The following is a 144,179-nucleotide window of genomic DNA, read 5'->3' as shown; positions in this document are numbered from 1 at the left end:
GTCTTTATTTAAGCAAAGTTTCATGATGACACTTAAGCAAATTCCATCTGTTGATGAAATCCAGGAGTTGTGGTTGCCCTGGAAAATGTTAGTAAGTGGACCTTGAGTTAGTCCCACAAAGGTTTACCTGTTTTGAGTGAAACTTATAATACCCTACTAATAAATTAACAAACTGTCAAACTTAGCTGTGGGTCTATTCACATTGACTTTTAAAAAAACTAATAGTAACCTTTGAAATATTTGTCCCAATCAGCTGAGATTAGGTAAGAAATGTGCGGTTATGTTCACAGCTACAGTTTTCTTCTGTTAACTCAAATATTCACCAGGTTATCAACCTTGGCATTTCTCAGTGTCTCCGGCTGTCTTTGCGACTAACCGCCTATACTGACCAATCAAATAAAAGAGCTGAAATTAAAGGAATTATTTTCATCTCACTTTATTAGGAGCTAATACATGTTGTACATGTCATGAACAGACAACCTTGTCAACAAACTAAAATAAAATATATAACTAAGACAAACTTAATACAAAATTGACATGCTGTTCATCATATCATCATGATTATGGTTTGCCAGTTTACTGAGACATTTTTAGATTGTTGTTATTATTTTCTAATTGCTTTGGATCCTCTAACATGACTACTGACACTGATTTCTGACAGCAGGACTTTGAAGCTTTTACTCTTTGGTAACATTTTTGGAACACGTCGCCTTATATGGTCATTTTAGTAGCATCAATAATGCTAATAAAGAAATCTGTCAAACATACACCTCCTCATGAACAGGTGACATTTATCAGGCTGAAATGAGAGGCTTGCAGCAAGTTTATGCAGCTAAGAGTTTTCTGAATCCAAATTGGAACAATTGTAGAAGCAAATCTCAAAGAAAAAAGAGAGTGATTCAGAATATGAATAGGAGAATGTTCTGGCATGAGGCCCATTGTCTTCAGATTTAAGACTTGTTTATAACCCTACTAATATTGGCAAACATTCATAACAAGGAAAAATGCTTGCAGCTGGAAAGAGTAGAGTCTGTTTAACCTTTAAAGATGCATCATACACCCATTTTTGTCTTCTTTATCAGGGGGCAGATAGCAGTTCAACAGTACATAGAAGTGGTCACATAGAAGTGGTATACATCATCTGAAAGCTGGGAACCTGAAGATTAATTTGAGATGCAGCTGAAGACACACAGCACTGTGTGTCGAGTTCTTCTAGTCATAAATCTGTAATAAAGATTGTGTTTTGGTTAAGCACATATTCAAATTTTGAAAGTTTAGAGTGTATAAGGACTTGATGGAAGTATATGATGACCATTCTCATGCTCCATTATGACTATTAAGTTGTTGCAGCAATTTTTGGGTTGATACCATTTGTTACACAGATTTGGTGTAAAATGTAACCATTTTTGACCATTCAAGAATTGATAAAAATGGTCAGAAATCCCTCTAAAATACTACATTAAGACATCAAGACCATGAGCATCACCATAGAAAAATTCATGCTGTGATTTGCTCAAAAACAACATTTGGAGATTTCTGTAAGAATGGCATTTTTTGGCAATTGGATGGAAAACACTTCTGTTCTGGAAATTGCTCAGAAACCCCCCTTATTGTCTTACACCTAGGAAAAGCCATACATCCTCTGAACGCCCTCGGTCTCTAGTTTGTGGTTGTAAAGTTTCATGCAACTGTGATTATCCTTGAGGTCACAATAGGTCATTTTATACAGTGAGGTCAAGTTTAAAAACATGGTCTCACTACAATGAAATGGCTACTATGGGGACTAAAATCATCACACATGAATACATTTAGCCTCATGGAATCCACAAGAGTCAGCTTTCCAGCCATACAGCCATTTATGCAATTCTAAGACTGTTTAGGGACTTCAGTATGCAGAAATATTCAAATACACCATTTTTAGAATAGGTGAAAATAACACATTTATACTGCATGCAATAAACTGCATAGTTTTTGCCCCAAACTGCATGGGATTAGCATAAAGTGGGTCTGTAAAGGGGAGACTTGTGGATAACATAGAACCCATTTTCATTCAGATATCTTGAGGTGAGAGGTCAAGGGACCCCTTTGAAAACGGCCATGCCAGCTTTCCCCTTCAAAATTTAGCCTAACTTTGGAGCGTTATTTAGCCCCCTTGCTGACAAGTTAGCATGACATAGTTGGTACCAGTGGATGCCTTAGGAGGTCTAGTTTCATATTATATCAGTCTAGCTTTTTTCAATCTTCACTCTAGTTTTAAAACTGAGCCTGCCACAGCCTCTGACAGACAGTAATGTTGGCCGAGGTCACAGGCGCCCCCACAGGTCTCTGAGGGATAAAAAGAACCCTTTTAAGTTGAGCCTTTATTACTTTAGCTCTCCGATATTCTCAGTAGGTTTATGACTACTTGCAAACCTGCCTGCTAAACGTAAGTGGACTAATAACCCTCCATGCAGCAGACAAGGAGGCAACAAGCTTCGATAGTTTAGATTCCTTCAAAAAAAAATGTATTTATGCTGGCCAGCACGATGTTGCTAAAAAATACATGGCAGAGGGGAAAAGCATCTCAGCGGGCCTCAATCAATACTAAACAGTCTCTGCATTTCTTTTGTATAGAAACCGATGGGGTCAGTGCAGACTGCTTTGAACCATAAGCTCAGTCTAGATTTAACAGTCAGGTAAATCCCACGAGGCTTAGATCAAAGTGTCAGATGACAGCACTTTCTTTAGGCTGTGCAGCAGTGATGAGCAGCAGCCAGATATTCCACATGTTCCTGAGCTTGCATGTTTTAATTCAGATATTTTGTGCAGTGATTAGCTATCTTGTCTCCAATTTATTTTTGGCCTATCATCTTGAGATCACTACCTAATTATCTCATTATCCAAGTATAAAAAATGATGCTAACATTTAGTTCCTCTGGTTTTTCTACATCGTTTTTGCAGGATTTAATATTATTTTCAGACATCAGATATACTTTTTGCATGATCATGACTTTAGTGTCTCCTTATTGGGATTTAATATTTCTTGATCCAGGTGTTTTTTTTAAATCAATTTGAAGTTCTCAGTTTGAGGGAAAAAGGTGCAAAAATAATGAAAAGAAAGTCAGTACGCCTACACACCACCAGCATTTTTCAACAAAATAAAATGTGATAATCAGGTAACAGTATTATGTCTCTAAATAACAATATACTTATTTTCTTAGCAAAAGTAGCATAAATAATAATACACAATTACTATTGTATGAGTTCTGCAAAAATATGATTATCTCAAGTAGATGAGATCTTTCAGTCATGAGCCCCAGGTATTAGCAACCATGGTTGTTCTGGTTTCTGTGGGACAGTGACTGAACTAAGATGTAACTTAAAGTTACAATTGGCTTCTGTTATTTGTACAAATATATCTATGTGTGTCAGATGTAGCATAAATGGACACATGATTTCTTTTTGAAAATCATCTAGACCATGGGTCTAAATCTCGCAGCCCGCGGGCTGATATTTTGTGGCCCCTACCTTGATATGAAAGTTTAATGTTAGTGCAGCCCACCAGTTTTATATGAATGGCACGTTACTGTGTTGTGTGTGGAAGGTCCCTTTATTGCACAAGCTGGAGCTGAACGAACCTGCCAATCACAGGAGTATATGGCTGTTTCACAACAACTATGCTATTTATACAGGAAGAATGTGCGCACCTCACGATAGATTGTGTCGTTATTTTTGCTACACAGCTTTCAGTAAAATTCAAAGGTGAATTATTAAACCTTATTAAAGCATCATTCTGTTTATTTCAGCATCATCTCTCTGTTAACCATCACTTCATTTTGTTTTGAAGCACTTTGTAAAGTCCGTTTCAACACGAGCTCTATCAATAAATCATTTATCATTCTTCTGATGTTTAATAATGATGACTGACAGTTCACAGTGGTGACGGTTTGCAGAAAAATGTGATGAATTAGGGGTAAAGTCATTTCAAATATCCACAGCAGCCGTGCGTAATGATCAGCTGTTGGAGAGCCTGTGCGTAATTCTCACTGAGGTCTGATGAGCGGAACGGACACAACTGTTGACGTACTAACGGAGGTTTAAAGACCCTTACATCCATTTTTTGGCTCACTGTGACAGCAAATGAGGCCTCTGCATGTGATTCCACAGTGTGTGACATTAAAAGAACAGAACCAGGTGTATCTGCGTCTTTATAAGTCTGGCAGATAATAATGTATGTGCATATTTCTGTCACATAATGCCACGTTGTGAAGTGAATTAAAAGTTAATATATACGTTTTCATGAACACACTTATGTTTGTCCGACAGAGATCATAAATACAGATTGAACAAAACACCGTACAGCTGATGCTGCTGTGCCACACGTCATATTTGATTTGACAACGCCGCTAGCTTCACAGCGCCCGCTGTATCCATGGAGTTATCCATGGCTGCATCCCATGGTTTGCAGCCATGGAGGTGCAAACCATGGGATAATGGTGTCCCGCTGTCCCGGCTTCATGTTTTCCACGTTTGCTCTGCAATGATGTGACATTCACGGAAAAATGTTTGAAAAAATCTTTCGGGTGAATGGAATGTACTGAATCATTTGCGGAAAGAGATTTATTCCTCAAAACATTTTACTCCATAGTAAATGCCTTGCACAATAAACATTATAAAGATATTTCTTTATGATGCCATTTGTTTCACTTGTTTCTATGACGACGTTTACAACAACAAAAGCACGGCGGGTAACGAACAACCCGGTAGTAGTCGCCTTTTTTGTGCCTGCTATCCTAGCCTGCGCCTGCTAAGCTTTTTTTGTGGAATACCTGATGCAGCCCAGCCTCACCCAGACTCTGCCTCCAGCGGCCCCCAGGTAATTTGACTTTGAGACCCCTGATCTAGACTGTCTCATTTTCTTGGTTAGACTATTTTCTTCTGCTATTTATGTGAGTCTAGCTGCTCCCAAATGATACAAAATAATATATTCGAACCATGTACCTAAATGAATCAATAATAATGCATGAACTGTATTACAGCCCCATCTCTAACAAAAAGAAAAAAGTACATCTTAACTTGGACTAAATAAAAACTCTATAACAGACATTTCCAGATCTATAGTTTAAACTGGGGCTCTACTGGAATATCTTTGCATGATTTACAGCTCAAAAAACTCAAAACTAATTTATCTCCTACTGACCCTTTATGCAGCCCCTCAGTTAAGCGTCTGTCTGAAACAGGCCATTTTAGCTCCTGTCTCTTTAATGACCACCCCTCCCGAGGAGCCCACTCTGTTCTGATTGGCTATCTTCCGAAAGTTGCATCTCACAGGAGGCTGTGTCAACAAACCACGAAACAAACTATTGTAACATGATTTCACTACTTTTTCTTGTTCTTTACTTTGAGCCAAAATCCAATTTGAAATATGAGAGTGGACAGTGCAAACAACACATGGAAAAACGTTAGCAACAACCTTAGCAACCAAGGCTATGGAATGAACAGTCATTTATAGGCATCAGTAACGAGCTGATGTCAGCTCATCAGCAAGGTAGACAAAAATGTTGCAGAGCGTTCAGAGCAGGTTGAAGCCCTGGCTTTTGACCTGCAGGGAGCATTTCTACATACGTTAACCTCAAGTTTTGGAATTTTAACCATGTTTAATATCCGATATCATAAGATATAAATAACAGAAAACCACAAAAAAGCATAACATACACACATGTAAACACGTAGCTGCGGTAACAGGGAAAGTTTGTGCTTAAGATGCATTGACACATAAAATAACCCTTTGTTAACCATAACTGTAGGCATACATAATACATTTAATCAGTTGACTCATCATGGGATATCATCATTTTAGCCATGCTAGTGCTAGTGTCCACCACTTTGGTCCTGACTGAAATGTCTCAACAACCGTTGGTTGGATTGCCATGAAATTTGGTTCACACATTCTTGTTCCCTTCAGGATGGATTGTATGAAATGTGGTAATCCTCTGACTTTTCATCTAGTACCATCATCAGGTCAAACATTTCATTGTCCAGTACCTGCAAAACGAATGACATTCCTATCAGCCTCAGATCAGGGTGTCTGCGGGTCTTGAAAAGTCTTAAAAAACTTTTTTTTTTTTTTTTTTTTTTTTCCATAAAAATGCTGTTTTCTACTAGTCTGGAGGGAAAGCAATAAAACAAAATTAAAAAAACGTCTTACTTTTAATTTGTAGAATATATCAAGTTTTAGTGTCATTTTTATGTGTATTTACAGTGCTTTTTTCATACGTAATTTATTTTGTCAAATTTGTGAATGTTTGTTTATTGGCTTGTTTTCTTAGTATGTGTTATGTGTGTTAAGCTCTCTTCACCACCATAAAAATCATATAAATAACAGCTTTTCCTGCTACTTACTGTACATTATGAGGCATTTTGAAACTTTTTGACTAATAGATTTTTCTCCCAGCCACTGCACCCCACGCTTGAATATACTGGCCATTTGGACAAACAGGGTGTGTTAATTCAGGGGAATAGGACACTCTGCTCTGTGGCAGCCTCCCTCTGTGTTAGGGACTGGTAATTCGGGTGTACTGTTACATAAATGCATGGCTGGAGCAGCTTGTAAAGTTTCACCCACACTAATGGCAGAAAAAGAGAACAACTAAATAGGATGAAAGAAAGGGAGAGAGAGAGAGAGAGAGAGATAGGACACAGAGCGGCTCTCTGTCTGGCAGTGTACTCTGTGCAACATGCTGAGTCTGTGCGTGTGTGTATGTGTTTTTTATACAGTCACATGTGGGGACTCCCTCCCTTTTAGGGACAAAAAGCAAGTTCCCATAATGTCAGTCATAGATTTTAGGGTGAAGACTTGTTTCAAGGTTATGGTAAGGTTAGGGTTAAGCTAAGGGTAAAGGTTAGGCAAGTAGTTGTTATGGTTAGGATTAGAGTAAATCTCCAGGAAATGCATGTAAGTCTATGTAATGTCCTCTGAAGTGATGGAAACACGATTGTCTGTGTGTGTGTGTGTGTGTGTGTGTGTGTGTGTGTGTGTGTGTGAGTGAGAGTGTTTATGTCATGCCATTCAAAAGTGGGCATCCAACATTGATTGTTTCTGTATTTTAATGTGCAACTGAAATCAAAATGTTCATTATTCTTTTCAGTCAATCATGTCAAAGTGATGTTTAATTCATTTGTAATACTTTCATACTTTCAATTAAATGAAAGGAAGATAAAAGGACGGTGTACATGTTGATGGACAGTGGAGCTGGCAGAGGCACAGAGACACAACGAAAGAAGAATAAGCTTAGTGTTAAGTTTAATGCTGTTTAATTTGCTGCAGCTGACAAGCTAATTAGCGATCTAGCTTGCAAACTCACATTAGAACTTTTGTTTGTTTGGTAGTTCGGGAAGCAAAGTTCAACACAATATACTTTGTCTTTGTTAGTGAGTTACATCAAAAGCAGACTAGGAAGTTAATGTGGATAGCACTCCCATCAAATCAGGCTGAAAAATTCTGTCTGATTATTATGCTATTAAACAGACATATGACTCAAACATGAAACCCAAAAAATTTAAAATCAAAATTTCTTTTGGTTTCAACATTTTCTTAAGAAAGAGCACATGATGTGTCCTGTACAAAGCAGCAAATTAAAAAAAAAAAAAAAATTTTTTTTTTTTTTTAATTTGCAGATCCAGAATTTCGGAATACGGTTGGGATTTCTTCAGGATTTTTCTTGTAAAGAACAATAACATGTTAATTTTGCTTATGCTAATTCTTGGGAAAATAGGCGTTTCTTTGAAAGAACTGCTCCTTTAGAAACAAGTAAATATTTGTTATTTATATATATTATTTGTATATTCAGCTGACCTGCTGTACACTGACTAAAAGACTTTCTAGGTTGCAGTTAATTAAAATGAAATAACTGGAAGTGTATCAATTAGAGACTGTCTACACTTCCTCTATAATTATAAACAAATTACATAATTCTTTAGGAAACGTTTGAGGAAACAATTAAGAAATTACAGACCAGTAAAGTAAAGCATTATCCTCTAAGGCTAATGCAATGGGGGAAAAAAATTGTTCAGTATCTGTGTCATAGAGAGTGTGTGTGTGTGTGTGTGTGTGTGTGTGTGTGTGTGTGTGTGTGTGTGTGTGTCATGGCTCTACAGTGTAGGGTCAGCAGCAGCTCTGTAAACGCAGCATCCTCCTCCCCCTGAAGACCCCTTCCTGCTTTTTAAAAACTGCCTGAAAACCTCTCCAAACTGTTTGACGGGGGTGGAAAACAGTATTACCATGGAGAGGCAGGGAAAATGAATTCAAGGCCAACTGCAAAATCAGAAGGAGTTTCCATCACTCATGCTAATGAGAAGGCACTCAGAGTGCAAACCTCTGTAAAAGCTGAACTATTCTTGAACCGGAGTTCCACCCAGAATCATCATTTCTCTCTCTCAGATTTAAGTTAATTCGCTTTCCTGACCCTGAAAATACTTCCCTGGGGATCTGGCCTCTCTGTTAGTTTCTTAGTGAGGACTAAAATAAGATATTCTTAGTGGAAATGCAGAAATAGATTACAACCAAAATCTAATGCCATTTGATCTTTGATCCAAGGTCCACAAAATATCAGAGAAACATGTAATTGAGATGTGACACTGAGAGACTAACAGTAAAGTAATACAAAATCAAAATAACATATTTTGAAAAAGTCATCTTAAATTCTTACTTAAAACGATGTGAGTTTGTTGGCTGCTCTGTAAACAGATACACTTGCTGTTCCTCTGTTGTATTTCAACAGCTGCTAAACCAATCAGCGACTACTGGGGCTTGAGGTTTAACTTAAAATGCCACCGATGGCCACTAGATGCTCCAACTGACTCCCATTCAAAAAGCATCAACTTCTATCTAGAAATACTAATGAGTCATAGTCTTAATCTCTAAATTCAGGACCTCTAATAAGTGTGCTGGTGGTCATTTTGGAAATGATTCCTCTGTCAGGAAGATTTGAAGACTTATAGTAGCTTTGATGTCTGCCATGTGGGTGTTGATTGACAGCCGTGATCAACAGTTGGCTCACCTGCTGCTCTCCCCAGCTTTGGGACTCTAAACGGAAAAGATGGCACCGACCATAAGCTGCAACTCTGGGCTTCAAACCGTCTCCAATGGAAACCAATGGGTGATGTCACACAGTAAGCAGGGGTGTCGCCAAATCAACCAGGACTGAAATCTTGAGGGTTCCAAAGGTCTTGAACATGTGATGACAACAGAGCCTCCGGTAGAGCTCAAGTGGACCTTGAGTTCACATTATTTTATCTACTATTTCCAAGGTTCAAAGTGAACTTTGATGCTTTATCATGTACTCTTTCCTGACAGCATCATTCGTCAGTGCCTTCCAAAAACCTTACATATGATAGACCAAAAAATAATTCATAAGACTTCTCAGATTTTGCACCACTTTTGTTGTGGTTTGGTTGGGATCAGGCACCGAAACTGCTCTTGCTTGCTGCTGCTTATAAGAAAACAATCGCGGCCATGGTTAAAAGAAATGAACAGTTGTCTCCTGTGTCAAAGTAACACGCTTTATTAACCAATCCATTCACCTTGACCTCCTCCCCGAGAAGTGTTGCATTGATTCGACCCTGTGCATTCAGCTCAAGAGACCTTTTACATTTTCTGCTCTGAACTCTGCTCAGTGTTTCCTTGGAAAAATCCTTCTGCACACAGGAAGTGAAAAAAAAAAAAAACACATCACGAAGTCTGCAAAAATGACAGATTTATTCCTGCTTTTTTTTTTAATGCTGCTTTCATTCCACACTGCTGTGATGCAGTTTGTATTACACTGTCTTGCAGGAAACTGTCATATAAATAAACCTTGACTCTAGTCGACAGCTCTCGCAGATCACCATGTGTATTGTTCCTGGCTTTCTTTGTTAATCCTCGTACGATACTGTCTCTCCATCATTACTTACCAGGCTTACTAACACTACCAGTGGCTCAAAACCCTGTCTCCTAGAAATTACATTTGTATATGACTAAATTGCAACAGCAAATACATTTTGCTAGAAACATAATGCTGGCTGAATTATGTTTTCTCTCAACACAGTTGAGAAAATGTTGTTAGTTAACATATTTGGCAAAAATGTTGATACTGAATGTATTAGTGAAATCTTCAGACAACAAGTACTTTTTTTCCTCCCACCAAAATTAAAGCATATCATATATTAACATTTAAACAACAACACCACCTTCACTAACTTTAAAGTTCCCCTGCAGGCATGTATTAAGACATTTTCAATACTCTGCTTGGAACAATAATGTGTGTCTGACATGGGTTTTTCAAAGAAAAGTATGATTACAACATTAAAATCCTTAAAACTCCTTCTTCCTCATTAAGAATTTGAGAATCTATGAATATGAAAATATATTTCATCTCAGAAGTTCAACTGCTGGACACATGATGTCTCCTACTTCACTGTATAGTCCATTCTCAGCGTATGTGCACTGGAGGCTTCAAGTTTCCATATCACTGTAAATTTAATATTGACCAGTTGTGATGTCACAAATCGTGCTCGTATACCCACCCCTAAAATCAGATTTTCAATGATCTTAGAGAAACTTTCCACTTTCAGCAGATGGATGTAAAAACAAACTCTGCACATACATCATTCTGCACAGTGAAGCTCAAACATCCAAGTGTAGGAACAAGAAGAAAAACATATTTTAAAGTGGAGGGAGATTTTAACCAAAGTGCTTTTTTCGCCTAAACCCAAACACACGCGAGTCGAGATGTGAACCCGGGTCTCTGCTGCCAGAGTCCTGCAAGATGCAGGACATACATCTGACCTCATCCCGTTGACTTGAGTGTGATATATAAATGTAGCTTCATTCATTGGGAAAAAACATTACCTGTGAAGATAATCCAGTAGGCAATTACATTAGCCAACGCAACATAATTGGGAAAACAATGTAGCTGTATATAAATGTAATGTCAAGGACACAGTGTTGAAATGAGGTTACAGTTAGCCAGTGTTGCTGCTATACTTGGTGCAAGCAGACAGAAATGAGCTAATTTTGAGAAGAAAAAAATATGTGTACTGTTGGAAAAATCACCTGTACAGCGTACCTACAGCGTGTATTTACCCTTTAACAGTTGATTAAACAGACAGTGAACACATTATACATTAATAGATACCTTCATACAACCAGACATGTATGCACTGAGACAACAATTACATTACACAAGACTTTACACTGACGGCTATAGATGTAAGTTGAAGCTCATGTGTAAGTGTGGTGTTTGTGTGACTGTGTGTGTGTGATAAGCAAAACAAAAGAAATGAAGTAGAAAAGAAACAAGTGAGGGGAAAAAATGAAGTTAGAAGTATATATAATATAGAAAAAAAGAGAGATACAGTATGATACTTCTAACATCACTGGAGTTCTGCTCTCTGTTATGAAGGTCAGGATCATGTGTTAATCAGTAATAACTTTAAAGATCCATATATATTGTGTGTATTTCAAAATTGACATATTGGTTTTACCAGCTGTTGTTGATGGGGGGTAAATAAATCCCTGATACAAACACGTGGTAAGCATATGACAGACCCATGGTGACACAAAAGCTTTTTTTCTTATTTATGTATTCTTTACTATAACTCACAAGATAAAGCTGAAAAAATGAAGTGTAAAAAAAAAAAATCCTTCCCCTGCTCCCCCAAAAAGTCAAACTCTGTTCAGCCAAAAGAAAAAGAAAAATGAATAATTTTCATACAGTCCCTCAGCTAAACAGCAAGACAGGTGTTCTCATTGAAGTCCTTCAAATCCCAAATTCACTTTACACTCCTCTTGTTAAAACCCATGAATAGTTGATGTTCTCTTTTAAGAAGAGAGCAAAGAAAAAGGGATTTTTTTTCACTCAACCCAACAAAATGTGTAGAAATAGGCTGCAGGTCACTGCCTGAATACTTAATGTATAGAAGAGAACAAGCAGTGTCTTGGATGGTGCAATGACAGACTCACTTCTATTCAGTGAAGGAGGAATAACAGGTGTTTCTGTGCTGCTCATGTGATTTTCCCCCCACACACACTTTGACTTTCAGGATTAAATGAACTAGAAGAATCTAAAGTTGTGTGACTACTGGGGCAGAATAAATATGAGGAATGAAGAGTTGTGATAGGAGGAAATGATGTGACGATTAGTGTAGGATTGATACCTTTCTCAGTACAAGCACCAATCACAACACAGGGAGGTTGTAGCCAATCAGCAATCACACAGGATTACCCCTCTGCCAAACAAATAATCCATCTTAATCCGGTGTGGCAGCTGTGTGACTGTGGCCTCCCACCCTGCCACTTACTGTCCGACAGATAGAGCTCTAATGCAGCTATAATGAACATTTGACATAGTTTGTTTTCTCACTCTGCTGACTCAAACAGCCTGGAGACATGCGCGATTACACAAACTAATGCCTGGCGCTTATCATTTTATGTGATTAAACAAAATTCCTAAAACCAGGCAGTGAGAGCTGCAGCATCTGCACCGCCTGCCAGCCACTAATGGGCTCTCAGTGACCGCAGCCAGTGAGCAGAGCGCTGCCAGGCAGGACCTGCTTTTTACAGGTCAAGGTCATGGGCTCATTTTGGTCCCTACAGACCAGATTTGCATTCTGGGTTTTTGTTTTAGTTGTTTGTTGTAAACGTTCAGGGAGCTACCTCATGTGTTTCACCCACAGCTACTCCCTAGTCAGTGGTGGAAACAGAGTATTTCCATTTGATGCTACTTTATACTTCCACCACTACATTTCAGAAGGAAATATTGTCCACTACATTTATTTGACAGCTTTAGTTGCTTTTCAGCTGAGGATTTGACACAATGGATAATATAACAAGCTTTTAAAATACAACACATTGTTAAAGATGAAACCAGTGGTTTCCAACCTTTTTGGCTTTTGACGTCTTACAAAAAGCAGTGTGTAGTCAGGGTCACATTTCACATGTCTTTGAGTTGTTAACAGCTCAACTAAATAGTGATTTTTTCCCTCTAAACTTCTCACATGCTTTCATTTCAATAAATGTTCAAATGATCCAATATTTCAGCAAAAATCAAATATTAGAGAAAAAGTCCAAAAACTGAAAACAGATTTGTGTATCAGAACTTTGTTTTTTCTTCTTTCCTCTCCCATTAATCATCTCACCACCCCTCAGATTTATCTGCTGACCCTTTGGAGGGGCCCGACCCCTAGGTTGGGAACCACTGGACTAAACTAACTGTATATAAAGTAGTGTAAACTAGCTCCACCTCCAGCAGCTACAACAGTAACATGCTGCTCTAACACTGATGCTTCAGTATTAATAATCTAATGATGTCATATATAATAATATATCAGTCAGAGGGACCAAACCACTACTTTTACTGCAATACTTTAACTACATCAAGCTCATAATACTCACTTACTTTTACTGCAATACTTTAACTACATCAAGCTCATAATACTCACTTACTTTTACTGCAATACTTTAACTACATCAAGCTCATAATACTTACTTACTACTACTTTTCACGCAGGAGTTTTACTTTTCATGGAGTATTTTTACATTGCTGTATTGGTCCTTTTACTTAAGTAAAGGGTCTGAATACTTCTTCTTCTTCCATATGACATAAACATTGGTAATTCCCACAGTACACTGTTAAAAGCAGTGGCCTTCTCTCAAAGCGATTCCTGCCCACTAGCCTTTCACTAGTGTCACTCCACATAAAGTCACTCTCAGCTGTGGAGGGTTTTCTGCATTAAGGCTGTGGGTATAAATAAACACATAAACTGTGGGGCTTGCTCTCCATTCTCTTATCACAGTGTCACCATGGATACTCATAGATGCCTTGCTTCCTTAGCTGTTGTATAAGAGTATATGATTCTCCCAAAATGATGATGCTGTTAAATAGATGGCTCTGTTTTTTAATGGAATTCTGTATAAGATAAAAGCTACAAGTAAATTATTTTAATGACAAATTTATTTTCTCCATTGTTGAAACCCAAACGAGGAAGGGGAAGAAACATGATTCTGATGTACAGTAATGAGCTAATTTATTATTTAGATGGATGATCAGAGGTGCACATAGTTGCAAACACAATAATTAGGAATACTGGAGTAGACAACAAAGGAAAATAAAAATCAGCAGGTGGAGTCATATCAAATTAAGTAATATAAGGAAAGGAACCTTCTATCAATTAATAATTTTAGCAGCTACCTAACTGGCTCACTGGAAGAATGCAAACTGCTCACGTAAAAATTGCAGCCACAAAATAGTTGATTCTAGCGACTTTTTAGAATAATGTAATGGATTGTACTAACAAGAATTAAAGGACGGGTTCACAATTTTTCAAGTCTGTCTTAAAACAACAGTCAGGAACCCAAATGAACACTGAAGCATATTTTTCTTGTTGTTCATACTGACCATTAGAAGATCCCTTCATAATGCACTCACAATGTAAGAGACAGAAGACAAAATCCAGTCTCCGCCTGTGCAAAAATGTATTTAAAAGTTTATCTGAAACCAATATGAAGCTTCAGCATCCAAATGAATCAAATCAAGTAGATATCTTTCTATGTTACAGTCTTTTTTGTGCCAAAGTCCCTCTTTTTGTTACTGTACTTCCACCACAGCTCAACAGGGAAACACTGTCCGAGGAAACACAAAGAGGGAATTTGATGCTAAAAAGACTGTAAATGTGTCAGATATCCACTTGATATGACTAACTCAGACTGCTGAAGACTCATATAAGCTTCACATCAACTTTTAATACATTTGTCACAAAACGACCGTGTTGGACACACTGTGGATTTTGTCCCCATCACTTACACTGAAAGCACATTTGAAGGGGATCTTTTAATAGCCAGTATTAACAGGAGGAATGATTACAGTGAGAAAAACCTCTTTCACTGTTCATATGGACACCTGACTGATTTTTTAAAACAGACTTAAAAAAATGTTAACCTATCCTTTAATTAAAAAAAAAATAAAAATAAAAAACAGATAATGCTACCAGCGAAGGCTGCTTTTCATTTTTTTAAATAACATCTACTTCTAATTTTAACTTCAATTTTCTATCCTCTCTTTTTCTATCCTAACCCTATCACCTGACAGAATGTAGATGTTGGGCAATACAGCAAAATGCTGGATTATGTTAATTTATGTATATTATATCTGTGCTTGGCAACTACAGTATGGTTAAAGGTCCAGCATGAAGAATTTAGTGGCATCTAGGGGAACAGACTTGGCAGAAACATAATATAATATTCAAAGTATGTTTTAATTAGTGTATAATAAGAATCATTGTGTTTTCATTACGTTAGAATGAGCCCTTCATACCTACAAAGAAAGGAGGTCCTCTTCCACGGAGGCCACCATGTTGCACCTCCATGTTTTTACAGTAGCCTAGAACAGACCGATCAAACACTGGCTCTAGAGAGGACCTTTCGCGTTTTTCATGAGTTTTATGGCCACTGTAGGTTCTCTTATATGTTTGTAAGGGGAGGGTGAGGGGAGGGATATTCAGTTGGTTGCAGTCTGCAACCTCACCACTAGATGACACTACATTCTACACACTGGACCTTTAAGTTACGTGTTAAACATGCAAAAAGTAATAATGAAAGACATGCTACACACCCTTTTACCATACCATACCCTCCCTTGCTTTCCACCTCCACCTATAGGACAATATATGATCAATACCAATGTTCAGTGCCAAAACGTAAACCTTGTGCTGCAGAATCATCCATTGTGAATGTAACTTCTAGATATACTGGGATGCTTAATTCACCTAGAAAACTCAGTGTAAGAAATATGCTACAAAATGTTTTAATATTTAACACTTATATAGCCATATAGAACTTAAATATCATTCACTATCCACTCGCCTCTCTGTTTAGGTGTATTGTGGTTTTACATGCTGTTATGGGACGGCACTTAAAATGTCAAATCCTCCACAAAAACACTTAAACAGGCAACCAGAGTAGACGGGGCGAGGGTGGAGAGCCCAACAAGGATTGAGCATCTGTTTGCTCAAGTGACTCACCACACTTCCTGTTCTCCAACACCCTTACATGTCACAGCAGGTTGAACACAGGTGCTACTGAAATAATTGGTTTAACAATGTGAGTTTGATTTAGTTGCGTGAGTTAATGAGCATTGACAACAACACTGACTGTCTAAACAGAGACTGTGACATCATGCCAAGATATTTCCAGCTGCTACCGTTTATTTTGAATGTTCAGCTATCTAAAACTTCAGCTAGACATGTCAGATTTGAAGAGTCACACCTAAAAGGTGCACCTTTCCTCCCCTGACAGTGTCCTCCACTGGATCATGATGCAATACAGCCAGAGGTTGTCATAAACACATACACCTCACAACAGAATCATCCCATCTACATACTTTTTTATATGTGAAATTACTTTTGAGAGCAACAACTTTGGGCCTGTTCTTTGGAGGTTGTGTTGTCAAAAGGCGTTCTGGAAAATGTAGGAAAGTAGAATTAGACAAGACTGCTTGAGGGTAAGTATAACAACACCACTTGCATTGCTAAAGGCTACATTTGTTCACCAATGCTCCAGTGCTAAATGTATACAGATTGGAATTTATAGTAATCAGATCCGATGTGTGTGATCAGACAGCATAATCATGATATCATTATATTGCTAGTCATAGTAACAACATTGACTTGCATATATTGAGCAAATGCTTACTCTTACTGTTTTAATGAAGGTATTTTCCAGTCTGTAACATCCATCCATATGAACCAGATAAAGACAGTTGAGTGTTTTCGGATGTTTTTGTTTTGGGATGTTGAGACATTGTCAGGTGAACCTGATGCAGTGTCATAAAAAAGAAAGCAGTGTAAAAATCACAATATGGCTTATATGATAAGACAGAAGAAGCAGTGAGAAAGGGATTGCTACAGGACAGCTCTGTGACTGGCTGAATGATGATTAACACTGTTGTTTCATTGATGCTAAATTCAGTTCAATCCTTCTCAAACACACTAATTATGCCTAAACTGATGACATTGATTAAAATGCACAGCAAACAGCAGCTGCAGCTCGGGAATATGTGCTTCACCTTAGACTTTATGATATCCCGTACATATTGTGATCCATGACACCCCATCTGTCTGTCTGCCTGTTTGCTATGGCAGCTGCCATTTACGATTTGGATCAAAGGCCCAGTTGGTCAGCGAATCGCCTGGAAATTTCCGCGGTCTAAGGTCAGGGAGAAACTGTGGGCAACATCAATCCAAATTCATGAGACTCATGGGTGACATGGGACGTCCGTGAGGTGCACTTCTCCGTTTGAGATGCAAGGATCAGTGGCAGGTCAAGGAGAGGGAAGGGTGAAAATATCAATGCAAAACTGAGATGGTGGAAATACTGCTGGCAATTTCAAATAAAGAAGAAGAGAAAAAGGAGAAAGGGAGATGAAGACTATGAACAAGGATCAAAACAGCCAATTTAAAACTTGATATTTATTATTTAATATTTCACATTTTTGCTTCAGGTTCACTTGCATTTTACAAGCTCCACACACATTATTATAAAGTAAAACTGACTGAACATTGTGTGCAGATCATCTGACCAGAGGCATTTCTAGGAATTTTTAACTGGGGTGGCCCCAGGGTGTTGTTAATGTGCATGCATTGCGCACAGACTTTTTTATATGCATTAATATAATAATAATAGTAATAATAATAATAGGCTAAAACATAGGTTAATAGGCTACATGCATACACATAACTGTTGATGGTCAGTTAAAGGTCTTCAAGAACCTTTATAGTCAAGTAGGCTAACATTAACAATGACAATGATTAACAAGTGCCTGTATTGTACAGTACTTGTATTCATCTTTTATCTAGATTAAAAAAGTGGCATGTTCATATCACCAGCACCTGTAATAATCATAATCCAGACTGTGAGAGGAAGGGTGTGGACATGGGCAACCAGAGGCAATTCTAGAGTCTGATGGGGCCCCAGGAAGAAAATCCCAGGGGTCCCTTCTGATCAACTTTCTTTGCCATTACGTTCCCCGGAACACCTATTAAATAATCAGATATTAATCAAAAAAACATTTATAGAATCTTATGGTTTTTATTTTGATACATTTGTACTAACAGCAAAAACAAATGTAATGAACACCTTAGTTACAGTAAAGATAAATAACATAAATGTAAACAACTAAAAAAAAAAATATATATATATCTCCCTCTCATCCCCCTCCCATGGGGGGTGGTGGTGTGTCTTCCTCAAGCTCGGGTCCTCTACCAGAGGCCTGGGAGTTTGAGGACTCTGCGTATGGCTGTTAGCTTCGCTGTTCCTAGAACTGTGCTCTTCTGGACAGATGTTGTACCTGGAATCTGCTGGAGCCACTCTCCCAGTTTGTGGGTCACAGCCCCCAGTGCTCCAATTACCACTGGCACCACTGTTGCCTTTACTCCCCACATCTTTTCTAGCTCTTCTTTCAGCCCTTGGTATTTTTCGATTCACTTAGCAGCTTATCTTTGGGGGCCATCTTCCTGATGTATTCCTGGATCTTGGTTGTTTCTTCCTGGACAGTGGCTCTGACGCTCACCAGTTCTGCTCCCTCATTCTGCTTAGTGTACAGTCTCAGGGTGCTGGACTTGGGATGAAACCATGCATTGTGAGGAGCTTCCTTGTCTTGATATCAGTGGCCTCTATCTCCTCTTTTGGCCAGCTTATTATACCAGGGGGGTGTCTGATGACTGGCAGGGTGTACGTGTTGATGGCTCGTATCTTGTTCTTCCCATTCAGCCGACTTTTCAGGACCTGCCTTACTCTGTGTAGGTATTTGACTGTGGCTGACTTCCTTGCAGTCTCCTAATGGTTTCCATTTGCCTGCGGGATCCCAAGGTATTTGTAGCTGTCCTGAACATCTGCAATGCTGCCGTCTGGTAGTTCAACCTCCTCAGTTCTGATCATCTTCCCTCTCTTCAATACCATCCGACCACACTTATCTAGTCCGAATGACATTGCATCATTGCTGTAGATCCTGGCGATGTGGATAAGTGAGTCGATGTTTCGCTCATTTTTGGCATACAGCTTGATGTCATCCATGTAGAGGAGGTGACTGATGGTTGTTCCACTTCGGAACCAGTATGCGTAGCCACTCTTTGAGATGATCTGGCTGAGGGAATTCAGGCCTATGCAGAACAGCAGCAGGGATAGTGCATCACCTTGGTATATGCCGCACTTAATGGTAACTTGTGCAATTGGCTTTGAATTGGCCTCCAGAGTCTCCATCAGCCGGTGGGTTTGAACCCAGAACCCTCTTGCTGTGAGGCAACAGTGTGCCGCCCGAGTCACAAAATGAGTTTGTTTAATCATCACCTGTGTTTTGATCCTTTTGTTTTATAATCTAAGTATCTTTAAGAACACAAATGGCTTCTCATGGCCGTCGGTATAAATCAGTCTAAAATGACACTGAAAATGAGTATTAGAAGGAAGTATTTGCATATTTGGGTGATATTATTATAAAATGACATACAACATATAATATGATAACCCATGCTATTTAAATAACTAAAGTAGCCTAAATATACCAAATGGACAATAATGAGTCACAATAATAATAATGATTAATGCAACAAAATTGACATAACGAAGTCAAGAGCCCAATTTCACCTAATCAATTATTAATGTAGGCATTTCAACAATGTGTAAATAAGAGAATGTCACCAAGACTCTTTTGGTGTTCCATTCATGAAAACAGAGTAAGGCAACGGGCAAATTAAGCTAAATAGCCTATAAACTATAAACAGTAACATAAAAATGAATGAGTAATCAATTAACTAAAAATAAGTTTTACTGAACATTTGTGAGCAGCCAAAATCATCTTCATTTGAACAAATCTGGTTATATGTGTCCCTCAAACACACTTTGAGCAGACATTCAGCACCTTGACTGTGCATTTTCCACAGACAGCTTTCCTGCACATCCAGTACTTGGCGAAGGGTTGACTGAAGGTCATTGTCATCTGCTCTTTTTAAAATTTAGTTATGACTTGACGTAGTTGTCAGATCACATACTCCAACAAATGCTGTTGCCTAGCAACTTAAAATGTTTAGGCATAAACTGGGCGGAAAGTAATGCATTTCATATAGGTGTAAATTTTACCTGGTGGCAGTAGGTATAAATGCCCATGTTTTTAATCTGGATTCATTGTCACTATTTTTAACAATAGGGAGTGATACACAACATTATTTTAGGAAAAGTCAAAGACTGGAGGACATGAATATTTTATTAAAACATAGTAACGTACAAGTTAAAGTACATAGTTTTAAATCACCATCACCTATGGTACATATTGTCTGGTAACTAAACTATTTTTTAGGAATTCAAGTTTTCATCCACATCATACAAGTATGGAAGCAGTGGACTGCACTTGATAGTGATATGATGACAGTGCTTAATGTTACATGTCCATCATTTCCTAATTATTTCCTGGAACCTGTCCTGGAAAGAACAATGTCATTTGAAAGTTAAAATAGAAAAAATAGAGATGTTCTCAGACAATGACTCTGGTTTAATTATTGTGCAGTTTGTAACAGTTGTTTCCAGAGGAACTTTTTGGGAAGAACAACTACATTTAAAGGTACAGTGAACTCAAAATTATGAATTTGTAACTTAATAGATGTTAATTACAGTGTGCATGTTGTTTTGCAATCAGTCACCAATGACATCTGTGTTGTTTCTTTACCTAAATGTTATTATCTCAATTTTTTGGTCTTTGAATCTGTTTCATTACTGGAAAGAACTGGTCCAAATATGGAACACTGCCCCACCTGGGTGTCTTTCATTGTGAAAATCGCGAGGTAAACAGCAGAAACACGGTGATCATGTTACAAGGTAATCCACAAGAAATGTGCACTTGCATGTAGCCTATGTGACTGGCCAACTATAGCACCTTGTCAGATGACGTAACGTTTCAGCAAAAGTTGAGCTTGGTTCAACTTTTTTGCCAGATGACCCTGCGGTGTTCTGTTTTGGCACCCCCACTGCATCAAATCAAAGCACTCAAATGAATGAGAGGGCTGTATTTTTTCACACAGATCTAATGTCAATCTGACAGCCTAATTAGAATTGACAGACAGTGACTTCCTGACTTCTGTGAAGTGTTGGACAGTGTAGGACTATTACAGGTCAAACATGTACATTTACACAGTTTATTCTAAGTAACACAGAAAAAGAATATTTGCGTGGAGTTTGAATTTCAGTAGAACTGGAAACAAAACAGAGCTGAAAAACTTTTTTATTTAGAAGGCAGTGCCATGATTCTTGTTGGAACTTTGTGGAGCTTAGAAAGGGGAGTTTTTCCCCATTAATAGTGAAAAGGCAGTGATATGTACAGTATATTTGTTACATACACATATTTTACTGTTGGATAGCACAGTAATGTTCAACAGCTGGTTGCATCTACAACTTTTTTTCTTGGAAAACCTTCATTTATTCAGAGAAGTTTCACTGAGAGCCAGGCTCTCTTTTGCACTTACTGATGCTCCGTCAGTGTTCAGCACAAACAAACTTTCCATTTTGGCTGATGTTGGGTTGAACATGATTGTATTTTCAGGTCTGGTTGTTGTGGTTTTCCCGGTTTAATACAGAGTTTATTGCTGTGAGATTTCTCTGTTACCTTTACACTGTGTGCCATGTTTGTCTGTTGCCATAGCAACGAAGGCCAAGGCTTTCTTGTTTCTTCATTGGTTTTATTTGCATCTAATTGATACTGTCCCGGACCTCTGTGACAGCAATCACAAAATCAGTGGTGATGTTTAGTCATTATTTGATGTTTTCTGTAATTTCAAATGCTTTTCACATCACATGTACTGTTACATATACTGTACTGAAAGAATCGAGATTCTAAATCAAGTTCCCTGTAACTTTAAAATCCAAGCAACCTAATCTAACCATTAATAATCATTCAGAGTACGAGTATCTGAGATTTGACTTTCCCTTTAAGACAGTTTGAAGTCAGTTTCATCACAGGGTGTACAGCCTTCAGACCTGGACAGTAAAGTTTTACCGTCCAGACTGTGGAGCAGTACACTTGGCATGTTTACACTGTCAGTGTTTACAAAGCTTGAAATCTCAGCCACTGAGCAGCAGAGGAGTGACTGGCATCAATCACTGGATAACATGGTTATAAGTGTAAAATCTTACTGATTGCTCCTTTAAAAATACAAAAGACTGCTTCGTTTCTATTGCACCAACACAGTCAAAATCCAATAAAGGCAGACAAACTGCACTTGTTGCTAAGTGTCTCGAGGCCTCGTCCTCGTCTTCACGTGTCAACACCAGAGAGCTTGCTGCTCCTGAAGAATCCCATCGTCATGCCTCAACGGTCTCTTTACTGCCTTTATGTATCTGTTTGCTACCCTGAGGCGACAGGAATCGTCTGTGCTTAAACACAGAGGAAGAGAGGAGTCCTTGCTGTCCCAGATCTCTCCCCTACAACACTCCCCCTCCCACCATCCCTCCCCTTCTCTGTCTCACTCTGCATGCGGTTACTGCCACTGTTTGTCTAAATCATCAGAGGCAAGCTTGTCCTCTGTGAAGTATTAAACGCCACACTTCTTGCCCTCATCTTGTGGTGCTGCTGTGAGTCTACAGGTCTGACAGTCTTGTCATTCTGCAAGAGAGCACACAGCCCCACACTCCGCGCACAGCCCCACACTCCATCCATCCATACACACCCAATCCACTGCTGGATTTACACTGGGCTTTACTTTGTTTCCGTGCTGTAGAGATCTGACGTAGCTGGAGACACTGACAGCTGAGTCTAAAATGCACGTGTTCATATTTTCCTGTGCACTGTTTATGTTTTCTGTGGATCTGGAGGAGTTTCGTGGAAGAAGAATAACCCCAGTGATGTCATAGTGATGTAACCAGGGTAATAATAAGTTTATTTAGCATAGCACCTTTCACAGAAATGAAATTCACAAAGTGCTCTACAAGAATAAAAGTTAAAAATAAGACCATGAAACATACAAACCAACAGTTTAGGCTTGGAGACTACAAGTGCTTAACACAAAGCCTGTGTGACAAGTGAGGAGTCTGAAATATGTCGGCATATACCAGGCGTTTTAAAGATGCTATCCAGTTGCATCATGGGAAATGTAGGATCCAGTGTTTTGGAACTTGACCCATAGGGACAATAGTTTATCTCAAGCTCTGCTGCTGTAATTTCGGTAGACATGGACAAATGATGTTCATGGACCGATATCATGTTGTTTAATTGCTTGTTGTAAGAGGACCATGTGACTTATAAGACATGTATAAGTGCAAAATAGAGTGTGTCAACAATAATAAAAAAAAGTTGATTGAATGAAATTGAAATTTTACAGCAATCAGTTAAACAAATAGGATGATTTTACACCAATAATATAGGTTCAGCAAAACCACCAGTGCAGCTGTAGTTGTGGTGATGAAATCATCAGTGACAGTTCCATTGTGCAGCATTCTAATCCAGGGGAGAGAGGTCATATGTGTCATAATCAAAGGTCCATTGCCACAGGTTGCAGGTGGATTTGTGAATCCGGCTGTACATTTGATCTGCCTTCACCCAGGCAGCAGTGAAGTCCCCTCATCAGTCTCATGAAAGTCACCCAGTCAATCTGGGACAAGCCGCGGACTGAAGCTGATATATACTTCAGAGGCGTGGAGGATACCCCTGACTGCTGAGGGTTATGATGTAGGGAGAGGGAATAAATGATGACGGTATCAAAGGGAGGCCTGCCTTCTGTGCAGCTTTGAGTCTGCCTCATCGTCAGGCTCTGACTCTGCTGTAGGCTGTAGGCCTGACTTCATGAGAAACAGTGATTTTATTTGTGTTGTTTTAGTAAGACCTTGACCTTGGAATCTTAAAGAATCCTATTTGAACTTTAAAAGCTTCCTTTTCCAGCATTTTATCATTATCTCAATTTAAGCATAGACTGTTGAAGGGCAAGCGTAACATCTATGGATTATAAATTCTTGTCCTCGCTTTCTTGAGCTCAAATAAAGCCATTAAGTGAATTGCATACATAGGCCTATATCTATAGATTTACAATTATATGAGGATGGCTTTATGGGACAATGTTTCAATAACATCCATGAGTGTTGAGCAAAATAATGTCCTGTGGCCAAGTGCACTGTTTTTCATGTTATGGAACCTCAAAGAGACACCAACTGGATCATCTGAGTACTTTCTGTTGGTGCTGTATTCTTAAAAGTAAAACTGTAGTTTTGGTGGATACACTTGTTAGTGAGGCCGTCCTCACTAGAAAAGCAGCAACAACTGTTGCTTCAAATAGTTAAAATGACTTTTTCCTGACAACTGACCTCTCCTGGCTGTGTAAAAAAATAGCTGTTATCTCTCAGAAGCAAAGGAAATAGTGTGACATTGTTATGGCTCCAAAAACACTCTCAGGAAGGAGGTTGGAGTGGATGAGGCATCAAGGCATCTGACTTTGATACCAACATTTCCTCCAAAAAGTCTAAAATGTGCTCCTTATCTTTTCCTTCCAAAGCAACACTGTGGCGAGAGAGTAGTGGATGGGATGGATTTAGAATAATAAATACTGACAAGATGTAACACCAGATAAAACCATCTATGCCACAGAGTTTAGTGAACTGAGGTGTGCGTTTTTCAAAGGGGAAATAGCACAGAGACTCAGAGTCTAATATGCTTAAAAACTTATTTCATTACATTCTTAAACCAACCAGTTCAACAAGGACTAAAAATAATTTTAAAAAACTGGTTAAGAAATACAAAAATGTAGATAAAAAACTAATTAAAATGCCCTAAGCAGAAATAAAATAATTAAAACAGAAATCAAACTGCTAAAAGTTTAAGTAATAGTAAATAATAAAGAGAGCAGGAGGAACTTTAAGAATAGGGAGAATAAACACTTGAAATGTCCATGACCTGCATGTCCTGCCGAGATTGGCTCATACATACTGTCTAACAACTTGGGGTCCACTGGCAGCCAAATAAATGCCTACTTAAAATACATGCATAGAGGGCACAACTAGAAATAACTCAACATGCAATAAAAACAGTCATGGCAAAATTAAATATCACACTCAACTTATTAAACATGCAATATAAAATGCTCTTCATAGGAAAGATATAAAACTACACACTAAACACATAATAAGTATCTTTTCTAACAGTATCTGCCGTGTAGCACTTTTTTTTGTTTGCCTTCACTATGGTTAAGGTATGGTTTAATTTGGGCACAAAGACTACTTGCTAAAGAAAAGAGATGATTTGGCTTAAAATAATTATTTTATTCAGGTCAGGAAACCTTTGTTGTCATGGTTAAAATAAGAAGAAATTGTTTACAGGGGACATATTCAGTATATTTCCAGGTTTATATTTTTAATCTGGGGCTTTACCAGAATATTTTTGCATGATTTACAATTTAAAAAATCTCATACACACATATTGACTCTTTATGCAGTCCCTCAGTTCAGCCTCTGTCTGAAACAGGCCGTTTTAGCTCCAGTCTCTTTAAGGCCAGCCTCCTGATGAGCCCTCTGTTCTGATTGGTCAGCTTCAGGAAGCTTCCGCTGGTTCCAGGGGCTACATCAACAAGCCATGAAGCATACTATTGTAGCAGGATTCCACTACTTTTTCTCATTCTTTACTTGAAATGTCAACTTTTCAAATACATCCAAACATGGCTGAGTCGGAATCTGATCTGAGATATGAGAGTGGACAACACCAGCAACACAAGGACAAACCTTAGCAACAACCTTTGCAACGCAGGCTACAGAACAGATGGCTATTTATGGAAATGCACAACATCTGCTTGTCAGCATGGTAGAAAAAAATGTTGCAAACGAAGTGATCAGAGCAGATTGAAGCCCTGGATTTTGACTTGCAGGGAGCATTTCGGGCATAAGGTTGTTTTTAAGTGTACCTGGTACCAGAACACCTTAGGCCAAAGATCAATGATCAACTTTGTAGTTGTGTCATTAGGTCTACAGCTGCAATGTCTTGGACACTCTGGTAAAGAGAAGAGCAGAGCTATCAACTGATGTGGTCATCACTGGTGCTGAGTTGGATCAGGTGGTGGGGTAGGCTGCCAGACAGACCTGAGAGACCCAAACGACTAGTGAGGGTAGACTGAGAACATCTGGCAGTAGCCCCTGTCCACAGGATCTTCAACTCCTACCTCTGGAAGAATTTCTTCTGCATCCCAAGGGAGGTTGGGTACATGGAATCCTCAGTTGTGGAGGCAGCTACTCAGAGTTGTGGCAAGGTCATAGGTGCCTGCCAGAGTGGCAACCTGAAAACCCACTGGTCGACACCAGCAGTGAAGGAGGCCGTCAAGCTGAAGAAGGAGGCCTTTGGGTCTGGCTGGCCCAGGGTTCTCCTGAAGCAGCAGATGGGTACTGAAGGGCCAAAAGCTCAGATGGTTGCTTAAGCAAATACCTGGGTGTGGGAGGCCATGGAGAAGGAGTTTTGGTTGGCCTCAAAGAAGTTCTGTCAAACCATCCGGTGACTCAGGAAGGTGAAGCAGGGCTTAGTCCAGGCTGTTTTCAGCAGGAGTGGAGAACTGATGACCCTGACTGGGGACATTGTTGAGTGGTGGAAGGAACACTTTGAGGATCTCCTAAACCCAACGTGCCCTCTATGGAGGAGGCAGAGTTGGATGACTCGGGAGAAGTCTCACTCATATCCCTGGCAGAGGTCAAAAAGCTCCTCAGTGGCAAGGCGCTGGGTATGGGTAAGATTCACCCTGATATGCTGAAGGCTGGACAGCTGAAGGCTGTCATGGCTGACACACCTCTTCAGTGTAACATGGAGATGGGGGACAGTGCCTGTGGACTGACAGACCAGGATGGTGCTTCCCAATTTCAAAAAAGGGGACCAGACAGTGTGCTCCAACTATCGAGGGTCATACTACTCAGCATCCTGGGAAAAGCTTATACCATGGTGCTGGAAAGGAGGCTCCGACCAATTGTCAAACCTCAGATTAAGGAGGAACAATCCAGATTCCATCCTGGCCATGAAACAGTGGACCAGCTCTTCAGCCTTGCAAGGATACTTGAGGTGTCATGAGAGTAAGCTTATGACCGTGTCCCTCACAGAACCTCGTGGGTGGTGCTGCAGGAGTATGAGGTACTGGGCCATTACTGCAAGGCATTTGGTCCTTACATAACACAGTGAGAGCTGTGCTTGTATTCTTGGCAGTAAGTCAAACTCGTTCTCAGTGGGTGTTGGGCTCTGCCAGGGTTGTCCCTTGTCACCTTGTCAAGGTGCAGCCGGGAGGAGGACAGCGTCTGGCTTAGGGATCTCAAGATTGCTTGTCTGCTTTTTGCAGATGATGTGGTTCTGTTGGCTTCAACACCACCATGACCTCCAGCAGGCACTGGGATGATTTGCAGCCAAATGTGAAGCGGCAGGGGAAAGAGTCAGCACCTCTGAATCAAGGTGCTCTACAGGAAAAAAGTGGACTGCTCCCTTTGGGTTGGGAGTGAGTTGCTGCCTCAAATGTGGACATTCAACTATCTCGGGGTCTTACTCATGAGTGAGGGTAAGATGGAGCATGAGGTTGACAGGTGGATCGGTGCAGCACCAGCAGTAATGTGGATGTTGTACTTACTGGACCGTTGTGGTAAAGAAAGAGCTGAGCCAGAAGGCAAAGCTCTCAATTTACCAGTCGGTCTACGTTCCAACCCTCATCTATGATCACAAGCTTTGGGTAGTGACTGAAAGAATGAGATTGCAAATGCAAGTGGCTGAAATAAGATTCCTGCAGAGAGTGTCTGGGCTCAGCCTTAGAGACAGGGTGAGGAGCTGGGACATCTAGGGGGAGCTTGGAGTAGAGCCACTGCTCCTGCACATCGAAAGAGCCTAGCTGAGGTGGTTTGGGCATTGCTGGGGAGAAGGATGTCTGGGTTTCCTTACTCAGCCTGATGCCACTGTGACCCAGTAAGCTGCGGATGGTTGGATGGATGGATGTATGGATTGAATCATTTCTCCATACATTAACCTCAAGTTTTGGAATTTTGACCATGTTTAACATCCAACATCATAACAGGATATAAATAACATAAAATCACAAAAAGCATAATATGTCCACTTTAAGGATAGGGACACATCAGGTTCATGGTTAAAAGAAACCATCATTAACTGTTGGTATGATGGAAAGTGAACAGTAGACCTCTCATGGTAAATGACAGCATTCGTTCAAATGCCTTAAAAACAACCTGTTTATGTTTAACTGACAAGAAGCTGTGCAAATAATGATTCCTGTCTGTCAGGAGCAAATAAAGAAATAGTGTGATGTCATAAATCTTGAGGTAGGGAAGAGGGAGGTTAAGGTGGGAGAGTACTGTTTATCGCCAACAGTCAGCTGTTTATTTGCTGCGTGTCATATGCCTGCACACGGTCTGCTTTGCATGGCTTGGGTATGTATGTATGAACATAATACAAGTATTTTATTAACAGTGAGGTACTAATAGTTTTACATGTTTAAATACATGTTTAAAGTGTAATATTATCATTTACTGTATGTATTGTACTGTATGTACATCTTATTAAGATCAATATTGATTGTTGACATTTAACTATCTTTGTGCAACATGTGGTTCATAACAGTATCGCTAATTTATTTTCTGTCGCTTTGTACTGCTTTGCATAATTTGTGGACTGTCTTATGTGTGCTGATCTACTGTCCTACATTTGTATTTTTTAATCTGTCACTTTATAGGTTTTAGAACATCTTGCCAGAGGACTGCAGCTGAAAATTAGCCAGCTGGCTCACACTGGAACATTTATGGAAATACTGATTCATGTATAAATAATAATAAAAGAAATGAAATGAAAATTGTAACAATTACCGCCAGTTTTCTTCTAACTTTAGTGGTTGCTCAAACTTAGCTAACCTTAGGAGGTGACAGATCAAAAAAAATTTATATGAATCTTTTTTTGTATGAGTCATGATCAGAGGATGCTGATATGATCATTTTGGTAGACAGTGACACATTTTGTTGATTAGGTTGACGAAATTGAAGGTATTTTACAACCTGGGTATCACTGACAATGTTTAATTTTGGATTGTATAATATAATAATTAATTGTATAATTGTGATAATTGAAACATTAGGCTTCCATCTAGAGCGATAAATAATAAAATTGGCTGATATTATCACAAATAGCATATTAGCATGTCAGAAGTATATACTGTATAACAGTAAATGTTATTGAAGAAATGTCAAAATTATGTCTGCAGTCATTTATAAACTATGTTACATAGTCTGTCCACCAGAGAGCACTGACAAGTGTATTTTTACACTGTGAAATGTTCCGCACATAAACCAAATTTAAGGGATCCTTATCAAAAATATTTATAAAAAAATGATTCCAGCTAATTATACATTATTTTAAACTCTTAAAATATTGATATCAGTACTGATATCTACTATTTGGCCTCTCCATTTCTGGTATGGATATGTCCTACATCTCACTGTAAAAAAGCAACAGTCCCAGAATAGGCTTTACAATGCAAAAGACGTTTCTTAGACTTGAATATCATTTTTTTTTGTTTGATATTTGGGATGTAGAGTAGAGCCGATTTTAGAGTTCTGTGAGTCACGCATGTCCTTGGGCCTTACTAGACTTTTTACTCAATGATTTTAATTTGTGCTTTTCATGATACAGTATTTTCATTGTTTCTCCATATTGTTATTCTACTACTGCTACTATTGTCTTCCTGAGGTTAAAGTCCACAGCTCTTTTTAGGCATATTTTTATATTAGGTTAGGTAATTTCCTTTATATCACAGTGAAGTTAAGTATTCCTTGTGCTTCTGTTGGAATGCTCAAAGGGTCCCTGTGGGACTATGTGGGCCCCTGGACCCCACTTTGAGAAGCAGCTGGTGCCATGTTCCATGCTCCATGCCAGAGCTGCCACAACACAGCGGCTGGTTAAGGGTGATGGAGAGAATGCGGCAATCCATTGGCTGCAGGCTTAGTAAATTTCAGTCGGTGTAGTCCAATGGCAAGCTAGAGAGACAGAGAGAGAGAGAGAGAGAGAGAGGGAGAGAGAGAGAGAGAGAGAGAGAGAGAGAGACCTGGTTTCTATATCACTAATCTTGTCCTCGCAATACACTTGCTCTATGAGAGCAATTAGATTCAGCACCGTTTCCAGTGCCTCTGCAATGACTCATTGAAACATCTTCTGTGCTGATAAAGCCGCATCTCTATTCTCCCCCACCACATACACACACATTCTCCCACAAACACACACATACATAGGACGTATAGTTGGGCTGCCTTCAGTACATCGGGACTGCGCTTCTTACTTTGGATTTGCAGAGCAGCTGGCTGGACGTGGACTTTATTGTATTTTTCCTGTATGTGGTGTGTATTTCGCCTGAAGTCGGGACTTGCACAAAAGAGTGAGACGGTGGAGATACTGGCTGAGGTAAGTGTGCCGTTGGCTGGATGTGATGCTGAGCCTTTCAGCTTTTTCGTCCAGCAGGAAAACAGACAAAATTTATAGACGCGCGGCTGAATTTCTGTGCGTTTTCAAGCTCTGACCCCCCTCCTCCTCCTCCTCCTCTACTGGCGGCTTGTCCGGACGCACTGTAGTCCTACAAAGGAGCATAATCTACAGGGAATTCATCCAGTGCAATAACTGTTAACCTCAACTGGATTCTACTCATTTTTACCATCATAACTTATGACAGAAATATTAGGAAACAGGCAAAGTGTGGAGGGTTTTGTAAAAGCCCCGCAGCAGCAGCAGCAGCTTGTTCTTGCGCACTTTCATCCACTTGAGGTTTTGTTCGCTGATTATAGAATTAATGATAAAATGACAGCAGCCATCACAGCCAGCAGTGATGGTCAGACGGCCAAAAAATCTCAAATCAAACACCAGCTCTTTCATTAGTGTAACTCAATGTTTGTGCGTTATTTCTGCGCAGACACGCAGGCTCGTTGCTTTTAACGCTTAAACCAAACTCGGTGCCAAAGCAACAGCTCGGTTAACTTTGATGCGACGGGAAGGACACGAGAGGCTGGTTGTGATTTGGCACAAAGCGCGTTCCCTCATGATGGCAAAGCGTTTAAACCCATTTCACACCTGCGTTTTTCCACAACTCTTCAGTGTCTGAACAAGGTGCAGCAGAGACGGGCATCTTCCAGCCGCTCTCTGCGCGCAGCTCTATGCGAGCAGCCACAAGATGGTGGTATGGATATCTGGATGTGGATTTTGTGGGAAAAGGAGAAAAAAAAAGTAGGGGGGAGGGAGGGGGTGGAGAGGGTTGAGGGGGAGTTGTGCCTTGCATGATTTTTTACAGCTACACCGCTGCTAATGCTGTGATTTTCAGCTTGTATTCACACTGGGTGGCATTCAGACTGGCTCTGCGAGAAAGGTGGACTGCATCCTCACACAGGCTGCTGTTTTCACATGTGATGACCTTGTGTGTGTGTTGTCATGCACATACCTGCTCATGAGATGAAATGATCATGTTTAGAGTAGGTTTCTGGGTGCTTAAACTTGGCAGAAAAGAGCTCATAAGGACATGGAAGCAAAGTCTTTTTTTATACTAGAAAAGAGAAAATCTGTTCATCTCTTTGTAGTGATGCTGTTACATGTGTGTTGGTGTGGGTGTGTGTTTGTGCTAGGAAAAAGTGTAGGTGTTATCTTTTGCATTTCAAACCTGCATAGGTCTGCACTGCTATTGTATGAGGGGTTGTAACTGATAACTAAATTAATCTCTAAGGGAATATACTCTTAAAAAAGCTCCATATCTTCATCCAGTGCAGCAAAGCTTTGACTCATTGTGGTAGAAAGAAAAGGCTGCTTTCCTTCACCATCTTTGGTGGTGGTGGTGGTGGTGGTGGGGGGGTGTGTGTATTCGCACCAGGGTGACTGTAGAAGAAAAAAGATCAACATTATTCTAATTGTCAGTAAACTTTCAGGACTCTGCTTGTAATTGTAAACAAGATAGAGGAAATGAAAAAAAAAGAACATTTGTCCCTGTGCTGCAGTTCTCTTTTCAATCAGTTGTTCTCTTTCAATCCTTTTTCCCTCTTGGCTTTGCGAGATTCTGACCAATTTCGACAAACTGCACAGTTCATCCAGGAGGAAAGTCGTGTCATTCGAAATGAAAGTCAGACATTAACAACATGCACAAAACATTGCTCCCTAATCCACTCCTGCAAGTTCAATATAATACCAGAGATTCCTGGAAACAACATCATGTCAGGGGACAAATGCAAGAAATTGTTTTTTTTTTTTCTTTGTTGTCTGAAAATAATCTTTTGGCCAGCGTGCGTGCCTTTTTTTTTGGTTTTGATTCCACAGATGTAAACAGTGACCCCAATCTGCCCTGTTGCCTCCTTAGAATGCACAAAGGAAGTTATTTAATGTAGAAATGACAAACTGGAGCTGGTTTTACTGCATCACAAACAGAAATAATTTATCCTTTTGCTCATCGTGCCTTGTATCTGTTTCCATAATGTTGTAATGTTACAACTGCAGGCCTACCATCATATGGTACATCAACATATTCATCTGACAGGTCAGTGACAACATAAGGATGCTGAGCAGGCAGCTGTTTGCTGATCAGTCCAAACCATATGCACACAAACACATGACTAACAGGTAGAAACAGCAGGAGTTTGCCATGCAGAACTATCTGCGATTGGTATTATATTGTAAGCAGAGTCACTGGATCTGTTAATGAGGGATTACTGCAAGAGTAAAACATCCTGTTGTGTGTCAGCCCCACACACACACACACTCCATCCTTCCTGCGTCATGTGTGTAATATTTTTACAGCACTAAAAATACTGTAGTTTCAATAAGTATGGCAGCGACTTGAGCAATCTTAGACATACTGTAGTTTTTTTTTCTTTTAAAATAAATCTGTGATAATATTCTTTACTAAATGAACTGCATGTGAATGGCCTGTGTGTGTTTGACTTGTCCTCTACCATCTGAGTTGTGAGTGGCGTGCACAGACTCATAAAAGGAAGGGGGCAAAAATGAGAACACCTCTTCTTAGAGGACAAACTAACTCAACAGCCGGAATCAAATCTGGTCTTTGTTTCAGAGTTATCTACTGAAACTAATTGGTTTGGAAAGGTGTTTCTGTTGACTGTAAGACTTTTAAGGGCTTGTGTATGTTATACAGTGGTTCCTGAGGACAACATTTTGTTTTTCCAGCAGGTTAAACTGGAGTGACATTTGAATTAAACAGCATGACCAGAGGTGCACCCCAAGGCCTCCAAGATGTTTTTTTTTTCTATAATTCCATGATAACAAGGTTATATTCTTATAAATGTTTGTGTGGTAAATTGACAGAGTTCACCTCATTAATAATTAATCATCTCTAACTAGTGAAGGTCTTCTGGGTTGTTTTGACTTGGTCTCAGTTTGATGGGTGCTTTGAGTCAGGCTTTTATCAATTTAGTGGGTCTTTTGACTCAAAATTGTCTTGTCTCGTGGGTGTTTTGACTCAGACTTGTCTCAATTTAAACAGTGTTTTGATTCAGACTTGTGTCAATTTTGTGGGTGTTCTGACACTGACAAGTCTCTATTTTGTGGGTGTCCTGACTCAGACGTGTCTTGGTCTTGGCTAGTGATCTTGCCTTTTAAAGTTCAGTTGGATTTTTATTCCTTTTCCTGCCCATTGTGGGCTGGTTTCACTCGTGCCAAAACTGGAGAGTCTGCTCTGTTGCTAATCAGCTGTTCTGCACTGTCATTTACAAGTGAATGTAATACATATTCTCCTATGTCTGTCAAGTGGAGTCTGTGTAATGTGTGGAAAGCTCATTCTATCATAGTTAGCTTGCAGCTGAGTTGTAACAATTTTCCTGTTCCTATCACATTACAGACTTTTCTTAATCTTAAAGGTGGTACTGAGGGATTGAAGTTATATCACAGTTGTTTGCTGTGAACAACAGTTAGACAACAGCTTCAAGAAAATGAGATGGGCACTGTTTTCTGTCTTTGGTCCTGGTCTTGATCAGGTCTTGAGCCTGTTTGGACTCCATCTACAAGATCTAAAAACTGGTTGAACTTAAGACTTGTCTCTAAGTGGTCTTGACCACAGTCCTGGGTGTGAAATTAGATTATTATTTTATGACATTTTTGGGACTTTTCAACAATGACAGAAAAGACTGACAGGATAACATGAGGCTAGACCAAGAAGATTGACATACAACAAGGGTCCCAAGCCAGAACTGAACCGGAGATCTTGCAAATACATAGTACATGTTAGATGCAACCCTCGATGTGACAATACGGCACAATAGAAGCATAGAAGTGTCGCATTAAGACAGACATGCATCATCCTTTTGGTAGCTACCAACTCCTGAGGGAAATGTCTTGCTCTTTAGCTGCTAAATGCTCCACTATGTTGATGAGCTTGTTGCCAACTCTGTCTGTCTGCCGTTTTGTGCCGAGCAGGTAGGGTACAGTTTTTCAATCACAGCAAGCTTGGCTTCAATGACTGTGTTGTGTGCAGTGTAGTGACATCTCTGCACAGGGTGTCTGGGTATTGAAGTCCTCAGAATTCTGTTGACTCTCACTGCAGTATAGGGCTGCTGACATTGAGACATTGTCTACTGTAGCTTCACATTGGACGGCTGTTGCCTTATGTTCTTTTAAAGCTATTTGTTGATGGTTCGGAGTTATGGGAGAATTCTAGGAGCTCATACAGCTTCAACATTTGTTTGATGTATTTTACTTGGCTGCCATGGTATGATCTTCATTGACAGCATTGTCCTGGTTTACACTGCAAATAGAATGTGAATCATATCACACACACCTTTTGAACACACACAAGGATTCTCCTTACAGATGAATGCTGTATTGCTTTCGGTCTCTCTGGAGACTGATAGACATGTCTTTTTTTGGTATGCCAGGAATTTTAGGCAGAAGGAAACATTGTTAGCATTTTAAAGGACATTTGAAAAAGGAAAGGCACTGCGTCACCTGCCAGGTGGCTCAGTGGACTGTACTGTTACTCACAGCATCAGTGATGCCTTTCTTCTGAGTTTTATATGTTGTCCCTGTGTCTGAGTGAGCTTCCTCCCAAAGTACAAAGAAATGCAGGTTATGTTAACGGGCAACTCTAAAGATAATGGCATGGCTCTATGGATGACCATGTTGGTCTAATGGTCAGTTGGTTCACCACTTTGCGTGACACTGCAATATTTCAACAAGTACTGGACAGATGACATTTTGACTACACATTTGTATTCTCCACTCCCAATGACTTTTTTGATCTCCAGGCTTTTCATTCAGCACCACCATTAGGTTGACATTTTTGGTTTTTAGTGTAATATATCAACAACTGTTTTATGGATTGGCATGACATTTGGTACAGATATTCATGGCGGCCAGAGGACGAATCCTACTGAACTGTCCTCTAGCACCATTGTCAGGGAGACATTTGTGGTTCAGATGGAAATGTCTTCATAATTGTTAGATATATTACCATGTATTTTGGTTCAGACATTCACCAAAGTCTTTGTGAACATGTGATTAGTGTCATAATCAGTTAAAATTTAGCTTTACACATTCCTTTGGTTTATTCATTTAACTGTTTTGCTGCCTTTATATCAAGTATTACAGCTTCACAGAGCCACTAGCAAGGCTGTAGACCCTTAGGCATGTTTGTTTTGTAAGAGGAGAATGTGAGAGTCTTTGATTAATATTTATTTTTCATTCAATCAACAAGCTATTCAAGAGTTCATGACTGCAGTTCTTGTGTTTGTCATTTTTTTTTAAACCAGCATTTCAGCCTCAGTGGCAGAGCACACTCTTTATTTTGCATCTTAAACAGCCCAGCAGCAGGTCTCAATACTTTATGGAGGAGTGCATTCAAATTAATTTGACTCAGGCTGTAGCCATTTAGTGTTATATATTCTACAGATATGAAAAGATGCAGCAATGTAAAGTTTTGTGGCCATGGCAGTAACTTACACTAGTGTACAAAAAAAAAAAAGCAGAAACATATACACTAAGACAAGATGCAGCTAATTATCAATTGCAGCGGTTCAAAGTGTCAGTGACATTTTATAGTTAGGAGAACAGGGTGGCTCAAACAGGATCATTTTATAATGATTGAAATGCAAATGACAGAGAGCACCTTCATTGGTATTCATAAGACTTATCTCCTATAATCATTAAGAGTGAGAACAATGTTCGCAATCTCCTGTGTGCCTCTGCCAAGGAGAGCCACGGTGCACACTCTGCATTCAGCCCGAGCCGTCTGAAGGACAGTTTATCATAAAACCCCACATTATTACAAATACTGTACACTGTGTCAATTTATCACAGAAACATTTACAAGCATATAACCTCGCTGAACAATGAGCAACAATTTCACCTGCGCAAAGCACTGCTGCATTCATCCCTTTTAATGTTGGATGCTCTCTGTGCTGCCATGTGAGTCGGCTGCAACCACAGCCGCTGATATTCTCATCATAGTGGTACATTTCATTATTATATAAACATTTTTGTGGGCAAACAGCCAATGATGAACAGCCTTTGGTCGTCTTCAAACACCAGTGACGATCTGCTCAAGGCAATATATCTCCTGTTGCTAGGATATCAATATGCAGTAATGTTAGAATAATTGAAACTATAGTTTAATTTCCATACGGTCAAAGGTGAGGGAGCCAGAAAATGCCCCTACTATAATTACCATGATATACTGTAGTATGAATCAATAAGCCCGTATTTCTTACTTGATATGCTTGTGTTATGCTTGTGTTTTAAAATGAACTCTGGGGTAAGTTAAAGTTTTACAATTAAAGGATAAATACAATTCACAATTTTTTCTGACTTCCATACTCTCAATTCCAAGCCCGTTGGTTCCCATTGAAGATGTTAAAGAAAAAACAGCTGGTCACTATAGTTTTTTAGCAAACGTTACTCAAACAGGATGAAACAGTGCATTTGTTGGGGACTATTTTCAGTGGTGGGTTCATTCACATTCGGTGCTCTGAGTAAGTATTTCTGGCAGCAGGCCAGTGTGTGTGTGGGATTGAGTCAAAATAAACTACAGTGTGTGTGTGTTCATGGTAATGAAGGAACATGTCACCCAGTGCAACAGTGTGAATCATTGATGGGTTTTTTTAATAGTTTTTGGACAACAATAGAGCTCTATGGCACAGAGGAATAAGATGCTGTATATCAGACTTTATACACAATACTTGCTAGTAGATCAATTAACTGTAAACAAAAATATAGAATATTACCAGCTTTGCACATGGTGGGTATTTTATAGTCTGACTCCAGTATTTGTGTACTCATATGTAGAGTTAACTAGGCTAGTAAGAGGATTCAGTATATCTCCATCACATTTAATTCCTGGCTGCAAGGCAGGATTACTAACTAGTCAAAGTGGGCAACTGCCCCAGACCCTCAGGGAGCCCAAAGGCTCCAGGTTCACCCTAGTCCAATTAGTTTGTTGTAATTAATTAATTGCAAATGTATTTGCTAACAATAGAACAACTGAAATGATAGGATCCTTTGTTGTTTCAGTTTTATTTTACAGTATAAAGAGTACGGTCAAAGTGCCCTGAGATGACTTTTGTTGTGATTTGGCGCTATATAAAGAAAAAATGATTGATTGATTGATTGAGTATACTGTACATTCATGCTTAATGAAGTTACCGCAAACTAATTATAAATTCTGAAAGGACCTTTTGTGTGGGGGGAGCGATGTGTTGGGTTGTATGCATCAGTATTTTTAAAATCCTGCTTGGTCCCTGTTGAACACTGTCCATGCAGCAGTGTATTGTCAACCAAAGAAAGGAATCCATAGAAAAAGTTCACACTTCACCAGCAGTTTAATCAATACATGAGCAGCTCGGTCCCAGAACTAGTGACACTTTCTGGAGCCGCTCCATTAACAATGTATCGGACCGGGACTTAGTGGACTCACAGCATGTTTGCTTGAGTTTCTATGACCCAACAGCCTTTATTCACAATAACACTCATGAACCAAAACACATACTTACTGTATAATCTGTGAGATATCCTCTGGACACTGTCACAATGTCCTCAGAGACATGTTTACAGCCCTGGTAGAATTTTGTTTATGAACACAAATTGAGTCAGATTCATTTGAGTTATCGCAAAACAGGAGAGATTAAGAGATATGCCAGTGGGGCTGTATTTATCAAGAATTTCAGAATCACTTCTAGGAATCACACTTAAAGTTCACCAATTCTACCTCAGAGTAGAACTGAGAGTTACTGCTGAAGCTTCCTACACTAACATGTAGCAGTAGGATGACTTCTGAGAGAGAGTGAGGTTGCTTATGATTGTATATTAAAGTTATCCTGTCAGTTAAGATGGGAAAGTACAAAACAAAAAATATCACCACTATCATATTAATAAAGATTACAGGGTTATCTGAGTCAAATATGCAAAAATATTATGTCGAAATTAATAGTTTATATCTCATCATATTTACCAAAAATCCTTTTGCATAGTCATGTATATGTAAACACTGGCAAGCTACTTGCACGGCCTAAAAATAAATGTATATAAAAATTTTAAACAGTAAGTAATTTAATTCAGCTGTCCTAGTGAGACCTATCCAATCACATCATTTTCTTGCCTGTTAATGTGTCGAAACATGCAAATATTGTGAAATACTGCATACATTATACCATGGTCACTCAACTGTGATTGGCTGACAGGTGTAGATTAACTTTTAGTAACTGGACAGTATAACCAGACATCTATGACAGTTGTTTGCTAAAGAAATGCATCAGTATTAAACTGTGAGTAAAGACAGCAATAGTGCAACTTAGCTGAAGTGTTTTGAGCTGGGGTTATATGTATAACCAAGTACAGCCAGCTATATCAGTGATATTAAATAGCCTAAATGACTGAATAAATAAATAAATTCATTATTTACATGAATGCAGTTTTGCTTTTCCATAACTTCATGGTGAGCGGTTTGGAAATGAATAAATGTGTGAATTGTCTGAGGAGATTGATATATTACTGCAGAATTAGTTTGTTGTGATTTCAAAGCTGTATTCTCCCTGTTGCTGTAAGGTTTTGAGGACCTTGGGGCTTGAGCACATGTTTGCTCTTTTTCATCTTGCACAAGGTCAGTCGCAACAATTATTCAATTCAGATAAAACTATACATTTTATTTATTATCATCAATAAAAATAAAAGAAAATAAAAAAATCCCATGCCTGACCTCCATCTCCTGCAGCTCCTAACAGGTTCTCTTAAATATCAGCATAGATTTCCTAAGTTTAAGAAAGTTTATCAAAGTCATTTACTCAAAGTCCAAAAAGTAGGACCAAAATTGCTTCATTTTTGTCCAGCTAGGACTGATTTCCTACTCTAAGATGCTTGATAAATACAAGTCCTGTCTGTAGTATTAAAAGAACATGTGTGTGTTGTGTGTAAACTGAGCCCGACAAACATCAGATGCATAGATCCATAGATGGATGACATCCATGGTTCCTGGGTGATCATACTGTTTTTAGTGGAAAGCAGTTGAACTCAGTCCGAGGCTCTGGCCTCACAAAATTCTGTTTCATTCTTCTTGACTATCTTAAGTAGAACTTACTTGCAGTATATTCTGGGTATTCCCTTTTCAACCTTAAAGCATGCATTTCCTGGCTTCTCTGCCTCTTTCACTCCTGCAAAAGAGTTGTGAAAGACAGTTACCAAGATGTTTTACTGGGAAATTCAGAGATGAGAGTAAGAGTAGCAGGAATTTAAAGAAACTATTTTCCTCTCAAAATATTTTTAAGGGCTTGTTTACTGCCGTCTTGAAAAATGCCTTCCCTTCTTATCGCTGGCATCCACAACATTGTTAGCAAAGCAGAAATTATCAAACATTTTTGGTTTGGTTTTTGCCAGTTGTAAGCAGGTGTGATTGTAACCATGGAAACACCGCTGTTATCTCAAAGATCAGCCTGAGGGTAGGGTGGCAAACTCGTTAGTTTTAAAGGTTTGGGTCATCCAAATTCCCCCCAAATTGACACTTTCTCATGCAGTTATATCCCTGAATGCAGATAGGTTTGGTTTTATTTGTCCATGTTTTGACATACACTATCTGTCTCTGAGGTTTCTGCCTCCAAACTCAATACACTGGAGGTCATTGGAATTTTAGTGGTGTGTGTAAAGACCCAAACCGACAATGTGGTCGCCTTTAAAACCCCTCACAAATACATAGGTTTTTTTTTTTTTTTAAAAGTTCAGTAATTTGCTAAAACACTGTAGTTTTTTTTCCATCAAACGTTATTTAGCAGTAGGGAAATAATGCATTTGTTTGTTATTGTTTGTTTGTTGGGACTGTTTTTAGTGGCAGATTAATCTACATTTGGTGCTCTTGTGAGTATTTCCAGCAGCAGGATGGTGTATATGGGATTTGGGGTTCATTGTAATGAAGGAACATGTCACCCAATGCAACGATGTGACTCATTTATGTCTTTTTAATAGTTTTTGGACCGCAATGAAGCTCTATGGCACAGAGGAATACCATACACTATGTCAGACTTTGGATGCTCACACAATACTTTTTAGTTGATCAATCCATTTTTGGTTTGGGTCTCGAGATTAAAATAAAGAACATCACAATTAAGATTAAAAATTGTTCAGTCTTCAAATTTGTGCAACTGTCTGACTTGTTTTAGACTAGTCCAAGAACGAGCCAAACTGAATAAAGAGTCTAACAAATCATTTGTAAATCCATCTGCTTCTGTTTACACTCAGTATTTCTGAACAAAACATATTGTGTGTATCCTCCAGGTCTAACAAGCATGTTGAATACATTTCCTTCATCATAAAACATTAGCAAAGCCAAGTTTTTGATTATTTTGAAACCAACAATACACCGTGGATTTATTATAAGAACTGAATATTGGACTCCAAGATGGTGGCCATTAATTCATATGAAAAATGCTCATCTAGAGTATATGCCAAAAACGTTTCTCACCTCCTGATTTGCTTTTTCATTAGTATCCCTCACCCTGTACCTGCCATGTACGTAGCTCATTTTATACTTTACATTGAGGCCATTTTAATTTCTATGCTCTGGGTAAACAATTATTAAACCTTCAAAGGTTAAATGGTGTAATAATATTAAGAGTAATAATTTACCTGGTTTGCAGTTCTATGGGGAAAATATGTTTTGGAGGGATGCAGTAATTAGTCTGGTGGCCACTGGGGCACCTTGGCCGCTCATAAAACATTGTGCCATAGCACTACTGGTGGTCAAAAACAACAATTGGTACCCACTCTCATGAAACAGTGTACTTCCTTAAGAAACAGGTCATTTAGGGAAATGTGTAAACCAATGGGCTATTAGTTGGGGACAGAAAGGCAGTTTTATTTGATAGGAATGGTAGAAAGTCTGGATTTTGGAAAAAATTATGATGGCTTTATTGGTTGGACTTCTTAGTTGGACCACAAGTGCAGGAGGAGTCAACACTGAAGCAGCTATGACCTGGATTTTTGACCTGCAGGTAGTTGCAGGTAGTAGCTGTGCATGAATACTTTTTTATAATATAGGAATACTAACTATAATAACTTATAATAACCAATAATTATTAGTGAACATAAAATAATCCTAGGTTTTGCGGAAGTGTCCAATATCCACATTCTAACTGGAGATGGGGCATGCATTATGCCGCTTAAGGAGTGTACTGTGCTGCTGTAGAAGATGTACAATTGTGCATAGTGTTTTGTGTTTGCAAGCTTGAAAAACATGTTCTTGATGTTCATATCTTTTTGTTTTAATGTTTTACTATTGTGCAGAACTTCAAACAGCATCGTTGTTGCACATCAGTAATCAGGGCCTTCCACCCACCCTACCTCAGTAACATAATATAGTTTTTGTGCTTATTTCACTGATTCGCTCCTGTAAGTCTTAAGGTGGACTTTCAGCAGCCATTTTCTTCTCTCTGAGCTGATGTGTTGCCAGGCAGACAGGCCTACATGACAGGTCCTTGCAGCTGTAGTCAGTAACAGCTTGATTCCTTTCTGTTCTGTTTCACTAATCCATGTTGGAAAACTGTTTAGTTTAAAAATCTTGCTTGCAAAGATTGACATGTACTTTGACTCTATTAGTAGAATTCCACTAATTTATTCATGCAACCTTTTCATTTATATTTGATATCAGAAAGGAGTCACTGCTGGTCAGCATGAGATTTAATAATTGATTTGGCCTGGCTTTGAGTGACACACAGTGTTATTTGAGTGAGAGGTAATTAATCAGCATTTTTGGATTGGAGCAGTCAGGCGTGAGATTTCCTTCAACCAAACCACTTAAAAAATAAAAAATATATATATTTAAAAAATGTCTCAAGACCTGGGGGCAGTGGAATGAGGCAAGAGCTCCAACATAAAATTGAATTAACGGGTTGCATGCCATCTGGTTTTGACACAAATGTCCATGAGACGCCTCCAAGCCCACAGAGCAGATTTCTAATTCAGAGGGCTTTCCAAATCTCTCTCACAGAGGAGCCTGAGAATTAAATTATTTCAATCTGAAGACTTTAGCAGGCTGTTTTTTTAATTGTTACTCTTTACAGGTGAATGTTGGAAATTAAGGTATAATTCACATGCTTTTTGTGGCTCAAGAATTTATCATGTGAGGACTGCCAGCAAGAGGCATCATTTGCGGTGCCTTTGTTACCTCACTTGCTTGAAAAGCTAACAACTAATAATTCAGTTGCATTTTACAAAGTTAGCCAAACAATTTTACCTGGTGTCATAATTATCAGTTCAGCAAGGCTAAGTAGCTAGATTACTGAGGGTGTCTGAGCATGCATTAAATTTGAATGAAAGTGCAATTTCACCTATGCCCCACTCTCGAGTACAAGGAAAGGCCTGTTGTGCTTATACACTCTGAAATCTTGAAAATAGAAGATCATTCTTGACAATAAGAAGTTTTGAAAAGCTAAAAAGGGGGTTTTTGGGATATCTTTGTCACAATAAACTGATATTTTTTTCTTTTCCCATGTTTGAATCATAGTTTGAGTTCCAGATAAAAAGTGACAGTCTTAGAATGTCTGTGTCAAATTTCATGGCAGTCCATTCAATTATTGAGAGGAAATTTCAATCAGAACCAAAAATTTCAACCAGATGATGGTAGTGGTGAAAAATTCAGGAGAATACCAAAGTCATTAGAATTCGTCTTCTGGGGATCTTGAATATCTGTTCCGTATTTCATAGCAATTTATCTAATAGTTGTGATATTTTGCATAAAACCAAAAATGTCAACCTCATGGTGTCACAATAGGGAAACTCACGAGATCAGCAAAGCCTTAGGCTTCATCGTCTGGTGACAATGAATGTCTGTACCGAGTTTCTTGGCAATTCATCCAACGTTTGTCGAGATACTTCAGTCTGGACTAAAGTGGTGGCCTGTCTGACTGACTAACAGACATTGCCATCTTTACAGTCATGCTGCTAGTGTGGCAAAAAAAACAGTTCTCACTTTTGATGGGTTAGAATTAACTCTGTGTCCTCAGTGTAATCACTGCTGGTGTGAGAAGTTGCGCAGATTAACCATGGCTAAATCTAGTGTTAAATTACTGGGGAACATCTGCTATATGGACAAATGGATAATTACCCATGATGCTATAGTGGATCAACTAATGTATTCTTCTTCTTGCAGAATCCCATCAAGCTGGAGCCCAGGTAACCAAAGAGCATCCTAGGCTCTCTCCTGTTCTGGACGGGGGGAGTTGTACAGCAGCCGCAGATGTCCATGCAGGCTCTCGGGATGGGGAGCTCTGAAAAAGCTGCTTTGATTGGCTGGGGCTCCGTCTCTCAGCTCACAGCCTGAGGAGGAGCAGGAGGTATCTCGGTGGAGGGGGCAGGAGGGGTGCCAAGGACCCGAGGGTGGACCATAACCACAACCTACCAGGCTCAGCACAGCAGGAGCATGTCCGCGCCCGGAGGGCTTTCATGGATGTGTCCCGCCACAGCCAAGGCTAGCCTTCTGCTCTGGATGGGGCTCACGTCCATCTGTGTGGCCACCGTTCAGGCCCAGCAGCCCCCTGTGGTTACCACAAATTATGGGAAATTGCGGGGAGTGAAAGTTATATTACCCAATGAGATTCTGGGACCAGTGGAGCAGTATTTGGGGATCCCATATGCATTGGCCCCAACGGGGGAACGGAGGTTCCAGCCGCCAGAGTCACCCATGTCCTGGCCGGGCATCAGGAATGCTACTCAGTTTGCTCCAGTTTGTCCTCAGTTCTTAGAGGACCGCTTTTTACTCAATGATATGCTGCCTGTGTGGTTCACCGCCAACTTGGATACAGTGGTAACCTATGTGCAGGAGCAGAGCGAGGACTGCCTTTACCTGAACATCTACGTTCCCACAGAGAATGGTAGGTCAAAAACTTTGTCACTTGTCTTCTTTCTTTTACGTCTTCATGTATGTCTTCGTGTTGTTCCCTCTTGTATTTCACTCTTGCTTTTGCAGGTCTAGCTTGAACTTTAAGGTAGAGTTTTACTGACAGTCCCACAGTCCTTCCACAACTAGTACTGGGATTTTTACTCACAAGAAATGGCATATTGTTACTCTTAAAATGAATATCATTGCTTGACTTTTGTTATGGTGCCTGCTAGCCCTCATGGTGTGTACCTTTTTGCAAAATATCATAATCATGTGATGGTGAAACTACCTCATGTTCACTGTGTGGCAGGTAGTGGTAATTCCATTACTCTTAATATGTATGGAAATATCCACCACTTCATTTCAGTACTTCATTTATAAGTACTTCATTTATAAATTGAAATGATGAGGACCTTTTTTGGCATTTTTTTTCTTTACTAGTGGGCCACAATCAAACCTGGAAAAGCGTCTTCATTTTTACCTAATCCTGTATCAAAATCTAGTTTTATATCTTTATCATTTCAGTTGATATTATGTTTAGAGTTTGCATATTGTAAATTCTGAAATAAAAGGCGATAATAAAGCACTGAATAAACACACTGAGGAGAGGATGAATTACCTGTACTCTGATAGCCCATATTGTAAATTGAGCATAGTATACCATGATAATTCCACAGCACTAACTCCAATAGTACAACAACAGAATGATGTCACACTCACCACTCTACTATTTTCAGTCTCTTTTTAACATAAAAACACTTTTCTTTGTTCAGTAATTATTTCCAATGTCACTGGTTAAGTTACTGTCAATGAAACTCAACTTTTCCTGCAGATACTTCAAATTAAAAGCCTATCACGAACAGGAGTGTATTATGCCCTTTAAGCAGGCTTTTCATGAGTAACATCAGCACAGGATGTGTCAAATCTCATTGACAGTAATTTAACCACTCTTGAAAACTGGCAAAATGGATCACCTGGAAATTATTGATGAATGAAAACAGTATTATATGACATGACTTGTTGTTGTACTGGTGAAATTGGAAAAAAATAGGAATGAAGACATTTCCTTGGATATGCTAAAGGCATATTTCTCTGCAGTTGAGGTCAGTAAGGGCCCTGGCCATTATTTAAGAATTAATGGTATTTTTTAATAAACCTGGGGTTGGTTGGTTTCTGGGGCTCTGGGGAAAACAAAATGAAGAGGCTGTCCTCCCAAGAAAAACAACTAAATCAGTCATTTCAGCAAGTGCCCCAAAACACCATGTTTATCTTCAAGTAATTATGACGGGAGCAAAGGAGGATATCAGGTGACATCATGGAATCAAGGGAAATCACCACCACCACAATCACCCCCTACCCTTAACCAGTGATTATTATTGTAACAAAGTAACTGGGTTAGGGTTTGGTTTAGTGTTAATTGTACCAATTAGGAATAATGTCCTAAACCTTACCAAATAGTTTTTGTGTCTATGTAAACCTAACCAGACCTTAACTTTAGTGTTTTCACATAATAAATTGTATTTTTAATAGTTTTGGAAGACATAGCCAAATGATGTTATCCTGCTGATGGGTTCAGAAAATGTTTCTGTGTTGTTCTTCAGTGCATGGACCAACATCATATTTTGTTGTTTAATTTGGAGGACTTGTTGGTGGTGACACTGCCATGTGTAGTCTGCTGTGTGTTCTGTATTAGATGGGCACTCACAGGCAAACCACACTATAAGAGTGAGAGGAACCAGAGTGGTCAATAAGGGCCAACAGCTCAGTTTTGCTCTGGGGTCCACTTGCCAGTTATTCTGGCCTTGTTGCTACATCCACCAAGGAGGGATTTCATCCCTGATCCTCTGGTAAGCCAAACAATTGAAACCAATGGCATTACTGTAGTTAAGCTGAAAAGGCTTGATTAGGGGATTCATAATACATTTTTACATTTCATTTGCAATTGTAATTTTTCAAATAATTAACATTTTTACTCTCATATTAATGGACAAAGGAGTACTATTCTCAAATGCAAAAGTATCTCAAGTGTTGGGCTTAATCAAGGACACACTTAGTATGTTTTTTACATTTAGCTTTGCAATGATTGATGTGTTGTAACCTCTTGTGAATAGCACAATGCTAAGATTAAACTTCTTTCATTCTGCAGTAATTACCTGAGACCCTTTCAAAGATCTCTTGATTTTGCCAGTAGTCTAACCAGTGAACAATGGTTTCTCCGAAAGAGAGGAAACGCAGAGCCTCTTGTCAAAGTGCTGAAAGCTCTGCCAGTCCACGCTGCCTTGTACTACCACTGCTGCTAAGAGTGCTGTTAGTCAAGAGTGATGTCAGAGAATGAAAAGAAGCACAGAATGTAAGGTTCTGTAATGCTCTCAGGTTAAGGGTTCATCCATAATGGCTTGTTTTCCGCACTCCCTTGTTTGAGTGAACACTTGTGACTTGGAGTGGGTGTGACATTCGTACCGGCCGAGCACTTTACCACCCCAGGTCCTGCAGCAGTCGCCGTGTACGGGACTCAAAGTGTGTTCTGTAAAAAGCACAATGTGTTCAACATAACACGGAGTGGTTGGAGGTCAGGGGGAGCAGGCTGTTTTAAGGACGCAGCGGGACAGTGTGAACGGCCTCTGGAAGGACAGTGAGGCACATTAATGTGTGTGTCTGGCTGAGATCTTTGACAGCTCCGTGCTAAATTTAGTCTGAGCTCTTGAGTACATGGTAGATTAAAAAGTGCAGGAGAGGGATAATCTCACAATCCTGTGTCAGTGCACAGTTGGGGGCTTTTCTCAAATGATTTAGTATCTCCCAAAAAAAAAAGTTATTGTACTCAATAAATCAGTGCATAGTGTAACCACAGAAGAAGAAGACGCGCCATCACCTGACAATAACAATAACAGAAGTCACAAGTCTGCAAAGAAAATGAACCCAAAAAGCTGCTGTTTGTATTTTCTGGTTGATATTTTAAAAAGCAAATGCTTGGATTTATCTTTGATTACTTTGAATATTATAAAAAAAAAATGAAAAATAGATTAAAAAAAATATATTAAATATAATACAATTTGCCTATATGCTTTATTTATGTGCATATTTCTACAACGACCACTATAGCAGTAGCAAGGATGTATAAGATATGAGCTATAGGGCTGGTGATATGGGAGAAAAATTATGTATGAAAAGATTAAGATTATGTTAAATTTGAAATAAATTACTGATTGATTGGTAGTTTGAAAAAAATATTAACTCAAAGTCCACTTACTAGCTTCGTCAGGGGCTTTCAGCCACATCTCATTGTCTTCATCAGCAGATGTAGTTTGCTCAATTTACATCATTAAATTGAGTTATAACACTGATTGGGAAATTCCATCAACTGGTGAGTTGTAGTTGAAAACTCAAAAAATATCCAGTAAGTGGACTTTGAGTTAAGGAGTCTGACCTTTAGTAGTAGATTCAGAAAGTGAAATATATTGCATTGAATAAATTATACAATAATAAACAAAAATCCTACCTTTTGTCTGTACAAATCTGCATTAATCCCGCAGTGTGAAGTGTTTGCAGTCATGGAGCTTGTATCTTTGGTCGGTTACTTTTTATCAGCTTGAATCCTTCGTTCTCCACTGTGCATATTGACACTGTGTCTTTTGTACAACAGCATGTGCAATTACTTAGTGTCAGTTCATTTATTTGTCTTAGTGGGCATCAGTAGAAGAGTAGATACTGTACAATCTCAAATAGTGGCCTTAGCTTTTATTTACCTCAACGGCAGAGATAACCAGTACGTTATTGGAACATGCTTATATTAGAGACAGGCCTTTATCTCTGATTTCTCCCTGTTCCCTAGTGCAAACTATCACTTTCTCTATGTTTACCACTGTCCTTATACATTCACACTGTCTTCATACATTCACAGCACTAATCAGTCAAACAGTCATTCTCACGACTCTCCTGTTCAGTTGCTCTGGGCCCTTATTTATCAAACTGATACAGAGACAGAGAAAGAGTACAATTTTGGTCTTAAGGGAAAGATAAAAGTAAAAATCCTTTACTGTTACTCACAAACTTAAGAATAAAAAACTATTTATCAATCTTCTCTTGGCCTTAAGAGCTGCAGCTGTGTGTTCAGTTGGTTGAGAGTAGATCTCACATGACCACGGTATAGAAACAGAGCAGAGCACACCTCTGTTTCCTGTCTGATTGTAAATATCATTGGTCATGATGAATAATACGTTAGCTGAAGCAGTATCATTAAGAATGCAGTAGTTTTAGCCCATTATTATTAGCATTTGAGCATTTGATAGGATGTTACACCACTTTTTTTTTCTTTTTTCATATTGTCAGCATTTATCAGGGGTGCAACAAGACAACAAGAATAAAGCGGAATTGATTTTATTACTTTCTCATCATCTTTGTTGATCTGCATTTCTCACTGCGGAACCAAATTCTCATTATAAGATTTCTCTGACGATTTCTATACAAACAGCAGAATGTTTCCATTTCAGACAATTATTATTTTATCTCTATTTTAGTATATTTGTACATTATAAATATATTCAATTGTTTCTGGACCTTGAAAGAGCTAATGACACAAATAAAATGAACGTGTATTTATATGCAGTATGTTGATACATATGAATAAATTCTAAATATTTCTTGTAAAGACTGTACAATATGACAGATGTAGGGTCAATCCATATCTTTGATTGGCTGCTTCTTCTCTGAGGATACATGCGATCAATTATGTGATCACTTGAGAGTTGCTCTCAACAGTGACTTTCACACTTGGCTGTAAGTAGGAGTAAGTCACTTAATAAACGGGTCTTATTGTTCACACTCACTGAGGAACTATTTTAAACTTAAGTTGGTATTTCAGAGTGTTCCTCCCACCTTGATGTTTTTTTGTGTACCTTTAGAAGCCACTCTGCTTTATGTGTTTTTATAATGGATTCATATCTCAAATTTGCCCATTGAATGTGTTGCTTTTATCACATGAAAGCATCACACAGGTGTGTCCGAAATGTCAGCTTTTCAAAAACTTCCAAAATAGACTCCTGTTCAGCCCAACCACTGTGACTTTATCCATTTATCCAACAGGATTTTGAAAGGTTTTCATCAGACCAGGCATTGTGCAACATGACACACTACATTAGTCCAGGCAGCACTATGTCTCTAAGCTATTTTTAATGGATTTTTGAAAGCTACGGGAGCTTGTGTGCATTTGGAGGTGAAGTGAACGTGTAGGAAAACATGCCGCAGTGGCTTCAGACTATACGTGAAAACCAGCCAAACCATTGGACTTACTAGGTTTTTGGTAAACATAACACAAAGTGTGATGTTTGCTGAGCATCCTTAGCTTTGTAAATGGACCGAAAAGTACTTAGATGTAGATAATATACTGCATTCCATTTTTCTAACACATTATGTCCTATTATTGCAATAAACACAAGTGTGATAAAACAGTCATAATAATGTGTCCCCATAGCCTGAGCGGGGAGTGACATCTCTATCCCAGTTAGAGCTTCCCTCGCTGCCCATCATCTTTATATCCCCCGAGTTGGCCTTTTCAGAAATCCGGTGTAATGTCAAAATATCCTGCCAGCCTAGGATCAGGGAGGGATTTATAGTTTTACTGCACCTCAAGTGGGTTGACAGATTAAGTGACGCCTATTCTTTGTCATCTGATTTGAAGTTGAAAGAGAAAATCCACTACGGCCTGCGCTGAGCACGCTCAAATGACTGTATTGTCATAGCCTTTTTAGATTTTGTGCTGAATCCATTGGCCGAGCAGACAAGGTGCTGGCTGTCTGCAGCTGAAAATGCCCAAGAGCTCCTTTTCATTTGTGTGCATAAAGAGAGAAAGAGGCTATGTGGATATGGATGAAGTGTGGAAATAGAGAAAAAAGGGAGGCTACTTTTGTGTGTGTGGTGTGTGTTAAGGCAGTAAAGCTGGCTTTATCAGCCTCTGCAGTAGCAGCAGACTGACTGGTGAGGTGGCATGCAGCTGTATTGTGAATTAATCAGAGTGAAGATGTTTCCTCGGGGGGGCTTTCTCTGAGAAGGAGACAATACCACAGCCATTTTTTAATTGTCGACATCTCCCGCATTAGTTCTGTTTTACTGCGTAACACTCAGCTCAAATGTAAGACCCAGCCTGGTGTTAAAGCCGCCTCTTCCCTTCATATGCCCTTCCACAGGCAGTACCAACAGCTTAATGTTTCAGCAGCAGCCGTGATTTATTCCGAGCAAGCTCCCAAACCTTAAAGACATTTTCTTCAGCTTTTTGTGCAGCATTGGAGCAAGCTGTTCCTTAAATTAAAATACCCTGTGCAGCACTTTATAGGGTGAAGATAAAATGAGGTAAACCAAGGTAAACAGAGAGAGAAAATGGCTCTAAGACTGCATTTTCCGAGCCACTGCAGCTCAGTTTTATTTACTTGCATCTCGATGCCAAACACATTAAGTGATTATGTAATTTTGTAGGGTGTAAAGTCAGCACTTCCACTTTATTTGGTGTAGCCTACAGTCAAAATCTGTGCTACATTGAGCCACAGCCTGCCTGCTGCATTCTGGGAAATAAAATCAACTAACCTCACCTTTATAAATTTCTGTTTTCCAGTTATTTTATTTTTGCTATAAAAATGCTAATAATTTAGAAAAGAAAGCTTTTCGCCTCATTTCTCTTTGGTTCACACGGTTAGATAACTGCATTTATCAGTAACAACTATGACAATAATGTTCATTTCACTGCTATAAAAACTCTCATCATTTAACACAAGAGATTGAGCTGCAGCAAAAATGTAAATAGAAGAGTTAAAGAAATTCTCTTTCATCCAATCAAGGCACTTCTTCAGCAGCAATCAATACTAATAGTAGCTCTAAATTAAATCTCATGGTCAAAATTTATGGACATCTGTTCAGGACGTCCACTTTGCCAATTTTCAAAGAAAGTCAAAGTCTAATTGCATCTTTCTATTGACTTTGTATGCAATAGCTCCACGTCTAGAATATGCTTCTGTCTGAACACATTTAGGCTGTTCTCTAATGTCATAATGTGACCTCCAACACACCACATAAACAGTAAAACAGCATGGACAGTGTTGTTTCCAGTTGGTGTTACTTAATCAGGTCACAGTGCCAGAAAATCCGGACAAATCCGGTGGAATCTGGTTATCGCTGCCTTTTTTTTTTGATGCCTGATTGTTAACTAGTGGTTATGATTGTACCACATGTGCAAATCTGTATGACAAAGACCCAGCGCAGTGACACCGAGTCGGCAAAAACACTGACACTCGTCAAGTGACTCATCTTATCAATTAAGTAACATGCATTTACAATAAGCTGTCTCTGCACTAGAGAGTGTGTAGTGAACTTTATCTGCCCTGTGTGTTCTGGCTACAGGCTGTCCAAACCCTGTGACTGGAAAAAGACCCTATAAGTGAACATCAGTCAAAGATAAGGCTGTGATCTTTTAAGTAAAGATTCAATTCAAGCCTCTATCAAGAAAACAAAATATGGGTCGATGTATTAAGATTACATTTATTTACATAAATATATATATATATTTAACCAATTTCATCATGTTATTTGCAAACTGATATAATCATATAAATTAAAAATATAGCTTTAGATTGAGGATTATTGCAGTGTATGTAAATCCATTCTTGGATTTCCTGCTTTAATCTGATTTCTCCTGGGTTCTTGCATGCGTGTAAATATAGACATGGCAAGATTTTAGTGGGGTTTACAGGATCAGTTTGATCCATGTATAATTATCAGTGTTATTTTGAAATTCCATCTTGATATGCTGGTGTATTAGCTAGACAGCTTATTGGATACAGGTATCATCTCTCAAGATTTTAGACACAGATTTTGACTACAAAATCCAGCTTCTGACTGTTTGTTTTCCACATTTATTGCCGCAGACCCTGTTTGTTTAACTGCTTCTTGCTGCACGACATGTGGTCAAATGCTCAAATTTCTCTTTTCAGTGAGTCACATTCAGATTCCAGATTCATGTATAAGAATGTAATCGCAGCCACAGTCATAGGCCTTTCGGGGGAAACAGAAAACATGTTGCCAACTTTCAAAAAAAACGGACTCCCTTGAGAATCTGCCAGTTGTTTTTGTTAAAGGCAATATTTTTTACCTATACCAGAGTTGTGATCTTCTGGCCTTCTTTTCAACACTAAGTGGCTGTGAAAGATACATTTCCAGCGCAGAGGGTTTGTGACAGCACAGTCATATGCAGGAAGAGGCGGAAGGAAGGAAATGACTTGAGGCTGGGTCACAACACGGCAGAGGAGGCAGAGAAGCGGTATCTGTGTCGCAAACTACCCGTCCCTGCCGCATCAAAGACAACAGATAAAACAAACAATCAGGATGTGACATTTGGAGATCTTGTGACATGCGGCACTTGGTTTGCCATCAGGCTGTCTTGAAGGTAGCCCTGGAAAAATAGAGCATGTCAGATGCCACTCAGTGATACATCTCTATATGGAAACAGCCTGGACAGTTTCTCACTTACATGTTTATTAGTGTGATTGCTGTCACACATTCCCTTGCATACTTCTTCCAATTATTCTTCTGTGCCCTTTTTGGCCATCTTGCTACATTACAGGTCAGATTCATATTGATATATATGTAATTTCATGGCATTCTATTTCCATTTTTCTATGAGAGTTTATTAGTGTAATTGCTGTCAGCAGCAATCTTTTTCCAATTATTTTTATTCTTCTGAGCCTTTTTTTTTTGCCTGCATGTAAATCAAGAACTGTTTATACAACATACAGCATTCATATTGATAGACACACTCACGTTCTCTTGCATATGTTTTCCAATTATTTATATTCTTCCATTTTTTTCTCACCTCTAACCAAAACATTCATGCTACATATGGCATTTTAACCAGTATATGTATGTGTGCATAATTTTGTGCAGCTTTATTTCCATTTTTCTATTATACAGCAGTGTTCTATTGCATACCTCCAAGAAATGTTCTTCTTCTGTGCCTCTTTTTTGCTCACTCGAAAACCATTAATGGCACATAAACCATTCATATATCCACACTTGCTTAATTTCATGCAGTAACGCTTTTATGTTTTTTTTAATTTTGTTTATTCTTCCTATGAGACTGCGTTTATTAGTGTGATTGCTGTCAGCACAATCACACTGTCCTGTGTACTTATTCCAATTCTCTTCTTCTTCTTCTTCAATTCCAGATGTAGACGGATGTGCTGATGTTTCTTATTGCTTAAGAGTTATTAAGTTTTAAAACCAATCATATACATCCATTTCATTTACATTTTAGCCATTGTAAACTGTACAAAAAAAAATCAAAATGCCCAGTAGTGCAAAATGATCAGCTTTACTTGAGCTCATTATGATATTTACATCTAATGTTTATAAGTCGATATGTGTCGATATATAACTTCATAAAATATGCATTTACATATTTAATGTAATCAGGTATACCTGAGAAAGATATTTTAAACACTTGCCATACATATCTCCCTACAACTTTTATTCTGTCAAGATAATTCAAACGTCAAATGGTGAGTGATGAGTGCTGTCACTTTTCCTATTTATAACTGTCATATTGAAAGTGCCCCTCCACTCATAAATATGTTTTTCTTCCTTGTTCCTACAGTTGGATGTTTGAGCTTCACTGTGCAGAGTGATGTATGTGTAGAGTTTGTTTTCACATTCATCTGCTGAAAGTGGACAGTTTCTCTTTGCTCATTGAAAATCTGATTTTAAGAGGCGGGGCCTATGAGCAGGATTTGTGGCATCACAACTAGTTTAGAAGTCAATCCTGGTCCAGTATTCAACTTACACAAGTGTGATGAGGAAACGTGAAGCCTCTGGTGCACAAACACTGAGAATGAATTTTACAGTGAAGTAGGAGACGTCTTTTGTCCGGCAGGAAAAACTTCTGAGATTAAATCTATTTACATATTGATAGATTCTGAAATGGTTGGTTTCAGAATTTGTCACACAGAACCGTCTGAGAAGTCGTACTTGGAAGCTGTTTGGAAAAGGGCAGGCACTTTCAAAAAAACACTCGGCTGGTGAGTGGATGAATTATCTGTCTATCACCGTCTTACCTTGAGAGGCAGCTGGATTCGCAAGATCACACGATCACATGAGAATCCTCATAGGACGCTAATAACGAGCACATCGTGAATCCAGCTGCCTGGCAAGGTAAAGGTTATACAGTATGCGGCATTAAAGTCTGCAGAGGACCATTATGTCCCATTTTATTTATAACTTGGCACGTGTATACAGTAAAATTAGCATACAAATTTTAAAATGCTCTGCACTGCACACTGATGAAGTGTGAATAAGCTCATTACAATGACATGTATAGTGTATGAGTTATACACAGTAATGCAGTGTCAATCAGCAGCAATGCTTACATCAATCACATGCATTTTCTCCACCATATGCTTCTCTAGCTTTGAAAGCTATTGGTTTATTCAGTAAAATGGTTCATATACTAAATCCGCTGTGAAATATTGATTTCATAAGTCTGTGGGTGTGCATATTTATCTATATGCGTTCAGATTTAACAAGGCTTCTATGTGTGTTGTGTGCATTTCTATGTGTGCACGTGTGTGTGTTTGTGACCAGCTAGCAGATGTGGACATTCACGCTCGGCCGGGTTACACTGACATGGCACTAGCCCGTGTTTGTGCAGCTTGCTCTCCCAGTGAGCGGCTATATTGTGCAAACACTCCACCATCCCAGCTATGCCGCCACATCATGTGCCCGTTGAGACCTATTCTCCACTATTTGCTGATCAGTGAACGCTACGGCACACATCACGGAGGTGCAAGCACGAGACGAGCAGATGATATGTTCAGAATGGTGTAAGAGCTCGAGGACTATTGAGCAGCATGGATAATGAGCTCAATTTTTTCAGGAAAAACTCTCATTTGTATCATGTCTGCTCTTAATTTTATTCTGCTTGAAAGATATGTGCCGTGTTTTTGTTAAATCATTCAATAGTATCACCAAAATCCTTACATCTTCTCGTGTTTCATAAGAGTTCAGCTGTGAGCGGGAAGGAAACAGGGATTTTTGAGTGTATGTTTAAAGGAACAGTTAGGAAAAAACAAAATCGTACCCTTTTTATGCTTCTCTCCGAGAGCGAGATGTTCAGATGGATAACAAGCTCATGTATGTCTTTTAAGCTTAAGTCAGGACGTGGTTAGCCTAGCCTAGCTATGTCCAAAGTGACCAACAGCTGTGTGTACAAGCTTCCTGAAAGTCTCACAGTGAGGTTGCCAGGTGTTGGCAAACTCCATGCCTACACAGAGAACCAAACCAGAACCACTGACTGTATCTGGCAACCCATTTCAGCATACGCACAGTCGCCATACTGTATGTCTGCTTATGTAATGCTGATTTAACAAGAAATTGCAGTACAGAAACACAAGTTTTATACTGTAAAATATATATATATATATATATATATATATATATATATATATATATATATAATCAAATATCAGTGTAAAAAACAGTCAGGCTGTACACACCAAATGAATTCCTGTGATCTGGGAACATAGTGACATCACTACAAAGAGGTCAGACTGTTTCAGAGACACGAGCAGTTCGACAATCAGACAGGCTGGAAACCAACAGTTTGTCCAGACAGCAGATGACAGCATACTTTAAGTGCCAGAAAGCAACATATTTATGTTCAAGTTACAGAAGCCTTCTAGCAGCGTAGTAATTATGACGGGAGTAAAGGGGGTTAATCAGGTGACGTTATTATAGAGCGACAAAGTCTGCATAGGGCGGAGGTTGAGGTGGATGGATGGGTCAACAAAATATCAGACGGATATATGCTAAACATGGTCAAAGTTCCAAAACTTGAGGCCAATGTATGAAGAAATGATCCCTGCAGATCAAAAGTCAGGGCTTCAACCTGCTCTGAACACTTTGACAGTTTTTTCTATCTTTTATCTGACATCAGCTCGTTGCACATGCCCATAAACCGCTGTCCGTTCCATGGCTTTTGTTTGTTTTTTGCTAAGGTTTTTCCATATGTTGTTTGTCTTGTCCACTCATATTTCCAATCTGATTCCGGCTCGAACATGTACTGATGGATTTGAGAGGTTGACATTTTAAGAAAAGAACAAGAAAAAGTAGCAAAATCCTACAACTATACTTTGCATCACGGTTTGTTGACATAGGCTCTGGAGTCGGCCATGATATAGCTTCCTGAAGCTGACCAATCAGAAGAGGGTGGGCTCGTTGGGAGGGGGACCTTAAAGAGACAGGAGCTAAAACAGCCTGTTTCATACTGAGGCTGAATTAAGGGGCTGCAAAAGGGTCAGTGTAAGATAAATAAAGAGTTTTTTGACTTGTAATCATGCAGAAATATTCCAGTAGAGCCCCAGATTAAAAAATATAGACCTTGAAATGTGCAGAATATACATATATACTCTTTAACACAGGATATCACTATTTGTTTTCCATTTCCAACCATGCATCAATGATGTTTGTTCTAACTATGATTTATGAAACCAACGATTGTCCCCCAACCACAACCACATGGTTATTATTCTAACAGTGGTGACAAAGGTCTCCTAACCCAAACCATGATGTTTCCCTAAACCTAACCAAGTGGTTTTTGTGCAACGTATTTTGTTGTTTAATTTGGAGGGCTTGTTTTTGTGATGTCACCGTGTTCTCGTACCTTGAGACTGATAGGAAGACTAAATTGTAATAAACCAGAATTTACCTTTGATATGTTTACAGTGCTGTATTAGGAAATAAAGCTCTTGAAGTTGAATGTGATGTTCGTCACGGCGAGGTTCGACTATGAGAACAAATGGCATCGGAGAATGTTATTAACAATATATAACATGCTGTCACCATCTTTTTTTTTTTTGCTGTGTCTTTAATGTCTTTCAACTAAAGAAGTCTTCTTTGAGTGATCATCAGAATGCGACTAAATGATGACTTCAACTGGTCTCGTGTCCTCCGAGAAACATCAGCTCTTCATGTCTGACTGATAGCCTGCTTTGATGCCGCACATGGACTGTAGAGTTAATGAGAGTGTGTATCACACCAGTGTGACAGATTTGTTTCAGCTGATGGAACTCTTGTCACAAATAACAGTTTTGGCCCCGTCAGGCTGCTGTTGTGCTCCTTGTTAGCCAAAGACACTTCATCACACCAGAGCCTGTTCACTATGAATCTCTTCCCACTTGTTTTTTCCTTTTCTCACACAGCACCCCCACAGCCTTTCCAATGCGTTTTTAAGTCTTTTTTTTGGGGGGGGGGTGGGGGGCCTGAAAAACAGCTTTTTTCTCTTTTTTTCTTTTTAAATGTTTCCCCTTATTCTATTTTTCTCCTCAACACTAGGAGCCAACTCAAACAGACAAGGCGCAGATTTCAACAGTAATGATGATGGCGGTGCTAAAGGTATTTTTCATCCTTTTTTTCCCCCCTTTTGACCAACAAAATGAAAGCCTGACACTTGTGCATGACAGCAAACCTACAGACCTCTTTTTTAATCGATTTCTTTTGATCCCCCCCCCCCCCCCCCCCCCCCGTCTTCCTCCGCCTCTCTTTTTTACTCCCCCTTGAAGTGCATCTCAGTGCACTCCTCTCATTTTTGTATCAACCTCTTTCCTCTTTGGAGCCATATAAATCAGAGGATCTTGTCTGAGGTGAAAGGGCACCTCTAAACAGGAAGGAGGTCCCAGTAATCCTTTTTATCACCTGTTTTTACCAACTCAAATGTGATCTGAATTCAAATATGCATGTTATTTTGCCTCTTCTGATGAATTAAATTTTTAAAAAACAATCATGTCCCCTCTCCTCCCTTTCGACATTTTTCTTTTTTTCTTCCTCCATTGCTCGGTGAAGCATGAGCACTAACCCATGTTGTTTTGACAGTGGAAATTTGTTCATTGGTGGCTCGCTGAAAATCTTTGCCACATGTTTTTTTTTTTTTTTTTTTCCTTTTTCTATTAACACCTCGCTCCTCTGCATGATAATAACCGAACAGTGGGGTTTATTTTTCGCTGTGTTGGGTAATCTGTGGGGACTGGCAGATAACTGGAGGTGAAAAAGCCATAGGAGACGTTTCAGTTAAAGGGCACCATTTGTCTTCTGGGGGAGAGAACGGCAAGTGCCAGAAAAAGCACTGACATTTCTGAATCACATTATTATGGGCAGTTGTTCAGTTTTTTACGGATGTTGCTCCAGAGAGTGATATTTGACATAATCCTCACCGTGCGTTCTACACGAGTTAGCATTAGCCAGACCGCTCTGTGTGCTGAGTGCGGACCAGGAGTTGGCCTCTACATCTGAGGGCTTGAGTCTACAGAAATGATCTATCCCTTCATGGGAATTTTGCTTTTTCTATTTAATATTGCTACTAAATCTTTTCATGTATGCCTTTTGGAAGGAAATCAAAGGTAAAAAAGCAACACATTAGGAGAAACAAAAGGTGCCTAAAATCTAAATCCAATACAAGTGACCCCTGAAAGTGACTTTTGACAGTTGCAAAGAGGAAAATCAAGATTTCTTGGCCTCAACATTCTCTTCAGAGGAGTTATCTCACCTCCCATGATCGCCGAGCCTTGATTTGAAAGCAGGAGTTCTTATTACATTATTACATTCGTTCACAAAAATCATTAATATGCAGACTAGAGGGCTGTTTTCACATTTATCTCCTGAAAGGGAAAATTCTCTCTGCGCTCCTCGATAATATGTGTACCTACGGGCCAGATTCGTGACATCACTAGTTTGGAAGCCAATTGTGCAACTTACACAGTGTGGAACGTCCAGTGCACATAAACTGAGGACTTTTCAGTGAAGTAGCAGTTTAACTTCTGAAATTAAAAAATATTTGCATATTCATAGATTCTGGGTTTCCATTGAAGGAGAAGGAGGAAATGTCATTTAAGAAGAACAAGGTAATCGACCTTTTCGTGGAAAAATACCATACCATATTATTGCAAGCAGATTATATTTATATATCTCAACATGTTTTGGGGGGATCTTTAAGATTTTCATTGTTTTGAACACCATTTTTGATACTACTTATGGTTGCAGTTTTTTTCAACAATCATTCAGTGTATTTACATTCTCTAATTTTCTCTCTGTATGATGGTTTACATTGTCAGTGGGGAAGTCCACCTTTCCTGTGCAGGATTCAAAGGCCTAATCCCAATTTCCCTCCTAAGCCCTAAACCCTGAACCCTCACAGACTTAATTGACGTCATCTGGTAAGTGCTTGAGTGTGAGAGGCTGCAAGGGCTTGAAATGGTATAAATATGAATGGGGCACTTTGGGACATATCATGTTACCTTGACGACACCAAAACATATTACGTATGATTGTGGGTTTGGGACTTTTTATTCAATACTTTATTGCCATATCAACATGATTGATTGGAATGTGTCTTAGTGAGCTCCGACTGATGTGAACGTCTTCCAGGCTCTTGCCTTACAGAGTGGACGAGAGGTAACAGCATCATTAAGCAAAAATGAAAAGGAATGGTTGATGAATAAACTAGGTGTTTAATATAACCTAAACTTGCATTCCTCTGATTTCATGTGTTTTATGTACCATCTTAAGTCCTTGTTAATGTAGTGTTTCTATGTAAATGTAGGCGTACCAGTACACCCACTATGCCAGGCTGAACACTCACATGCCAGTTTGTTAACTGTTTTTTTTTTTTTTTTAAATGCTTCCAGGCTTCCCCTGCTAACCCTGCATTTAACGCTGATTTAACGTCACAACACTATGAACTGTGGGTAATTCCTTCAGGCAAAGTCTGCAGAGATGCAGACTTACAGAAAGTGTGCATAAAGGGCTCAAAATGTCTGCTGGAGAGCCCTCATGCACCTGATGATCTGACAGTGGGACAGCCTTAAGCCCTCATGGACTTAGCGGGAACACGCCTCAAAGTCTGTGAGTCCCTGAGTGTGGACACTGGGATTGGGCCAAACTGCCCTCATGCACACTGGAGAGTCACAGGAAATGATATATGTATATGTACTCTCCTAATGCTGCTACTTCACATTAAAAGCATTCAGCTGGCAAAATACGGGGTAGCTTTTATTGTGAAGCAGCCACAGAAATGCAAAGCACCATACTTGTCACTGAGGTAGCACTGACTGCCACTGATCACAAAAAAAAACTTAATCCGGTTTAACTCAGCAAAATGCAACAAATTTAGGCATGATCACGTGCCTGCAGCTGCATGACATCTGCATGATAGTCTTTCTTTACAAGAAAAGACTTCTGGAATTGTAAGTCTGTAGAAGAGTTATGTAATTTCTCATGTCTTGGAGTCAAAATTGCCACTGAGCCTTGATTGAAAGCAAGAGTGTTAAATTTGACTTTCACCTCAAAAAACTTAAAAATTGCCGACAACATTAAATTAATTCAACGTTGAATTAAAATAAAATTAATTGAATAAGAACAAAATGTGTAGAAGTCATGCTGTTGGTTAACATGAAACTTGTGCTGCGTTGGGTACAACAATTGTAAAACAGGATTAAGAGTCGACTGCCATAGTGGCTCTGTGAGACTTAAAGCTAAATGCTAACAATGACAATGCTAACATGCTAATGTTTAACAGTTATATGTGTTTACCATGTTCAACCTCTTAGTTTAGCATGTTAGCATGCTAACATTTGCTAATTAGCAATAAGCACAGATGAAATACAGATGGGTACCATGCACATTTTAATGGAAATTTATTCAATAGTTGTCAAGAAATTTTACTAAATGTGGCCACCAAGTCTTACATTGGACTCCTCCTAATTTAAGACATCCCATTCGCCTTCTTGACCTGACAATGTGCCTTAAACTGAGGTTTTCTAGCACTGATAAATCTATCTTTGTACCTCTTTGTGATGCACTCTGCTCCTGGAGTTATATGTTTGCCTGGCAGTGTAGCATCTGAGGCACAGTGTGGGGAGTATATACAGTGTGATAAGTGTGGCTGATTGTGCCATTGCTGAATTAACTAAGATCCATGCACTTTACAAGGGCTAGTTTTAAGTGAAAAATTCTCAGCCTCTGGAGAGCATGTGCTAACAGCACTGGTGTATTAAAAAGTTAAAGCTGTGATGAGGAAGAGAAACCTGAATTAACCTTTATTGCAGAAATCTCAATGAGAGCCGACAAAGATTAAACAGAACCCAAAAATATCGAGGGAGTGCCACTGATTTAGTAATCTAAAAACAAACGAGTGCATATAAATAAATAAATTAAAGTTTCATTTAACTTGAACTTGACATTCCATGAAATTGCGATAAGCTAATAATTTAGGCTGAATTTACCTCAGTAATCTACTGAATTGTATCAGTTGTATTCAGATTGCATCAATAGGTCTACAGATTTGGCTATGTAATAATTTAATAAAAAGAGTAAAAGACGTTCTGCAGTGAAGTTGAAGTGAATGTTTAACTTTGTTTCTTCATTAATGAGCATTTCTATGCAGTATCACATTATTAATTCTGTTCTGAGCTATGTAATCATAGATAAAGTCTCCACTAAACTCTTCCAACTGCTTCACCTGCAGAATAGTCCTGGAGTAATTAGCTGCTCGGTAGTATATCAGGTGCTAATTACATGCAATTTTGAGTGCAAATTGAATGAAAGGTGCGGTGCAGATTTCATGCAAACTTCATGCTCTGCATGAAATTTACTTGTATGGTGAACTTGTATGATGTTAATTACAGTAATTGTGGACAAACGACACACAGTGGGAATCCATCAGCAGTCAAGCTATCGAAACTGTCAAGCTACAGTAACATTACTGTACTGTAAAGCAGCATCACTAGATTTTAAACACCCGCGTAGCACGGGTGGGTGGTGTTTTGTTGGTTGCTCCGTGTTAACAGTAACAGCTGTCTTCATGTCTCATACAAGGACACAAATGAGGATACAAATGACCTGTGTTCTCACTTGGAACACAAGAAAGGCTAAAATGATGGGGACGTAGAGAGAAAAAGCATTTCCACAAGGTAAAAAACTTTCTACACATTCCATGTACATTAAATTATATTACATAGGGACACAGAACCACCACAGACAACACACAAAAATTCTAAAAAGGTAGGATAGATAGGGAGGATTTTTGTCTCAAAACACGTACATAAAAACCAGGAACGTGCACGTGATACAAGCACACAGAACAGTATCCGCAAACGGAAAAGCATCCTCGCAAGAGAGCATTTCTGCTCTGCATGCACAAATGCAGTCCTGTGAGCACAGGGCTGTCACAAGCACAAGCTCGACCCTCCCAATGCACTCGCACCTGCTCAACACTCGCTTGCTTGTCAAATTGACTTTTGAGACTTTGGAGGCGGGGATGGAATACACAGTCCGCTCCTTTGATTGGCCACTTAGAATACTGGGCATGACCTTTGATTGGCTGTTTGGTTTGATGACTGACAAAGTCAAAGACAGGCAGTTGCCTGTGTAAAATCGGTGGAGTGCCCCTTTAATTCAAAGCTTGATGGTTTGGTCCCTTCTCTCAATTTATGTGTACGGGAAATAAACGTCGGCCAAATAAATGTAATGAAATGATAAACAATGTTTAACAATGCAACTCATATTATCATAAAGTTTAAACAGATTTTTTTTTTTTATCAGATTTGTTATACAAGGTGATACCTTTTAATTTCTGCAGGAAACTGTAATTTACTTAGTCTTGCTCTGTATCTTGCTCTGATCTTCTAAAAGCTTGAATTTCCTCTGGGGTTTCATCACGCCAGTTAGCAAATACCATTATATATTGGATTTGCACCTAACAGATGTAGCATAGTTTACTTCAAATTAGAAGGGCCAGATCATTGGGAGATGGTGTTGTTAAAATATTAAAATAACACACCATCTGCCTAAAGCAGGTGTGGAAGAAAAGACAATATCCCTCTTGCAATTGTGAGAGGAAACCCTATGCCTTTGATTATGTAGGCAGAAGTGTTTCCACTGAGACATCCTTAGCTCCGTTTTAGTGTAAAATACAAGCAAAAGAAAAGATTAAGTGTCAGTTTTTGATGATCTTAGTTTTTGCTGTGCCTCACTGAATCTACTGGAGAAGATCATCACTTGCATATTTAAAGTGAAGATTTCTATATGGTGAATAAAGAGTGTGACAGCCCCAGAGCCTGTTGCCTCTGTTGCCTTTGGTCTTGTGGTTTGTGTCTGTGTGTCGCAGGTCCCTGAATGGGTGGAACCGACGTGTCACTAGAATACTAACCGGGAACACCTGGCCAGTGCCCCAGAATGTATTTAAGCCCGCCTGCCCTGATTCCAGTCCCTCTCTGATCCCTTCCCACTCACCACGCTGTGGTTGTTTTTTTGCGTTTCCTTTTTGGTTTTGTTCTGCACTGACAACACACACCACACATTAGACAACACATCCATACACTTTCAAACACCACTGATACTGACTTCCACACCCCATTGCAATTATTGTTAATTGCTTTAATAAATTTCGGTTATTATCGCTGAGTTTGGGCGTGCGTCTCCCTCCTTTGTTGTGGCCTGCGAGCCGGTCATAACAAGAGCATCCTCAGGTATTACCCGGACTTGTCTGTGTTTTCAGGAATGTGTGCAGGATCGATGCACTCTGACTGTTTGAACATCTGCAGTGGCAATGAATTACTCTTGTGGCTCCCCTGTGGTTCACCTATACCTCAGCGGCTGCTGCAGAGAACCCTCGTAGCACTGCAGACAACCTCTCTCAGACCTTATGTGCTATACTCTCCCACATCACTTCTTCTGGAAGTTTGCTCTTTACTGTTAAATGAGCTTTTGTCAGAAGTGCTCGTCTTCTTAAGAATGCCATTTGAATCAAAGGCACCCTCAATTATAATTATTCAATTATGTAAACGGAACAAGAAGTGTTAAAGGTTTTACTAGAACTGCTTCTTAAGGTTTTACTGTAATTACTTTCCTCCTTTGAAAAAAGACACTGTGGAAAGAACATTGTGGTTTATTCAAAGCACAGGGGCTGCATAAACTGTATACAGTAAGTATAATTCCATACAAAAATACAATTTATGGCATATACTGCATGTTTGGTACATATATAATATGAACACATTTCCTTGCATGTGCATGTATTTAAAACTGAATTGGATTTCTTTTTGGATTAAATAAATAACTTAATTGAATTAAACAATGAAGGATAATGAGTTATGCATTCCTTGCATTTTGTTTAAATGTCCCATGTAAAAGTGGAAATGAAAACAACATTTTACATATTAAGATCATTTCATTTACAAATATTTTGCAAAACATACAGAAATAGCATATTTTGATTTCTTACGGCTATGGGTGTAATTCATACTGTATATATGTATTAAGTCATGCATGTTTTCATGTTAAAAATCACTTGTCCAATAAGGGTAGACATTGTACAATATATTAAACAACATGTATTTGTAGCACATCAGCATATTCAGCTTTAAGTTATGGACTAGTGACTGTTCTTTGTTTTATATTTCTGGGATTCATAATGAATTGGTTCATTTAAGATTGAGCTGCATAAGCTATACGAGCAAATGTGTTTGGCTGACACAAAAATGTATGGACATTGTTGTTGTAACTGTAAAACAGAGGATGATAGATCATTTTATGTAGCGACCTCCGGTTTGCCAGCATGTGATCATAATGTTGAATTTCAATGAGTTAGTATGTATCACATGAAAACAGACATTACAGGCAGGCTATTTGTAACGCCAGGTTTTAACAACTCCAGAATCCCCAAGGTCATTGGAATATATAAAGGTCTGGGCAGGAATTAAAGGGCTCTTTCACCTTGTTTAACTTTGTGCCAAAGTAATATTTTAACTGTCTATATTTAAGTTAAATTTACAGTTGAATAAGCCAAAAGTTATGCAAATTAGGAGCCTCCTTGAAAAATGTAAATAACTTTTGTTGCATTGTATTACAGCCAGGTGCCATTTTTATGTAATTATTGCACTGTATATTTAGTTTGTACTCTATACTATGTGATAAATCAAATTTGAGATCAGGGATATACGTTTATGCCCACATAAATACTATCATATACATGAGAAATTGAATACTTCTGCTACATTTTATGTCCATATATAAAGTAATATAGTCCATTATGTAATTTGTGTTTTTTTGAATACTTTGACAGTAAACTGGCAGTATAATGCCAGTATATACTGGCTCTTCCTGGCAGGTTTGTGTTAGGCTGTGGGCCAAATAATGACCTTCTGTGACTCTGGAGAGAGAGGAGGCTGGCTGCAGTTTGGCATGTCAGTAGAGCTGTATTGAACAGGAAGTAGGCAGCTGTCTGCGGAGAGCATGCTGGGATAGACTGCGGTGATGGCAGTGATAGTGGTGGAGGCGGAGGGGACGACACACTTTACATTGCCTCCATTAACTGCCATTTGTACGAGCCCTGCTAACAGTAGAAAACGCTAGAAGCAAATGGAAAATTCAGACAGACCCCCTCAAACATGCTCCCCCCCCCCTCTCTCCTCAAACACTATCCCCTCCCTCCCCCTACCCCCCTCACCCATATAAAGATGAGTAATGTGTGAAACACCGTGCAGCCAGCGGAGGAATATATTATCCCCGCGGCCTGGGTGGCAGTGATGAATGTCCGGGACGAACTCGCTGCACAGTCACCCAGCCAGCTCCAGAGGCCCGAGAAAGCAGCCAGAACGAGAGACACAGAGATAGTAAGAGAGAGAGAGAAAGAGAAGAGCACTTGAAGCAGTTTGATTTCTTTAGTTTTAAGTGCACTCCACGCTGACAGGATTGGGACATGGCGCCCCGAGACCACCCGCTCCTTCACCAGCCATAAAACACGGCTCTAAATCTGTAGGGGATCTCTCTGTTGGATCAAAGTGCCCTGAGTGGACCCCCTTCCTCCTGACTTCTGACTCCACTGCTGCACTACACCAAAAGACAAGGGTAGTAACAGTCATTTTGCCTGTTTGTTTGATGGAGAGCCAGCTGAATAGTTTTGTCTGAGCTCACAGAGGCCTGCAGCGACCATCAGATGCGTATCAGTTAGAGACTATGACAACTTAATGGCAGCACTCTTGTTTTATGTGTATCTGCCTCTTCAAGGTTGTTTCCACCACCCACACTGTTCCACCGGGCCTCTCCTAATGTGGAACTGAATGACAAACAGGAACTTATTGACACCATCCTGCTGTCCTGCCTCTGTAATTAGCAGCCCTGTACTTAACCCAAGTGAATCTGTCCGGGGTTGGTCCAGGCCGTCAACCGCAGCTCCTCCTCAGGCTCAACATTTAGAATCCCCCTCAGGCTCGGTTGCAGGTGAGGAGTTGTGAGTTACACTAGATGCAGTCGCATTAGCAAAGCTGAGGCGCCCACTCAGAGTACAGCAAAGATTAATAACCTGTCACTGTGGGTTGCTTTCAACTCCTTTGCCTCACTGTTTTCTTTTGCGGAGGAGGAGAATGATACACCCCTCCTGCCCTGCGCCTTCCTGCCTGCCTGGTTGGCTGGCTGCTTTGCATTCTGCCAGGCCTACTGAGGTGCAACGTATATACAGAAGCCAGCATTCTAGTTGCACACTGTTGTGCATCTCACCACAGCCTACGGCAATTGGAAGAGAAGCCAATAATTGGTGTGGGCAGTGGGCCTCCACTTTAAACCAATTACACAGCACAGACTGGAGCCCTTTAGATTTTCTATACAGCAGCAGAAGTAGCTCTATTATAAATGGCATATGTAATTTTAAATAATATTCATGTTCCTGAGCAAACACTACATTTTCTAATAAAGGAAGACATTAAAATAATGACTGAGTCTGATATAATAGGCGAGGATGAACTCGCTGGTTGCTAATAAAGGCAGAATAAGTTGTTTTTAGAGTGTGGTTAAGCTAACATTCATAAAGCTTCCTGCATTGATGTTTCACATGAAAATCTATCCAGTGGCTCAATGGGCATCTTAAAGGATGGGTTTGCAATTTTTCAAGTCTGTCTTAAAACAATAGTCAGATGCCCAAATGAACATTTAAACACGTTTTTCTTGCTTTAATCATTCCTCTTGTTCATACTGACCATTAGAAGATCCCTTCATAATGCACTTACAATGTAAGAGATGGGGGCCAAAATCCACAGTCCTCCTTCTGTGCAAAAATGTATTTTGTATTTATAAAAGTTTATCTGAATCTACCATGAAGCTTCAGCCATCCAAATGATTCAAATCAAATAGATAGTCAAAGTTCCAGTATTTTTAGTGCCAAAGTCCCTCTTTTTGTTACTATACTTCCACCACAGCTCAACAAGGACACTGTCAACAGTGTCCGAGGAAACACAAAGAGGGAATTTGATGCTAAAAAGACTGTAAATGTGTCAGATATCCACTTGATATGACTAACTCAGACTGCTGAAGCCTCATATAAGCTTCAGGCAAACTTTGAGATGCATTTTTTCACAAAATGACTGTTGACACACTGTGGATTTTGGCCCCCATCACTTACACTGAAAGCACATTTGAAGGGGATTTTTTTTAATAGTCAGTATGAAGAGGAGGAATGATTACAGCAAGGTAAACCTCTTTCATTGTTCATATGGACACCTGACTGTTGTTTTAAGACACACTTGAAAAATTGTGAAGCTGTCCTTTAATATCCTGATAGGGTGAAGTTTAAAGTTTTTTTTGACAACTCCCCCCACCAAGACCTCTAGTTAGGGTTAGAAATTGGAGTTACCATAACCCTAATCCAAAGCTTGTAAATTGAAACAGTTCTAGAAAGTTCATTGAGGGAAATTTAATATGTGCTCAGAAAATATAATATAGTATAATCGGTTCTACTATGCCATTTTTCTCAGTGCCATTGAAAGCCTTAGGGGGATAGGGATTGGGGTTAAGGTCAATATGGTTAGGGTAACCCTAACCGCTGTGATGACCTTAACCCTAACCCTGCCTGGAACAGGAGGGAAAATGCCCTTTGAGCCACTGCAAGACATTATCTTGGCAGGAAATGTGGAGTTTCATTGATGGTAGCTTAATAACAACTGACAAAATCAGCAAAATTTGAAGCTGATGGAATTATTGGGTGGACTAAAACAGTAATGTAGTTAGAAAAACACAGCAGCAGAATGTAGTACAGTGGCAGAAAGAAAGTACATTCAATTCCTGTACTTGTACTTTACTTGAGTATTTCTATTTGATGCTACTTTATACTTCCACTCCACTATATTTCAGAGGGAAATATTGTACTTTCTACTCCACTACATTTATTTGACAGGTTTAATTACTTTTCAAGATTTGACTCAATGGATAATATAACAAGCTTTTAAAATACAACACATTGTTAAAGATGAAACCAGTGGTTTCCAACCTTTTTGGCTTTTGACGTCTTACAAAAAGCAGTGTGTAGTCGGGGTCACATTTCACATGTTTATGAGGTGTTAACAGCAATAAATGTTCAAATGATCCAATATTTCATTAAAAATCAAAGATTGAAGGAAAGAGTCCAAAAACTGAAAATAGATTTGTGTATCAGAACTTTGTTTTTTCTTTATCCGGTGACCCTTTGGAGGGGCCCGACCCCTCGGTTGAGAACCACTGAACTAAACTAGCTAACTGTATATAAAGTAGTTGAAACTAGCTCCACCTCCAGCAGCTACAACAGTAACATGCTGCTCTAACACTTATGCTTCAGTATTAATAATCTAATGATGTCATGTATAATAATATATCAGTCAGAGGGACCAAACCACTACTTTTACTGCAATACTTTTACTACATCAAGCTCATAATACTTATGTACTTTTACTTACGTAGGTTTTTTCATGCAGGACTTTAAATTGTAATGGAGTATTTTTACATTGCTGTGTTTATACTTTTACATAGTGGCATCTAACAGAACTGATTTAGCAGAAATGAAATATCATATTCATAAGTATGTTTTAATTATGAATAATCACCTGAAAATAAGAATCACTGTGTATTCATTACCTCAGAATGAGCCCTTTATATCTAGGGAGCGGGCCCTCTTCCACAGAGTCTGCCATGTTGCACCGCCATGTCTCTACAGTAGCCCAGAACAAACAAACTAAATATTGGCTCCAGAGAGGCCTTTCACACTTTTCATAGGTTTCCTGGCCACTGTAGGTCCTCCTACACACTTGGAAGGGGGCACTTGGAAGGGGGAGGGGGTGAGGGAAAGGCTATTCAGTTGGTTGCAATCTGCAACCTCACCGCTAGATGCCACTAAATCCTACACACTGCACCTTTAAGTAAAGGATGTGAGTACTTCTTCCACTACTGGGATAGTATGACATGACTATTACTGTACTGATGGAACATACCATGTTAAAGTACATTTTACTGAATTTATCGAGGCAGAAAACAGGAGCAGATCTGAAACAGGGAAGCTTCTCACTAAGTCATTATAAAAAAGGAAATTTGCAGCAAGCTCCTCTCTCATATGAGCCTGTTTCAAACAGATGCCAGGGTTTCTCTGCAGCTGGGGTAAATTAAGGCCCCGAATGAGAATTTACGGTAAGCTCAATATCGTGGCTTTGAATCTCGTGCTGCACACAAGCCGGCCAGCTCTCCTCTCAACTCGATATTTTCCTCAGCAGATGCTGTCATCCGGATGACATTTGAGAGACTTCCAAGCAGCCTGGTCGGCAGGGCCAGGGATAATGGGTTTGTTCAGCTGTTGGTTCCAGGCAACCACAGCTACAGTATAGTGCAAGAGATCTGAGAGATGCACAGCCATGTGAGGACAACAGTATGAGTTAGAACGCCTGTTTTTACGTCTTGGGAGAGCGCACCCAGAGGATTTTATGTAAAAGTCAGCTGAGGGGTCTTGATGATGAAGATGCTGCTCTCTTTTGTCAGGAGGATTTATGTCTTCTCCCTCCATCTTCTTTCATGTAAAGGACCCACTCTTAATTTATAATCACCACCTACACATGTACTAATCACCAAGCTTAATCACAACTGGAGAGCCTCATAAACAAGGTATTCATCTGGCCTAATTGCAACATTCCCTGCACATTACACAAAGAACAAATGGTGCAGGCGGGAGAAGAGACAGATGTAGAGATTGCAGGCCATGGAAATTCTCATCAGGGTCTGCTGGAGAACGTCAGACCATATCTCTAACACCAACAATCCTTCTTAGTGTAAAGATGATCTGTGTTAAATTACAAAAGGTCAAACTAATTTCTCTGTTGTGCAGACACTGATACTGTGTAGTGTTTTCCCGCTGATTACAATATCATGAATGATTGTTGTCCATGTTTCCTGCGTGACCATTATTTGCTCTGAACTGTTACCAACTTTAGCGTCAGACATAGGTGGAAGAAGAATTTTGATCTTTTACAATCTACTATGTGTAGAATTTTTATTTCAAATGTAGGTTTTGTTATGCTTTTTCCCCCCTTTTTTAGCAACATCCTTAGCAACCAAGTCTACAGAATGGATGGCCTTTCATGGGCAAGGTAGAAAAAAATGTTACGAAACAAAGCATTCAGAGCAGGTTGAAGCCCTGGCTTTTGACTTGCAGGGAGCATTTTTACATACGATCACCTCAAGTTTTGGAACTTTGACTATGTTTAACATCCAATATCAGAACTGGATAAAAATAACAGAAAACCACAAAAAGCATATGTCCCCTTTAAGCAAACACACTTTATAAGTGTAAAGTCACCTGAAATATTTAAGGAATTTAACCTAGATTTCAACATTGGGCCCCGAGATATGGCCTCAAGATTAAAATGCAGGGGCCAAACCAAAGTACTTCAGTAGTGCCCAGTAAGTCCAAGGCCTTTGGGGCCAATGGTAGTCTGGGGCCCCGTGGTAGTCACTTTGTATTTAGTTTACTTTGCTGTATTTTGTTTTTCTACTGTCTTTCTGCTTTTTGCATGGGATTAATGGTTAATGAATTATATCATTTTACTATCAAACAATACTTGAGTAAATTAACTTAATTTGTTTTGGTCTTTCCGTCACTGACATCAAATATGATGTCCGTTTTGAAACCAAAAATGACCTTGAATCTGGTGTAAATATAGCAAATGATCCACCATTAAGAAAAGGAATATTTTATTGTCAAAATTTCAACTGCACTGAATTTAGCCACATCCACCGCATGTGGTTTTCCATTAAATACTTGCAATTTTTAAAATATCTTTTGTACATTTGTTTTTTATTTGCAGATATCCATGCTGAGGACGGGTTAAAGCCAGTCATGGTTTACATCCATGGAGGCTCCTACATGGAGGGAACAGGCAACATGATTGACGGCAGCATCCTGGCCAGCTACGGGAATGTCATTGTCATCACAATCAACTACCGGCTCGGAGTTCTGGGTGAGTCCATCAATTTGGACCTTTATTAGTTTGGAGAAGGCTGATTGAGCCAGAAAGTGAGTTATTGATTTGAGGGTTGTATTAATGACTAATTGGCTCTCTGTTTCACCATCTGGCTGGTCTTTTTATGGGAAACCTACATTTATGTTCCTCTTTGGCTGGACAGTTGAAACCTCTTTAAGCTCTTTTTGATTACATTTTTGAATCTTTGATTCCCTTAATTAAACTGGAATTACTTGTGATCTATATGTTTCATTGGATTCAGATATCATTCTAATAGAACAAATATATACTGAACAAAACCAAGTGGGTTAATCCTTATACACACACACACACACACACACACACAAAGATGTTTGATACACCTTTCTTCTTGATTGCCTGTAGAGTTTGTGGAGTTCTCCGCCTCCAGCTAGCATTTTGTTTTCCCAGTGCCAATCAACCACTAATGGTGCTGTGGGTGGTGGTTTGCATTTCTCTGCATTCTTTATCCATCTCTTTATTTTAAATAGCTATATTCAAATGCAGCCTTGGATGACCCCCACAGCACACGATAAGAAGATGCAAATTAAATGAAAACTCTTACATTTGTAGCCTTTTCAATGACTTTAATCAGTCTGCAGCATCAAACATCAAGCAGCCTAAAAATTCTGCAGCGGATAAATTGATCCGTTGTGATCTGAGCTGGTATCTACACCACTGTGCTGTGCATCTTATTTTGTTACCGTCTGTAAGATGAAAGTAGTTTTGAGCTCACAGAGGGATACTTTATCTTGCCTTTGACATAAAGGTTTGAGTTCTGAATGTCTGTTGCTCAAGAAAATGTCTTGAGTCTGAGAAGAGGCTGATAACATCAAACATTTTGAGGGAAAGAGTTTTGAAATTTCCTTCTGGAGGAAGCACAGCTGTGGCCACATTGACAGTGTTTCCCTGCTGCTACTCCACTGTGGCAGCAGAGCATGTTTTTACTTTGTTTCTCTTCTCTAAATCTAAGTGTAACCTCTGAATTGGCCAGAAAACAAACTTGTGAACCTTTCTTGCTCTTTATAAAGTCTCACCCTTGTAAAACAGTCTGCCTGAGAAGCGTAAGTGATGGCTGCAAGTAAAGTTTGTCCCTCAGGAGCAGATTACTGAGCCTTAGTCAGAGCTGCGGGATATTTCTGAACATGGATGGCATGAATGGGCAAAAGTGCACTTTAATTGAATGTACTCCTGTAAATGAAAACTTGATGCTGAGCTGTTTAAAAAGCATCTTTCTCATGCCTGCAAAAATAAAGAAATTGCTAGTTCTCTGCTACTGAGCTTGAAATGTTGAAAAAGCTATCACACACTCTTCCTGCACAAGACATCCTCATAAAAAACCACAGTATATGCGACCTATACTGTTGTTTTTTCTTGTGAGGACGAGCTGTCATGAAAGATGGGAGGCTATGTGGGAGCAAATGGCAGTTTAATAATTCTGTCATCTCAACAAATAGCTCAGTGGCTGAATTAAAAAATGCTCATCACTGGAGTTTGGCATGAGTTGGAAGCTTGTAGAATTTCCTCATGTTCTCCTCTAGTGATGTGTGATTTTTTTTTAAATGTCCTCTACCAGGCTGACACTGTCTAGACACCAGCACCACAGATTTTTATACCTGCTTCCCCTCAGACCTCCAATCACGGACAGAATTGCCCTTACAGTGGTCAGCTACTTCTTTAAGGTAGAGAAAGATTGTGGTCATGGTTGAAAAAAAAAGAAACAACACTAACTGTAGCAGGAAATTGGAAACAAGTAGTTACTGCTTGTGTCAAAGTCACACACTTTGTTGACTCATCTATCCACGCCTCTGTAAGAGGTTTTTTTCAGTGCTATAACAACATCAACGAATGACAAACGCTGGTGTTTTCATTGTGAGGACAGTGTTGACATCAGCAGCCATTGTATACATTTCCATATTATCCTCCTATATGTTGTGCTACATAGAAACATTTATTTCATTTGATTTTGAAGCAACTTTAAGGTAAATATGCACAAACACTAGCAGATTCATGAGTGGTGATAAAAAAAGATTTATTAAACTCTTTAACACATGATGATGATGATGATGATGGTAGCAGTTGGGATGTCATTGATGGTGACAATGGTTTGCATGTCTACTACAGTATATGTCACCACATATATTCTATGATTTAAAAAGAAGAGTTACAGGACATAATTAAAGGATTTAGCTTTTTCTTCCCTATATACTTCAACAAATCTCATGTGCAGAGCCAAACCAACAATGAACTTATCACTTTGTACAAAGTTCTTTGAGAAATTTCTAATGTAATACAAAGTCATTAGGTGGTGATATGTAGCACAACAAGCTAGCACAGCTCTGTTAATGGAACCAAGTTCCTGCACATGTGCAGTGGCGTCAGCCGTACAAGGAAACTCACTGAGGGTTACTGTCTTACTATTAGTCTGTGGAGCTGTTTCTGAACAAGCTATCTCTCAAGCCACTCTCTTGAGGGATGCAGGAACATGTCACTCAGTGCAGCAGTGTGGCTGATTGATGTGTTTTTAATAGTTTTTGGACAACAACAGAGGTCTACAGCTCAGAGGAGTAAAATATATCAGGTGTTGGATAGACACAATACTTAGTAGATTAGTTCAATGTTGGTTTGGCCCCAAACATAAGATTTGTTGACAATAAGAACAATATAGAAAATCACCACCCTTATCCTTTATGTGTGACAAGTAACATTTTGAATAGTAAATCCTCACTTGGAATGGAAGAAAAGGAGTAAAGCCATCATATAGTCAAGGCGAAATGGCCTCCACAAGTCTGTCCACAGTTGAGTTGATGGAGACACTAGTGCAGAAAATAACATTTCAAACAAAAAACTACCCAACTAAATTGGATTTTTTGCTGCTGGGTACAGTTTAAATCTCTGCTGCTGTTATAATTCTTATCCTATCCAGTTAAATCAATTTATATTTTCTTGGTGGCACTTCATTTGAAATGCAGTTACATAGTCCTATTTCAAGGAAAATGTACTTGTACAGCCTTGGATAACAGCAATATAGCTATATAAGATGTATCCTTTTATCAGATGTGAATTTCTGTTACTCATAAAAAAAAATGTCGATGTCTATACCCTGTGGTTCATTGTCTGTTGAAGTGAAGCCACAGTACATCCTTATGCACACGCTACTACTGCCGCTGCTCCTCTCTGCTCTGCTTACCATTTGTTATAAGGCCGAGCTGTCTGCACCAGTCACTATATTTAGTTGCCGGAGAGCCGGGGGGAAAAGGTGTTCTGGAAAAGTGTGCACTGCGGAGAGGAAAAAAAAGAGAGAGAGAGACAGAGAGAATGCAGATGAGAATACAGATAGAGACAACAGCGGAAGGCGAGTAGAACAGAGAGAGGAACAGAGGGAGAAGCAAAGTGACAATGTGGAAATGGAGATCTTGTTAGGCTGCAGATTTTGATGTAAAAACATACCTGTACCTAAAACCACAAAGTGGAGCTCTGACAGGGAAGAGCTAATTGACACACAGTAGATTCACTCGGTGTGTTCATATTAAATTCTTGTGTCGGTGCAGTCACTGGAGAGAAATCATCTGCACATTGGCTTGCCAGCGTTCAATGCCTCTCTGGTCTCTTTTGGATCATTAAGCATAGTAGACTGGAGCTATTTGTCCCTTCATGGTGTTGGTTAACTTGGTGGATATCTGATTATTTATAATAATTCCATTTTATTACAACTTGGGTCCTTTTTTTAGTTCATTCTACTCATGCTCATACTCAAGCTCAAGTGTGAGCAACCACAACCATTCAAGCTATGCTGATAGAGCAGAGAATCATGGAAAGGTAAAACTAGTTGTTTACAAGCTCTAAATGTGTTACATTTACAGCTCTGTGACTGCTTCTTCTTGTACTAACACTGATCCACTGACCAAATAGTGATGAATATGTCCATATTTTGAGTAGCTGTTCTGGAGCTTTCAATTGTATTACACATCTTCCTCAGCAGATGGAGTTGTGCAGTTTTCGTGGAGTTGTAGATGTTCAGAAGATGAGAACGTTAAATATTTCCCATCCATGTTGGCCTAAAACAAATTAAAGTTAATTATTGATCATGGAAGAAGCAGCTGACAAAAAAAAAAAATCATCACAAGCTCTATTCTGCAGGTGTTCTGGAGCTTTCATTGTATCAAAAGAATGGAAATTTGAACATCTACAATTCTGTGACAACTAGGAAACACCGTCTGCTGAGGAAGATCATGTGAAAGATCTGCCAAATCAACCAAATAGAGCTTGTGGTGAGATTGTTTTGTCAACTACTGTTTTCAAAGTCAAGAAGGAACTGTCAATCTCCATGTCTATATCTTTTTGGGTTCATAATTTTTTAACAATATCATATCTAATTCAAGAGACAAAAAACACTGCATTTCCTAGATCAGGATTGGTGGTGAAAAAAATGTGAAGGAGTAGAAAATGTTCTCTAGCTGTAACTTGATACAGCTGTACAAACAATGAGTTTGATATCTAAAAGGATGAACCAGAACATAGGAGAAAAACTTAAGTTCACACAGATTCACTAAGAAGTTACAACAGTACTGAGAGCTGAACAGAAGGATACTTTGAAAAGCAGAGATTTTTTAGCTATATTCACCAGCAAAGACACACAGTCAGTTTAGTGCAAGACACAGCTTGGTTTGAGGTGGGAAGTTATCCCAGGTTGGCCCCAATTAACCCTGCTAAAAGGCAGAACCAAGCGTTTGTTAGTGAGGTTATCTCCTGCTGGCCACAGTCGCTGTGAATTCACAGTTTGGCACAGCTTGGCATGATTAAAGCATGCTATACCAGGCCCATGGAAAAATGACCTAGTAATTGCTGAGATTTGTGAAAATGGTAACATGGCTTAGAAGGAGATTTGGCGGGTCAAGAAACACAAGCAGTCAGGTTGTAAACAAAGCAACAGTTTATCCAGATGATCGAAACCACTTGAGGTCAAACTGAAAGTGAGTGCATCTGAAATGTTGCTACACTGTAAAATATCATTCAGGAATGAAGTGGAATCAACTAATATTTTGTCACACATATATTAAGTTTAATCAATTTCAAGTTAAATCAACTTCAACTTTTAGTCCTCATTTTCAGAAAATTTCAGAACATTTCCTCTGACTTGAAGTCTTTTGACTTGAAATGATTGATGAATTGAATGAATGCACTGTTGACAGTTCACTAAACTCATTAAATTAAGTTTCTAAAGAGACGCAATCAGCATATAAGCAGACTTAGATAGCATGCATTGTTAGAGAGTTAAAACTCTCCAGAGACACTTCATTTTATATTTTGAAGAAACACAGTGGGAACTTGCTTTGTGTCTTTAAGATGCTTTAAGATAAGTCATGCTAACAAGGTCACTGAGAGCAGCCTTGCATGTTGTCTTTGTACTGACTGTACAACAAGGCTCCAACTGCAGCAGCAAGGGCTGTAAGTTCTTTCTAACAAATGAAAAACTGACTCTCCAAACTGTAAAAAATACATAAAAAGCTAATTTGACAGTAATTTTTGTCAGTAGTGTCACACTAAACATTTGTTGATTTAACTTAATACTTTCAGTTTATTGAACCTATTATCTCTTGAGTTAATTCAACTCAATTGATTTTACATTTTAAAACATCATGAAATGACTTTGAACTAATTATTAAACTAAAGTTCAGTTAACCCACATTTTTAAGGCAGCAGAGGAACTTAAGCTTCTAAATTGAGACATTTTAATGTTTTACAGTGTAATTATCCCTCATTGAACAGAAAACCTGTGTTCTCACAACTACAGCAAGTATGGTAGCTCAAAGCTCAAGCAGGAAGTGGGTCAGTAAACTGTGATGTCTATTTCCAACAGATAGTTTGGTAGTAAATTTATTGTCACTGGTCACTGTGTTTCTGAACCAACCAGACCTCTTTTTAGTGGTGTTGCTATAGTCTGAAATTTTAGCAGTTAAGTTTGTGAATACAGTGTTACTGTTATTCTTGAAAGGCAGAAGCAATGTTTGCAAAAGCTGGTACAGTATTAAGGCTAATTTATGCTTCTGTGTTCCGTGTCCGTGGACAGCTGTTGTCTTGCACACGGTCTCAGACAGACATATTCCACATGTGCTGCTAGTAAACAGGATTACAGTGTGATAACTAGCACATGCACAGTTGACATGCTTGCTATGTGTACAGTCCGCATGGTCACAAATTTTGGGCTGCACGCGGACATCCGCAGATGACGACATTTACATCACACGGACCAGCACGGACCCTCACAGCCACGTGGACACGGAAAGTATGAATTGGCCTTTACAAGGTGTGAAAGAACAAAGTTCTCACTTGTTTGTGGTATACGAGGGGGGACCCAAACACTCCCAGGACTGTAAAACAAAACAAAACAGAACAAAAAAAACTGTCATTATAAATCTTTTAGTGGAACCTTTCTAATCTCCTTCAATGTACTCTCCTTGAGATGCAATATGCTTCTCTCATTCCAGGAGACATTTCCTGTAGTCATCTTTCGTCACCGTATCCATAGTCTCCTGCGTTTCTTCCTGGATTTGTTCCATGGTGTCCAAATTTTAATTTCACCAAGTTGTAGGTATACTCTACCGAGCAGTAAATCCAGTAACTGCTCCCCTACTCCTGTGCTATCAATGGCTTCTGAGGATTTTTGGGTCCCCCCTTGTATTCTCAAATCACTAGTGTCCATTCATCCAGCAAGGATGCTGTCTGTTCTTCTGTCCTCAAGGAAGCTCATTTCTTGCTCAATATATCCTTCTGCAGTGACAAAAGAACGACACAGGACACTTAAGATGCGAGCAAGAGTGAGAAAGCTCTGCTAAATATCAGACACAGCAGTCTCCACACCTCACAAGATTTCTAGGTATTGTTCAAATGATTTAAACAGATACCCCCAGCTGCTGTTAGGAAGGTGCAAATGTACAATGCTGCCTGGTGCAGTGAGTGTGTGAACAGTGTAACGCTGGGCTGAAGCAGACATCTTGTGTGAAGGGACAACGAGCTCTGCAGGCTGAGCGGCTTTCAATAGCATCTGTGCCGGCAGGCTGATAGAAGAGGACTGTGAGTAGAATGAGAGAAGTCATCAGACACTCATCACCCTTCACCACTTTAACCTCACACACCCTGTTGGACAGCTGTCAGTGGCTGTATCTCTTACACTGTTTCCCTATGCTCACTTTCCTCTGGTTGATTCAAAGGCACAAATCTACTACGGTATCCGGTACAAACATACAGGGATACAATGATAGTAAAGCCATCTAAACTTACATTCCCTTCTCTCGAGGGCTAAAATGAATGTGCAATAAAGTAGAAGAGTTACAACTAAATATGATCAAGGGGTCCTTTAAGAGCCAAAATATATTATATATATAGTATTGAGATCCTTTACTTAAGTAAAAGTACATAAGTATTATGAGCTTGATGTAGTTAAAGTATTGCAGTAAAAGTAGTGGTTTGGTCCCTCTGACTGATATATTATTATATATGACATCATTAGATTATTAATAGTGAAGCATCAGTGTTAGAGCAGCATGTTACTGTTGTAGCTGCTGGAGGTGGAGCTAGTTTCAACTACTTTATATACAGTTAGCTAGTTTAGTCCAGTGGTTCCCGGCCTAAGGTTCGGGTCCCTCCAAAGGGTCACCAGATAAATCTGAGGGGTGGTGAGATGATCAATGGGAGAGGAAAGAAGAAAAAACAAAGTTCTGATACACAAATCTGTTTTCAGTTTCTGGACTTTTTCTCTAATCTTTGATTTTTGGTGAAATATTGGATCATTTGAGCATTTATTGAAATGAAACCATGTGAGAAGTTTAGAGGAAAAAAATCACTATTTGGTGGAGCTGTTAACAACTCATAGACATGTGAAATGTGACCCCGACTACACACTGCTTTATGTAAGACGTCAAAAGCCAAAAAAGTTGGAAAACAATATAATTATATTAGCCATTGTATCAGATCTTCATCTGAAAAATAACTAAAGCTGTCAAATAAATGTAGTGGCATAGAAAGTACAATATTTCCCTCTGAAATACTCAAGTAAAGTACAAGTACAGGAATTGAATGTACTTTCTTTCTGCCACTGTACTATCCATTCTGCTGCTGTGTTTTTCTAACTACATTACTGTTTTAGTCCACCCAATAATTCCATCAGCTTCAAATTTTGCTGATTTTGTCAGTTGTTATTAAGCTACCATCAATGAAACTCCACATTTCCTGCCAAGATGAATTCTTGCAGTGGCTCAAAGGGCATTTTCCCTCCTGTTCCAGGCAGGGTTAGGGTTAAGGTCATCACAGCGGTTAGGGTTACCCTAACCATATTGACCTTAACCCCAATCCCTATCCCCCTAAGGCTTTCAATGGCACTGAGAAAAATGGCATAGTAGAACCGATTATACTATATTATATTTTCTGAGCACATATTAAATTTCCCTCAATGAAATTCAGCACTTTCTAGAACTGTTTCAATTTACAAGCTTTGGATTAGGGTTATGGTAACTCCAATTTCTAACCCTAACCAGAGGTCTTGGTGGGGGGAGTTGTCAAAAAAAACTTTAAACTTCACCCTATCAGGATATTAAAGGACAGCTTCACAATTTTTCAAGTGTGTCTTAAACAAGTCAGGTGTCCATATGAACAATGAAAGAGGTTTACCTTGCTGTAATCATTCCTCCTCTTCATACTGACTATTAAAAGATCCCCTTCAAATGTGCTTTCAATGTAGGTGATGGGTGCCAAAATCCACAGTGTGTCAACAGTCATTTTGTGAAAAAATGCATCTCAAAGTTTGCCTGAAGCTTATATGAGGCTTCAGCAGTCTGAGTTAGTCATATCAAGTGGATATCTGCCACATTTACAGTCTTTTTAGCATCAAATTCCCTCTTTGTGTTTCCTCAGACAGTGTTTCCTTGTTGAGCTGCGTTGTAAGTATAGTAACAAAAAGAGGGACTTTGGCACTAAAAATACTGTAACGTTGAAAGATGTCAACTTGATTTGACTCATTTGGATGGCTGAAGCTTCCTGGTAGATTCAGATAAACTTTTAAATACATTTTTGCACAGAAGGAGGACTGTGGATTTTGGCCCCCATCTCTTACAATGTAAGTGCATTATGAAGGGATCTTCTAATGGTCAGTATGAACAAGAGGAATGATTAAAGCAAGAAAAACGTGTTTAAATGTTCATTTGGGCATCTGACTATTGTTTTAAGACAGACTTGAAAAATTGCAAACCCATCCTTTAAGATGCCCATTGAGCCACTGGAAGGATTTTCATGTGAAACATCAATGCAGGAAGCTTTATGAATGTTAGCTTAACCACACTCTAAAAACAACTTATTCTGCCTTTATTAGTGACCAGCCTTTAATAGGTGAGTTCATGCTCACCTATTATTCGAGACTTAGTCATTATTTGAATATCTTCCTTTATTAGAAAATGTAATATTTGCTCAGGAACATGAATATTATTTAAAATTACATATGCCATTTATAATAGAGCTACTTCTGCTGCTGTATGGAAAAACTATCTAAAGAGCTAAAGTCTGTGCTGTGTAATTGGTTTAAAGTGGAGGCCCACTGCCCACACCAATTATTGGCTTCTCTTCCAATTGCCGTAGGCTGTGGTGAGATGCACAACAGTGTGCAACTAGAATGCTTGCTGCTGCATATACGTTGTAATGTATTGCAGTAAAGGCAGTGGTTTGGTCCCTCTGACTGATATATTATTATATATGACATCATTAGATTATTAATACTGAAGCATCAGTGTTAGAGCAGCATGTTACTGTTGTAGCTGCTGGAGGTGAGGCTAATTTCAACTACTTTATATACAGTTAGCTAGTTTAGTCCATTTGTTCCCAACCTAGGGGTCGGGCTCCTCCAAAGGGTCAGCAGATAAATCTGAGGGGTGGTGAGATGATTAATGGGAGAGGAAAGAAGAAAAAACAAAGTTCTGATACACAAATCTGTTTTCAGTTTCTGGACTTTTTCTCTAATCTTTGATTTTTGCTGAAATATTGGATCATTCAAACATTTCTTAAAAATGAAACCATGTGAGAAGTTTAGAGGGAAAAATCACTATTTGGTGGAGCTGTTAACAACTCATAGACATCTGAAATGTGACCCTGACTGCCCACTGCTTTTTGTAAGACGTCAAAAGCCAAAAAGGCTGGAAACCACTGGTTTCAACTTTAGCAATTTGTTGTATTTTAAAAGCTTGTTATATTATCCATTGTGTCAAATCTTGAAAAGTAATTAAACCTGTCAAATAAATGTAGTGGAGTAGAAAGTACAATATTTCCCTCTGAAATTTAGTGGAGGAAGTAAAAAGTATATACTCAGTAAACCACAAATACTGTACCTCAAAATTGTACTAATTGTACAGTACTTGAGTAAATATACTTGGTTACTTTCCACTACTGATTTTCAGTCATTGTTTGCCTCTTTATGGCCAGAGTTTGAGTCACTTTTGATTTACAGTGACGTCACCGCATTGATGACGAGTAATGCAAAATTACGGTCTGTAGAATGGGTGTCAAGGTCACATTTTGAATGTTCTGCTTAACTGGTTAGTTCAAAGCTGAAAAACAGGTCATGAAATGTGTGGTCTCACAAGAGAAGATTGTCGTGTCCTGTTCAAATTGCTCCATGACTCAGCACAAAGAGTCAACATGGCACCAGAAGTGTTTGTGATTTCATTTACCAACTGCAATATGGAGACTACAGTCACTGGCTTCAAGATGGGATGGTTGGTAACCAGTGATGTAGGGGTAAAAAAAGAATAATAACTGAAATAGTAAATGATGGCCTCCAGTTGGTGATGACTTTTCATTCACATACCTTGACTTACTACATAAAAATATGTAAATGTAAATGATTTAACTCCTTTACAGTGGTTTTGTATGAGAAAACCCACAATGTTGTAGTAGTAACATGTAGTAATGGTCATTCCAAGGTTGAAAAATGTGCTTTACATTTCTTTTTTCCAGAAGAGATCAGAACAGTTTTTGTGCTTTTTGTTTACAGCAATTGGTAATGGTTCCATAAATGTTTTCCACATCAATTCAAAAAGTCTGAAACTGGGCACATTGTTCTTCATTTTATTAATAGCAGATTTCCCTAGCATATAAAGACATTTTGGGTTTCATCCACTCAACTGATCATACTTTAAGGGGGCTTTTATGACACTGATGAGTGTCACTGCAATACCTTTTAGGATCCTTTTATAATCTTTTTCACCAAATTGATGCCACTGCTACTCCAATTATTTAAATACAGTTTTGTTTTTATGTAAAATATGTTGATTGTTCCAAATTAGACAGGAATGGGGAGAAAGTTTAGAAACTTTTAGAAAGTTTACAAAGTATTACAAGCCAACAAAAATTGGAGATCAGCACACTGATTGAAAACCAGATTGGGGATCTAGTTCCAGGTGGAATTATGTTTAGATGTACATTTTCTAAACCAATTTATCTTGAAAATATGATCTGTAGTTTGACAGTGTAATAAAGGCTGATTATATATTATACCAAGATTAAATTTACATTTAGATAGTCCCGAAATAAATAAGCTTTAGTTCATCAAATATATTTAGTTCTAAAAACTGAAGTAAACCCTCACTTTGTTTAGTTAAATTGTTGGAAGCGAAACCTTCAATTTGATTTGGTTTCAAATAAACAGATTCAATGAGGTCACATTGAAACTGTGTCTCCATATCTATTCTGTTCTTGCTGTACTCTGCTGATGCAAAGGTGACTCTTGGATTTGGGAATGACACTGAATAGTCCCCCTACAGACTGTGTACAGACAGTGCTCCTCTCAAGGTGGTTCTGGTTCGCTGTAAGCTCGTGGACAAAAGAGAGAATATTGGCAAAGGGATCCATGATGCATTACCAAAGACGACAGGGAGCAGGGAAGTGTGCAAATCTTGTGAGCAGGCAACAGTATGACCCTTTAAGGCCAACATGCTGGTAAGAACCCACAGTGAGGTAGCAGAATCATACATCAACAGGACACCTGGTCTAGTGTCTCTTTTATGTACTATAGCTGCAGTGGGTCATCAGTGCGTACAGATTGTGGTTCCAGCAGTGGGGTGCTGGAGGTGCCAGGATGAGGTCTCCTGGATAACATTGAGTGCCATCTGGCTTCAGGAAGCTGTCACATGAGCCAGAGTGACGGTGAGCTTCATTAGACTGCTCTGTGATCTGTCAGAGGCACATGGCACTCTCCATTTCCTCTCCTTCTAACCCCCCACTGCCCATTGTGTTCAGACGTGAGACGACTAGTGATGGCTGCCTGATGGAGATGTGTTACTGCTTTGCTCCTCCTCTGCTACAGACCAGCTTCTCAGCTACCCCACCATTTTACTCACTTAATTTATTCACTACAAGCACATCGGCTGCCCTTTACAACAGAGATATTTTTTATTCATCATGTAATCACATTTAATGTAACATAATGTCATGGATTACACAGTTGGATTCAACCTTCAGCAGATTTTTGAAGCTAATACAAATAGTGCTCTTTCATTTCTGAAGTTGCTGATAGCTGTTTTTTTTTTAAAAAAAAGGTTCACCATGTGTCTTTTTATTTCCATATTCATACCTGATAATTGCAAAAACTTGTGACTCCCACACAGCTTTATTCAGTCAGGGAGGAAAAGCATGTGAAAAATGGGTTACTAAAAGCCAGAATAATTAAAATGTTGTTTTTTCTATTCTCTTATTTACTCTGAACCCTTTAAAGCTGCATTAATTGATATTGCTGTCCACTTGGGGGCAGCACAACAAGTTGAAAACACAACATCTGACTTATAAGTTGCAAACATTTATTGGTGCAGCTTTAAAGTTAATCTACCATTGCACTTGATTAATGTCAGGGTGAATCTGTGGTGGATGACTTCCACTTAATGAAGAATTAATTAGCCAAATCATTATTAGGTACTTTAATGTGAAAGTGCTATGCTTTCACCAATAAGAGACGCCAATAATTGACTTCCATAACTAAAAAAATGAATTATGATACAAATATGACTTAGCGCCATGTAATTATGAGAATACTACTGTATAATTATGAGGAATGAGGGAAGCACTGATGGATGGATATATTTCTTGTATAGTATTTGTTTTCGTGTGTGTTAGGGTGACTGGAGTTGATATCGTTTTACTGTCAACACACAAAAACATGTCCAGGTGATTCCAGCTGATAAACTGGTAAATAGAAGTTTGACAACCTCTCTCACAGTTTCATCACATCTGTCTTATTTGTGAGAGAGTTTCCTCTCAGGGTCACTGACTCGTACTAAGCAAGCAGTATGAAGTAACAGCACAGGAAAGTAACCTTTTACTCAACTCATCAGAGCAGGATATCATATTTTCTATCACACTCTGACAAGCCTTAGAAGTCTGAATGTAATATAAAAACAAAAAACAACAAACACAATGCTTTGAATAGGGGATTAAGTGTTTTTTAAAGGACTGAAGGTGATTCAATTCCTTCTCTTTTACAAAATCCTTCTTTCAAATTCATCAGTTTTGGGATTTCATACCTTGAATACAGCCAATGGTTTTAGATCATTAACAGATGCTTGATTAATTAAAAGATTTTTTTTTATACATTTTTGCACTTTTTCCAACTTTATTTAGAAAAACTTATTGTCCCCAGCTACCCCATCCATTACAACTCCTAAAAACAGGACCTCCAAAGAAAGAAAGAAAGAAAGAAAGAAAAGGGCTTCCAGATTGTATGAAAGGTTTTTAGAGAGCCCTTAGTTGAGCATCTTATTTACTCCAGCTTGATACATTTCAATGCCTCCTTAATCCAATCTTCAAATTTAGAGGATGAGACCTGCTTCCATTTCATAATAAGATGCCTAGCAAGCAAGGTAGTGAAGGCCAGGACCTTTTGAATTGAGCCAGATATGTTATTGTCATGGATTATGATTGGGACATGGATTAGGAGTAATTGTAACCTCATAAGTATGATGTACAATAGTGTTTCAAATATTTTAGTCCAATATTCTATTTATAATAACTGGGGACAAGTCCAGAGCATCTGCAAGAGATCAGCAGGTGAACCCTCGCATCTGTTACAAGCATCCTTGTGGTTAGGGAACATTTTTGCTAATTTGGCATTAGTCTAAGTAAGATTTTGCACTGAAGTAGCCCATGTCATGCACAAATAGAGGATGAGTGTACCAGGTAGAGAATATGTTCCCATTTATCACTGGTAAATTTTGTGCAAAGATCTTCTTCCCACATGTTTTTCCTGACACAGGTTAGAGGATTTGGTTAGAGTGAATTAAGTAGATGTATATGATGGAAATGATACACCTTTGCTGCAGGTGGAGCTCCAGGAGGTCATCCAGGGGAGAGTAGGGGGGACAATTAGGAAAGTGAGGGAACTGCTTTTGAGCAAAATGTCCAATCTGGAAGAAATAAAAGTCTGTTTTAATGCAATTCCGATACATGATATGCACATTCAAAGAGTTATTGAATTTTTCCTGTCCATACTAGCCATGACGGGATCCCTCCCTAGCATGCCTCTATTATAATAGATGGTGGGGGATGAAATCCACATTATAATGCATTCTAAAGTTCTGCCACCTCCTCTTCACCATGGCAGTCTGGTATAATGCCTGCATTACTGCTAACAAGGCATTCCTCCGCCTGTCAGTGGAAAGTTCCATATTATACTCTCTCATTAAATAGAAAAGAGATTAAAAACTAATCATAGGAATGTGGAATTTTACCTTTCTGTTGGTGGCAAAGCTCTTGATTACCATTGTATCTAGGTTCCAACCCTCACCTATGGTCAGAGCTTTGAGATTACAAGCAACTGAAATGAGTTTCCTTCACACTGTAGCTGGGCTCACCCATAGAGACAGGGTAAGGAGTTCAGACATCCAGAAGGAACTTGAAGTAGAACCGCTGCTCCTTCACGTCAAAGGGAGTCAGTTGAGTTGGTTCAGCATGCCTCCCTGTGGAGGTATTCCAGGCACGTCCAATGTGAAGGAGACCCCGAGGCAAACCAAGAACACACTGTGAAGACTATATAACTCATCAAGTGGCTGAAAATGGATGGATGGATGGAGTTCAGCAGAAGTTAATATGAGGCTTCCATAGTCTGAGTCAGACTAATCAAGTTGATTTCCTGACGGTCATGTGTGGATTTATTGCAAAGGTTGTGTTACAGTAACAAACCTGTATGAGACTACCAGGATGTATCCATACAGCGCTCAGAAAGAAAACACAGACTGTGGCAACACAAAGAGGGAATTTTATAGCAAATAGAGATGTCTAACCCATACTGCTGAAGCCTCATATTAGCTTCAGCTCTTACGGAAATGGTTCCTGACGTTTTTCTTTAATGCCTCCTTTGGAAGCCAAGAAAATCTTTACACCATGTTGTATTTAACATGTATTGCTTTTCTGAATAAAATATGCTAACCTGAATCTTTATAGCCTCGCTAACATCAGAGCTCTCTTTACCATTCCCAAATGAATCAAATTCATAAAATTTTCCTCAGCAGACATTTTTATTTGTCTTTGGAGGATAAGCAGAGGTGGAATTCATAACATTAAAGGGGCCATATGATGCACATTTACAGGTCTATAATTTTAATCTGGAATATTTCTGCATGATTTACAGTTCCTTATTTTGACCAGCATATGTTGTCCAATCATGTTTTCTCCAACTAAGAAAAACTTCAAAAATCAGGTCATTTTTATCTGCCAAGAAAAAGTAATTCATGTATTCATTTAATCTCAGTTAGATTACTGCAATGCGCTCTACTCATGCCTCACACACACAAAAAAAAACTTCAGCTTCTTCCAAATGCCACAGCCAGACTCATAACCAGGTCTAACAGGATGGAGCACATCTGACCGGTTTTAAAATTACATCATTGGCTCCCAGTCTGTTTTAGAGTGAATTTTAAATTTTTAATTATCACTATTAAGGCTTGTAGGGGGGATTCCCTACACGCCTGAATGCAACCTGTGATCCTCTGGTAGGTCATTCCTGGCCATTCCTTGGTCTAAACTAAAAACTAAAGGTGACTTGGCCTTTTCTGTTTGGCCCCCTTAGCTGTGAAACGACCTGCCGGAGGAGATCAGGGCGTTGTCTTCTTTCAAGTCACTATTTTAGACTTGCTTTTTATTGATTTTACTACTTGTTTTATTATCTTCCGTTGTATTTTATTATAATATTTTATTAACTGTTTGCTTGTTTTGAAAAGTGCTATATAAATAAAGGTATTATTATTATTATATTTGATCTCATACTGGCCCTTTACATAGCCCCTCAATTCAGCCTTTGTCTGTAACAGGCTGCTTTAGCTCCTGTCTCTTTAAGGCCCCCCTCCCAAGGAGCCCATTCTGTTCTGATTGGCCAGTTCTTGCCGCCATCTAGCGGCCATAGTGATTATGACTCAGGGAAGTGACCCAGTTCAGATGACGTCAATATAAGGTGACTTCTCTTCTTTGGAGGATGAAGAGGAGGCAGGTTGGAGGGTAGGCTAGTTAGTTAGGTTAGATAGCAAGAAGTGGACTTAGCTGCAGGAGATTTCCTGTTCACTTCCTGCTTCCAACCGTGAGTTGGAACATTTCAATTGATCATTTTAACCCAAACCATGATCATTTCCTAAACCTAACCAAGTGGTTTTTGTGCCTAAACCTAAACAGACCTTAACCACAGCAATGGGCATCTGATGATGTTTTAAAATGGGGTTGCAAACTTGGAGGTGGGGGTTTGGGGCTCCTCCTTCAGAAAAACAACAAAAAAGGACTAATTTAAGACACAATTCAGAAGGTGACTTTTGCTCCTCAAGACTTAAAAGGGCCATTTTAGGTGAGAACTAGACCTTACTGCGAAACCACCCCTTAGAGCGAACTTGCGCCTCTCATTTAGTCTGAATGAGAAAATGAGAGAATAATCATAATAATGAAAGCAGAGCACAGAGCGGCTGGATGAAACGAGAGATCATTACATTGAGCGATGCATCCTCGTATTTAAAAATAATTCCATCCAAAGTCTGACTGAAACTAAATCTGTGGACTTGTTGTTAGCTTCACACCCAACTAGCATAAAAGCTAAAAGCAAAGACAAAAGCAGTACAATAGAAAATCCACTTGGAGTTTTAGGTGACACATCCATCCTCAATTACCCCCCACTTTCCGTATATATTTTCTTTTTCGTTTATTTCATTCTGCTTCATTCTGTTCTATTCTAGTCTGTTAGAGGCCTGTCTGGTAGCCAGAGGGCAGGTACTCAGCCTCCCAGCAACCTCCTCTTCCTCCTCCTTTATGACTCCTCTGTCTCTGCAAGGACAGCAATGGCTCGGAGGAGGTCATTACCACTCCAAAATCTCCCGGCGGTGGAGAGACAACAGCACGTGAGGAGTGGGAGGGAAATGTGCTGTCGCCGCGGCTGTCTCATGACAATCATCAGCAGTAGATATCCACTCCGTTTGTGATTCAGGCGATGAGTTGATGCCTTCTGACATGACACAGAAAGGCAGAGGGCTGCAGCTGCAGCTCAGATCTTGCTGCAAGAAAAAAGAAAAATACCCTGTGGAACATGCTTTTCGTCTTCACCGGCACACAAGACCCGTGCGAGGGGAGGAGGGTGAGCGGAGTCATCTGTCACTTTGGCAAAACAGTCATTAACATGACAAATGGTGCTCTGTGTGTGCTTTTGACAATGTGTGCCACTTCCATGGTCCTGACTAATCAGCAGTGTCCACTAGCTTTCATTACATCAGCCCTTCTCTTCCACCTTCATATGACAACCTTTTTCAAACTGATTCAGGTTATTGGACTAATAGTTTTTGGAAATACACTTATTCACTTTCTTTCTGAGAGTGAGATGTTCAGATTGATATCAGTCTCGTGTCTGTGTGTTAAGTACGGAGCTGGGGTCAGACATGAGGTTGATAGCCATCTGAACATCTAATTTTTGGAAAGAAAGCAAATCCTTTAAAAGGGCACCTCTTTGTAGCCACTGGTCCTCATTGCATTGCAAGAGAAGTAAATTGTGGCTCCTTTTCTCTGTGGAGCTATCTCTTACTTCACTCCATTTGCTTTTGTAACTTGTTGGAAAGTTTCTCCTTATATAACCCAGGTCTCCGTGTTTTCTAACCAAACCTGGCTTTTAAAGGTCAATGTTGTCACAGCCCTTTGTTCAGCCTTCATTGTGATTCCAAACAAAAGCTAAACTATATTGATATTCATGTTGAAGTCGTGTATTCTCTCCAAACTCTCGCTGTCTGAAATAACTGGGAGGGGATAGAAAAAATGTTGGCTAGCAACAAAATGTTACTTGGAGGAGTCATTGTTGGCTGAGGAAATGTTACAATTCCAAGCATTTATTAGCTTGAGAGCTTCTCATCATGCAGACTGTCACAGCTACAGGATGCAACAGATGCACTGGAGGGATTTGAGAGGCTTGACAAAAAGCCTGCGGTTCCATTCATACTTTTTTCGGAGGTCCGTGGACACAGACACATTCCACATGTGCCTGCTAGTAAACAGGGTTGCAGCATGATAAATTTCCAGAGTTGTAAAATCCAATCTGAGTATTACAAACTGCTGGACAGTGTTTTTCTGATCAGCCTTGAAACGCAATAATCTGTTACTCCAACCGGACTTGCTGGATCGTATTTCATTGTCTCACCCGGCACTTTAAACAACATGTCCACACCAGCACAGCCCCACAGTATTGTTTTACACAGGACTATTTTCAGTCTGATGTAGCAAGAGACAAAAAGAGAGACAAAAGCGACAGCTTAATGAGAATAGGAATACAGTATATACTTACAGTAGACGAGACAGGGATGCCTGTTTGCTTTTCTAGCACATGCAGAGTTGACATGCTTGCTATGCATACAGTCCGCGCAATCACAAATTTTGTACTGCGTGCAGGTGTCGCACGGATGAATTAGCCTTATTAATGACTGATAAAATGGCGGAAAGTATGATGTGCTTCAAATGTTTTTTGTTTTTTTTAATTTTGGTTAATTGCTGAGTAAATCACCATGATCCAAAGCTGTGCCGTTTTCTATCTCCCTGCCCTCCAGTGACAGATGATGGCTGTAGCAGCAACAACAACCGCCAAAGCCCCACTCCCCCCCTCTTCCCCATCCTGTTTTCTCAGAGAATATGTTAGATGAGTGTGATATACTTTCGTTTGAGTAAATGCTGTTATAAGCAAAGGATAGTCAAGATAATTGCACGCTGAAAATGAATTTTCAGCAATTACAGTTGACGAGATGGCGGGCTCATTTTGCCTGAATTGAAAAGCAGCACAGCAGGTCTGGAAGATAATGAAAGGGAACAGCAAATAGCTCACCCAAATGGACGCTTTGACAAAACAAAACACAAAAAATATCCCCAAAACATCTACGTAATTCAGAGATGGCTAAGTGGAGCCGAATGACAGCAAAGATAGTCGCATTAGCTTTTAATCTCTGATAGCAATGTGTCAGAGGGTTGATTTGTTATTCTGGAGCTTACAGAGCTGGTGTCTTCATTGGTTTAGCAGTTACAGTCACTCATTGGAATTCAGCACGGTCCATTTCCCCCACTACCTCCTGGGACTGTGTGACTCACTTCCTGAGACCCCACCACATTTCACTTCAATCATCACCTTCAAATGGAAAACATAAAATTTCATTCAGATGTCCATATGTAATTTCCTCAAAATGACATGCCATGTGTTTGTTAACATAATGGGGTCACCTATTTTGTATGTGCTGCAGCCAGGAAACACAGTTGGTAAGTGCCTGTCATTGCTGTAAGTGTATCCATTTGTAGCATGGTTGGCTTCTGTATGAAACAGACTGTGTCATTGTTACTGCTACATTGTTAACTGCTGATCTGCACAATAATTCACATAAATGACACATTTATTGACCTACAATACATCTGTCAGATCCAAAACACAACACAAAAAAGGATAAAATAACAAATTAAGTAAAAAAACAAATAAATAAATGCAGCTCATCTGATTAAATTCATTTCATTACGATATCCATATGTGACAAGTACAGTATTTCTAAGGTGTAGTTAAGGTTAGAAAGACTGTGGTCATAGTTTAAAGAAGACTAGGAATCTACAGTGACACTGAGCTTAATGGTAACATCAAAGTGTTGATGTTTAGCAGGCACAATGTTTACCATGTTTTCCATCGTAGTTTAGCTTGTTAGCATGCTAATATTTGCCAATTAGCACTAAACACAAAATCAGCCTCATATAGAAGCAAAGTGATAAAACAATAAACAGATAGTACAGATACAGATGGATACTCTGCAGATACAGATACATACAGATGGAAAGAGTGCACATATGCAAAAAAGGAGGAAAAACAAACAAACACTACACAAAATTAAATATCTTGAGTTTATTCTAAAGGAGATAGTGAGGGTGCAAACCTCAAATCAGCAAGCTGTTACTTATTTGAGGGGCATGAACACAGAATGCGCTATCATTAGATTTTGGATGAACTGTGGTAATTTGAAGGAGACCGCTATACTTGTGTGGACATGAATGTATGTACCTGATTTCATGGCAATCCATCCAAAAGTTGTTAGGACTTTTTCTCAAATCTAGAAATGTCAACCTCATGGTGGCACCGGAGGAAAAGGGGATCATTGCCATCAGTAGGTTTCATCCTCTGAGAACAATGGATATTTATGCTAAATTTTGTGCTAATCATCTAGTGGGTGAAGATATTTCATCGGAAAATTGAAAACATTCACCTGCTGGTGGCACTACAGGGGATATTAGGGGATAATTAATTCATTGAATTGAATATCTGTTCCAAATTTCATGGCAGTCCATCCAAATTGTTGAGATATTTCAGTATGGGTCAAATTGGTGGACCAGATGACCAACATTGCCTAGAGCTGAATTGCTAGTGTGGCTAAGAATAAATTAAAATGAGCTACATAACCCACCATAGTAGCAAAATATGAGGAAACTCACATCAACAATGTACTGCAATGCCACCAGCATAGATGGGTAGAGGAAAAAAAAACTCTAATTAATATACAGCAATAACATCTTGGTCCTTTCATATTTGCTGGTTTTCTCATGATTGTACTGTATGGCTGATTTCACATAGCAGCTACAGCAGAGTCTTTTAGATGAGTGCAATAATGATCATATATAGTGAAGAGCTAAAAGTTTGTAGGTCAATTAATGGGGCCCCTTGGTAAATGTTGGCCCAGGGTTGGTTCTGCTGTTTATTTTCTAGTGCTTAAAATATATTGTACAACTCCAACTAAACTCCAATGAGCAATAGCTCATATCACAGACATGTAAATGTGATGCTACACAGCTCAGTAGTGCTTTGATTTCATCAAAATAGAAGGAGGGTTTTTTTCTTGTGGTCAACCTTTATCTTCAGTATTTAGTTTTCTGTGTCACCATTTAGCCATTATCGAGACATCAGTTGATATGTCACATTAGCATTTTATTTTCAAAGCTTATTCATCTGTGCACTTTAGGATGTCATCCAGCCCATGCCTTGGAATCTGAGTGACAAGTGAGAAAAAAGCGGTGATATGAAACAGTAAACAGCATTGAAGAGAGATGACTGGCTCGACAGCTTTGTTCCAGATTACTCAAAGGTGTCTATGAATATACAGTTGTCATTGTGAGGTTTAAAATCACACTCCTTCTCTGTTATGGCTGAAGAGCAGGATGTCTGCACAAAAGCTCAGTTGTACCTTCACTCAACTCCTGCAGACAGTGACTACATCAAAGACAGCACTTCCTTACACTTGCAGAAAGGCAAAAGCTGCCGTCAGAGGATATTACTAAAGTTCTCTTATCTGCAGGCTGTCATATCCTGTATTAGAATGGAAGAGGTATGGAAATGAAAGAGATAGAAGGAAAATAGATGTGGATGGGCATTCCTTCTCATAGCCACTGCTCGAGGATTATATGATCAGCCAGTGAACTGCGCATGTACTTACAATGGTATAATGTACACAAGGGATCCCAAAATACTTTAAATCAGCTGTAGTAACATAGTTTACATTTCTGAGTCTGTTTTGTTGTTGATTGGTGTGGATTCTTCGTCAATTATTGACGATGTGAGACAGAGTTTGATAACTGAAAGAGATCTAAATCATAAGCAGTAAATGTCAGGTTTTGGTGTCAGAATCCAAGAGCTGTGCTTCCTCTAAAACTGTTGTTCTGTGCTGACATTCAGCTGTCACACAGGGAGGAATCTGTTCAGGAAGAGATTCCAATTACTCCACCAACCATGGCTTTAATAAGCCAGAATGCAGTGCAGTCACATGACGCAGTATAGCCTACCATGAAAGACAAAATGGCTTCCCGTGAAGTGGGGGAGTTGCATTTTTCTACTTGAACTTTAACGTCCAGCATCATTGTAAAAGGTGTGGCAAGTTGAAACATTTAGCACCATTAATGCCACTAGGTGTTGGCTAATAGCCAAAAACCTCATCAATCCATTGTTTCTAACACACACCATAGGGTACAATGGGATACTGGGGTCATCAGATGTTTCAACTCTTTCAATATCAGACACCCTTGACCTGAGACAACCCAGCCAGGGCTGGTCAGATCCCAGCTTGGGTCCCAGCAGCACTACCCCCCAAAATCACTCCTCTTGACCCCGAACCATCTGGAGATTCTTTCAGTAGCCTCTAGTGTGCTCCACATGGCGATCCTCTTTGCTGCCCCCATAATGCCCATCAGCATGAATTCTCTGCATAGCAAGCAATCAGCAAGGCCTCTTCATCCCATCTCTGACACTGCTCTACCAGGTCCTGATATTTGGCCCTCTTTCTCTTGTGGGACTCAATCTGATCTTCCTAAGCTTAAGATTGTGTCAGGCCTCAGAGTTGTCAACCTAGTCTGTGGTTGTGGCTGGTCACTTAATGGCATGAAAACAATTTGCTTTGTTTTTGCTATGGTGCCTTATTGTATTTAACATTGTGCGAGATGCCTATTATGAAATCTTGACCACAATCTGTGTCAGACTGTAAGATATAAGTTTGAGGCTGTCAGATTGTGCAGTGAATGTGTAGTGAATCATAGTACTACGATGTAAGTAGGAAAGTATATGAAAGCAGTCATTTCTTGTTGTATTCTGATTGGTTGGTCCATGACATTGTGTGAATTTGGTCTCAAAATTCCTTTGGTTGCCAAAGATCTACATTGGTCATCAGTGCATGAGTCAAACAGTGAGATTTAGGAGACTGTTTTGGATTGACAACCAACGATTTTATTACATTTCTCTCATAATTGTTAACTTTCATCTCAGACACCCCAAAATCACACAGTATAAAGGGGCCTGTAGGCAGGTGGAGGTGCTTCCTCCTGTTGATGGCTAATGCAATACGCTCCACCACTGCCTTTAGCACCTAGTCATGGTTCCTTCCTCCAAGGTTCCTTAACCAGCCATTAGTTACAACATATATACACTTTAGAATGTTGTAAAAAGTGGTATATTTTTAAACCTTTCAGCAGCAATACAACTATTTACAAGTAACGACTTTTGTCCTCAAAGAACTCCAAAAGCTTGTACAGCAGGTTCTTCATCGTGAGCAGTGAGTTCATGATGTTATTCAAAGAACCTTTCCAGACGATTGTCAGGAGGAAAGTATTTGTCTGAAGTCATTTGTTCTTGGAGGAACATTGCCTCTTTCTGGAGATTGTTTTTAGAGCATCTCTTTCTAAAGGTGTAAAATGTAATGTAAAATGAAACTATTCATAATTATTTAAAACCATACCATGTGCTTATTTAACCTACTATAATGTACAGTACCAGTCAAAAGTTTGGACTCACTTTCTCATCCAACAGAATGGGAAGGTGTATCCAAACTTTTGACTGGTACTTTAGATTGAATGAGATTCCAGGACCACCGAGTGGTTTAGATACACCACCAGCAGAAATTACAAACCTCCCATGTGGCTGGTGTCTCCCATGTTCAACTGAGATTCACTCAGTTGAACGTAGGAGACACCAGCCACAAGACACCAGCCACCAAGTATTTATTGAAAAAAGGCTGTGGTGAATGATGCCAGAAGTAACACGTTCAGCGACCCAGGTGCACACCCACAGATACCTCATGAGCCAAAAGAAAAGCTCACTTTCCACATCCATCCATCTGGAAGCCCACACAAACAACTAGATTCTTGCCAGAACTGAATTGAAGGTTAAGAGGTAAACTTTTTGTTCCTGTGAGACTGCTGAAAAAGCAGCGCTGCCTTTTGCTAAGACCTGCAGAAATCCAATCTTATGTAATGATGGAGTATTCCAATGCTGACCGCAGAGCAGCAGACCACCAGAAAGCATCAGGCCTCAATGGGCGCTGCTCCACCAAAGAGAAGTGGGTTCATTTGCATGATATCTGTGGGGCAGAGCAATCCCCAGATGCAAAGCTGATTAAAGAATGATGTCGCTCAACAACTTGAGGGCAGAGAAAGTGAAGAGTGAGATGGCCGACCACCAAGTGGGCCAGGGCTGCTTTGATGTTCTGAAGACACAAGCATGGAGGCGGCTGCTGGTTCTCTCCCTAATTAACCCGTTGGAATCCTAATGAATGTGCATGAATATGAGCACTCCTCCACTCATATAACTCAGGTCTGTATTAGCCACGTTTTTTTTCTACATGCACCATAACCTTTTTTCATCAGCACATTGTTCTACATGTGCTTTTTCTAACCATGGACTAATGCTTCTCTGCCAGTAACACACAGGGGCATTTAACTGCAATCCAACTACAGTCGTTGGCACACTCTTGATTTCTTTTCAATGCATTGTTGCCTTTTTTCTATTTGGTTTTAAAATTTACAGTGATACTGGCCTGCCCAACTGCAGATATTGTTCTTATAAAAGAGAACTTTTAAAATCATTGGAATTGCATTTTAAAAACTTAATCATTGACTGTTCTCTGATTTGGCAAATCATCCAATATCAACTTTCCTGTCACAGTGACAGGGTTGGAGATTCATGTATGTTATTTTGACATGGATGCATTAATGTGAATTCAACTGCCAGTTTATTACATGAGGTTCCCCTACTGTGGCTAAAAGTAAAGCAGCCCCCTCCCCTCATGAAGGTTCTCATGTTCACTGTTTGTAGAAACTGTTATAGAGAGATCTTGATTCATATTTTGACGCATTTTAGAGGCTGTTGAATTGTATCGAGTGTTGCAGTCTAACCTCGTTGATATAAATTAGTGGGAATATATTAGAACTACCAATCAATTTAATCAATTTTTTAGACACATTTTTTAGAAGACACAAATGATGTTGTCCTGCTGATACAAAAAAATCAGATCAGAAAATAAATGAATAAATGTGTTGTACTGGAGTGCAGTCATTAAAAAAAAATCGATTTTGTCATTTAACTTTGGAGGACCTGTTAGTGCTGTCACATAACTGCATAACTGCTTTCTCTTAAGGACTCATGATTGTCCTGTTAACTATCCGCTATGGCAGTCAGATGATTACTGGCTTTTATTTACATTTTGAATATGGTAAAGTTGATTCATAGAATTTTAAATAGGAAGATTTCATTGGAGTGTGCAGCTTTCCCCTCCTTCCACAGTTTCAGAACATCTTTTTTTTTTTTTTAATTTTTAATTTTATACTTTATATATAGCCAATGCCCTGATGTTCCATAATACCTGAATTCATCCCAAAGATCCGCTGCCTGAGATGACTGATGTTCTTGTCTGTCTTAGCACCCGGAGGAGATCACCTGTCACAGCACTGCACTTCACTGCATTCATGTGTGATAATTACAAAAGCAGCCAGTAAACCTCAGTGAAAACGCATTTCAATCAGCCCAGCTAAAACAGCCACAGAGGACAGGATGTAGTGTTGGAGAAAAGCTACATATTCTCTCCCATAACAGTATATATGAAAACTTCATTGCATTAAAAAGAGCAGGGCTTTCCACCCTGGCAATTAAGACCCATTATTTCTGGGTAAATCATTTTGCGAAGGTTTCTCGAGGCCGAAGCAATGACTAGAAGTAACAGCAGTGTAGTGAAGCAATTATTTTGACATGTTTTGCATATTACAATGATAGGGCATTGATTTCACACTTTGTTTTTCAGGGGAGGGAGGTGCCATTTACTTCCCTGTCAGCTTCCCTGTAGGAGCTGCTGCCTGGAAGAGGCTCTTGACAAAGAGGATTAGCAGCTGCTTTGACATGCTTGTATGTTTGCTTCGTATTGATTCCTTATGTAATTTTTCTCAGCTTTGCGACCCACTTCTGTTGACTTGGCACGATGGTTGAGGTAGTGTAAAGCAGCCCGCGAAAATGGCAAGTCAGGGTAAAGACAACAGTGCTGAATGAGGCTGAAGCAGTCGTCAGTGCCCTCGGGAGTTAATCTGATGTGTAATCACAGATATTGATCGTTTATTATATAGAATTTCTCCTAACCCTCCACATAAACCTGTCAAAGCTTGAACACCTCAGTACATGGCTGCAGTTTGATTTGGGTGCTCAAGAACTGCTCAGGTGGTTTATACCAGCACTGTGGCTCGACATAAACAATAACTGCAGGCTAATGCTTGGTTGAACAGAATGTCTGCTTGCAGTGTAGGTCAGTTTTCTCATCTCCCTTTATTGATTTTCTGAGTTAGAGTTAGAGTGAACATCAGAACAACTGAAGCATTTTATGGTAAAGTTTGACAGTAGATACCGGTTTTAAAAATACCAGCTATGCTGACGTTTTATCTGAAAATTCAGCTAGCATGGTTGTTTTGTGCTTCCCCTGATCTCTGTCAGACAGTCTTTGCTTTCTTACTCTACAGAAAACATTTCTTCCTACCATGTCTCTCTCTCTCTCTGTCTTCCCCTGACTCCTCTAAGTCCTGTTTGTTCTCCTTTTTATGGTCACTTCCATCAGTTGGCCAATCAGTCTGCCTGACAGGATTCTACAGCAGGCTGACCAAGAATGGTAAGACTGCTATATGGAGGCATTCATTTATCAAGGACCAGTCCTGCCAAGAAAATACATACGTACTTAAGGTATTTAAGTATTTAGGTACAGAAAAAGCACCATAGGAATTATGATAATGAAAAGTTATCTGTTTTATCTCATACTTATGCAACCATGTATCCTAAAATTATTTTATGTACTACTAATTTTCAACCTCAAATATGTTTTGTGAGAAACATAACGTCTCCTGGATTGCCTCCTTTCTCTCTAACACAAATCTTGCAAAATGTTCAGTGTATCAGCAAACCGTTCATTCAAAATCTTTTTTTTTTTTTTCCTATTATATCCTATATCCACTGGAGGCAGAGACAGCATGATTAATACTTTTATAGTTCTGTTTAGGCAACGTTGAATTAAACCATGAGACAGGATGAAATGAAAGAAAGAAATCTGACATACTACATCTAATTTTTGAGCTACTAAAATGATAAAATGAATATTTTATATGAGATTTTGTGATAACGTGACTGGGACTACGTTATATTGATGAGATAAGATCAGTCATGAGAATGTATATTAGGATGATTCTGATTCTTCATCTATTAATTTATTTTCCTTTTTCCTGTAAGGGAAGGGCTTCAATAATGGCTACATCACACATAAAATGAGTACTGTACATCTTATTGCTTTTTTTTTTTTCAAATATAATATACCTCACAATAAGAGCAAATGATTCTAGTAATTTCCCAGACAAATAACCCCGACTAGCCTTCTCTTTTAGTGCAAATAATTGCTTGACGTCATGTTTGGTTGAATAATGCTGATGGTGAATTTAAATATAACATGGCATTTTTAAAACTCAAAACATTTATTTTTCTAAATTATGTTGAAAAGAAAATGGTTTTGGATAATAAACTGTACAGACATTTTAATGCTTTTTTTTTTTTAATGAGGCACTGTGTACAATTTTTACACTTTGAATACACAAAGTTCAACGTTAAGCCATAGCTTCACTAATGTCACCATCATTAAGAATTATAATAAAACACTTCCAAATAGATATGGCAGTTATGTAATGTAATCACACCATGATTACACATCTTTACTGAAAACTTGTGCATTTTTGTTTCTGCTGTAATGTGATTTTAATGATTCTAACAGACATCTTCATTACAGAGAGCTTAAAAAACTGTCTCACTTGAGAGGTTTTTTTCTCTCCTTAAATAGAAAATCACCACATTTTCAAAATGGTCATATTTACTACAGTAGGTTAATTATGAAGTTTTATTTTCATGCAGATGGGATACTAAAAGATTAAAGAAGCCAAGGTGACAAAATAAAAACAAATTAAAGATGAATTACCATTACCATAATTACCATAACCATTAACACAGCATTTCTTTGATCAATTATATATGCACATCTCAATTAAAAACAGAAGTGATTTACACAGAATTTTTTTCACCACAGCATGATGTCACTGTGTGGATGAAGTATAGTGGAAGCAGTGCAGTGTCTTATAGTAGAAGTTCCTTCCTGGCTGTGTGCTGTGTTGTTAGCAGAGTCGTGGGCTTTGTCAGCTGGCTGCTTCACGTGCGTCTGGCAGCTCTTTGGAGGTTGACCTGTTAGACCCTGATGGATTTGATAGCCCAGCTTTTGGAGGACAGATGGTATGCAGTGAGGTGACGGTAGTGGGTTGCAGTGTGTGTGTGTGTGCACCCGCGTGTGTGTGTGTAAGGGCAGCTGATGAACAAGGGGATTTAATGCCTTGTGACCCAGATCTAGCCTAAGCAGTGATGTGTGTCCAGTGTTCAGTGCTGTTGTGGGGTGAGTGTGTGTAGAGACTGTCATGCTGCAGTACAGTAATGTCTACATACTGTATTATCTGCTTTTGCTGCACAAATCTGCAAACCACTCCTGGATTTTCAGCAGTATAGAAAGTTTGCAAAGAATACAAGTGACTGTAGGGATGTGATGACAGTGTGTGTTGGAGCCGCTCCCCCTCCATCACTGTCACCCAGCTGTCCCCCACCTGGACGAGCTGTCACTCCAATGGAGATCCCCCCCCCGCCCATCTCCCGTTTCCTCTCCCCCCACCCTCCAGCCCCCCAGTTACTTCCCTCCATCCCGCCTGTCCTCTCCCCACACTGCTCGCTACAGTCTGTGGATCTGCTGCACACAGGCTTGATACCTGTGACAGCTCTGTCACACATCATACACCCCTGCAATATGTACGCCATCCCTGGCAGAGCAGTCCGAGGAGGGGGGCTGAGCACAGCTGGGGTCAGAGCAGAAAGCTTGTTAAGCTTCGCTGCGAGGTCGACTGTCTCTGCCGCCGCAGCTTTGAATTTCCACCAATTTTCCTTTTTGATGTCGGCCATTTCCCAAAATGACAAGTGCAAAGTGCTGAGATGACAGGGAGTTGGCACCTCACTTTCCCCACATACTGTATGTATGCAGTGTGTTGTGCAGTCTTCTAAGAAATATTCTAATCTGTTGTATTTTTTACTCAGGTATGAAAAGTTAAAGAGGAGTGTTGAACACTTTGGTAGATACGAGGGAGTATAGGTCAGTTGGGGAAGAAAAAGAAAGAGGAAAAAATGTCAAGGGAAAATAGAAAATAAGAAAGGAAAATAGAAAAGAGGGAAGAAGAAAAAAAATGAAAGAAAAAAAGGGAGAGAGAGAGAAAGACGGGAACAAATTAAGGGTAGCAAGATTCAAAAGAAAAGCATGAAAGGAAGAAGGAAGGCAGGGAGGAAGGAAAGAGGATAGCAAGGAGAAATGATGATGAAGAGAGGGAACAAATGAAGCAAAAAATGTGGGATAAAGCAAGAGGAAAGCAAGATTAGAGGAAGGACAGATTGCAAGGAGATGAAAGATGAAAGGCGAAGGGAAGTGAGGAAGGAAGGCAGTGTAGGAGAGAAGGGTTGACAGGGAAAGGAAGGACAAAGGAAATTAAGAAAATCACTATAAAATCTAGGTCACAAAAAGAAAAGGACACAGACAGAATGACAAAAAAAAAAAAACAGGGAAAGAAGAGAGTAAATAAATAAGGATGATATGAATGATACAATTCTGAAAGAAAGAAAGAAAACAATTAGAAAAGAGGGAAGAAAACCAGGAAGGAAAGATGGGTAGAAAGGAGGAAAGCTGAAAGGAAAGAATAAAGAAATAAAGGAACATAAAAAAGGCAAAGAAGGAAAAGGATATGGAGGGGAAAAAAGGATAGAAAGGATAGAGAGGAAGAAAGAAAAGCAGGGAGGGAAGTGTAGACATGCAGGAATAAGGACAGAAAAAGAAATTAAGGAAATATTGAAACCAGGAAGGAAGGTCAGAAGAAGGATAAGAAAAAGCAACAAAGTATAGTAGAAAAGAAAGTAATAAATAAGAAAGGACTGAAAAGAAGGAAGAAAATCAGGAAGGAACAACATAAGAAGGAAATAAAGGAAACAAAGATTGAATAATAAAAGGAGCAAAGGGAAAAAATAGAAAAGAAGGAAGTAAATAACTACTAATCATGGTTGAAGGTGCAAAAGTGTACTTTGGTATAGTTACTTCCCATCGCTGATGTGTCTGCAGTTCTGACTGTGATTTGCTATTAACTCATTTGCATCCTCACACAGGGAAAGGCTTCACCACACATACAGTAATAATCAAATCATTTTCTAATTGCCTTCTCGTCCTTGCATGAGGAGCCTGAAGGTCGGCTTTTATCCGCTGCTATGACTAAGTGACTCCTTCACCCTGTTTAAAAAAGCCTGTTTCCCGGGGGCCATCATGCACAGAAACATCTACATGTTTCATTTCAGAAACTTATTCCTCTCCATGTGCCCTCATTCCGTCCTCTGCCGAATGCAGATCTGCCATGGCTGGCTAGGTTTCGGGAGCAATTTGGGAAACTAAGAGGGGGGCTGACATCCCCACTCAACTCAGCTGCATGACGGAGGGCGGGTGAGAGTGGGTGAGTGTTGCTGAGAAAAGATGGAATATTTTTGAGGGGAGCACACCCTGTAGGCTTGCTTTTTTTTTTTTTTCTTCTTCTTCTACCAGGCAGGCACGTGGGTGCCCATTTGATTCCTCCTCGCTGGCTGTTCAGCAGGAACTCTGTCAGAGAGTCTACATCAGGCCTGTCAGTCTCCTAACAGCCTGTGTGCGAGTGTGTGTGTGTCGTCACGTGGAATACGGCGATGATGGGGCTTTAATGATGTGGGTGTCGGAGCCGCAGCAGCTACGCCGCGCCATGCCCCGGGCTGGCCGTCACGGATGGAAGTTACGGGGAGGAGGAGGAAGAAAGTAGCCTTGACTTGGACTGACACATGGTCAGAGTCTGACAACTCCGCTGACATTTATGAAGTGACAAACACGCCTCGGGAATCTTGCCACATTCCATGGTAGAATGAGATGGAAAAAAGTTTGCAGCTTGTTTTCAAGGTGATTGGTTTGGTTTTGTGCTCGTTTAAACTGATACTACAGTGGGTTTTTACACCTCGTCCCGGCTTTGCGGCGCATTCACCAAACATTACGTGACAAGTGTAGCGTAACGAGCCCAACAATCTGGGACGAGATCTGATTGACTCGTGTTCCATCAACAGTAACAATGCTCAGTCTTTGCCAGGGTGCCACCAATTCCCACTGTGACACATCTGCTCTCCACTGGCATGTTCTCACTCACTTCTCACTAATCACATTCATTTAAAGAATTGTAATTATAAGCCAAGACATCCACTGAGAAATAAAAATCACAGCAACATTTTTTACTGGAATTGGATCACAGTATCTTTGAGTTTGAAAAAAATGACTCACTGACTCAGTGTCATGCATGGATACTGAAAATAAGCTATGGAAGAGCATTCGATATAGAAAAAGTCTTGCAATTATGACTTACCATCTTATTATTACAAGATGTATATGATAAATATGAGAAAACTCATTATGATATCTTTTGCTTGTATGGATGTGTAAATATGAATACTTTTCTCATAAGAAGAAATGACATCAGTCTCTTTTTAAGAAAAAATATTTACTAATTACAAAAAGTCATAATTTATGGAAAACATCTGTGGTAAAATATTTTTTTTCATTATTACAGCAAATGATTCCTATAATTTTGAAGCAATTTTCTCGCAATTATGAGATTTTAATCTTATAATGTTATGACTGTTTTGTCATAATTATGCAATTCTGATCTTGTAATTATGAATTATTTTCTTGCATATATCAGATATACAGTACCAGTCAAAAGTTTTGGCGCATCTGCTCATTCAAGGATTTTTCCTTCTGTTTTTTACATTATAGGGCAATACTGTAGGCATCAGAATGATAAAATGACACATATGGGATCATGTAATAAACAAAAACTGTTAAACAAATCAAAATATGTTTATATTTCACATTCCTCAAAGTAGCCACTATTTGCTTTGATGACAACGTAAGCAAAAGGTGGCTACTTTGAGGAATCTAAAATGTGAAAGACACTTTTTTTGTTCACTACAAAATGTGTTATTTCACAGTTTTTGTGTTTTCAGTATTGTTCTACAGTGTAGAAAATAGTCAAGATAAAGAAAAACCTTTGAATGATCAGATGTGTCTAAACTGTAGACAGAGATCTGCATAATTACAAGATCTGTGTTTCATTAAGAATACAGATCTTGTAATTATGAGATGCTGCTCATGCACTGGTGATATTTTGAAACTCACCTGTCTAATTTCACAATATGAATTAGAGCGAGTTTTAGGAAAATTTTAGGAATCAGTGTTTGTATTCAAAGCAGGAAAAGAACCCTCAAACCCCAGACCTCCATATTCATGGTGTGTCATTTGATTAACTGCAAATCCGGGGCTCAAGGCAGTCCTGCATTATCACCTGTCTTGTCTTATTGTGTCAGAATTTACATAAATTTCTGTTTAACCAAAAACCACTTACACAGAGAGGGTCAACAGGTGCTCACAGCTTTTGGTTGGCTAACAAAATTAGGAAAGTGTATATTCAACTGATTAAATAATATAACATTTAACTTATTGGCAGCTTTTCAGACCTTTTTTTGTTGACTTTCCAGGCCTTTCAATGTTACTTTCTACAATCTAAATCAGGAGAGGCATGGGATGAATATCAAAGTAAAAATGCCTTGAAAAATTGAAGTCATGGATTTTTACATTCTGACGGCACATCGGTGAGGAAGGTGAGTCAGCACTCAGAGAATACAAATGAACAGTGATAAATATTGGCTGTCAGGTTTGCTTATATTGTTTAAGAAGGAGTAATAGCCAAAAGTGCTTTCATTACATGCACAGCTATGGTTAATGAGACATTTCAAGTCAAGTAAAGTCACTCACTTTATTTACTTAGCGTACAATACCTTGCGTGCTGTAATGGCATCTTTTCCCATTTAAAATGCCTGCCCTGTGCACGGCTGCTTGTGCCCGTGAATTGTTTGTGCAGTTCTGCAAGCTGTGCAAATGTCTCCCCATGGATGTCAAATAGATTCTAATTAGCTCTGCAGAATTTAATGAACATACGCTGGTGGATCACTGGGGTAGCGCCCCGGCTGACTGGATGTATAACCAATCGCACTTTTCCACAGTTGAGAGGGGCTCGCTGCAGCAGAATATCTCTCTGGCACATTCACATTCTCCTTTTTTTTCTCCCCTTATATGCTGATGACTTTCCCTCTGCGTATGTATGCAAGGAAGCAGTGTGCAAGAGAAGGCCGGGTTAAACCAAATGAGCAGAAAAGCTTGTTTGGTTTACTCGTCTTCATTTTCTTATTCTTGATTTTCACACCGATTTACTTCAATCAACCCATTTTCAGCTCTTATTGTTCATCAAATTTCACAGTGCAGTGGACACAGAAAGCGTTCCACCACTAGCATCACCTCACGTGCCTGGTGATCAGATCGTAATCACATAAAAATACATTAAATCCACGTCTATATGCTCCCCAATCACATTGAAGATCTCATCTAAACCATCTCTGGAGGCACTGAGAGATTTGGTTCACATTAAAAACAAAAGGGCTGCCTTTTACGCTTGATGGAGCTGAAGTATATTTACAACTGCTATTAGAATGCAGCTCTGGTACACACAGAGAAATCTGATTTTTCTTGGCCTGTCAAATTTCAATTTTAAAGGAACACGCTGACATTTTGGGAAATACGCTTGTTCGCCGTCTCACCAGGAGATCAATATCAATCTAATCTCTGTGAGTCCAACAAATGTGTTTAGCCTAGCTTAGCATAAAGACTGGAAGCAGGGGCAAAATGGAAGCTTTGCACCATATATTCCATGCAGTTGTGGAAAGTAACTAAGTACATTTACTCAAGCACTGTATTAAAGTACAATTTTGAGGTACTTGTACTTCACTTGAATATTTCCATGTACTTCCACTCCACTACATTTCAGAGGGAAATATTGTACTTTCTACTCCACTACATTTATTTGACAGCTTTAGTTACTTTTCAGATGAAGATTTGACACAATAGATAATATAACAAGCTTTTAAAATACAACACATTGTTAAAGATGAAACCAGTGGTTTCCAACCTTTTTGGCTTTTGACGTCTTTGACATTGATCCAATATTTCACCAAAAATCAAAGATTAGAGAAAAAGTCCAAAAACTGAAAACAGATTTGTGTATCAGAACTTTGTTTTTTCTTCTTTCCTCTCCCATTAATCATCTCATGACCCCTCAGATTTATCTGCTGACCCTTTGGAGGGGCCGAACCCCTAGGGTGGGAACCACTGGACTAAACTAGCTAACCGTATATAAAGTAGTGTAAACTAGCTCCACCTCCAGCAGCTACAACAGTAACATGCTGCTCTAACACTGATGCTTCACTATTAATAATCTAATGATGTCATATATAATAATATATCAGTCAACTACATCAAGCTCATAATACTTGTGTACTTTTACTGTAGTAGGATTTTTCATGTAGGATTTTTACTTGTAATGGAATATTTTTACATTACTGTAGTGGTAAGTACCAGTACATGTAAAGAATGTGAATACTTCTTTAACAACTGATTCCAGGACAGTGGAATAATAAGCAGAACCCAAGACAACAGTTACACATTCAGTGACAATCTCTGCCTTCGCTGCACAGATTTTGACCACTTTCTTCTAACCTGGCTTTGGCAAGGCCCTCAACTTTATGGAAATCCAACATTTAATCACCAGTACTAAACTTTCATTTTAACAGAGGGAGCCCCTGTGACTCTCTGACTGGACCTCAAGATGAGGTAAAAGAAGCAGGAGCTACTTTCACCATTTCAGTTTACATTGTGTTTTAGTGGTCTATATGACTACTTTGAATATTACTGGAGATATTCCATACAAAACATATGATTATCTTATGAAATGTGGAACCTTGTTATAGAGCAACACAACAGTATAGCCAAAATTAGCTCCACCAGCTTTTCAATTGTTGCTTTAATTATTGCAGCTCAAGTGGTTGAGGCAGACTGCCACTGCACTCACACTGCATACTCCTCTCACTGCAACATATATCCATCACACCCTTTTGATCCTGATGGTGTCCTTATCTAGATATGAGATACACAAATCTGGATGACCAGCTGTCCAAATGGGGCAACTGCATCGTGGCCCCAAACTCTCACAGGGGCCAGGTTGACATATGGTAATTAAATCAATTGCACAATTGTTTAGTAACACTGTTTGCACCACTAAAGCACATTATAATCTGAAACAATAGGAGCCATAAGACAGAAGAATATACTTTCTAGGTCTTTATTATTTCAATTTATGTTGCATTTATATTTTCCCAAATAAATGTGTATTTAATCAAGTTACCACAACTTAATTTCTAATTAATGCATACACAATGCATAGAGAGAGGAAGAGACATAGGTCATTTTTGCCCTCTAATGGGTTAGTGTGGCCTTGGAGATAGTGTGTTACCTGATCTAAAGGCACCAGACTGCAGTACTGTCACACACACACACACACACACACACACACACTGCACAGACACAGAATACACCTCATACATACATGTGTGTATCTGTGCCCGGAGCCGGCTCGTCCCAGATCAGCAAATGAACTGGCTCTTGTTCCCTTTGATGCTGTGAAGAACATCTCTCATTGTCAGAGTAAACAACACGGAGAAGACTCGTGCCTTGTTATTGGGAGAAAAGTCACATCTCATCAAAGGCTTTCTCACTGAAAATGAGAAAAATCCAGACAACAGATGTATATTGTTTACCTGCTTCCAAAAACATCCCCAAATAATTAAGCTGGCCAACATCTGTGTTCGCTGGCGCTGTATGAACTATTAAGAGAGAAGAATTCACAGGATGGATGAGCTGTGTTGATGAGTCAATTCAAGCTGCCATCAAAGCTGGTCGTTCCTTTCAGTGTTTGCTTTCAATTTATTGTTAGCTGCCTGTTTATTAAGCTCATAAATGAGATGACCGTAAAGATCATATATGTCTGTCACTATCAGAGCCAAAAAATTGTCTTAAACAACCAGAGCTACACTTCTATTTTACCACAGGTCTGAAAAAAGTCAGCGGCGCTCATTGTTGTTAAAATGTGTTAAAAAAGCTGAGACGTTTTGTTTTATTAACTAATATAGAGAACACTTTACTTAAAGCCCTCATTTATAAGCAGTTTATAGACATTTAATACGTTTTATAACACACTATAATGTAGTTATAAGCAGATATGTCATCAGTTATAACTTCTCCTATGAAGACATATTTTATATTATTACTAGTATGCTATAAACCATTTATTAACTGTTTATATGCTGCGTATAAATGGTAAATAGGGGCTCTTAACATGAAGTGTTACTGAACACTCTATAGGCAACAGCTTTTAAATCATCATGCTAGGAGATAAATTTGGCAGAAAACATAATTGATCATTTGAATAAATAAATAAGAAAAAAAAGAAAAAATGTCTTCCTGATAAAATATTGTATGTGATTATTTATTATGTATTTATATATAAAAGTAAGAAAAGCTGATTCAAAATCACACTGACATTTGTGAACATGTATATACCAACAAAATTCCCAGCCCCCAACATACAGTTAAACCTCACTCAACAGTATGTCATGTGGTTCACTCTACATGTCTAGATAAGAATGATATTTCTAAAAACAATGTTGCATTGTTGTTTTAATAAACATATAGCACACTTAAGTGAATACCATTTCCCACAAAGCCAAGACCTTCGCTGGTTTAACATCACCAGTTGGAGAAACAGAAGGCACCAGTTGCATTATGACCAACACCCACAGCTGTTTTTAATGTAAGCCCACATACCATTGGAACATTAAAATGTCTGCACCACTGTCTTGTTTCCCAGCATTGACAAACATCAGCTCTTCAGAAAACTAGCAATTATCATAATCGCTCCTTCAATTGGTGTGTTTGTTCTGTTTTTATGACGAGACAACGGAGTGTTTTGCACTTGAGCCCAGTCAAGTTGCGATCTATGAGAATGGAAATTGCACAAGATGTTTTGTAGATTCAAAGATTCAAAGCTGCTCCTTATGTGCTAAGCTTTTGGTATCGTTTTCACCTATTAAGATTTCATGTTCATGTACAGTATGTGTTCATTAAAGGGGGATATATTCTTTCAGCAGAATACATGTTACTCCCTTAAAGGGCACATAGTATGCTTTTTTTTAATTTTGTGTTATTTATATAGTGTTACGATGTCAGATATGGCTAAACATGGTCAGGTTAACCTCAAATTCCAAAACTTGAGGTTAATATGTATAGAAATGTTCCCTGGAAGTCAAAAGCCAGGGCTTCAACCTGCTCTAAACGCTTTGTTTGCAATGTTTTTTTCTACCTTGTCGAGTATGCCCATAAACAGCCATCTGTTCTGTAGTCCTGGTTGCTAAGGTGGTTGCTAAGGTTTTCCCATGTGTTGTTTGCATTGTCCACTCTCATTGTTCGGATTCCAGCTCGAACATGTACAGATGTATGTGAGAAGTTGACATTTAGAGTAAAGAACAAGTAAAAGAAGTGAAATCCTACTACTATTGCTTATTTATGTAGCTGTTGGAAGTCAGCCGAGACGCAGCTTCCGGGGCTGACCAATCAGAACAGAGTAGGCTCATTAGGAGGGGGGTCTTAAAGAGACAGGAGCTAAAACTGCCTGTTTCAGACAGAGGCTGAACTGAGGGGCTGAATAAAAGGTCAGTATGAGTTAAAATAGGAGTTTTTTAAACTGTAAATCAAACAAAGATATTCCAATAGAGCCCCAGATTAAAAATATTAACCTGGAAATGTGCGTAGTATGTCTTTAAAGTGCAGAGCCTTTTCCATTAAATCTAACCCAGCAAATGGTCAGTTACTTGATATACTGTATCATGCTATCTCTGACTGAAATTTTTAAAAATCATGAAATGTTCCAACCCTAATTTTCCAGGATTATATTTCATTTTTTTCACAAAGACAGATGACATAAACCCTCAATGAGACATTGCAGAGTCACAGAAGCGAGCGTCAAAGCAGCTAAACAGCTACAAGTGTTGTGATGATAGGAATTTGACTCATTATTGTGCAGAACATGTTAATTGTTTTTGTTTCCTAACATGATTTTATGAGGCCATAGTCATTGCAAATGCAATTGATTGAATGAAGTATCATTCTGCTGGCAGTGAATGTGCATTGCTTTCAGTCTGTTTAGCTTCATCACTACCAACAGAAGTAAGTAACAGTGCACAGTAATGGAAAAAGTTGGAATAGTTCCATTAAACTGGTAATTAGCTGCATAATAAAGATGCAGCAAGACACAACTGCAGAACACGTGATGTTGAACGTGATGGATGACATTATCATGGCAGCACTGTGTCTCTGAGCTCTATTTATTGAATTCTGGGCCTTTTGGGAGGTGCGGTGAACCTGTAATAGGAGTGTTTTCCAGGAGGTTTTTCTCACAGTAATGACAGGGTAAGATGACACTGGTGTTATCTTTTAAAATACCCCTAAATACATCTAGTCTGTGCATGGGGACCAGGCGTAGCCTAGTCAACCACAGCTAATCTGCAGCTTAAGTGAAAAAAAGAGAAGTTGCAGAGGAATGTCCACATTTGTCTTTCTCAGTCATTATCATAATGTCATTCTGAGTGTGACTCATTGCTGCGTTGTCATCCAGAATTTGCCACACGATGTGACCCTCAAATGCACCGGCGTGGGCTCTCTGACAGCTGTGGTGAGCTTGTTTCACTGCTGTACTGTCAGTCAGGGGAGGTTATGTTTATCACCAGGCGTGCCCCATGTGGGATTTAATACTTCGGCCTAATTACAGACCTCTGCCTCGGCTCTGATTGTCTCAGCCCGGCTCTGATTGTCTCAGCCCAGCTCTGATTGTTGTCTCTTCACCTTCCCTCGTCCCTGTGATGCTGCTTGAAGCTGGTTTTACCCGGGCCTGGTGGGCGACGTCATGTGGGACAAACAGGAGGTTTGAACATGGCTATGGCTGAGCTTAGCTGACCTTGCTGAGCTTATCCCAAACCATTCCCTTCCCATCATTCCCTTTGATAATTAACATTTCATCTGGGAGCCGCGGGGGAGATTATCTTCTGGACAGAGAGCACAATTAACTACTATTACTGTCATGTTGTCAGTGTGCTCTGCCTCTCTCTATAGAACAGCGTGATAAAGGACCTCTACGTGGAGGACCTTTACTTTTTCCCCTTCCTGCTGTATTAAAAAATATCTGCTAAGTAAAAATGTGAAGATTATTTGCTGGTTTCACCAAGGCTCATTTTTGTGATTACAACTGCTACAATCTGTTCCCCAAAGCAAGACACTAGAAAAGCAAGGCTTTTGGCTGCTCCATTTCCTATTAATTTGTAACTGACTGTAAATGTGGACTCACAGGATGTTTGTTTGAGCTTTTATACCCAAATTCTGATGTCATTAGTGCTGGATGTCTTTCCTTTTTGGCGGAGAAATCATTGTAATGGGTTATTTTCTTGGGCCTGTCATGTTCACAAAAGTGTGAAAATTAAGTTGCACTGTTACATTTTGTGTTTCTTGCTGACCTCATGATCCTGATTCTGCAACCATTTTCCAGAATGTCAATGAAAAAGTATCTCAGAAAGCTCATTTGCACTTAGCCATTTCATGAACCAGAATCGAAATCTGCTTGCTTAGATGTATTTTAGTCAGATGTTGAAAAGGTATAAATGCATCCACCTCTCTGAGACACATAATTACGTAATCTCTTCTCTCAAATGTATTTATGTTTTGCCTCTACAGGGTCTATCCTCTTGTCATAATGGCAGCTGAAGTTACACTTAAATTAGCCATTGTTATCTTTATCTTGTCAAAGTGACAGAAAGTAAACGTCTCCAGCAATTTCTACACATATAACCATAAAAACTGTGCACCAAGCTGCAGAAGGATTTACCTGATCCATGAACAGTGCAACCATGAAATGACCTGTGTCAGTGAGAACCCGCAGAGAGAAGCAAAATGTTTTTTGTGTAATCCATCAATATGTGTTAGCCATGTGTTTGTGGAAGGGGAAATTAATAAAAGACCTCAACCACATTCTTTCTGTGAATGGTGAAGTGTGGTTTTATTTGATGGGCATGGTTAGCTTATCATCCCAAATCAATCAAATTGATTTGGGATGATACATTTATGCATACACCCCTGAATTCAAGAGGAGTCATCAAGACTGTTGTAACGTTATAAGAGAAAAGAAAAGAATTTTAATAGAAAAAACATTAAAACATGATTTCATGATATATTTAGCGTATAAGACATAACTGAACATTTAACACAGGGTCACAGCTTCTTTTTGCTCTACTTCTTGCAACTTTGAGTTCAAAGAGGATATAAAATAGACATTTCTCCATTTCTAGCATGAGTGATGTAATGAAATTAAACACATGCATTGACTCATATGGCTCTCTGGTCTTGTGAACATTTTGTGCTCACAGCTCTAGCAGTTGGCATTCTGCCGGGTCACCGTCTGTCCACAGCGCTGCAGTGCCATTTCACTTTGTGTCATTTGTGTCACTCACACTGCTCTGCTGTCATCTGATGGTGCTACTTTTTAACATTAAAACTCTATACAATCCTGTGGCATTTAGATAACACTCAGATGGTATATTCAGAACTTGGTCAAAAATTCATTTTAAATTTCAACACAGATGTTTTCTGCAGATTAAGTCAGTTCAGCTGGTGCAAATGGAACTGAATGACAGTGCTTGTATTTGGCTCTGCAAACATATTCCTGCTGTCAGGTGGAAATCTCATGCGTCTCCAAAATGCCAACATTTCATCGACTTGTTAAATTTGACCACATGGATTTTGGAGTTTATCCAGTAGAGTTTGAGTACTGGCGCTCAGTCAGAATACTGATGTTGACAATGCATTATTTTGTCAGTTACTATAAATGACATAAATGCTCTACGGTTTTGTTGTAACCTCATTGGATTAGTTACCACATTGGATAACTGCCAATTTCAAATTCAAATACTCAACAGAAAGCATGGAAGATGATTCCAGATGTAGTCCAGAGTAACACCTCCATTTCCACATTTTCAGTATAAGGGCCTACTGAGAATACCATCAAGTGGGACCAGATGTGTAACCTACACAAAGTAAATAAAGCACATCATGTGAACATAAAATAGCTAAATTAAAATGGGTGAAAATGAGGTCAGTCATTATACCTCCTCCCACAGTGCTGTTCAAACCTTGTGGTTGTGTCCACTCTGTGCTTTGTCATGACTGACCTACATTAAGCTCCCAGACCCTGCCAAGGCAGAATTAATACAAATAGAGGAGGGTAGGGATTAATGCTTCCTTCCCAGAGCAGTGGGAGAGCTGATGATGATGAAGGGTTTCCTCGGGGCCCAGTGAGAGATCACAGTGTCACTGACAGCACGGCAGAAACCTTATCTGAAAAAGCAATGGGATTCTCTGTCAGTTATCGGTCAAAACTATTATTATTTATTACATCTTTTGTCTTTTAAAATCTGAGTCCATTTGGTGTAGACATGTTACAGGCTAACATAAACATTCCAAACATTTCTATATTAATAAAAACAACTTTGTCACCATTATATATAACACATTATGATTGAACACACTGTAAATCAACTTCATGGAAGCTTTTGCTGATATAAACATCTGGAAAATCCTCTGGTACAGGAATTACTTTGTACCAGGGTGTATTTGATGTTTCTTGGTAGGATAGGTAGCATTAGAGTATGATCATATACAGTTTAAGCATAATGTGCCTTTTTTTGACTGACAGGTAATCTCTTGGAAGCACAGCACTGACTGCTTAGTCATGTCAAACAGACAAACCTGAGAAAGTGTGAAAACATTATAGTTGAGGGGGAACACTGGGTTGGGGATTATTTCGTCAAATTTTATGACATAATTGCTCAGCTAGGAACAACTAGAAAGTTGAGCTTGAAGGTCCATTCTTGACCTTGGAAAGCAGTTTGAAAAAAAATGTCATCACAAGGTCCACTTAAGTGTTTTGTCTGAAGCAGTCATACATATCTCACGGTCTTACTAAGTAGATGGAGGCTGCTAAATTATCATGGAGATGATTTAGTTGTTAAATATCTTGAATGCAGTGTGCCACAGTGAAGTGTACTGCCTTTGTTGTACTGCATACAGTATATGAGTAACCTTCCAACACAGCTGATTAAGTGCAGAATCAGTATGTATGCAGACGATACAGTTCTTTACTCTTCTGGGAATATGACAGAGGAATTTCAGCATGAAAGAACAGCCTCATGTTAATTGGCTTCTTTCTGAAAAGATGAAATATGATCCTAGTGTGTCAAAGCTAAATGGGTAACTACCACATATAGCCACATAAGCCGTTTGAGTTTTTAAGAAAGAAACAATTAGATAATTGTGTAGAATTTCTTGGCAGTTGATTTCTGGAGGAGTGTCCTGATTTCTTTTTGTTTGTTCAATTGTGAGGTTGTCCATAATTTACAAATACAAAACATTTTTCTATGTAATATTTTCTTTTATGTAAGTTAAGCTGCCCTGCTGAAATGACTCGCATGTATAAGTTGCACCATATTGCATAGTCCTTTACAGGGCCCTTGGGCTAGTTGTAGGCTTTATTATTTATTGGTGGGGCTAAGCACTTTGTGGTAAATGCATGGATATATATATAGGAGACCATTTGAAAGTAAGATTTCAAGTATCAATTATTAACGCTTTTGATAGTTTAAAAACTAACAATAACACTTAAGTTTTTAAGTAAAAGGGACATAATTGCACTCTGATAGGACTGGTAGGTAGAGCCCAAGTGCAGATAGAATGCAGGCAGATGCAGAAATTAACTTAACTTTGTAAAACATGGAAAAACTGTCTCAAAAACTGTAGGCCGAATAACAGAGAAACTACACAGCTCACATCTAGAGAAAAAAGAGCAACACAGTTTAAAAAGCGGCATATAGTGACATATTATTCCAGCCTGCAGTCTTGCACTTACCAGCTTGGAATTTTAGCTCTTTAGCTGGTTGTGTTTGGGAGTTTTTGAAAAGGGCATGTTTTTTTAAAGGCTGGGCACAGGGGTCCTTCCTCTGGCTACCAGCCGGCTAACATCTGTAACAGCACTGCCAAAAGTGGGCAGCACCAGAGGAGCAACTGTAGACTGTAGGAGGTGGTCTCCATCACCATCTAGCCTCAATCTAGCACCACCAACAGTATATTAACCAAGTACTTATTCTGCACCTGTCAAGTGAAACTGTGAAAATTGACATCATTTGTTTGAATTTTGCATTAGTAATGCAGCTGAAAGAGCAGTGAGCATTCTCTTCATATAATTCACCCTGCAGAGTATTTTAAAATGTCTACTATTAGAGTGTTTTCCATTCCAGTATTGACAACTCTCCTCAGGCTCTAATTTCACCAGTGACTCTTTGATAGACACGGCAGGGGTAAAATGTCCGCTGGATTTCTATGAAGTCTAAATTTAAGTGATATTTCATTCTTTCCCTCAGAACATTTAGAAATACTGTCAGTTATTTTAAATCATGAACTTGTCAGTTAAATGAATGGCCGTCAGAGTGCCAGCATAAGCCATGCTGAATCCACAGCCATTTCTTTCTCCTGCATTACTCAGGAAGTAAACAAGGACTTTCAGCAATTACAGCTTCCTATTCATCAAAGATCTGTCATGTTTTACATCTTCTTCTTCAGTCTGATATCAGAGGCTATTTGCAGTATTTATTAAGGAAATGTATCAGAGGATGTGACTGTTTGATGACTAACAACTATGAGCACAGAATAAATAATACTGTCTATAAAGTGCTGCCATCCAACACATTACTATGTATCAGAACATAGAGCTGAACAATATTTGGAGAATATCTAATTTTGTGATTGAAATTGCTGTCATTTTTCTATAAATTACCCAGGCCTATATTTGTATCCTACATAGAATTAAACATACTTTTGTACCTAGCATTATCACGTCTTGTTTCTGCATGAATAGTAATAGATGAGATAATGCACTTGCTTGTTGTGGAGGTCCTCCCAAGGCTCTTTTTTTTCAGTTTGTGTTTTTTTGTAGTTTGTCAAAGAAAAATCAACTTCTAAGTAAATATTTCAAAATTTTCTATAGAAAAGTTGACTAGTTTAGTGCAGATTGAATCTTACATTACTGGCATACTTGACATTATTGTAATAATATAATGAAAATTATTGTTAATTCCAGGTTACAACAGCTGCATAGATGCCCATTTATGGTAATAATGACAAAATACTGGTAAATTATGTCTATGTTTTGATATCTGACTGGCAGACTAATGATAACAGCTCTGCAATAAAGCTGCAATAACTTCACTGACTGACAGAAGGAGTTAGCAGTAGTAATGGACCACTCCTTACATTTTTCAAATATCAAAAATGTACAGAGTGGTGCATCTTCTATGACAAAAAACATCTTTGGCTGAGCATAAATAGCATGCAGAGAGCGTATTAAGGAGTCAACAGCCTAGTTTATTTTAACAGAATCAGTGTTGTCATTACAGACAGTGACATCATCGCCAGCGTAGATTTTCACTTTCTACAGCTTCTGTTAATTATATCAGTTATATTACATTTTCAGTCTAAAAATGATTAATCGTTCAGCCCTACCTGAACAGGTTTAATGTCCCTATATGTTTCTTATTCCTTATTATTTTACACGTAGAGGTCCTTTTAGGTCTCTTTGGTCTCAGATAAGTCTCTGTTTCTCAGACATTTGTCCATGATGTATCTCTAGGCGGTAGGCTTAGTTATATCTGCAGTCTATTTTCAGGACATGGTGCTTTGAAATGAAGCTTTGACTAATCTTCACACATCCTGGGGAGCGCCCGGTAGGCACGCTTCTCTCCTTGGTTCCTTTGTGGTGAAGGATGAGAGGGGAGAGAAAAAATAGGGAACAGAAGAGAAGTGACAGAGATGGAGGGAGAGGAGGAGTGAAAAGGTGGAGTGGAATGGAGAGGGGAGAGGAGAGGAGAGGAGAGGCGAGCCAGGGCCTGTGGTCATCCTACAGGGTGTATGAGGCTGCCAGAGGCCTTGTAATCCTCCCCCACCCCTGCCCTCCATCCCCTCTCTATCATCCCCTCCACCTCACCATGACAAACCGGATCTGCTCTCTATCAAAGAGCCACAGGCTACCTCTCCTCTTTTTCCTCCTTTCTTACCCAGCAGTCCTCATCCCATTTGTCATTTACACTGCCTGGGTCAGCTCGCAGGGACAGACTGTCGCTGCCAGGCTTGGCCAGTGAGCTCCCAGGCCTGGCAAGGCGGAGCCACCAGTTTCCCCAGTGGCAGCATTTAGAAAGCCACTTAATGGGTTTAGGCGCATTTGCTAATTTGTCAACAAGTTTCGGATGTGAAGCTCGCTGCCAGGCTGGTTGGTCTGGCACTTGACTGGAAGGGATCTCTATTGGCCGACCATTTCTGGAGCCATGGGTAAAATCAAATTTAAAGGCCTTTGCATACTTGACTATTTATGTGTTGGCGCTCGAGGCAGCAGAACTTAATGCTGACTGGCTTCAAAACAGGCTGACGGACTGAATGCTTATTGTTATTGTATGAAGACGGTTATGGAAGTAAATAATAACTTTTTGCATATTTAGGTTTGAAAACAATTAAATATACAGGCAGGTGTGCCTCATTCATACATACAGATTCAAAATAGCAGGTTCTCCCCTGTCTCTGAAGATCCTAAAGCTTTCAGGCATGTTTGTGTTGAGTGTGTAATTTACATACTCAGCTCTGTTAAGGCAGTTATTTTCTCATGTTGCCACTATGCTGGCGCATGACAAAGTATTTTATTTATCAAGAGTTGTCTATTCCATGCATCGTTCTCCTTGTTTGAGTCCTGGTAGCTTGTTAAAATTCTATAATAGAGAATTGGGAAGTCATTGTCTGCGACAATCAGCTCTCAGTTCTTTTACGTGGTTGAGTGGAGTAGAAAACAACTGTGCTTCTGTTTCACAAGGGAGTCAAAACAAGAGTTATTGGTTGTCACCAGGTTGCTGCTCCCGCCTGTCAGAGAACATTTGCATGAAGTCTCAACTCCCCCACTCTGCACCACTAAACACCTTTTGAGTCAGAAGGCCACCTGCATATTTTTTGAGGTCCAGCAACTTATCCTCAATGTCCACTGGATGCATTATGGCTGTTGGAGAAGATCCTCTGCCATTGTAGCCAGTGTCCACAAGATGCATGAGCATCTATTTTCTCCACTCTGTTATCATTACGTGCTTTATCTGTTTGTAGAGTAGTTATAGCTTTTCATGATGCAATTCACTAGAGACTGTATATAAATGCCTATATTTACAGTTGACATGAAATGTGTAATGATGCATTTAATTTGTTACTGACTTTGTCTCTATATACGTATAGCTTTTTTTGGTTTGTTTGTTCATGTTACTTCTCCGGCAAAATCTGTGAAGAGAGAGGACTGCTGTTGGTTTTCCTGCTGCTTATATACACTATTCAGCAGATACAGCTACAAAGTGAAGATAAGATTGAGTGCTGCGTAAAGTTATTAAAGTTTCTGTTACCACAGCATTCATAAACGAGCTACAAATGTCTTTTAAACATACTGCAAAATACAAAATGTCAGCAAATCAACTACACAATTTTGACATTTGTCATTTCCAGTTGATATTTGAAACATGGCAAAGATGCATCTGAGCCATGGCACAAGCAGAACGCAATGCAGTAGCATCTAGTGAACATGAGGGGTTAGATTTGGTTACTTTTAGTCACTTGCTTGAGCGGGGTCACCAGCACTTTCTGGATTGTTCTGGACTGTGATAGTGAATGGGCATCAGTAGTGAGAAATGTGAATGAGCAGGCAACATTTCACCGTTCTCCATTGTTTGCCTTGGGAGCACTGTCTCTTTTGGTTTCAGTTCAACAGCGCTTATAACTTTATATAATTTATCTTGATTTGCGTTCTTTCTTGCTTTCAGCTTATATTCAAAGCTTGTGAAATTATAGGTAGATTTATGTACATTGCAGCTTGGATTTAGTTAAAGTTACAGAGTTTGAATCAGTTAAAATCCAAGTATGGCATTACTCTGTATTGTTCTTATTGTCAGCAAATCCCATAAAAATCAAAACCAACAAAGTGCATCTCTCAATACTTTCTGACTTCCATATCCTGTCCGTGACTCTCAGTGCCAAGCCCATTGATTCATACTGAAGACATCTTTAAAAACAGCTCACAAATATATAGTTTCATTTTTTAAAAAGTCGCTGATCTCCTAAAACAGCTGATCATTGTAGTTTTTATCAAACATTACTCAAACAGGTGGAAATATTTGTTTTTTCAGCAGTGGATTAATCCACATTCGGTGCTCTAGTGAGTATTTCTGGCAGCAGGACGGTGTGTGTGTGTGGGACTGAGTCAAAACAAACAACAATGTGTGTGTTCATGGTAATGAAGGAACATGTCACCCAGTGCAACAGTGTGACTCACTGATGTTTTTTTGTTAGTTGTTGGACAACAAAGGAGTTCAGTTGCACAGAGGAATAAAATCTATAAGATCTAGCAACCTCTACTGACTTTTCAAGCGCACTTGCTATTTTCTACTGAAAAGAGTCAATAAGACTTCCAACTGCTAAATTAACAGTTTAAAGCAGCAAAATACAACTCTCATGCAATAATGAAGATATAATACGTTGAGAATACAACCTGCAATCTTGGTAAAATACTGAAACCAGCCAGATGAATTCAGAGAGCTATGATGCCTTCTTAAAGGTGCAGTGTGCAGAATTTAGTGGCATCTAGCAGAACGGATTTGGCAGAAATGAAATATAATAATCATAAGTATGTTTTAGTTAGTGTATAATCACCCAAAAATAAGAATTTTTGTGTTTTTGTTACTTTAGAATGAGCCCTTTATATCTACATAGGGAGCGGGTCCTCCATTCCAAACACTGCCATGTTTCTACAGTAGCCCAGAAGGGACAAACCAAACACTGGCTCTAGAGAGAACCTTTCACGTTTTTCATGAGTTTCTTCGCCACCGTAGATCCACCTACAAGCTTGGAAGGGGAGGGTGAGGGGAGATGTATTTATTTGGTTGCAATCTGCAACCTCACCGCTAGATGCCACTAAATCCTACACACTGGTCCTTTAATTTCAGCAATTTAACTCACTTAAACAGTGAATGAGGCAGGTTTGGAAGATTTTAGGCTTTGAGACAACAGAATAAGGAAAAAAAAACACAGATAAGAAAAAAAATCCTAATATGTTGTATACTCACCTTACATCAAATAAATGCCAAAAACCTTTCAGAAGTAAAGTTGAGATGTGTTTTTCTCTTGTTTGTTTTCATCATTTCAGGCTTTCTAAGCACAGGAGACCAGGCAGCCAAGGGCAACTACGGCCTGCTGGATCAAATTCAGGCTCTCAGGTGGATCAAAGAGAACATCCAGGCCTTCAAAGGAGACCCAAAGAGAGTGACCATTTTTGGCTCTGGTGCTGGAGCATCATGCGTCAGCCTGCTCACCCTCTCGCATTACTCAGAAGGTACGTGTACTCGCTCACAGGCATGCAGATGAACATAGAGATATGCTCGCATGCAAAAGGCTGTTTAATCATTTTGTCATTTCTGCTATATATGTGAATCATGCTTTTAGGACTTCTTATCAAAAGCAGTTTCCCAGCAAGCTCTGGCGCTTTGGTTTTGTTCAATTTAAGAAATGCATCTTACCGTTCAGCTGAATCTAATATAAGTCTTCTGCCATCTTAGTTAGCCCAATCAAGTGGATGTCTTCCAAAGATATCCAGCAAAGCATAGTCTACGTACATAACTGATAGGCCCATATAGCTGAAATACAGCATTTAATTGCAATTAAGGTAAGCGTATTCCATGGTGACATCAGTGTTTTTTTAGCTTCCGGAGGGGAGGGAGAGAGAGAGACTTTATTAGGCTATCACTGCCTCTAATACCAAATATTACAAAGAGAAGTAAAAAGAATTAAACTTGGGGCCTCTTACTACATGCTTAATTGTGTGGAAAAATCAATATGGGAGGGTCTCCAAAATCTTGTTTTTGTGGCTGACATAAAAGGAGAAACCTGCTTCACAAAAGGTGTGTGATGGGGAAGGGCAGTAAAGTCTTCACACTTAATGCTTGACAGGAGTAATGACAGAGGCTGCTTAACAGAATGTGCCGAGGTGAGCTGCAGTACCAACACTGTATGGACTGGCAGGTGAGAATTGTGGATCTGACACCAAATCCACACACAATAATTGCGCATAAGCGTGCAGAACAGCAGTAGCCCATGAGTCATGACACTTAAAAACACCCTGAATGTATTCAATAATCATGTTATACATATTGTTGACAGATGATAAAGTCAGTGACAGAGTTAAAATCACCAGTTCTTATATAATTCATTGCAGCATTAGAAATGTTAATGGTTTTTAATTGGTTTTTGGAGAACCCAACCCCACCCCTCTGTGATTCAAACACTGCTACAAACTCATGGAAATACCGACGTAAACTGACCATCCTGAAATGTATTTAAGCATTGTAGTTTTGGAAGATATCCACTTGATTTGACTAAGAATTGCGAGCACTGCTTACATGTGTAGTTTCAACTTTTGTAAATGGTTGTAGCTTGCAAATTACAGATAGGGCTCTCACAAGCTCGTGCATGGGTTACAAATATGACACTTGTTTTAATTAGTGAAATGTGGCAAAAATTACAGACATATTTCTTGGAATTATGCTCCATTTCCCAAAATTCTAAACACAAATGCATGACTGCACACTCATCTTCACAATTTTCCATGTCAAACCCAAACTCTCCACTAAAACCATGTAGTCTTGCATCTAAGCCAAACTTTGCCTTCAGACATCACGCAAAAGCCGCCAAATACACACACACTACAAAATTACACATTGCACACTGGTGGGATCAATTCAAAACACTACTGAAAACCTGCTACTACATGAATAATGGTGCTTATGGTTTTCCACTAGAACAACCTCTTGACATGATGATGAACACAACATAAAGACACAACACATGTATACATTTTCAAAATGTAATGTAATGTTTTCAAAAATTCTTCAAGTACAGTAGTTAATAAACTGAAATTGAGTGAAAAAGTAAATGTATTTTAAAAACATCTAACCGATAAAGAACGTAGTACACAGTGGAATTTAGATAAAGAAAGAAATCACATTTATTCTGCCACAGGTCTCTGTGGATCGATTGTTCCAAAACAAGTGAACTGACCCATGGCCCTGTTAGCCATATATCTATCCTGAGGTTCTGATAGGTGTGTCAACAGTTCTGACTCTCAGTGTTTCCAGCTGGGGTCAATTGCGTTCCAGCTGTAATGATATTGAATGCCAGTGCTTTTTAAATCAGCATGAGTGAAAACAGGGGAATAGTGTTTGTGGTTTTGGGAAATGGGTCTGTCTTTTGGTAGACTAGTGCAGTTCCTGTTCAAAACGCACCTGTTTGGAACAGGACAATTTCTAAATACCTAGAGAGAACAGTGCCCATCACCTTAAACACCTCTCATGCAGACTATAGGTAGATGCTACAATTTACTGATGCTCCCTGAACACCTCAGATACAAGCTATCAATAGACACTACAATTTATTGATTTTACCAGTTTACAGTTTAGAGTTGAGTGAAGTTGATCGGATGAACTGTAGCGCCTGTTCAAAACGTGCCTGAGACATCCTGCACTATGTCTTGAACACACATAAGTTCCAACACATGAGGAACGGGATGGAGCTTAACTTAAAACTTTTTCAATTTATTCTCTACGGTAGTTCTTATCGCTACTACTACTACTACACTACTAATGCAAGGAATACAGGAAATGATGTCATGTTGCAGATCACACCTTGCAAATTGACAATTTGGTTAAACAGGCCACTGGTTTATAAAATCCAATGGGAACGCAAGGCAGAAACTAGCACCAAAGCCCCACAGGCTATTAAAAATTCAGATTATGGAAGCTCAAGGTTATGGGTTATCAAAATCCCTGCAAAATGTGTCTTGTTTTCAGATTTTTCGCCTGTTTATTTCCTGTTTTAACAGATAGTGTTTGGGTACAAGACAGGAATAATAATAAATGAACCACCACAAAACCATATGCAAACAAAGACCAGAGGCACAAACACCACTTGAGTAGCAGGAAGAATACACTGGATCATTTTAGTAGTATGAGTTATTCAAATAGCCCCCTTTGTTGCTTTTCATCCGATAATCATGGCATCTTATTTGATCGCCACATGCAGAGAAATAAGTGTTCATTCAAGTGTGTATCCTGCCTTAGCCTTGAAACATCTCTTTGGCCATACGCATTGCAGGAGAAGAGATGGGCATGGGAACAGATTCCAGATTAACATACTGTATTTACATCTTTATTTATATGTATTATTAATGGGTATTTTAAAACATAACAGCAAAAAGGTCATTCTTGTAGTTTTCCTCAGGGTTTTCACCGAGCTCTCGGCTTTCACAAATGAATAGTTCCTTCCAAAATAAATTTATACACCCGGCGTGTAACATCACCTGACCCATCTGTCAGAAAAAAGGAGGATTTGGAGGACTGGATCTCAAAAAAAGTGTTGCTGCAGTGCCCTGGCCATTTTCCACCCTGCATGGAACAAATACAGGCTTTGTGAAAGATGTACCTTCCCACAAAATCAACATTTTTATCTGTTGTTTTTATCTGGTAGAAGTTCATTGAGTTTACTTATTTCTTTTTGCTCTTGTGGTCTTATGTTGCAGTTATTAGGGATGTTCCATTTATTTTCTTTCATTTTGTACTCATTTTGCAGGGAATAGGAATGCTTACTTTACTTTTAGATAAAAGTCTTGATGGGCAGCAATTGTGGCTGAGAGTTGACAAACACATTTTCTTTTTTAATTGGTGAAATAGCGTGACAAAAAAAAAGAGTGACATAGAAGATACAAAATAGACATACAGACAATAACATAAAGCTGTTACGATGATGTATGTGATGATATGATAAGCGTGAGGGAGTAGAGATTAGATTAAGTAGGGTATGTGTGGGTAATGTGTGTGTGTGTGTGCATGTCTGGGTGTTTGTATGAGAGGCAGTGATATTTATCTGTGTTTAATGGTGTGTGGAGTAAGGAGTATAGCATGTTTGGCAGAGAGAAAGAAAGAGACAATATATGTATGTATATGTAATAATTATTATTATATTAGGATGGAGTCTGTCCGCTAAGGAGTGACATTCTTAATTTTCTTTGATTGTTTATTTGTTTTGGGGTTTTTTTTTGTTTGTTTGTTTGCCAACACTGTCTGGCCCCATACCCCACTGCTATTGGTTGGCAGTAACAATGTAATTATTACAATTACAGCAAATGGAAATTAAAAAAAGTAATAGCAATTCTATAAATCAATAGGCAGTATGTATGTGTAAGCAAAGAGAGAAAAAACAAACATATCTATATCTATAAAGAATAAATAAAGCAAAGCAAAGGAAAAAAAAAAAGAAATAAGTGTATGCGTGTGTAGGTGTGTGAGTACAACGTGCCATGGGTGTGTGTCACCAAGTCGATGTGTTGTGTGTGGAAATGTGGGAATGTGGGAATATGTGCGGCACTAGTCCAGCCCCATCAAGGACAAGAATGGGGACCATTTGTCACTGTGATGTTGCTGTTATTGTAAGCAGTGATTTCTTTTCCATAGATATGTATTCTGAAAGGAGGTTGGTCCAATGGTTAATATTCATTGAATTTTTTGATTTCCAGTTTAAGAGAATTGTTTTCTTGGCGACAGTTAGAGAAATGAGCAGGCTGTTCTTGTATTTGTTTGGTATGTTGATTTCTGAAGTGTCTCCTAGCAGACAGACAGAGCTGTGGGGATGGAAGGATTCTACAGTCCAAGATGATGGAGAGTTTTTGTGTTACAGAAACCCAAAAAGAGTAAACCAGTTGGCAGGCCCAGAGAGTGTGAAAATAATTATCTGTTGTGCCTATTGTTCATTGTGAACAGGTGTCAGTGTTTACCAGTCTCATTTGTACATTTTACACTGAGTAATGTGTATTATGTGGATGATTTTGTATTGAATTAGCTGTAGATTTGTTTTGGGCATCATAGCAAAAATATTTTTATTTATATCAATCCAGAAGTCAGTTGAGGGAGAGATGGTTAGATCAGTGTTCCAGCCAGCTGCTGGGACTGTTACAGAATTATTGGAGGTAAATAAGTGTCTGAGTTTTGAGGTTAGTTTATTTAAATTTGTAAATTGATTTTGGAGGGTTCAAGTGAGTTATAAGTTATGTTAATTTTTGTTTTGATTGTGGATTTAAGTTGTAGGTAGGGATGTTGTTTGATGGTTGTGTTGAAGAAAGGTAAATCTGAGAGTGAGATGTTTTTTTTGTAATATTGTTGTGCCAAGTCTATCCATTGGATATTATGGTTGGTTTTATGTATCCATTTAGCAAGGTATTGTATTTGATTTGCTAGATATAGAAGAAGAGCAAGAGAGCGTTACACAAACACTATTTGACCTATGAAGCATTCTTAGTGATGTATAATACATCACTTGTCAGGTAATCCTCCTTTTCCCACTCGCTGCTGTAAATTGGAGCTTTGTTGTTGTAAAGCTTCGATGAGGACAAGAGTATGATCAGCTTGTACACCAGCAAATGTGTCTTTATGTATAGTTTTGACGTTAACATCTGATTTGAAGTTTAACTGATTCCCCACATCTGAATAACAGCAGCAAAAGCTCGTATGCTGCTAACCAGCCTTGTGGGAAATGTCTGCTGTGTGCTCAAAACATACTTTTCAAGTCGGCCTGGTTGAGTCACCACCACTGTGTGTTTGCATGAATATAAATAGCACTCTCTGAAACAAAAAAATTATATATATATATGTATATATATATATATATATATATATATTTATATGTACATACACACATAACAATCCACTAGGAACAGTGCTCCTAGTGGATTGTGGCCTACTTGCTGATTGGCAGTGAAGCTGTGCTACCAATATTCCAGAATACTGCCTAAGGTATTGCTGCTATATAAACAGCAAATGTCTTTCATGTTCTGTTTGTTCATTAGGGACACATAGATGTAATGTCAAAATTCTGAGCCATCCTTTTATTTGTCTTGAAATGTTTTTATATAGCCATGAAAAGAGATAGAGCTTGAATTCTGTGTGACTGGGCTGCTCATAATGATGTTTGTAGATTGGATTACTTATCAATATGTATTTAAAATAAAAAAACATATACTTACCGAAGTAGAGGATGCACCAATCTCATCCATTAGATTAGTATTGACCCTGATATTGATATTATTAAGCTGACTGGATATCTGCCAAATGTGACCAATCCACATTAATACAATTTTTCTGTTATGTTACATTCATTTGCTGCGACAAGCTAACATTGATGCGTAAAGCCACTACTCACATTGAAAGCATTTTAATGTAAAGGCAGTGGTAGGCCTTTACTGTGAAACAGGAATTGGTGACAACGACATTCATGGTTAGCTAACATTAAAGATTTAACCCCATATAAAGCAGTTTTTATCAAATTAGATTTTGACTATTTCTGCACTTTTTGTAGGTTGTTTTGATATTTTGGGCGGATAAAATAGTTTTCATTACATGTTTGAAAATTCATGTTTTTTTTCCGCTCCAGTGTAAACATCCTCTCTGTAAATTGTATGTCATGTGCTCATTTTTGAGGAAAAAAAACTGCTCTCAAAATGGAGAAATATACAGTATATTGATGTATCTATCACCAGTCAGATTGCCGTTATAGACTACATCAATGAAGAACTTGTTTTCATTCAGAAATACAAATGGTTTCATTTTTAACTGTATTTTCTTAAAACAATTTTTAATCACTTGGGCATTATTTTTGACTGCAATAAGAGATGACTAATTATGATTTGTGTTTGACTTTAAATTTGAGAACAAGCAGATCACTGGTATCAAATTGGTATTTGCTATCATCATGGGTATCATCAGGTATCCCAAATTTGGGTATCAGAGAAAAAGTCAGATTATCATATACCAGGATTACAGTCCTGTCATTTAAAAAAAATAAAATTAAAAAACAATATTTAAATTCACTTTTGTGTTTTTACCCAATGTTTACTGCTTTTCACTTTGTCCTAAAAAGTTGGAATAAATAATAAAATAGATGGTTTGAAAATAAATGGTTTAGAATTAAAAAAAAAAAAAATCAGTGTATGTGGATGATGTTAATTTTCAAATTCAATCAAGTGTTGCTACTGTCTCTGCATTAGTTGAGGAACTGAATAATTATTCAGCTATTTCTGGGCAGAAACCTAACAATGATAAATGTATTGTGTTACAAATTGGATCTCTGAAGGGGACAAATTTTGAGCTCTGTTGCATCCCAAGAGAAATGGAACATATTACAAAATGTTTTTTTTGATAAAAAGCTACAAATGGTTGACAGAAAATTAAATGCCTGGAAAACCACTCACCCAATCTTGTAGGGGAAAATAACAGTGATAAACTCTTAATCTCTTGGTAATTCTTCAGTTTACATATATGTCACTACCTACCTCAAGAGATGAGATGTGTAAAAAATATAAACAAAGTGTATTCAAGTTCTTATGGGGTGGTAAATCTGAAAAGATTAAAACAGCCTACCTATATAATGATTATAAACAAAGTGGACTCAAATTCTTCAATAGTAAGACACTTTGCATTATACTTATACCTAAATTTGTTTTTGTTTTTTTTTCTCAGCAACGGTATTGATGCCTGTTCATCCTTTGTTCCATAAGAAATCTATCCTTACATCCAGTTAACTGCTTTTCAGTTTACTATGATAAAGAGAAAGTCATTCTTACAATTATCACAATTTTTAGAGGATGTCATAGTCAGCTGGTTGCAACACCATTTTCACCAACCAGAATCCAGTTATGAAATCCAAAACCAAGTGTTATGGTACAATAGAAACATACTAAATAAGGATCAGCCTTTGTTTATTAAACAACTGTTTGAAAAAGGAATATTATATATAAATAGTCTTTTGAATAGTAAAGGAGAAATCGTGTCTATGATGACTTGAAGCATGAACTCTTTGCTGCCAGCATCTCTGTGTGTGTTTGTTTCACTAATACCAGCTCCAATCTCAGATCTGTTCCAGAAAGCCATCATCCAGAGTGGCACAGCACTGTCCAGCTGGGCGGTCAACTACCAGCCTGCCAAGTACACGCGAGCCCTGGCTGAGAAGGTGGGCTGTAACATGCTGGACACCATTGACCTGGTGGAGTGCCTGCAGAACAAGAACTACAAGGAGCTGATCGAGCAGTACATCACCCCGGCAAAGTACCACATTGCTTTCGGCCCTGTGATTGATGGCGACGTGATCCCGGATGACCCCCAGATCCTCATGGAGCAAGGGGAGTTCCTCAACTACGACATCATGCTGGGGGTCAATCAGGGCGAGGGATTCAAGTTCGTAGATGGCATCGTGGACAGCGAGGACGGGGTGTCCGCCAATGATTTTGACTTTGCTGTGTCGGACTTTGTCGATCACCTGTATGGCTACCCAGAGGGCAAGGACACTCTGCGCGAAACCATCAAATTCATGTACACGGACTGGGCAGACAAGGAGAACCCAGAAACCCGGCGCAAGACCCTGGTGGCTCTGTTCACTGACCACCAGTGGGTGGCGCCAGCAGTGGCTACAGCTGACCTCCACGCCCAGTATGGCTCCCCCACCTACTTCTATGCTTTCTACCACCACTGTCAAAGCGACATGAAGCCCAGCTGGGCCGATTCAGCCCATGGTGATGAGGTACCATATGTGTTTGGAATCCCTATGATCGGTCCCACAGATCTCTTCAACTGCAACTTCTCCAAGAATGATGTGATGCTGAGTGCTGTCGTCATGACCTACTGGACTAACTTTGCTAAAACAGGGTGAGTGTTCTTCTCTTTTCTCCTTTGCTTTGTTTGGGTTTTCATGCATTTTTATTTATGTTACTTTGAGAATCTATTCTGACAATATTGGATGCCTATCATCAAAAATCACCTTCTTCCAGGTGTCATGACACTGTCTGTTGACAATATACATCCATATTTAGCTGAAAAGTAATTTAAAAAGGTGCTTTTTTATATTTTCAGACCTTACCCCATAATTATCATGTTCAGACATTTCTTATGTATCAAAATTAATCCAGAGATTGTTGTCTGTTCATCTCTGGTTCAAGGTTCATAAAACTGTAGATAAAACCAAGATATAGCTATATTTCACTATGAAAACTGTTTAAAACAAGAGTAAAACAACTCTTCAACAGTATGAAGAATTTTAAATTGAATTAAAATCTGACTGTATGACCTCTTTAAGAATTTCTGGTTGCGCTGTCATATACTCAATATTTTGCCCCCCTCATGTATGTTAATGGAGTGGACAAATATCAGGAACACTTCAATATAACACACTCCAGTATACCACCACCACCCACTACAACCTCAATAACAAACATAAAGTAGAATTATCAAGGTGATAATTCTACTTTGACAGTGTCAACAAAAACTGAAAATGTATAAGCTTCCCAAAAGTAGAATTTAATGCAGAGCTGTTGTATTGGATTGCATTAGAATGCACAGGTGCTCCTGATAAAGTGCTCAGTGAGTGTATGTCCAGAGGGATAAAACAGAGAGTTTTACCTTTGAGTTGGAGTCTCACTGGTACTCTGGTGCAACTTTGAAATGGAGACATTTTTCCAAATTACCTCAAACATATGTTTGATGTTTCTGAACTCACTTTTCTTGTTCCTTAGTGGCTGATATGTATTCTGATGCTGATGATGCAACATTGGCTGATACTTTGATCTGGCTGCTTATCAGTTTAGCACCAGCTTATCAGTCTAACTCTACTTCAAGTGTCTGTAACTAAACAGGAACTGCTGGTAGCTGATGCAGCATGTTGCAGATCTGCCAACATTTCAAAACCTTCAGGAAGGAAGAAACTGTCCAATGTATTGAACTTCAGATCTCAATAGTTGCCGTGCATATGACAGATGCCAAGATTAAGCGTGTTAAATCTGCTTCTTACAATTTAAACCACCTTTCAAGCCTACAGAGAGTGTTTGATACTCCAAAGATATACTTTGGGTGGTGTGTCAACAAAAAGTTTAGTTATGATTTAATGTTTTAATGATTAACTCACTAGTCGAAGAGATCAAGTGGAGGTTAATAAAACAAGTCAAATCCTCCCCTGGTACTGCGGCAGTGTTGGATTTGATGAGAGGATTTGCTGGCTGTTTATATTTGGATCACGTTTTTGTTTCACGCACCTTGAGATTAGGTATCAGGGTGTTTGAAGCCCAGTCATACTGAAAATTCACTTTCAGGTGAATAAATAAAGTGTTGATCAGCTTCATAGGCTATACCTTTCACTCCCCTGCTCTCTGTTTGGCTCCCATCCAGTTGATGCCTGATCAGCGGGGAATTGGCTGCCATATAGACATTTTGGGAAGGCTCTTTTCTCTCACTATTTTTTTTAGTGTACTTCTAATAAAGCAGTGACTGAAAGCAAATTCATCACTGCAATTGTGGCCATTTTTCAACAAGTCTCCCACGCTCTTTGTGTTGTTGTTGTTATTCTATACACAGAAATGCAGGCAACCGCTGAAAGACTCTATATTTACAATGTATAACCATTTCTATTTTAATGCCATCAAAATATAAGGCTGTCATACTCAAATTGATCTGACTATATGGAAACTCACTAGGTGGTGGGATCATGACCATTTTGGAAGCCAAAAGCTTAAACAATTAGACAAACGGATTATTATTGTTTGACACAAAAACAATGGGGAATGCCATGGGATTTATACATCAAAATCAGAGTCTAGTATACCAGAGCATTATATCCACTTTGGCTTGGAGACAATGAACACTGAAATATGTTTTTGTTGCTGTAATCATTCCTTCTGTTCATACTGACCATTAGAAGATCCCTTCATAATGCACTTACAATGGAAGTGATGGGAGCCAAAGTCCACAGTCCTCCTTCTGTGCAAAAACATATTTAAAAGTTTATCTGAAGCTAATATGAAGCTTTAGTCATCCAAATGAGTCAAATCAAGTGGATATCTTTCAATGTTACAGTCTTTTTAGTGCCAAAGTCCCTCTTTTTGATACTATACGTCCACCGCAACTCAACAGGGAAAAACTGTCCGCGGAAACACAAAGAGGGAATTTGATGCTAAAAAGACTGTAAATGTGGCAGATATCCACTTGATATGACTAACTCAGACTGCTGAAGCCTTATATAAGCTTCAGGCAAACTTTTAAATGCATTTTTGCACAAAATGACTGTGTGGACACACTGTGGATTTTGGCCCCCGTCACTTACATTGAAAACACATTTGAAAAGGATCTTTTAATAGCCAGTATGAACAGAAGGAATGATTACAGTGAGGAAAATCTCTTTCACTGTTCATATGGACCCCTGACTGTGAAAAATTGTGAACCTATCCTTTAAACTAATGGAAGTGTAAAGGCCAAGGAATTGAATGTCACTTCGGCAATATGTAAAAATGTCTTTTTCTTAAAATAGCCATCACAAGTTTCGACACATTAATATTATTTATAGAACCTATTTTACACCAGACAGACTTCACAGGGTGAACAATAATTTTTCAAAAGGTGTAAAATTGAGACAAGGTCCCTCATACATATGGTATGTTTTGGAATTGTGTGAAACCAATATTTGGTATTTATCAGAGACACAACAAAGAATATTACAGGGGTTGATATATCTTGCTTACCCAGACATATCCTTCCAGGAGACACATCAATATTACCCTTTCAAGGCATAAAGTGTGATTTATTAAAAATGGCCCTGGCTGTAAACCACTGTTGGTGCAACAGTTGATAACATCATTGATGCTGGATATGGATTTTTAAATGCAATTTGTTAGGTATCACATTTTCACAATACTGCTAATCAAAATTTTCAATAAAGATAATTTTGAGGTCTCTGGACTTTGAAGGATGTGGGCTTGTACCAGACAGCAATGGTAGAAAGGAGGCATTGCATGAGGGGAAATGAAGGATCTGGTGTTTTGAGGGCTTGACGCACACTAGAGCTAAGTTCCTACATGCCTTATTGACAGGACTGGTATGTAGGATCAAAAACTCTTGACTTAAGAAACCAAAGAGTCCTGAACACTGTCGATAAAATTTGCTCACTTTATGAACAATGTTTCAGTCCTCAGACCTTCATCAGGGCAGGGTCTCACATAGGAAATTAGCTAGCAGAGGTAGGAAGCACAACTGCACCTGATTGTGACTGATTAAGCTGTTTGTCTCTGCTTTTCTTATCTTTCTCTAACTTGTATATTTAAGATTTAAAAAGTCATACAGCAGTCTATAAAAGCAGCTTTTTCACAAACATTTACAGCTGTTCTGGTGTCAGTTGGCACAAGGTAACACTGAATACATTACAGCTCATCCGAGTACATGAAAGCATCTGTTCTACCACTCTGGTGACACGTATTTCATCTGTGAATTCTCAGTTTTCATACACCTGTCAGACTGAGAGGAGGAGTACAGAATAGTAGTACCTCAATCTATGGCAAGAGTCACTGCTATTATCAACAGATTGGATGCTTGATGGAAACATATGTAAGCAAAGCATGTATTTTGCAGTTCAGTGAGCATAGAAGGCCTCGAACGTTGTCTTTTTCAAGGCAAATTCAGGAGCGGAGAAGTGGCATATTGTTCCAGCATATGTTAGTGCTGAGATGACAGGCCTTAAGTGAAACCCCACCACATGCTAGCAGTGCCTTATGTATGGCTCCATATGTAGCCACCAGTTGGAGGGCAGACCTTGTATTATAAAATGTAACCTTTCTAATGAGAGAATTACATTAGACTAAGGCACAGGTGGAGCAGTGAGCATTTTGATCCCAAAAAGTTGGCAACAACTACTCTTCCTTTGGTCTATATTAACAAAATGCACTATTACAGTATTATAATGTCACGGTTAATTGGGTTTATCATGTTTAATTGTCAGCCACAGAGGCTGCTGTTTAGCAAAAGGTTATAGTTTTGTAGGATATGCATAGTCTGTGGTGCCTTTATTAATAACTGAGCTTACATTTCTAGCTTTAAAAAATATTCAAGATATGGCAAAATAAAGGTCCACTTCCACTGGTGGAAAATTTCTGCAGGTTCAGCTAGAGAAACTGAGGTCTAAGTTTAGTTCCTCTGTCTGATTTTGAAATCTTGTGAGTGTTGAGTTGTTGTCTACATTAGCTAAATATTCAGCCACGACAAAGTTGGAGAGAGCAGTGCTGGGAGGAGTTTGTTGTGTTGGAGTACAGAAAGTATAGCTTAGTGTTATCTAAAAGATTTTCAAAGTCATGGCTGAATATTCAGCTGATTTCGACAATAAGTCAACTCTCACAAGAATTCAGAATGAGACTTCTCCTTGAGCGCGTCTTGGTTAGACACAATGACAAACAGACTGGATCAAGCGAAAGGTAAAGAAAAAAGTTTTATTTCTCTGTGTGGTCCCTTTCCATAATGTTGTCAGACACTAATAATAACAATCTGAGCCAGTCATTGACAAAAACAAGCACTTTTATTGGACGGACATTGATGGGGCGACTGCAGCGCTCTCTTCAAAATTGTTGTCCCCATTAGTCACTTAGACACAAAATGGTTGAAGTGATCAGTCAAAATACTGCTTGTTCCAAGCTATGTGTTGTTTCATTGAATTGTGTTGCTATGGAAACAGCTTGGGTCCAAGATCACCTGCTGCTAACTGATTATAGCAAACAATGCAACAACAAGAGCCATTTATAAAGTCAGTTATTCTGTTTAGAGCAGTGAAATCATCTGTAGGATTTGAACTGAACAAGTAGATCAGATTTGTGTGTCTTTATTTGTGTGTGATCAGTGTGAGGACAAATTTCAGTAGTGAGGACATTTCTGCATTGTGATTTTAGCCTGTCCTCACAACTTCAGAGGACTGTTTGAAGGTTAACCCTTGGTTTTACAGGTAAAGGACAGATTCACAAATTCAACTGTGTCATAAAATAACAGTCAGGTGCCCATATGAACATTGAAAGAGGTTTTCCTTACTGTAATCATTCCTCCTCTTCAAAAGATCTTCAGATGTGCTGTCCACACAGTCATTTTGTGCAAAAATGCATTTAAAACTTGATCCGAAGATTATATGAGGCTTCAGCGGTCTGAGTTAGTCATACAGATTGCACTAATGCCACGGTGGCAGTAAAGGGGGTGAAATAATTTATCCAGGAGTAGCTGCAGTGCGCACCAACAACCACCTGGTGACACATGTGAGCAGTTCATGCCAGGCAAGCAGACGCGACAGGGAACAGAGAAACGCCATGAAACTTTCTGGGAATTAGTCACAACACTGTGATATATATATATTTTTTTTGCCGGGCCTATATAGTAGGCACAGTCTTAATTTCATAATGGACATTTGTGATATGATATTTAAACCAACCATCTGTCAACAAAGTTTAGACCTCAATATCTGAAACATGGAAATTTGTCCCCCCTCCCAATATCTATAATTGACTGGAAATCAGATTCCCCCAGAAGCTGAAAGAAAACTGATTTGTTCTCCTCAGTATTCAGAGTTAAACTGACTCCAAAATACAATGGATGTGTATCATTCACAGAAAACTTGCTGCCTCTCATTTGTGTTCATGTTCAATAACAGTGAAAAGCAGCTGTGAGCATGGTGCCAAAGCTTTGGGTCCATCCTGTAGGTCCTGTGGGCTGCCAAGTGCTGCTTCAGTCAGAATATTCTGAGCATAGCCCTGCATATTTCTGTTCCTCAAAACTGGTATTTTAATGTAACAGAGCAGAACTTAATGTGGAGCATTGGAGGGACGGGGAGAAATATGGTGCTGCACATGACAAGACACATACAGGCTGTGGATATACTATTATAAGATCAGTAAAGTTATTTTTACAGTGAGTGGAGTGGTGTCTGCAGCTGTCTCCAGTGTTTATAACGATAAGTGCATCTTTAAATTGAGAGTGATGTGTGCATTTATGCACATGGCACAGCAGCGGTAACTTCATTAACACCAGATTGGTCAGGATCTGACGGTAATTAATGTTCTGTGTTCTGCTACACATCTACAAGGTCAGCTATTCCAGCTTTATACAGTGGAATTGTTTGTAAGAAAGCAGCCCTTATGGATGAATCCTGAGCTCCATCAGAGCTGTAAGGACTTTTTTTATTTTAAGTAGCTAAAAGTCCGAGATAAGCCTTCTACCTTCTCATAGCTTCAGTTGGACATTAGAGGAATAAGAAAATAAATCAGACAAGAGAGGACAATGATAAGATCTCTTAGGGATCATACTTCTCAGATTTGTCTCATGAGAGTCTCAGACTCATCTCACGTTCTTTTCTTTACTATAACCAGCCTCTCTATTTGAGGGGTTACTATTTGCAATGGAAACCAAAACCAGAAAAGTAAAGCGAGTAGAGTTGAGCTGAGTCAGTACCATGTAGTGGAAAAATGGCTTAGACCCTCTCCTCTAACGACCCCGCGCTACCACAGCTAGAGAAGTTGGCTGTCACATGGAAATGATAATGCTGTAAGCTATACAAATGCAAACCAGCCAATTAAAGTAATAGGGGAACTGTGATTCCTGTTCTACTTTTAAGAGCTCCAAATATTTCCAATGTGGAAAACCAAAAGTCAAGTTTACTAATTTAATTTGGTTCATGTTTGTTTTTTTTTTGGTTTTTTTTATATTGCAGGGGCTGGATATACTCTTTTTCTAAAAGGCACTCACTCTATTTTAAAGGAATATAGTAATCATGCATAAGCAAAGGGGTTCTGATATTTACATGCATTTTTCACTTCCCAAGCTCTCCACTAGCCGACTATAAATTAATAATTGTTTTTCTCTTTAGAGTGAATACCATTGATAAAGTGTTTTTCATTTGTTCCGTCAATATTCAGTGTTAAACTGACTCCAAAACGCTCTGGATGTGTATCATTCACAGAAAACTTCCTGCATCTCGGCATCACGTTTCACTCAGTGAAACTCCTATTTAATAAATCAGCAGTTGTAAAAATGTGTTGTTAAGTCAGACAAGCATTATCTGGGAAACATCACGTTTATTCACTTTACATGGAGGTAAAATTAATACCAAATTTTGTTAAATGTTCGCAGAATGAGTTAGTGTCTGTTTATGAGAAGTCATAAATGATCTTTTAGAAGGAGTAGAAGTTACTAGTAAGCTCAGCTTCATTAAATTTAACAATGTGTTAACAGAGGTTTTCCTCCGACTGTAGGAAACAGTTGAAGATGGTGATATTTAACTCATAAAATGTTTACTGTTACATATGTTTTGAATGCAGGACTTTTACTTTAATGAAGTTGTTTGACAACATGATACTGAATGTCACAAACTGAATTGGCTCACAGGACAGTAATCCTTGTTCAGCATGATGCTAACAACATATTAATACAATGGGAAATCCCATAGAAAAATGGAAAAGCTAGCAGAGTTAGCGTATTTAACTTCAAAAAATTACTAGATATGTACACAAAACGGTCTTTATGGACTGTTTTGTTTCCTGCTGACAGGATTCAAGTACTTTACTGCCACCTAGCATCTATTTAGTGAACTGCTCTCTTTTACTGCCGTGACAGCACTGTGGTAATGCAGCATAAAGCAGACAAATGAAACAGGTGCCATCTGTATCACGTGGATATCTTCCACATTTACAGTCTTTTTAGCATCAAATTCCCTCTTTGTGTTTCCTTGGACAGCGTTTCCTTGTTGAGCTGCGTTAGAAATAAAGTAGCAAAAAGAGAGACTTTGGCACTAAAAAGACTGTAATGTTGAAAGATATCTACTTAATTTGACTCATTTGGACAGCTGAAGCTTCATTTTAGGTTCAGATAAACTTTTAAATACATTTTCGCACAGAAGGAGGACTGTGGAGGAGGAATGATTACAGCAAGATAAACATGTTTCACTGTTCATTTGAGCTTCTGACTGTTGTTTTAAAACAAGCTTGAAAAATTGTGAACCTGTCCTTAAGGTTAGAATTAGTTGTGTGTATGTGTGTGTTTGTATGTGTTTGTGCCTAAACATTTGCTTTGATATGCAGTGGCCTCATAATCAAACTGAACTATCATTTTGTTTTAACATTTTTGTCTAACAGACTGTAATATTAGTCACAGACATCAGTATCTCCCAAAGCCTCAAACAAAGAATAACATACTGTAAAAGCCATGTCATGACTCTGTCCTCTCTGATGGAGATGGCTTATTGTACATCATGTGCACAGAAATTAAAATTGCATTTCAATATTGGCAGCCCTGGACATTAGAGGCTGTAGATTAGCTACATAAAGCAACATTAGTGAATACAACCTTCTCACACAAACACTTTACAATACATGAAACTTTTGTCGAATACAGCATACAGAAAATCTCCATAGGAACTAGAGCTAAATGTCAACAAAAGTTGTAAGCACACATCCATAACACATCCCTATTCCTGTGTTTGTAATGGATTGAACCCACATGACAATGCACATACCCATAACCACACAGAACCTTTTCAGGCACACAAATACACAAACACACCCTCACTGACTGTCTCTCATACAGAGGCAGGAGTTCATCAGTGTTCCTTAGTGGCCCCCAAGATGCAATGCGTGACTCAAGATGAGTCCTTCCTATTCAGTATTCAGATATACACCCACCCACCACCACTCAAACACCCACCAACACACACAAACACTCCAGTGTGTCGGCTCCAAGGTTGTTGTCTAGCCTTCACTCCCCCTTACCTCTCCAAAGTTAATGAAATCTCTCCCACAAAGCCGCTAGAGAGGCAGCTCTATTCCAAACTGCAAAAAATAATACACAGACTAAGACTGAATATTAAGAAAATGTGACAACAGACCTGGAAACGTGTCATTGGTGTATGAAAGACTCAGAACATTTTGTCTGCTCATGCATTCAAATTCTGAGTCACCTCCAAACGCATTAGCTTTGAACAGAGGGAGCAGAAAAATAGAGTAATGACTCATCTGGAAATGTCACAAATTAGTGCTAAGTGAATCTAATGGACAGTTACATTGTTGAATTGTATTATCATGCTGCTTTAAAATGATTTGAAGCAAAAGCCAATTTAAAGAGTCACATAAAAATCTACTTTTTAAATGTGGTCATTATGTTTTAAATGTTGATGAAGGTGCATGTAATATTTAGCATGCCTCCTGATATCTTTTGTTCATTCAAGCATGTTTAATGTCTCATAACGAATTTCAGTGTGGTATAATGTATTTATTGTCCATTTATTGTCGATTTCATCTTCTCTTGTATATTTTTTTCTCCTTCAGGGACCCAAACCAACCGGTTCCACAGGATACAAAGTTCATCCACACAAAGCCAAACCGGTTTGAAGAGGTAGCCTGGACCAAGTACAACCCTAAGGACCAGCTCTACCTACACATCGGCCTCAAACCTCGAGTTCGAGACCACTACCGCGCCACCAAGGTCGCCTTCTGGCTGGAACTGGTTCCACATCTCCACAACATAAATGAGTTTTTTCAATATGTATCAACCACCACCAAAATACCTCCACAGGACACCACCCCGTACCCCTACACCAAGCGATTCCCAGGCAAAAACAACTGGCCCTCCACTACCCGCCACCCAGGTGTCCCACCTGCTAACACCAAGCAGACCACCGACCAACGCAAGAGTGGCGACCTCACCGATGAGTCAACTGTGGTGATCGAGACCAAGCGGGACTACTCCACCGAGCTGAGTGTCACCATTGCCGTGGGAGCCTCCCTCCTCTTCTTGAATATCTTGGCCTTTGCTGCGCTCTACTATAAAAAAGACAAGCGGCGACACGAGTCCAACCGGCGTGTCCCCACCCCACAGCGCAACTCCGCCCCAACCAACACGCCGTCCACCACCAACGACGTGGCCCACCTGCAGAGCGAGGAGCTGATGTCACTGCAGATGAAGCAGCAGCAGCTGGAGCATGAGCACCACCATGAGTGTGAGTCGCTGCAGGCCCACGACACACTGCGCCTCACCTGCCCACCCGACTACACCCTCACCTTGCGTCGGTCGCCTGACGACATACCCCTGATGACGCCCAGCACCATCACCATGATCCCCAACTCGCTGGCTGGCATGCAGCCTCTGCACAACTTCAACACTTTTGGTGGCAGCCAGAACAGTACCAACTTGCCCCACGGCCACTCCACCACACGGGTATAGCTCCGCTGGGACGGGACGGAGACGGATTCCCTCTGGATCAGCCAGGCCACTTTGCAAAGGCAAATATGAGTGACTGACTGTGTGAAGCACAGACTCCAAAGTCTCAGCAGATGTTATTTTGCTACCATGCCTTCTTGAAAAGTATATACAGTATAAGGTGATTATGAACTCGTGAAAATATAAAAGTGAATGTTACTATAGTAATAACTCTATCTGGAGCTAAGCTTCATGGAAGGTTTTCGAGGAGTTTTACCAAAAGAAAAGGCAACCAGGGGATGACTGTTAATATTCTTACAATACAAAATGAACTGTTTCAGTGTGACAAAGAAGCCTTTGCTGAGGCTTTTGTGCCATAAATACACAATAGGAAGACAGTTGCAACAGTTGTTGAAAAGCAACAATTGAGCGTCTGGAACATCATCTTTTCATCATCCATGCATCAGACACCTGACTTGGGCACAGAATTCTACACCCCAGCCTGAAATGTATTTATGAAAACTTTGTTAAAAAAAAAGGAAAAAAAGGTATATAGTTGTGCGTGGAAATTTAAAAAAAAAAAAAAAAAAAAGATATTAAAAGAGCTCCTTCTATTATTGTTTTTTATTTTGGCTGAGATCTTTTTGGTTTTTCTAGCTTGTGCTTTCTATTGAGGTGCGTGTAAATATATCCGAAACATTATTCATTCTTTTTCCAATTACGACCTGTGTTTCATTATTTTTCACTAAACGACCAAAATGCGAACACAATCTCATCCTCGGAGAGATGCACACTGTGCGTCTGCAGGCCATTATATACACTACTGTCTTGTGCGTTGCTTTGTGTCCACTCTTTAGACATTGCATGTCCAGGAAGAGCTTTACTCTCCATTTTCAGACACGTCTTCTGTCTGAGAATGAGAACTGACTGGATCTCATCACCTGCTATCATCCTGTTATGCTTCCAATAGTTTTCTTTGTGGGCTTTTTTCTGTCTTGCAATCTCAGCACTGCCTGAGCTTACAATGTGACCAGCAATGTATTATTTAGAAATAAAAAAGGCAGTAAATTTTTGTATCAATATTAGTTGGATATGTTTGTAAAGAAATATATGTTAGATATTTCAAATTGTCATATGCTAGCAATATGTAAAGTATTGTGCCAGACTTGTGATATTTTGGGTTACAAAAGCAAGTGAATGAGTGTAAATATTAATGATATTAATTATTATAAAATTACAACAAAAGTAATCATTAACTCTTTCCGTTTTGCATCCTATTACAAGAAAAATGGAAGTACATCCAGAAGATTTTAAGCTACATTTGTAAATTCTATAAAAAGATATATTCTTGCCATTTGGTCCCTAAACTGGTCGAGATAACAAGGGTTTTAATGTAGAGTTTTAAAATCCTTAGTTTGTCTTATATTTGTTTGCAGTTTTGCCTTAAGTGATTATAGAGATATTTCTGGCTGGACACCTGTATAAACTTTTTCTGCAACATTTTTAATAAAATATCACAGTATTTTCTAAAAAAAAAAAAGAGAAAAAAAGAAACACGGGAGGCTTAATTGAATTTGATTGGATGGCTGAGTGTATTGCATGTGCAAATGTGATTTGATGTCTATGCGAGTCAGTTTGATTATACTGTAAATTCTCATATGGTTGTCTTTATTTACCTGAGCTGCAAGAAAAGAAAAAAATAGGCCTACATTTTTCTGGCGTATAAAAGGTTAGCTTTGTTGTAGTTCTTGCACAAAAACTGTGCTGTATCATATTTTAGCAAGATATCTCCCTGATTTCATACTAGCTCTCTGCTGCTTCGCTACTGTTTTCATTTACTAATTACTTCTAATTTTCCATTTCCAACACTACCTCTGCGTATGTATCACATTAAAAGCCCTATCATAGCTAAATGGGCATACTTTCACTTTCCTGACAGGTGTTTATTGTGCATCCACAAAAAAATAAAAAATACATGACATAATTTAATTTTAAAAAGGCCTCACAAATGGGTCCTTGATTACAAAAACAAAAGAAGGGAGCCTGTAATGCAGAAAAGTGAAATAAATGTAATATGCTCAAAATATGCACAAATTCAGGCACTTAGTTTGTTTGTGCCGGTCATGCTATTATTTCAATACTGACATTTATATGAGAATTTACAGTAAACAGAATAACTAACAAACATGAGTCATGTGGGATCTTCTAGGTTAAATATTTAACAGATTTTCTGCAATACAATGAAAAAAAGCCAATTTCATGACTGTAGCTAGAATCAGCACAACTACAGCTGTCATACTCACCACTCTGTTCTAATTCCAACTGCTTCTACTTTGTCATCGTTGGAAAGATACTGTTTAGGAAACTGCACATAAACTCTCCCTTTCCTTTCAGTATTTTAATGTGAAACATCTACGGGAAGAGTTAATCTCATTGACAGTAACAGCTATAAAAATAAAACAAAAACAGTAGAAGCAATTTCAATTAGTATATGAAAAAGTGTTTTCAGAAGATTGCTGAGTATTACATGACTGTTGAACTGATGGAATTAGAGCTATGGAAATGCATTTTCCATTTGAGCTATTAGTGCGTAGTGATGGTAATTTTGGCCCTAGTTAATGGTCATTATTTGCTGATGCCAGTCATTCCCCTGGCTAATATTTGAGACCATCATTTAAATACTGTCTTTCATTTGAGAATTAACAGTATTCGGTATAAATAACAAACATCAGTTGTGTGTTGAACCTTGCTCAGGGTGAATGCAGCTTTTCTATGATACACTGAAACCCCCCATTTTCAAACAAGGTAGATTGACTCTTCTGGCTGCAGTGATGCAGCTGTATGGTGCTTATTGAGTTCGACTCAATCAATACCAGCAATCTAGCACTTGAAACTTTTTAAACATTGAACTGCATCTGCAAACAGTTTGAGCCCTGCCAGCTAAGCTAAATTCTCTGACTGTTTCGGCCTTTGTGAATTGCTGTTGTGCTCCGTAAGGGAAAACAAGACGTGCTTCTGAGCTGAATAGCAAAGAGTGCTGCTGCTGTGGTTACAAAGCCTCCCCTGACACTCACATCCAGCCTATAAGCATCCTGTATTCAGTAAAACTGTCTTGAAACCATCCCCACCACCACTACACCTTACCTCCCTTCTCACTATTCAATCTATTGATCCCCTTTGCAACAAGCCAAGCAAATTAGCTTTTGACTTAAAACTGAAGTGACAGGGGGAAAATTGAAATCTTTAATAGTAATCTGCAGTTACTGAGGCGCAGTGGATGTCTCCATACAATCTCCTGTGACATTTGCAACCCCCTCTATAAGTAAAGGCTGATGTGTAAAATGATTTTTTATGAGGGGAAAACTTTCTTTCATTAGCAAGATTGTTTGATCCATAATATATGATCCAGCAAACAAGCCTCATACATTCAGAGATGAATATTTATTTTCAGACTTGTGCGCAAACAAAGCAGCGCTAATGTGCAGGCAGCCTTTTAATTGGCATGTTGTTTATGCTTAGGGTAATGGGGTGGAGGTGGTGGGTGGAGGGAAGGGGTATTGTAGGGAGAATGACTGTTGGGGGGGGGGGAAGTTTGGGGGGTGCTGAATGTGAATACTGGAGACTCGACTGGAAGTTAATTAAGCTGACAACAGCACTCCATCACTCAACCACGGTCCCAGAACTGTCATTCAAGCGCACCGCTCTCCAGGCAGCCATTACCCAGGCATATCGATCGCCACGGTGACAAGGTAGTGCACCAAATGGGAGTGGGCAGAGATGAAGGTTGTGTATGTATGTGTGTGTGTCGTTTAGGGTACGGGAAAGAGGGTTGAGCTGTTTCTAGGTGCTACGAACGACGCAGAAAACCCTGCTATGACCAGCTGCAGCGAGAACCTCTGTTGTGTTCCTCAAATATGAATTAAAATGCAGGTAAATACCTCAGCAGCAAAGCTAGTTGATTGAATCCACCCCCGGGTAGCTGGAGCCTTAATAGATAAATATGAAACTTTCTGAGTCAATATATATGCAGTTAAGTGGTGAGTAACTGAGGTAGAGGTAATAGCCTCCAGAAATCCCCCTCAACATGTTTTACTTTGGAAAATATTGTCCTCATCTCACATTCAGACTCCTCAATAGTTTCCTCATCAGTTGAGGCATGAGGTACCTGACCTGAGGAGTTTTCTACATCACTTGTTGTCCATGTAAATGAGCGACTCAGAGGTGACAGCAGCAAAGGATCATGGGATTCACACCAGCTGAATTTCTAAATCCCCTGCCACAAAATGCGCCTCCACACAATTTCTAAAACCGGCTGCATGGTATTAATGAATCACAAATGTGTGTGTGTGTGTGTGTGTGTGTGTGTGTGGCTCCTTGTATAGGTCTCTGGGATACAGCCATTAGAATTTATTCTGCCATGAAGCCTTGTGACACCAGGTTATTTGCCATATCCAGAGATTTTGAAATACCTTATCATGTCTCCAGGGCTGGATTGATACAGTAACACTGACTGATTGATTGACATGGTAAAAATTAGCTACGGGCTCCCATTGATCCCCCAAATTCCTCCAACTGTCTTTGCATTGTGTATATAATTGTGTATATATCATATAGCCTTGAAGTACACAGTGATGTGACACCTGTCTGCATTGCATCACTTCAGCTTCATTATATTTTGCACACATCACCAAACAGCAACACAACAAGTACTCTTATACTCTCCTGCCCCTGGTTGATGGTTGAAACTAGATTTTTGAACAGGG

The 144,179-nt window shown here is 39.0% G+C and overlaps 1 protein-coding gene across 1 annotated transcript; it reads left to right on the top strand.

Annotated features, from left to right (window-relative positions):
- Window positions 1–30,176: 30,176 nt before the first annotated feature.
- nlgn4xa (neuroligin 4 X-linked a) lies at window positions 30,177–139,974 on the top strand. Its single transcript, XM_042404183.1, has 7 exons — window positions 30,177–30,446; window positions 43,648–44,368; window positions 57,742–57,792; window positions 71,550–71,702; window positions 120,498–120,683; window positions 128,301–129,090; window positions 138,546–139,974. Exons 2-7 carry the CDS (start codon window positions 43,918–43,920, stop codon window positions 139,438–139,440), a joined length of 2,526 nt encoding a protein of 841 aa, XP_042260117.1. The 5' UTR covers window positions 30,177–30,446; window positions 43,648–43,917; the 3' UTR covers window positions 139,441–139,974.
- The last annotated feature ends 4,205 nt before the right edge of the window (window positions 139,975–144,179 follow it).

This window comes from Thunnus maccoyii, chromosome 24, assembly GCF_910596095.1.
Source record: "Thunnus maccoyii chromosome 24, fThuMac1.1, whole genome shotgun sequence".
NCBI classification, from domain to species: Eukaryota; Metazoa; Chordata; class Actinopteri; order Scombriformes; family Scombridae; genus Thunnus; species Thunnus maccoyii.
This window is presented reverse-complemented; position numbering and strand designations above follow the sequence as displayed.

Bases quoted from the DNA above. Each gene is read 5' to 3' on its own strand.
- nlgn4xa (XM_042404183.1), top strand. From the start codon at position 43,918: ATGTCCGCGCCCGGAGGGCTTTCATGGATGTGTCCCGCCACAGCCAAG. The intron at 44,369-57,741 runs GTAGGTCAAAAA...CCTCAACACTAG, and splicing joins CTACGTTCCCACAGAGAATG to GAGCCAACTCAAACAGACAA. The intron at 120,684-128,300 runs GTACGTGTACTC...CTCCAATCTCAG, and splicing joins CCTCTCGCATTACTCAGAAG to ATCTGTTCCAGAAAGCCATC.